The following is a 144179-nucleotide window of genomic DNA, read 5'->3' as shown; positions in this document are numbered from 1 at the left end:
CAACGAAGGCAGTTGTGCCAAACTAACTTTCTGGGCATGGTCTTTTCCTGACACAGCACATGCAGTTCTGATCACCTGAGGAGACGGTTGAGATTTATATTATTTCCAAAGTAAATTAGGAGGAAGAGTTTAAGCGCAATTTACATTTGTATTGCAGAAGAAAGGGCTGGAGGCAAGTTTCAATTTGAAAGCCGTATGAGCCCAGGTTGAGAATTGCTGCTCTTGCGATGTGTCTGCAACGCACCAGGGGTTGCCACCCAGGCAGAGGGTTTCGATGTGCTGCCACAAGGAAGGGATTTGGTCACTGAATGTCCCACTGTCCCAAATGTTGTCCATGGTGGAGGATGGCAGTGGTGGTAGTTTTTACGTTAGATGTGCATCACCAGTTTCCTGAGGATGTGGAGGGGAATGGGAGACAAATACCTCCAGCTGGAGCTTTGGTGAATAAAGACAGACTTCTCTTTCACTATAAAACCTTTAAAGAGTATTTCTATTCCCAGGATCACCCCTTTCTCCCTCCAGATGCACTCTGTGATGTTTTGTGTTGTGACGCACAAGGTTGGGTACTGTCTGTCAGGTCATGTTAAGCTAAAGCAGTGGCCCTGCAGCAGAGACTCAGTGCGATTCCCAATAAATTGTCAGCAGAGTGGAAAGTAATAGTTGCCCATAATTTGAATTTCATGCCAGCTCGTCATGGAAATCTTATGTGACATTTTTGATGTGCCCGAGAGCTTGCTCAAGTAAATGCCTGCATCCTCAGAAAGTCTGGTCTGTGTTGCCCACACGGCTTGCTGGACACTCGTTGCGTAGCATAATGTTGCTCCACCGGCATCACAAATGCTTGAAACAAAAGCTTTGTCAGTAGTTGAGAGGGCCCAGATCCTAATTGTAACAGCTGTGTAGAAATGGAAAGCTGGAAACCGCTGAGATTGAATTTTAACTTGGCAACAGAAAAAACAAATTTAGACCCTTTTGAACTGGCTCAAACAAGGCGTACACACGCCATCCTTTGGGCTGCTACTCTATTTTAGGCACTTGGGCTGCCCAAAAGAGCTTCCTCTGGTCTCTCTGTGAGGCAGATACTTCTGCAGTGTCTTCTCAAGGTCTGCAGGAGCTCTGCCCAGCCTCAGCAATATCAAAATCCCACTGTTCAGGCAAGAAACGAAATGAAAGCAATATAAAACTACGTCACCTGATGGGAGAATACGCCGAGGTGCTCTCAGTCATTGTACGGAGCAACAGTCTCTACACCCAGTGGTCTGTTGGCAAGAGGTTTCTTTGTGGGTACCACAGCCTAGGAGAGTTTTTAAAAGGGATTTGAAGGAAGATAAAGAGGGAGTTTGTGAATTTTTACAGGGAGTTTATTTAAGCATGAAAGGCAGCATGGGAGAAGATGGGGAAGTGTTTGCAATGATAATAAGGCAAAGGTATTGGTGGTTGCTGCCTTGAGCAGGAAAGAAGCAGGAGCAACATCTTAATGAGAGACAATACATAAGGGTAAGATATGTCACTGAAAGTGAGGACAGATAACAAGTATATTTACTGCTTGACAGAAAAGGGAGAGCTGTGAAGAAGTACAAAATGAGACAGGTAGTCTCATTGGGAAGGGATAGGCTAGGAAAATTCTCTCTGCAACAGCATTCGGGACTGATACGTGCAAGTCGTAAATAAAGGGTAGTGCTTGCCCATCTCACATACTTTGCATGGATGGTTCTTTTGCTTGGAAAAATCCCTGATAAATTCTATCCTCTCACAGCACGTCACAGGACAGCTAGAAATCCTCCAGGATACTCTGACTTGCTCTCTAGACCTTTAGAGTAGTATCTCTTGAAGCTTTTAATTCTAGCATTAGCAAATTTTATAGGTTACCCACAGAAGCGTTTGCTACAAAGGGGGTACTAATGGCTCATTCCAGCCAGCATTTGTGGCATTAGAGTGTCCATTCCAGCCTAAACTCCTCCCAAGTCTGCTCTGGCCACCAGCTGCTCAGCTATTTGAGCAAGAAAACAACTCTCCCAGACACCAAGAACCCATGCTCAAAACATTCACACATTCTTCAAGCCTGGCACGAACACCACCATAAATTTGATTCACAAGCCAAGGTAAATAACAAGGAACTAACTAACCTCAGGTAATGCCTTTCCTGAAGTTTTATTTACAGAAAAATCCAGCAGCCTCGTGAACAGATCTGAGACTGGGCTTCCAGGCACAAATAAAGCATTGCTGTTATTGCTGCGATGATTGCTTCTACTACTAATTGTTCATAAAAAAATGAGACATCATGTGCATCTAAAGGTTAGAGTGCATCTGAAATAACCAGCAATCTCTGATCTCTACTGCTGATACAAGGCAGAAAGTACGTGCCAGATCTTTGCTTACGATAATAAGCAAAGGGCAAGTGGCACATCCACATTTTGCCAGGGAATGCAGAAGGTGTTTTTCTCTCACATTGCCAAGGAACAGGTTGAATCAGTTATAATGCCTGGTAGAAAGAAGGTAGTATCTGCCTGAGGTGCCAAGGAATAGGTAAGTGGCATCTGCTCATCATGCCACCCAACCGTGAGTCAATTAACATTAGGATTGATGTTTAAAATGCTTTAAAAGGATGAAACCAGTTAATTATAAAAAAAAATGCTACATTTTTAACCCAAACTGCTTATCTCTAATAGTTTGGAGACCATCTCTGACTCTGCTCAACCTATTGCAGGTAACTGTTGAAACCAAACTCCTTTAGGGTTGCCTCCTGCAAAGTTTTGTTCACACAATGATGTGCCCAAGAAATTGAACAACTGAGCCACGCCTCGGGAAGTAAAATACTGCAGGACTCGCACAAGGTAAGATAGCACTCAAGAAGGAAGTCAGTATGGTCTGGTCCCTTCTCTGCAGCCCCCTTTTATTCCTGGTTCTGACATATGAAAACCCAAAATTCTCATTGCATTTAGTGCTTTTACTCCTCTGTAGTAAAAGGCTGTAGTTCGTAAAGACAGAATTCAGTAGTTTCCTAGCTACATGCCCTCACATCAAGTGGCTTTCTGACAAGCTCTTACCCTTGGACAGAATCTAGTTTTCCCACTTACCCTTCTCCAAGAGCAGAAACAATGTGAGAAAACTTCAGACAAAATTATACAAAGTAAGAAACTTTTTTGAAAAAAACAAAATTGAATATTTCACTTTGGAGCCAAAGCTCCAGGTCTAGGTTATTTCATTCTTTTCTAGATGGACCAGTTCCCCTCACCAGCTCCCTAGGACTGTCTTCCAGAGGATGGATACACTTATTCATGGTAAATGGTAGCTGTTGTGAACACCTTGCAACATCCACCAGATCTTCTTTTCAGGTGTTTCAGCTCTGGGCAGGACTGATCCAAACACCTCCTAGGGCTCATTTAGGAAGGGGATACTTGTCCCATGCCTGGTACCAACTGGCTCATAAGAGAAGACATTACAGCAGTCAGGATATTTAAATACAGACCAAAAAGGAATTGCAGAAATTGCACGGCAGTGGCTCAGGCAGTTGGACACTGTCTATTCTACACAGAGTAATAGCCCCTTTGGAGGGCACAGGAGGTTTCAGTCGATGCTGACAGATCCGGTGGAGGAACGAGGATTAAGCCCAGTCATAAACCCATTGCTCTTAAAAGCTCACCCAAACTCAGAGCTGAGACCCTATAGAAGCCCACCCAGCTTCATGAGCCCCTAGAAGAACCACCCAGGAGAAATATTTATTACAGTGAAAACAAACTCCCATGGACTCTCTCATTAGTACTTCATCAATGTGATTAAAAACTAGAAGCAGACTCCCAATTTGAGGGCTGTATAAACCCTCAGTCCTTTAATTAAATGTTTTAAGTGTTAACAAAACCACAGTTGTTGCAGGAGACAGTTAAAGCCCTGACTTATAATGTTAGCTCAGGTCACCATCTTTTCAGGTCTGTAAGTACAGGCAAAAAGGACAGACTGCTTAAATTTGATAAAACCTAAAAATAAGTTAATTTAACCTAAACCTTCAGGTTCTGACACAGCTTCCTGCCTGACCTGTTCTCACACCTCTGCCACAAGCCAAACCAAATGTACATTTAATAAGGAAAGACGTGTTAAATTATACAGGTTCACTCCACTATGAGATAAATGTGACATTCAGTATAAGGCTCAATACAGCTGACAAAATCAAGCCGAAGTAGCATTAGCACATCCCTTTCATGAAACATCAGTATGCACAAGCTATGGTAGTCCATGATTTACAGTGTAGCTGAACATTACCTGTATTTGACAAACACGCATTCAAGTCCATCATCTCAAATGAATTTTAACATCTTGAGAGGAACAGCTCCATTTATTGTTCTTTTAATCTTTGAATCTACCTGTTCTCATAAAGTGAGCTACACAAAGCGTTCTTGAATATACTGTTTCGTCATGATTGTATAGCAATAATTATTGCTATGGAGTGGGAGCATTTCTGAAAGATGTTTTGGTGTTTTAAGGTGCCGATTATAATTATGTGTTCCCAGCAGTTTAGCTGGAAAACAGGTACTTCAGCCTGCCATCGTCTCCCTTTGCCCCCTGCTTCCAGCCCCAATTCTCTAAACACGCACAGACACACTCGAGTAAGCAGGAAACAAATCTTATTATGCTAGCAGGAGGTCTAGGGGGTTCTGATTTTTAGAGCTCTAAGATGCTATTTAGGGACTGAGGCAATGTGTGAAGAGAATTGTAAGTTGGAGTAGTAGCAAAAACTCCCAAAGGCATTTAAAGTCCCTTTTACGAGAAGTTCTTTGAGCAAGGGCGGCACATTGATTCCCTTTCTGAGGTTTCCTTGTTTGTTTTACTGCAAGGTGTGGTGCACATCTCGGTACAACCTGAGCTCTTCCCCAGAGCTGTTCATAGCCGTCGTTGTCCCCCTTCAGTGGGGCTGACGGTGGCATTTCCAGGATTGCAGCATACAAGAGAAAGTCCTTGGACTCCCTGCTCCCTTCATGCAATATCCTTCTTGCTTTCTGCCTTTTTCAGGGATGAAAAAGAGACAACAGGATACCAGAGGCTGTGTCACGGTTCAAGCTCTGTGGCAGAAATCACGGCATGAGTCAAGCTCCCCCACCACTCCCAGAATCACATCCCAGCTTGTAAAGATACAGCCAATAATATGCTTCCACGTCTCCCATATACCACAAAAATAAACTCGAGGAATCCAAAGCTAAATAGGAATAAAATGCAGGCTTTGTGCTCACAGTGAAATATTTATTAAAAAAAAAAAAAAAAAAAAAAAAAAATCATTCTTTGAGGGCTGCTGCTGCATTCAGCTTGAAATTCAGATAACCCAAGAATTTTTAAGCACAGTCATTTATATTCTTAACAGCTATTCATTGCAGCCATGTTGATTTCCCACGATGTTTAATATTGGCTGCAACAAAGTTTTCTCTGCGCAGATTTGTGCAAAAGGATTTTTCTTCATGCAAGCATCCATGTATCCCCACAAGAAAAAAAGTCAGCCTCCAAACAAGGGTATATGTGATTAATTATTTAGCAAATGCTATCTCCCGGTCTCCCATTTAAGAATTTTAAATCACCCAACCAGAAGCCAGAAACAACATAGTTTAAGGTAGCTGTTCTGTTACACAGAGGTAACAGGGAGGCTGAACTGTCTGAAATCAACACAAAATCTACAGACAGTTAACTCAGACTGGCAAATATGTATAATTGAAGAATACATTCACAGAAAAAAACCTCTCATTTCAGCAGTGTGATGGCTGCAAAAATCCAGGGATGCTAATGCCACATAATTTGTTCCAACAATACAGGCACAACACACTTTTCAGCAAGTCTTGATGATAGATTGTCAGCCAGACATTCCTCCACCTATCTCTACCAACGGTACCATGTCTCGTGTTTTCATATCCCCACCCAGGCACTGACTGTGGCTTGAAATCCATATGGAGCCATTTGACAAGCCTATTTGGAGCAGAAGACGCTTATTTACCCACCACACAGGTGGGCTGGAACAACAGGAGAACCACCACCTCTCTGCTCCCGTCTCCGTGAGCTGCCAGTTTTCCAGACACTACCTGCCCTCCTAACGCTTGGGGGCCAGGTTGTTTTAACAGTCTGTACTAACATCTGTACTACAGAATGAAGACACTTTACCACACCCTGCAGAAGATGGATCTTGCTCCCCCAGTGCTGGAACTCAATGGGATTTTCTCAGTGGTGGGCTGGCCCTCAAAATGCATCCCAAACTGAACCACCTGGCAGAGCTAATCCTCATTAGTATCCCCCCCCTTTCCTTAATCTAATCAATCTTTCTGGATTGCAACTCACTAAATAAGTCATTAAAGATGAAAATCTTCCAGAGTGAATCCATACTATTGCTGTATAACTGCGTGCAGGTGTCAAGTTACTGCCTTTGTGGTAGAGGTGATGACCTCTAACCCTGAAAAACGAAAGAGAGGAAATAGGTGCAGAACCCTTTTATAGTCACAGGCACAAGATTAACAGTCTTGCGGTCTCAAAAATTGAGTTTTGACCTTTATTATTTCTGTTTTAGCAATAATTGCTTTTCATATAGAAATACTGGTTAGTTGTTATCCCAGTGTCTATCTGCCCTACATTTTTAACTTAGCAGATAATGATGTGTCCTTTTAGATGCTGTCCCTGTTCACAAGTTTGGTCCAAATTCTCGTTGATAACTATAAAAATTAAATGTTTCTTGGGAGACCATCCATGCTTTACAGGGGCTTTCCCAGGAGGCAACTCACCAGCCACTTGACTAATTTCTTTGTCACTAATAGAAACATCCGTTCCTGCCACTGGTTAGGATGAAAGCTTAGCAAAAGCCCATTCTTGGGGAAAAAAAAAAAAAAAAAAAAACAACCATGCTTGCCTCTCAAATAGATGATATCTGAGACAGAGGTCCTTATCTTTAGAGACACCAGCCAATTTCCTGAGGCACCTTAATCCCTCATCCATCTCATTCCTTTGGAGAAGGGATGGTCACAGAATTTTGTGGAGTTTTTAAATCCCCTTAGCAAGCAGTCTTGCCACCCTGTGCAAAATATTGCTGTCAAGGTAGTTCCCCCACTTCTTCTAAGCCGAGAAAATGACCTCCCTGTGTAGGAGCAAGAGGTACTGTCAGCCGATGTCCGAGCCATCATAAAACTGATCTTCTCCTCTGGTTCGATTTGGGGTGTCAGAGCGCTTCTTAGACATTTGAATATTATTTCTGCAGGCCTCAGAATAATTCAGCCTTTTGCCTTTCCTCCTCCTCTAAGGCATATTTAATATATCCTCTGCACAAGGCAGTCAAGGCCTCCCAAAAATTACTTCAAGGCCTGCGGGAGGCTTACTGGGCTGCAGAAACTGGCCTGTGGCCATCCCACCTGATGCTGTGACTCTGCTTGATTTCACAGCCCGAAACCCACACTGGGTTGGTGGCTGGTGGGAATATGTGTCAGCGTGTATGAGGAACAGTTGTTGAGGAAACTCCTGTAAGCAGCAGAATCTAGGAAAAAATGCATCTTTAATATGAAACTAATTTTCCTCACTGTTGTTTCACAATACAACATTCAAAGCCTTCTCTAAGCTCTTGCACAAATTGGTCTGAAACTTGCAAAAATGGATCTTATGCTTTATGAATTTTATTATATCCAGTTTTGACCAGCAAGTCTGACAGGGAGGTTTCTTCCAGAGGGGTATCAATCCCATGAGAATCCAGTCTCTGGATTTTCTGCAGCCCATGGTCCTGTAATAACCATGTTAGCCTGCGGCTTTCTTTACCATTTCAGCAGCGTTCAGGCTGTTTATTTGAGGAAGGCTTTTGCAGTGGTTTTGAGGGACCTAGCCATCAGGAGATACTCACTGAGTGCTGAACACCATATGACAAGAAGACACTTAGCAAGAGGCACTCTTGTCCTTCCAACATGCTGCATCAAGAGAGCCAATCTATCAGCAAGACAAGCCTAATTTTAAAATGATTTGGATGGCCTCCAAGGGCACATACAGGCACCTTGATCCATGGCGTACCACGTGCAGGTGCTCCACGGGCCTGGTGTATTAATTTCAATTCCTCTCAGGTATTCTTAGATTATCCAGGCCTTATCTGGAGGTGGGCTCCAAAGCTGAGACAAGAACCGAGCGGCTACACAGCACTGCAATGTCAAGGCACCAAAGTAGCAAGACTCCCCAGAGACAGTTAATCCCTCATCCTCCTGCAGAATCACAGAACGGTTTGGGTTGGAAGAGACCTTAAAGATCATTGAGTTCCAACCCCTCTGCCATGGGCAGGGACACCTCCCACTAGACCAGGTTGCTCAAAGCCCCATCCAGCCTGGTCTTGCCTGTCATCTCTCAGAAGACATGGTGATTCATGAAGCTGTGAGAGATGATCTCCACCTATGTATTTCAGCTGTGGCTGCGTGCAGATGCCCAGCATTTACACCTGCATCGTTGGCTTAACCAACCCTGCAAGTCACAGACAGAGGAATCTCCCCATGTTCATAGCACGGTTATAGAGACAGGACAAGATTGCTGACACGCCACCCAGTCCCTCAGAATTCTTCAAAGCAATTTTGAACTCATGAGAAAGGCATTGAAATTTGAACTTGGAGAAATGTATTCAAAGCCACAAATCACATACTACCATCTAAATAGCCGAGACATCCAATTACTCATTAACAGCTCTTTTTATACCCAGAGGGTGCAACCTTGCTGCTTCCGTGCATCTGTGAGTCTTCAAGAAAATCAAACTAGTTGTATAGATTAATTGAGACAGTCTGAAATGCCTCAAGGCGGTGGGATGACTGCATGCTGTGGCAATCAATGTTGCCCCATGGCAAAAGAGCCAGGCAACCTTCGAACTGTGCCAGAAATGGTGACTTGTGGCAGAAGTCATCACCGAATGATGCAAGCTCAAGGCAGCTCAACACTCAATTTCCAGCCGCAGCAGTGCCACAGTCTTCCTTGCACCTGAAAGGATGTTCTCTCTCCCCACTTCTGCCAAACAGGACTTCGGTGGAGTTGGGAAATGTGGGCATGGCAGGTGCCTGGCAAGGCAGAGGAGTGGTGCTGGCAGAAGGGCTAGAGCTTATGAAGCTACAGAGGAGAGCAATGTGCTGGATAGTACTGGGTGTGCTGAAAATCCGATCCCCGTGCCTCCACCTGGGTACGCAGACAGGGATACCTTTAACATCCCTCCCCGTGTCATAGTTCCTGATCACTAAAATGGAGTTAATGGTGAATGGTATTTTTAAAAAGCGCATTAATATTTGTGAAGCATTTAAGTACTGTAGCAACGAACACCGAAGGAGAGCCCAAGAGGAAATTAGCAATTGTCTTCCAAGTAGGGTTTGAATGATGTGTGCAAATAATTCATGGGGCTGCACAGGGAACAATGAGGAAAACGGGACCACCGAACATCTGCTCATTACTTGAGCACCCCATTGAAGATGCAGAGAATGTGGTGGAAAAATAGAATACAGGCACCAGAAAGGCAATTGCCTACAGAAAGGCAATTCTCTGGATTTGGATAGGCAACCTAATTCCCTAACTTTTCCTTTTGCATGAAGGAGACTTAAAAATAGTAACATAAGCAGGTGAAAAGAAAGAAAATATATCAGACACATGATTCCATCACAACTACAAATGTTTGTGCCCATTCAAACCACAAACATGGCTTGCAGCACTGCAGTCCCCGATAATACAGAAATAAGTTTCAGGTCCAACTATCTGGTACGACTGAATATTATTTAATCCTCAAATTAGCAGAAATGAGGAAGAAAACACACTTGATTCTAAAAAGGTATGCGCCAGGTCCTCTACTGCTGACAGAGGTTAGCTGTGGTGCAAAGATTTTTGGTAGAGTAATTCTAAACACAGAGGAAACAGTTCAACATAAGTTAAGATTTTTCTTTGCCTTTCTAACTGGGTACAGCATCTATTTGTACAAAATGTTTGGTGTCCTGAAGTACCAACTTTTTGTATTGGCTGATGAAATAATATAATTCTATTGATCTACGTATCCTTAGTTTAAGTAATTCTATGGAAGAAAATGTTGGATTTGCTCAGATGTTTTACTACCAAGCACTTAACATATGCTGCAGGAGGAAATCCAAACTAGATATTAGTGCAGGAGACAGACCTGAAGGAACAGGTGCTCATGTCCTCTTCTGATTCATTAAAGTCAGTGGAAGTGCTGGGACTGAATTCAATAGGAGCAGACATGCACATTCATAGAGGAGGGATGGCTTTATGCAAAAGGGATTCGTAGGCATGTCCTCTCTTTTTAGTCCTGACACAGTCTCATTGCAGTCCTGATTTAAGTCACTTAATCTGATGAGTGGTGATATTAATCTTGTGCTTTATAAGCTCATCTGGCTCCTGGACAAATTGCTGTAACTGCTTTTACAAGACTTAACATGTTTCTGGCTCTCAGTGATCACACTCAAATCCACAGGCCAGGAAAAAAAAAACCAACCACATCGTAAAAGCTCAAACTCCAACTGGCATAAGGAAAAAAAATCATATTGCAGAAAGAAAAGCCAACTGCAAATACCTGTCAAGAGGTACACCCAATTTTCCTTCTCTGGGACCTTTCTGCCTCCAAACTCTGCCACCTCTCTCACTCAGAACATACTTTCCCACGCAGTTCCTGTTGGCCCAGGCCAGATGCAGCACTCACTGAGTCTGATAACTCTTACCCGTTATATTTTTGCAGAGCACGGCAACAGCACAGCCCTCGACATATGGTGTAACAAAAAAAGCATCCTCTGTGCATGCATGACAGCCTGGACAGGCCAGCCTTGGATCAGCTTCACTGCCCAGAAAGTTAGTAGTGATATCAATGAGAAGAACACCTAATACTGATGTTCTCATTCAACATGACTGTTCCTCTTGCATGTAAGGTCCTGGTCTCACTCTAACTCACAGGTGACTCAGCCCACCACAAGTCAAAGTATGTCCACAAAAGTCAGTGATGAAAAATGATCCCACCCTTTGGTCCTTAGCATCAGAAGCAGTGAAGTTGTACTAACATGACACTTAGCCTGTACCTTGCTTTATAGACATAACATGAAATTATTCCCTCCAACACACTCCAAAATCTCCTCTGCTCTTGTACTCTCTTACTTCCCAGCACTGAATTACTGAAATACAATGTTTTCTAGGAACACAAACAAGTTTGCTGGTTGCTACCTATTGCACAACACGCGACTCTTGGATTTTACTGGCAGGTTCCTAGCCGCAGGACTCGCCATCCTACTCACTGTCAGACACACTTCTCTGCTGAAATCGATGAGGCTCATCCAATTTCCACCAAAAGAGATGGTTCCTAAACTGTATTTATTTGTTATTCTGTTTATGAACAGTTTGAATTTCAATATTTTGCCAGCTAGGCAGTAGATATAAAACACATTATTTTGTGCGCAGTTACATATAATGATGCTGGGTGTGCTAAAGAGAAGTAGATTATTAAACGAAGGCAACAATAAATCTGTCAGAATGAACTGTAGAAACTAGGGCCATAGGGTGGTAAAATGGCTGTATACTGACTGTTGTTTTACTGTAACAGCTACCATTAAACTGCAGTTTTATCACCACCATTATTGATTTATTTTGCTGAACTCCCAGAACACAGCCCTGTTAAAATCTTAATTCAAAGTGTATTTCTTTTTTGCTAGCACTAAAAGAAGAACATTCGGACCTTCCACTTGGGTCAGAGGCAACTGTGTCAGTCATGCTGGACTGCAAAGAGCCCAGTAAAATAATATTGAGCCTTTCAACTGGAGGTAAAGCACCACGCAGGGATTACTCCTTTAGTCAACACAGAAAATGAGAGGAACCTGTGTGGACTGAGCAGGACTTGGTTTGCATGGGTGACTTTGGCAGTAAGCAGGGACTGGGCTATGACTCCAAAGGAGCTCAGTCACAGAATCATATAGGGTTGGAAGGGACCTCTGGAGATCATCTAGTCCAACCCCCGTGCCAGAGTACGTCCACCCAGAGCAGGTTGCACAGGAACGTGTCCAGGCGTCTCCAGAGATGGAGACTCCACCACCTCCCTGGGCAGCCTATTCCACTGCTCTGCCACCCTCAAAGGAAAGAAGTTCCTCCTCATGGTTAGGTGGAACTTCCTATGCTCAAGTTTGTGCCCATTACTTCTTGTCCTATCACTGGGCACAACTGAAAAAAGACCAGCCCCATCCTCTTGTTACTCCCCCTTTTAGCATTTATAAGCATTGATCAGATCCCCCCTCAGCCTTCTCTTCTCCAGACTAAAAAGACCCAAGTCCTTCAGCCTTTCCTCACAAGAGGGATGTTCTAGTCCCCTAACCATCACCATAGATCACCTGGCTGAGGAGCCCAGCCTGGACACCTCCTGGCCAGGATGACCTGAAACCTGAGAACACCAGCCAGGATGATCCCTATGCAGGACACCTGGACTTGTCCAAAAAGGTGCAATAAGAAATACATAATCACCTTTCCAGCAAAGCCAGCACCACCTTCTAACACACTTGACACCCTGTGGAGGGGATACTCAGAGGTTTTATAGATTTATCTAGTCATGTTGGAAATGACTGTTGAGTTCCCAAGGTCAACAGATGCCTAACTTCTGCAGAAAACTCAGAGCTTCAGGAAAAAGGTTAAATTTGGCTCTGGATGTCTAAGGGTTGCATAGCTGTAGATGAACTAATTAAATCAAAGCAGAGAAAACAGAAGATTACCCAAATCTTTTATAAGCCCTATTTTTATATAAACATTGATGGCAGTGGGGGAAGTCTTGCTCTATTTATCCATGAGCATCCTTACAAAAAGCTATCGTGTTTAAACAACCCTAAATTTTCTATTAGTAGTGGCAAGGCCAACAATGTGCCTACACAAACAGAAAAATTAACGAGAAAAAAACCTAGCAGCAGGGTCATCTGGTGATAGATCTCTGCTACTGCTGTAAAAGCAGAAAAGCTAGCTAGCTAGGTAGGACAGAAGACTGCTTTGCCTTCGCTACTCTTTCCATTGCAGTGCCCTTTATATATGCAGGATGAGTGGAATGCATCATAAAAGGTGACATTTTATAAGAGCGGTTTGTAAATTTTACAGAAGCTTACTGCCTGTAAATCATACAGCTTATTCCCTCACTGACTTTATTACTACAAACCCAACCATGGATAAACTCCATGCCAGTTTACTTGAAATTTATCTTTTTTATTCAGACCAAACTAAGGTCTTTTAATATTCCTTTTCTTCTAATGATGAAGCCATCCTGATAATCTTATTTCCTTTACAGACATTTTGAAGGGCTCTAATGTATCTTGAAAAAGCAATTCCTGGTTTTGGTAGTTCCTATCTTAACACATACTTCTGCTGTCAAAAGATGTGCTTTTTCCCTTTATTTCAATTATGTGTATTTATTTTTATTTCAAATCCTCCCCAGGCACCTAACCCATTTTAGATCTAAACGATATCCCTTTGACTTGCCTCGCTGTGCTTTGACTTGCTTCACAGCCAGACATCACAGACTGGTTTTTACAGGATCTATGCACAAACCTGTTCTTTATTTGGTAACATCCACATTTATCTCATAGCAGAGCTACACAATTTATTCTCCCATCTGTGCAGAGGATATTTTCATGGTTAGTCTTCACAGGCATTAACAGAAACCGATGGCACAAATTCCTCATGCATCACAGTTTTTTGAACGAGGTGGTTAGTGAATTAGCTTATTATTCCAAAGAGCTTCATGGAGGAGAGTGTCCCAGCTAACAAGTTTCCCTCTGTTTTCAGCAGTTCTTATGCTCTGCTTATGGCCCTGTTCATACATCATTTTCAAACCTAATAGAAAGCAAGCCTAGATTGTGCTCAAAACCCTGTTTCAAAGGTAGAGAAGATGAAACTGTTTGGAAACCAATGTGGAAAACTATTTCTTCAGGATGGTTCTTAATACAATTGTTGGAAAGTTCAGCCTGGTTTTCCTTGGCAAACCAAGCAGGATTTGTAGTAAGGTTAGACATAGTTCCAAGCACTCACATCCGGAGCTCAGGAAGGTGTTAGCTGTGCAAAGGTGTTGATTACAGTGGAAATCTGCCAAGATGGAACAGGACACAATGTGGCCTTTCTTCAAACTCAGCTTCTGGCTGCACGCCTGTTTGGTGTTCACATCATTTTTAACACGTATGAGGTTTCACGGATATAACCTGATTTACATCAACGGCTTGGCGTCAGAAGCTGGCCAGACTCTGAAGTCCCTCAAGACTCTAAAAAGCATCTCATAGTTCAGGCCCATTTTGGGGCTCGTGAAATGTTCTGTGGCTAAGGAGTAGAGTATCTACAGTGTTGGGGAAGATGTTGCTTTACTGCATGGATGACACAATCTCCCCTTGTGGCTGCTCTACCCAGCGAGATCAGACTAAAAATTAGATTCTGTAGTGCCTGATTATCTTCTCACTTATCTCCCATGAACTGGGGGATAACTTGACCGAAATAAACATTGAGTCACATTTGCTCCAAGAGAACAAGCAGCTTCAACATGTTGTGCTTTGTAGCTCCAAGGCTCAGTAGAAATGGGGCTCAGAGACAGCCCAGACAAGAGTAATTGTTTGCTTAGATGCTTGAGAGATCTGCTACAGCTTTGGAGTATAATGGATTAAAGATACCTTAATGTAAGATTTAGGTATTTTTAAAGGACTTTTTTGTCCTGCAGATGGAGAGAAATGCTTTCTGGAATATTCCAAGATCCTAGGAGTCAATAGGTTGGGGCACACAGATGGTTTATTAAGTTAGTGTGGGAGTGACCTTCCACACTATCATCACATCCATTGACCAATGACCTCAACATCTTGAGAAGATATCTAGCAAACACAAGGGGCTCCATTTATTTAGTCTTCATCTGTAGGGATGAGCAGCCTCTCTGAACACACTACAGAGGACTCTGTAGATATACCCACGGGTGTCCCTGCTGCAGCCTTAAGCTGTCACGGCAATCACGAAGGTGTTCAACTAATACTTACTGCTGATGCCGAAATGGAGATTTCATTTCCCAGAAGACTTCCTCAAAGTATCCACAAGCAAAATCCACTTACTTCATCTTTGCATCTCTGAGGACCATCAACATATAAAGGCACTTAATTGCTGCATTTTAAACGCTCCGCTCAGAGATTAAATATTGCATAGGAAAATAGATTCAATAAAACAGAGCACAGATCACTACAATTTCAAAACATAAATCTCTTTGTTACTTTCCATTACGGCTTTTTTTGTTTCTGCTGCTGCTAAGCGTTGGCATGTTTTATTGGAGCTCTTTTTTGTCTGTTTTTCGTTTAAAGTACGTACTTAAAAAAGAGGTTGGAAAATGCAGGTGAAGGGTGAGGGCACTTTTTCAGCTGGCCACAGTGAGATGAAGAAATATTTTTGCTTTATAAAATTAGATTTTCACAGGGTCCCAGTTCCATATGGGAAAGAGTAGGGGTTGGATCATTTGGAAAAGAGTTCCTAAAGATATTCCAAATGAATGAACTTTTGAGATTATCCATTCCATGTGCCCAGAACATCTTTTTTTATGTGAAATTTAATCAGCATTGTGTAATGACATTACATTTTATATTGCAAATTACATATTGTAATTACCTAATTACACATTGTAAATATATGATTACACAAATTTGCACCAAAATTTGTAATTACACTTAATTACACTAATTGCATCAATCTAAACTAATCAACTACAAAATACAAGGAAAAGTCATGCAAACAAAACCTACAGAAAAGAACATTTTGAGAGTGAGCCCACATTCCCAGAGTACCCAGAGAGACAGCACTGCCTTGTACCTGGAAAACAATTCATAAGCAAAGCTGTACAGGAAACAATTTCCCTGACCTGAAGATCCTTTTTTGCTCTCAAAAATCTGCTTTCTGCTCTGCAGTAGGGCAAACACACCTCCATACCTTACACAGTTTTTTGGAAGGTTTGGGTAGGTGGTTTTTTTCCTTTTTGAATAAAAATATATGAGGCTTCTCATTCACCCTAGCATACTGGTTAGTTGCACATCTCTGCAACAGGAAAGAGAGACAGAAGGAAACAAACCTCAGAAACAAACCCTTACAGGTCAAACGCTCACCTGATATACCAGGAGACCAAAATTTTGGTCTGAACTATAGCAGAGCAGCCTCTTGAAGCAGAGCTGATTATATCAGTAACTGGGTCTGCAATGCTGACCATGTCTCCCTCCAAGTGTCATCTTTGCTGAAGGTCCAGCATCTGCTCCAAGGGAAGGATTTGGCTTCAGTGCATTGCTGGTTTCCACCAGAAAAGAAGATACACTGGATGCCAGCTTCGCTGGGAGCAGCAGGTGCTTCACAATTCTGAAAACTAAGCCCTAAATCTCCCACTTCAGCATCAGGGTAGGATTTACCTCTGCTCTGCTGAGGGCAATGGTGTGAGGAGCTGATTTAGCTTTGGAGCAGGTCCTGGGCTCAGGGCTTTGGGTGCAGCAGTCTTGCCTTTTGGGGTCTCTCTTGTGGCCCAAGTTCTTAAGTGCTCTTCCATGCAGAATGAATACCTACACTTTCTAACTCCATTAGAGTGGATATTGCCGTGCATCATTGTAATTTACTTTCTTTACTAATTAGTGGCCTATTTTTCTGTCGGATGCTTATCATGACTCCAGGGAAGGTTTCAATCATGGAAACATACAGTGCTTTTGATGCACTTTCAGTAATTAAATCTCATCTTACATATTTATATATGTTTCCTTCCTTTGGGGAGCAATTCTGAGGAAACTGATGAAAGTCTTGCCTATCAGAGAGAAAGACAGGCAATATGAAGTATCCCCTTCTTTCTTTCCCTTTCATCACTGTGGTATCTGTAATTAAAACTGTTGTACTGTAAATATGGCTTTACACATCTCAAATGAAAAGGAGCTGTTGCCAATAAAGCACACAGTGTGCACAGACAGTGTCATCATGAGGGAAACAAACAGTGAGATGCAGCGTATTTCCCCGTGGCTGCACTCTTGTAGGTTCCAATACTCATAATTTAATGATGGGGTGGGTGAGAGCAGGCTATTCCAAAGCATTTAGAAGTGACACGACTCAACTGGGGTGTAGATGTGCTTTAAATTGTTGCACCCCTTCTCAAGCACACTATTTCCCAGGAAAATAATCTCTGGGAGTTTTTATTTGCCTAATAGATTTTTAAAAATAAAAGAGCCTTTTCTCGGCAAGCAGCCCCTTGTCTCAAGTGTCCTTTTTGAAGTGTCCCCTTTTTCTGAACGAGGGCAGTGTTTTCCAGTAGATGTGTTGTGACCCTGGAAATGTCCCACATAGCAAATGGGGAACTGGGAGGCGTTGGAAAACAGCGTCGCAGTCTAAAGCGAAGAAAATTCTATGTTCCCATACCCATTATGTACTTCTATCTTTAAAGGCCTTGATCAGCCTTTTAAAACTCAGCAAGTTGTACAGTGTTACCCTTAGTGATATAATTGTACTTTCCCATTTAATGAAAACATGAGGGAGTGGCATGATGGCTGCTGTTCAGCTAGAAGATCCTGCCTTGAAAAGACTTGACAGATACAAAGTCATTACAATAAATATTGCTTATGCTCAAAACCAGCAACATTTGTTTATCTACTGCCTTTCTAAAATGGCATCAATCACACAAAATGTTTTCAATATAGCTAAAATTTATGTTAATGTTTCTATTCAAGCACATCAAAGCTAGGCAGCCCTACAGTTAAATGTACCCATGTAATCTCAGTTCTTGCTGTGTGTAACACAGTCTTTAAGCACCCAGTTACGCATTATGTTTTCCACCAGATTAAGCTCCTGATTGCACCTTAGGTCTAGATCTGCAAAAGGACTTAGTCTTACAGAGTGTGAAACCATGATGCCTTCAAGATGCCCTGGTTCCTGGTTCAAAACGCCTGGTTCCACCTCACTTAGGAGACGTCTCAGGTTCCCAGGACCTAATTATTCCACGTCTATTAGTAAATATCCTTAAGGACTCAAGACACCCTCCGAGGGATGTGTCCTGATAACGCTGAGCCACTTTGCATCTTGTTCATTCCCAGATCCCTCTGGGATGAGCCAACTCATCACTCCCCCACCTGCTTTCCCTGAAGAGAACTGGAGCACATTTATGGGCTCAATCTCTTCACGAAAGAGAAGCAAAGGAGAATGTTATTTCCCCACATATGCAAGACCTCAGGGCTCAGAGGTCTCACCCAAGGTACACAAGACCCACATGCGGCTCTCCACTCTACCCACATGCGGCTCTCCACTCTACCCAAAAACAGTTGACCCACTCTCATCACACAAACATTCAAAGCAGCTGATGAAAGGGAACAAGCTGCAGCTGGGTTTGCCCAGCTTTTCCACTTGACAGAATTCAACATATACCCAAGCAGACACAAAGCAACACCCAGTTCCAGCCCATCTTGCAGTGACACCTCCAAACAGGAGCAGCAGCAACACTGCAACCTGCAAGCCCTTCCCTTGCTCTAGCTCCTGTATTTCCAGCCAGACGGATTTTCTCACCACTTGAACGGAGTGAAAGGATGTTATTTTGCTTTGCAAAGGTGGGCAAGGAGTCACAGAGATGACATTATCCAAAGTGTCAATCAAATTCAAGGTGCCTGGTTTGCTCCTCTGAGTGTTGCCCTGTTCAGTGTAACCCAGGTTAATTATTTTTGGTCTCTCAAACCAGCCCAAGCTAGAATTATCCACGAGTTACCAGAGAAAAAGAAGGAAACATTCCTAAAGGTGATTTACCCCACTAACCCTGGGATGCTCTTAGCCTGTTCCACACACAATGCACCAGAGTGGACTTTCAAATATTGCTGGCAGCAGCTTTGCACAGATGTGAAAACGTGATCTTTGCCTCCCCTTCCCTTGACACTTTGTACAATGTTAAGCTTAAAGACCTCCCGAGTTCTGCCCCATAGATTAAACTATTTCTTGAGGTCACGAGAGAAGCTGATGACTATTTTGCTGAAGAAATGGTTTCTGCAGTCTTCTGCGCTCACAGCATCGCATTTATAGCTGGGTAAATACAAATCAATTTTTGTTTTAATGTCTGTTCCTGAAAGAAACTTATTTATATACTCAGTCAAATGAAACCTCTCATTGTGATTTTAAGCTGGCATAAACACTTTTAACACAAAATTAAAGTTTTTTTCCTAAACAAATAGCTATTCTATATTGAGAAATGTATGCATTTCCTCTGCTTTCTCAGGCTGCTTGGAAAAAAATTAAGAAAATATAAAACTACTTCTAAAAAAAAAAAAGTCCATACAGAAGTGTCTTTAACCACACTGCTGATCATGGTGAATCTCTAGACAGGTTTATAAGTGCCTGTCACCCTCAGGTCTGGGAGTGATGGTCTCAGATGCCTTTGTCCATTTGCTTTGTGCTTTGGCCAGTCCATGTGCCTTATTCTTCCTGACAAAACCACTGACAGAAAACTAAGTGCTCAGAAAAATCTCAGCAGCCATTTCCATGCACAATGCTATACTGGGCTGATAATATTGTCATGAGATATTTGATGTTATGTACATAGAGAAAACAACTCCAGGGATGCCTGTAAAACGGCAGGATATTAGCTAATTCTACTTCGGGCTGTTCTGCATTGTTCTCTGAAAACATCTACTCAGTTGTCAGCAGGAATCAAAGAGGCAGGTACAATATTTGGAAAGAAAATGACAAGAAAAAAATCCCAGCATTATGCCAAATCATATTGCTTCATACCGTGCCTGTATCTTGGATATCACGCAGCTCTGCTATCCTCTTTTCTCCCCAAAGGTGAAAGCATCAGGAACATAAAAGCTCATGGGCTGTGCTCTAGTAGGGAATGATTCCACAAAGGAGAGATGAAATAGGTCAGACTTCTGGCTGCGAAAAGGATGACAGAGGGAGCATGCTAAGCTCGGCAATCATGTTTGGTCACAGGAAAGCCAATATGGAAAGTTTAACAACCATTGCTCATAATTCAGGATCTAGAGAGCACCTAAAGTTATTAGACAGGAGGGTTAAAAATACAGAGAAGGAAGTACTGTCTTCACACAACATATAAAGCACAGACCTCATTGCCACAGGATGTTGAAAAGGCTGAAGGAATAAATGGATCTGACCAGATAAATCCATGGTAGAAAGTTTATCTGAGAGTATTAAACCTGAGGATTGAGAAGCTTACTGAGTAGGCATAGATTTATATTTTTTTCTCAAAATGTTTTCTTAAGTATCTGCTGTAGTCACTGGCAGAGGAAGGTCCAGTTCAGACTGAACATGTCCAAAAGAGTAGACATGTGGGGTGAGAGGCAGTCGTAGAGACAGAGTGCACCCAGCACAGCAAGGGTCACATTGATGGAGATGCTACATCTCCACTAACATCAAGGGTGTACCATAGTGGTGTTGAGCTATGGAGTGGTTAAAGACAGTCAGAGAGCCCTTTGGCTGCAAGAGAAGGCAGCCTGCTTTCACATGCTCACATCCTCAGCCTGCCATATGTGTCCCCAGAGCCAGTCTTTCCAACCTCAGGAAGCTTTTATTCCTACAGTGAAGCTCACTCTCATTTTCTTTGTCACAACAAAGGCAGACGGCTTAATTTGCATCCAGGTGTAATAAACAATCTGCCTTTCCAGAGAGCCAGGAGAGGAAGCACCTTAATTCTTCCCAGCGAGTGCTGAAAACCCTGGCACAGAGGATGAAAGCCGCAGGAACCAAAAAGCACTCTCAGAACTTCATCGGATTAAACAGAGACATCCATGCACGCTGCTCTCCATAACAAGCAGCAAAAAATGATTAGCCTGCCAGTTAATGGGAGTGCACATGGCTCACTTCTCTGGCTCAGCCACAAAGGAGGCAACAGCAACTGCCATGTTTGAATGGTTTCCTTACAATCACAGCTGGGCAATTAAACCTCCTGCCTTCATTTGATGGCTAAGTTGGGCAACCAGGGAAGGAGACAAAAGGATTATTTTGGGGAAGGGGGAAGCTCTTACTACGGTGTATTTGAGCTAAGCCAATGTTTCCTTTATTTTTTTTAAATTGCGTCAAGCCACATTTCTAAATGAAGTGCTTAAATAAAAGTTCAAAAATATTCTTCTGACATTTTAAACAAACATCCCCCCACCATTTCCTTTGTCCAGCCTATTTTTCAAAATCACCACATACTCATGAAGAGTTTCAGTCACCCTAAAACTGTGGGTTTGGATGAATAAACTATTTTTCCAAATTTTTTCATTTGAATTTTCTCAAAACTTTTTCACTCTTGTTATTTCAGCATAGCTGGGCTGAGAATAGCATGTCCATGCTTTTATTCTTTAGATTTGAAAAAATAAAATAAAAAAATTGAAAGTTAGCGTATTCTTTTTAACCTCTTGAAAAAGCATGCCTTTGCACAATGGCTTTGATCCAAAGCTGAGCGAAACAATGGGAATCCTTCCCTTGACTTCAATGGGCCGTGGACTTGGCCCTGATGCTTTTGCTGAAGAATAAGCAAAAGCTATTATTTTGGCAGTGTGAGATAATTGTTTCTTTCTTCTGTCACCGTGCCCCAGCACACCAAACCAACAAAGCCAAGCACACTTCTTTGCTCGGTGCAGCCTGAGATGTGTTTCAGAGGGGCCTTTGCCAGGGCTTTCTCCAATCAAAGCAGCACACAAAGCAACAAATGTCATTACTGTATTCAGAAATACCAAACTCCATATTATTAATACGCATTCTGAAGAAAAAAACCAAACCACCAAATCCGGGGGCTTGCCAGTCAGTGTCGGTTTGAATATACAATGCAGCAGAGAAACGGCGGAGCTGCCACCAGGCGCACAATAGAAGCGGAAATGCTTTTTGGGGGCTGCTGGGGGGCGAGTGGTGGGAGGGAGTATGATAGGTTCATCGTGGCTCAGGCCCAGGAAAACAATGGCGCAGAAGCCAAACTCTAGCAATGTGTGGGAATGCAATAAAAATGTGCATTGGGGCAGACAGCAGGTGCTGATACAGCAGTTGGCACTCACAAGCCAGACATGGACTCCATTTTACAACTTCAATTTGTTTTACTGACTCATGCAGCTCATCATTTTAAAGAGGCTACCTGTTTGAGCAAGGCAGAAAGACTCAGCTCCGTAGCTGTAGCAAAGTATTCCAGTAAGAGGGGTAAGGGAAATAATACCGTGTCACTGAAACAGTTACTTTCTGGAGGAAAAAAACAAATCAGGAATTAAATCCTCATTTTAGAGAAAAAAAAAAAAATGTTTTTTGCAACACACCCCTCATTATGAATATGAAGGTTTTGTGTGAGGCAACGTACTGCTGTGCAATTGGGTGGTTTTGCAGCTTGCTGCTAACCTCAGGGTCTGGACTGAGGGGGGTGATCTCTGCTGTTGCACAACATGGATTGTAGGTACCCTACAGAAACCAGAGCGTGTAAATACGTAGTAAAATGTCAGGGAAGCATACCCTCCCGTAAGCCTCCCACGAGACTGGGGCATAATATTCTTTGCCAACAGAAAGGTTCTAAACCGGTATAAACATTAACTTTAGAAAAATAAATTTAAAGAAAACTTGGAAAGAGGATGGTGAAAAGTAAATGTGAAAGGTCTGATCTGGCTCCAGTGACAATTTCACTTCTCCTCAGGAAATTACCAGGAATTGTTACTGCACATCAGAGGAAAGATGGGGAAACCGAGCATTCAGGACATGGTCTTGAATAAAGGGATCAAACAGAAACAAAACCATGTTTAGGCTTTTCAGTTCAGTTTTTTTATGAGTTCTCAGATTCAAAAATTCTCCACAGGTAGGCTTCTCAGCATTGGTCACAGTACATCAGGTTTGCTTGGAAACACTGAAGAAAGGAGCCCTCTAAGCAATTTAAGCACCCCTAAGTGCTTTGGTACGTCAGAGGCCCTTCCTTATAATTTTTTATAAGAGAGTATAAAGGTCTCCATGTACGTACACAAAAAGTATATATAAGCACGTTTTCTTCTCTTATAAACATGTCCATGTGCTTATTATAAGACTTTAAATATTTTGCAATTTTCTATCATGCTTAGTGATCTAGAGGATTTTTTGAGGTCACAAGCACCACCTTTCCAGAATATTTCCAGGTATCTTGGGATAAAGGCTACAAGTTTCAAGAGATCCTGTTACCCTTCCCACTTTCTCCTTCAGACAGATCCTCCCTTGAGGTAAAATAATTGCAACAGCTCTGGGTTGTGTATTAGGAAGAAATTTCTAACCTGCAGAGTTTATGCACATATACAATCTTCTTCCATCATCTTCTGGAACATCAGTGACTGATCAGCTTCTGAGACATTATTTTGGACTACAACCAGGTGATGACCTCACGCTGTCATTCACTAAGTTCGAGGTAAGGATAGCCAGTAATTCTAAGAAAGATCTCTCCCTCTTAAAACAACAAAACCCAAACCAATACATCTTTTCACCCACTGTTGCCCATTTCCTGCTGCAAGCGAGGTCTGGAGCCCCTCGCTAGGATGGCAGACATGGAGTAGATGGGGCAACTTGCAAAGAGATTCCAGAAGGAAACACAAGAGAAGGGCAGTCAAGTGTCCACAGGGCAGGTGAAGTGATATCTACACTTCTGCACTGATCCTCAAAGGCAGAACACCCTAGAACAAAGCAAGAAAATGAAGAAGAGCCTCTGTAAGGGCTCCTACATCAGGTATTAATACTTGATATTTCTGTAATACCATCTATTCAAGCTTCAATACTACACAAGTCTCAAACTCCTGTTGGAGTTCTTTGAAGGGGACAACAAGAACATGGATATGGGTGACCCCTTGATATCATCTACTTTCCTAATGCCTTTTAACAAAGTCCTTCTCCACAGGCTTTTAAGGAAACTGAGCTACAATTGTGTAAGAATGAACCCTCTTGTTTGAATTAACAAACGATTAAGGGTCAGAAAACAGAGGTTGTGGTAAACCATCAGCTCATGCGTGGGGGAGAAGTCACTAGGAGAGCTCTCCATGGAGCAGGGGGTCTCTGCTGTCCAACACATTCATAAATGCTCCAGGCAGGGGGTGGAGGAAGGAGAAATGGGGTGGGGGTAGAGGACAAAAAAAAAAGAGACAATGAATTGCAAAGTTTTCTGAAGCAACTCAATGATAAGTTGTGAAAGAGCTAAAGTATTCAGGGTAGTAAGGCAAATCGCCTATGAAGAGTCCTTTCTGAAGGACTCACCAGACTGAGTGACTGAGCAATACAATGACAGATGAAATGCAGTGTAGATTACACAGAACGAAGTATATAGCTAAAAAAAAAAATCTCACAATTGTATCTTCACTTATAAAAATTATGGTCTCTGAGCTGAGCTTACTCCCATTACTATGAGGAGTAAGATCTTGGGTTCTTGGTAGACAACCGATTAAAATATAGCTCAGTGCTCATTAGAGGTATGTAAATAACTTAGAATATACAAATCATTAGGAAAGAATAGAATCAAAAATGTCATGCCATTTTAGAAATATTTGGTCCCACTTTATCTTCGACACCACATGCATTTCTATCTAGGCCATCTGTTAGAAAAAGTCCATGGCAAACCCTCAGAGAAGGGGGGCAAGGCTGACTCCAGCCACAGAACGGCTCCCCAGCACAGACCAAGGGCATTACACTAGTGCCATTGAGGTGGAAAAGAGGAGCCTGAGAAGGAACGTGGCAGGAGTTCATGAAATCATAAGTGGCATAAGAGATGGTAGAGGGGGAATGAGGGCCAAATGGACATCAGTCTGACCCAGTACAACCTTCTCATGTGCTTCATCTTGAAGGGTGAAATGAGGCATTACCAGCTCTTGCTTAGCCTAAGAAAGGAGCCAGAGGAAAGGAGGACAGCAAGAAAGGAAGACTTCTGGCAAAGTTATTGAAAATGAATACTGTGTTAACACCAAGATATTTCTATAATATATTCCATCCACATCTCAAATACCTGCATGACAGATATTGTAGTCACCACTTTACAGAGGGAAAAACTGATACACAGAGATTTAGTAAGTTGCCCAGGGTTATGCGGGAAGTCTGAGGCGGAAACAGGTCTGTGCTCAGATCCTCAACTTCTATCTACAAAACCCAACATGAAATGCTGAGACAAGGAAAATGTTCCCGGAGCGGTACAAATTAGGGGATGGCACATATAGTGTGCCTCATTGTAAGCCTGTAAATGAACGTTAAACATCTATTTTGAATGCAATTATTCTGCCCTAGTCCCAGAATACATTTGAAAAGGCTAACTGGCCCTTGTCAGCTTTCATCACTGCAGACCTCTGTACCCAGCTCTCAAATCCAGGGCTTCACTTAGGTGCTTAAAACTACCCTGGTGTAGGGAGGGAGGCAGGCAGGGAGGGAGAGAGGAAGGACAGACTTAAAAATTCTACTTCTGATCTGTCATAGGCCTCACCTAAACTACTTTAAACTGAACACTTTCACGTTTTGAGGAACGCGGGCCAGAAAGAATAAAGCAGGGAAAGACCGCAGATTGCAGGACAAATCCTGCGCTGTCACACGCAAGAGGGACTGCACTGAAATTGATGGAATCACACTGGTGAAGCCATGGGGAAAAAACCCACCCTGACATCTCTACAAACTACTCTTTTTCTTGCAAAATACCAAGATATTCACATAGCTTAGGGATGAGGAATAAACACAAAAACAAAATATCGCAATCAGTTTTTTTGCTGTTAAACCAGAAGTGCTTAATCTATCTATCCCTAGTACTCAATGTCTTCTCATGTAGCAGTTTCAAAGTGGCAAATGGGTACTCAAGTTGGGAAAAAAAAAAAAAAATGCAGGTATCATCATTGCTCACTTTAATTAGGCTGAAAGATCAGCTGTAATGTCTGCAAAAAGGCTGCTGTGAATATCCTGATCCTTAAGTCCACCCAGCAAAAGCCCTGCAGAGATTGCTCTGAAGTGCTTCCTATGGAGACCGTGAGGTTTTGCAGAGAATAAACACAGTTTGGCAAATAGGTTTGAAATGACTGATTTACTCAGATTTCCATGTTTACTGGTTTGCCACTGCTATAATTTGTACTTCTTGTCATATCTCATCTGGCCACATTCTGCACATCTTGTAAGAGTGGGTCTGGGAGGATTCATCTTTTGTAACTTTAGCACCACCACATGGTTTGTTGTGTTTAAAACTCCTGTTAAGAAACAGTGATATTTTTTGTTCCTTTTCCTGTTCCGTCCCCCCCGCTTCCCCCCCCCCCCCCCCCCCAGTCTTTTTCACAGACATTAAATAAATACTTGAAACCATTTCCTACTTGGAGCAGGTGCAAGATGAAATTACTTCATTCCTGAGCAATCAAAATCTGAATTCTCTCTTAGGGCTGCAGGGTTCCCATTACTCCCTTCAAAGCCCCTAAAAGCGAATGCCATTCTGTGCTTAAGTGTACTGGCCAAAAACATTTGTAATCTGACAGCAAGGACACTCGGTTCCCTACTTCTTCGCATATTTCTTGCGGAGCATTTTCCAAAAAAAGGCTAATATCGTAACAAATAACTCTCCTCTTCTAAGGAAGAGGAGAAAGAAGCTGCCTGCATTGATGGCAGCAGTGGATGCCAAAGGAAAGCGATATAGAATTCATATCTCTCAGCACACTAAAGAATTAACTTCCCTCTCATCCCCCTTGCCAGGTACGTGTGTGCACAACGAGACACTGAACATCCAGTTTTTCCTAACATGAACAAATATGATGGAGTTTTTATAACGTTCATGTTGATGAGGCTGATCAATTGCCACATTATTTTTCTACATACATGTCTGTAGCACTGGAGAATGTGTATGTTCCTCTCCTTGCTCATTACATGAATAGACTGATCAATCTGCTCTGAGTTAGCTGATGAGAAAACTTCTGAATGTAGCTGAATGCTGTTGCATCTCAAACATCTAACAAAAATTTCAAAAGAAAGGAAAAGAAAACGAGGTGAAAATCAGAGAAGCTATAAGAGGGAAATATTGGTATAGTGGCCACAGGAAAGTTTACAGAGCGGATTTGCTTTAGGGGAAGAAACAAAGATAGATGCGACTTACATTCTGCCTCTTTTGAATAATTAAAAGTCATCTCAAGCTGCAGAGTAAATGCAAATGGCAAAGTCAATGTACCATTTATCTCCAAAGTTTATTCCTTTCTAGAGTTATTATTCCCAAGGACTTTTTATCAGTCTTTAAAGGCAAAATGGGTGATCATGCTAATGAACCAACTCTAAATTGTAAGGGGTATTTACAGGTGCTAAGTGCCATGGGATGCTCTAAATCTGGCCAAGTTGCCATCCTCTACAGACACAACATGAGGTGCCCTCATGGGTCAAGTGGAGCTACACCCTCCAAAGAAAACACACTGACTGGTGTCTCCAGTCTGAAATTACCTGTGAAGTTTAATTTACTACCCTGTTGTATTTATTTCTGTTACATGATCCAAAAATAAAAAGTCAGTGTCTGCAATCATCTGAGAAAGACCACAAAGACTGGGACCAAAGACTGCACAAAGGAGAGTGAATATTGGGGGGGGAGGGGGGGGAGGAGGTATCATTTGAGGTTAAGGTTGGGTTTTTTTTTTCATCAAAATGTATGAAAAGCTACTATGCCAGTGTGTAGTAGGAATTTAAACCTCCAGCTGGACTGGTGCATCCAGAACCAAAAAGTGCTATTGAAATCAAAGGGGTTCAGGCTGACAGAAAGGTCTGCCCAGAGGGATTCAAATTGAAGATCAAGACCTTGTATTTTTAAGCTGACATCTCTCAGGAGAAAATTCCTTTTACTGAGGACCGTAATGACTAACAGTGGTGTTTAGACCGCATTTTAGCATACCAGGTTAGCATAGGAGGTCATGTCCACTGCTTCACAACCTGTATGTCTTTTACTGGAGTATTTTTCCCCTCTATTCCTGGCAGAGCAGAGATGAGAGACAACTTACATTTTACTCCACACTGTAATATGACAAGACTTAGCCAAAATCCTGTTGTCTTTACTCTTTCTGCCAGCTCAATTTGGACAAGTAAGGCAGCTTTGATTGACCCCCTACTTGTCGCACAACATTCCTTTGGGTTTCATTTCCTTTCTTTCTCCTCCGCCTTTCATTTAGCACAGACCCCTTCATCTCCACCAAGGCAGCCAGAAAGAGGCACTGCAGTCCAGCAGACACAGGACCAGCTCCCCCAAGGAGCTGTGCCCCCAGCTGAGACAAGGGGGGCTGCAGAAGAGCCAGCACCCGCAACACACCAAGTTGCCAGTAGGTTGGAGCCCCTATTTCTAGTCTTTCTGATTTCAGACTGTTCAAGACACTACAGACCCAACTCTCTCACCCAGGGGAAGCCACTTTAGGGTTTCCACATCCAGTTCGCGACATGATGCTGCATCGATTTATGAAAAGACAACAACAAAGACATCATCCCAAGCATTTACTGTGCTGGAGCAGAGGGCATACCTGATATCTGCCTTCTAGCCCATACTGAATCAGTACCGTGCTGTAATAAACACACCTTTCCTTTTCCACTTGAACAAAAGAAATTGCCCATATTAAATATGCCATAATTTTCTGCTAAAAGCAGAAATGAGAGCATCTAGACAAATTACATCCAATATTTATCCCAAAGGTTTTGCTAATATCTAATGAAGGGTGCAGGATTGAGTGCATGTTTCAAGGAGGAGGGTGTTATCGCTAAGAAAATTCAGCATGCCTACAAGTCCAGCATTTGTTTGGTTTAGATGTCCAGAAGTAACTAAGAACCTTTCACATTTGATTTCTTGAATGCTTGGTTGGAGACAGGTTGAAGGGCTTTTCTCCTTAGAGATAGGGTGATAACACACACACCAAAAACACTGTTCCTCTAAAACGTCTCTTCACCTGCACTCCAAAAATCAGCTCCTGCCCTTCCAAAAGCTTGGGCTCTGTGTCTCATACAAATGCTGGCCTCTTTGGTGCTCTGCAGAAGGGATCCCTTTAGTTCCCTGTCTTCCCAGCACGCACACCAGGGAGCTGCCCACCCCAGCCTGTGTCTGCCTAACCTCCTGGAGACCAACCGAGCTGGTTAGAAACATTTGTTCTAACAAAAGCCTCCCAGAAGCTGCAATTTACCCTATAAACCCACTATAATGGAGGAGATCTCTAGCTATAGGCAGCAGGTTGAGGCACATAAATACGCACATAGTAAATGAGTCCGTGGGGTAACAGGCCATGGGAAGTCGGAGGCTATGACCCATACAAAGCCAGAGACAAGAGCAACAAACTGATGGACCACCTACGAAAAGTGAGGGAAGAATAACTTCCCAGCATTTCAAACTGTGATTCAGTTCATTTCAAGGAGAGAAATCTGAAAAAAAAAAAAAAGAGAAGGAAAAAAAAACACCCCAAAAAATCCTAACAGGTTTACCCCCTTCCACTAAATAGTATAGTGATTTAAATAAAACTCTATAACCCATTACTGAAACCACTATTTCTCTGCAAAGCTGCATCGTGAGATAGGCCTAAAAGCCATCTGCTTGATTTTCCTTTCAGATCATTTATCAAAAGACACTTTTAATGTTTTAACCTAACTAGTAAAGACTTTTGAGTTTAAGCCAATCGGCAAACCCAGCTGAGTAATAAGGTGTCAGTGCCATGCATAATCTTTCCTCGTGCAAAAAAACGCTTTTAAAGTTAATAGCAGTTGAAAATAGAGCGAGGAAATGAAAGTTTGGGAATTAAACCCTGGGGGCATCCCCAGCAGTAGCGCAGATGATCCAGACGTACCTCTCTACCTGTATAGGAGGCATTGGCTGGATAATGATCATCTTATTGCCGGCAACATATGTACACTGAGGTCCGTCCTCGGCAGGCTATGCAAATAAGGCAAAACCGATTCTTTCGGATTAAGACTTCCACGGAAGTATACAAGCACGCTTTATAGGCCTTCTGTTCAAATCAGAGAATAAATAATTAAATTCAAGTAGCACGCGGAATATCAGGCAAATATTTTCTCATTATGTATTACTACAGAAAAGCTAATGGAGGGAAAGCGTTGGGGAACTGCAGTATTATATTTTGCAGCCCACAGAGACCAAGATTACTCCAGAGGTCCTTCCAATCCCTACCATTCCGCGATTCTGTGACATTAGAGTCGTGTGCTGTTTGGCTATCTAACAAGTACCGGCACGGTCTTTCAACTAAATCATAGATTCATAGAATTGCCTGGGTTGGAAGGGACCTTTCAGACCATCTAGTCCAACCATCAACCTAACACTGACAAAAACCATCACTAAACCATGTCTCCAAGTACCACGTCTACCCATCTTTTAAATACCACCAGGGATGGTGACTCCACCACTTCCCTGGACAGCCTGTTCCAATAGTTAGAACATTGAATGTTGTTTCCAATCCTAATATCCAATCTAAACCTCAAATGATTAACCTAATCATATCAGGTCATGATACTGTGAATCAACAGAAGGACTAACATGTAGCTCTTCTACATTGCTTTCCATACAAGCCTCTCAAAGAATATACATAAACATTTAATTAAGCCTCACAGCACCCACACAAAGTAAATGGATATAATTAAACCAATGCAAAGCTTTCTACTTGAACTGGGACACAAAAGGGGATGGAGCAATGTTTTCTCCTGCAGGTGGAATGGGGAGCACCAAAGAGGCTCCCACTCCTCTGCCGACGACCAGCTGTCCCCAGCGAGCACTGTGACCACAAGGGGTGACATCTCTAACCACTCACGCTGCCATGAGACCGTGCCTCACTGCCCCCGTGTTCAGTATGAAACGGCAACCGCGTGGTCAATAGACGACAGAAAGAGCAAATAATTTTATATCAGCATCAAAAGTCCCACTGGCTGCGTTTCTCAGATCACAAGTGAAATGCCTGTGACCAGGCTAACGCTGCACATTTATCAACTAAATTGAAAGAAAGGTGCATCAGCCAGATAAAAAGTCACTTTACTGTAACTAATCACATTTTACACTCAAATAGGGCCTTAAATCCCAAGCAGTTCTGAAGAATTTAGCAAACCTCACAAATTGTGCAGCGGGCCAAAGTGCCACCTTTTGCTACTTGGCAGAGCAAGAGGGAAACCAGCAGACCCAGAATATATGGACCTCATCAGTGTACAAGTGCATGCACATGCATGGACCTCATCCAGCTGCTCTTTAGCGAGACACTGCAATATGCAGCCACAGTTTAAGACAAAAAGAGCAGAACAAACCCACGCAGATTCCCCATCCCCATCTGGGGATTTAGGAACACGACTCAAGAAGGGTTCTGGCTGCCATGTCTGGCTCTTTTCTGCTCCTCAGAGCAGACACAGTCAAAACCCCAGCTGCTTCTGTCACCAGGGCTCTTGAAGGACCAGTTGCATGCAATTGTTCACTTCCTAGCTTGGAAAAAGCTTTTTAGCTGAAATATTTTCCTAAAATATACATTTTCTTCAGTGCCTGTGAATGACTAGCAGAAATGCCCTGTGATTTTGTGGTTTTTTAGCATGTGATTACCAAGTTTCTCACTGAGTGGTGGCTGGCTAAGTTCTCAAGCCTCTGAGACAGTTCAGCCATCCAAGGACTTTGGCACCATGATTTCTTTTCAGTCTGGCTGATTCCCACCTAGTGTAAATGCTAGTGGTGGAGACTGTGTCATGGTTAGTCAAACAACCGCCTGGTTTTTTGAAGCTGTAATTTCAACCTTCAAGGATGCCCTTTTGTATCCTTGCAGGATTGCAGGGATCCTAGTGTCCGAGCAAGACACTCCACTCCCTCTGACCTGACAGTTAATTAATCTTTGAAGAAAGCTACCCTCTCACATGCTGAGGAAAAGCCAAGAGTTGATGAGAGGAAAGGTTTGAAACCAGGGGCCTCCTGGTGAGTGAGGAAATGCAAATTATTCCTAGGTGATGGACATAGGAACAAAGCACAGGTTTATATGGTGCTCCAGTCAAGGTAACGCATTTTATTCTTGGACAAATACAAACCATTTATCTCATTAATCATTTACATTTAGAAAGGAGAAGATTTGTGCCTGTTCAATTAAAAAAAAATACACCATAGTTTAATAAGAGTATGTGCAGTCCCACCACAGCAAGTCTTGCAGTCATTTTGTACATCGAATAAAGTATCAGCCTTCTATTAAGTCTATTACATTTCTTAATTTGTTTTAGACTGTGTTCACTTCCTTGTTATTGTTTTAAATTCACAAGGGATAATTTTAAACTAATCTTCTCATCTTTTGCAGCAAACCCTCATCAATAAGCACTGAAAGGATGATTAAAATATCACTCCATGTAGAACAAACTAAGTCAAAATTACTGTGGGGAGTAAATTACCCTAACAGAGATGTAATGCCAATGCCTTAATTTTATGAAAGATTTATTATTAAAAAAAAAAAAGAGAAAAGAAAATGTACTCCTAGTGCTGTAAGCAGGTCTTTGTCAAAATAGCTTTTTTAAACAGATAAATGGCATACTTTGGTCTAATACTTCTTCATCCACAGTGAAGGAATAACTCAGAGAAAAATGGTAATAACCCTATCACCATACTAGGGGTATACGTCCAAGTGTCCACAACACCTGCATTAGTCTCTCCTGGCCAGTCGCTTGCTCTCCAGGCATCCACAGGACCTGGAGGACCTTCTGCTTGCTGCTCACCTTTGACTTTCAGGGTCTGCCTGTGTTTGGACAGCACATTTCCAACAGATAAATGGACCGAGCTCAGCATGCCTGGCTGAATGGGAGCCCCAGGTGAAAAACACATATAATGCCCCTCTCTGCACTTCTTAATTACATCCTAGTAAGCAAGATAAAACTTCACCCTAAATTGGCAAGTGCATTAATTACAACATAGACTTTTAAGTTGAATTTCCCTAGCTTTTTTACTACTTGTCATGGGGTTTTTCAGGGTAGGGCGGATTGTAAGCACTGGGATGGCAACAGCTGAATTTAATGCAAAGCAAATAAACTAAGAAACAGCTGCCTTTTTTCTCAGGTTCATTTCTATCCAAAGTTGGGTTACAGACAGTGCCATTAGTAAGAAGATTAAAATGCAAAAAATTAGGCTAGAATCAGCACTAGCGTTTAGAATTGCCTCCCTTAGGAAGGCATGAAGCTTTTAGGGTGACAGTAAAAAGTGATCAAACCAGGCTTGTATTTATGCACTCAAACCCAGCCTGCAGGGATGTGCTGGTACAGGCTCCTTTCAGACTTTTATCTCGCTCTAAATGCTTTGCTGTCTCTGGAGCTGATGTCTCCATCCAGGAGCATCCCCATCCCTGCAGTCAGTGCGGATCCCTGGGGAGCTCAATCCCATTCCCACAACAGGAGCTGCAGCATCTCGGCTTGAGCCAGAACTGCCTCCCTATTCAGCTGCTGTAAGACAGGGTTGTCTTGTAAGTCAGAACTCTCACGTTATTTTAATACAGATGAAAAAGAGAGGGTAACGTGGCCCTAAAACATTCTGGCAACGAGGCTTCAAAGCTGAACAGTTACTGGGCTCATCCTCCATTAAGATCTGTGCATTGTGTTTTCCCTCCAGCTATAAGCAGGAGCCTGTAAAGCTTGGATTTTTCCTTTTCTGTTAGTGTTTTTTCTTTTTTTTTTCCCCTCTCCTTTTTTGTCTTTCTTTTCATTCCCTCCCAACAAATGTTCATCTAGTCTCTTGAAACACTTCCAATATTGCCTGCCTAGTTATTTACCTCTGATTTACATGAAATCACAGATACTCAGTTTGCATGCTTGTCATTAATTTTTGGCACTTGCTACATTAATCTATAAGCTTTAGGGATGTTTTTAATTCTTTAATCTAGGTATGAATATATTTGAATTCTGAAGCAATTACATCATATTGTTTATAACTACATTTTTTAAATATGCCTTGCATTTTCACATTTCTTCCTGGTACTAACTAGGTGGCAAAGAAAAGAAGGACCACATTCAGTGGTCCTTGACTGATACTGGCAGTAGTATATATAAATATAGTAGTAGTATACATATAGTAGTAGTATACATAAATATAGTAGTAGTATACTATATAGTATAGTATATACTATAGTACTATAGTGTATATAGTGTAGTAGTATACTATATAGTAGTATATATAAATAGCACACCTTGAAGTTCAGGATTACAGCCTCTTTGAATTAAATTGTTTTACCCATTCGGATCTGATGCATCCTTCTTTATTCTGCCATGCTTCACATGTATTCATAAACAAGAGAAAGCCAAATGACCAATATATTTCCAAACCCTGCCAGCCATTGTGCCCATAAACTGATCCAGTGCTAGTTTAGCCCAATAAAGCAATTCTCAGCAGACCTTTCTTTTGTTATTATACAATCAAAGAGATTCCTGTGATGGACAGTTGATGGACTTCTGGGGCTGGACTGACTAAAACATTGTCAAATATCTATTGTGGCAAATTATCCTCCAGGATAAAAGCAAAAAGTATGGCTGCCAAAAATAACTTAATCTGTTATTTGGTTTTTTCTGGTCTAAATTTCCTGTACTTTCAGTTATTCTTACACTGCAGGAATGCTGGTCGTCTGGCAGTTTCTCGGTAGTGAACGGGGAATGTAGTGATTCAGAAGCAAAATAGGTCCTCAGACGGATCCTGCCTCCCACCAAACCACTCAACAAAAAGGACAAACCTTGCCCCAGGAGACCACCAGCACCCAGGCTAAAACACAAGATAAGCAGACCAGTTACGTATCACACAGCAAATCCCCAGGAGAGCCAGAAAGGGAGCCACAACATCCACCCCTCGTGCCATGGTGGTGGGCTTACTCCCGTTCTCCCTTTCTTGCTCCATTCTTGTTTCTGATATATTTAATTTCTCCCATTCTCCTATGTGGAAACAGACACATAATTCATTTATTTATTCAACAATGTCTGCTCCTTCTGTTACAAAATTACCCTTTCCATTTTGCAGAATCCCTGTTGCCTCATTCACTTCTTATTCTTTATCCACTTGAAGTCTCTCTTATTTATTTTTACCTCTTGTCCAATTTTCATTTTACCTTCTATCTTTGCTACTCTTATGCCTCCTTTAACATTTTCCAGTTTATTCTGTAATCTCTTCAGATCCCCTTTGTGTTTGATCTTTCATAATTCACATGTCCTTTGCTGCCCCTCTTCTTCCCACTTGAAAGTCCCTGTTAGCTCCATCTACCTTATTTTACTTTTACAGCAAAGCCCTTCTCTCATCCCAGTACAATGGCAAAACTCCTATTGATTTCAGGGGAAATGGGGCTCTTGGAGTATTTATGGCTTTGCACAATATACATAAGCCCTGGATGGGGGGAGACAATGCAATTAAGCAACATGGCATGACAGACCATGTCACACTGCCAATTAATGGGTGCACAGTGTGTGTAATAAACGTGAGCCTCCAGCACACCTGAGGTGCACATTAATCAACCCTATTGTGCAACCTGAAAACTCTGATCATTATGAAACAGGTATTTAAAACATTAAAATGCCCCCCCCTTTTTTTTTTCCAGTGATAGCAATCATTAATCAGAGTGGAGATCTACTCTTGTGCCCATGAGTCCATCAGGCTACAGTGACTTTCCATCACTGTTCCTCTTTATCTTGCAGAAATAAAGACAGGATCCAGTATTTAGCTTAAAAAGACAATCTGCCTATTTACTTCTACACCTTTGTCGCCATGGTGGGGGGGTAACACGTCACCATGGCAATCAGGTAACATGTGGACCAATGAGACACATGCCTCACCGTCACCAAAGATGGTGGCACAGGGATCACAAGCAAGGGAAGATAGTCAAAGGAGCCTCCAAAGCCAGTGTGTTATAAGTTTTGGGGAACACCACACAGCAATAGTACCCATAACACTTGCCCACAGGCCACCCGTCGCCTGCCTGGAAATAATACAGGACTGTGCTCTCATGGCAGCGCAGTCAAGGGAGTCTGTGGTGTGGCATCCTGGGTGACTTGTACCAGAAGACAGTAACCTTCACCTTGGTTGCAATACTGAGCAAATAAGACCCGTTCACTCTCATATTTTGATTCTCCTGACAACCTTAGCTCCTCCACCCCTTGTGGCCACAAGACAGAGATAACATTCAAGGTGCTTGCCCACCTCACCTGAGAAGAGGCCTGTCTGAACCTAGGGTGGCTTGATTCATCCAATTAGCATACCCACCCCAAGAGCTACAGGAGCTCCTGCCTTGTACCACCATTCAAAGCAAATGTGGTCATGTGGCACTTAGAAGGTGCTCTGGGGTGCACTCAGGAAGGTGCACTGAGTGTGAGCGCAGAATCACAGAATGGATCACAGAATGATATGGGGTTGGAAGGGACCTCTGGACATCATCTAGTCCAATCTCCCTGCCGGAGCAGGTCCACCCAGAGCAGGTTGCACAGAACGTGTCCAGGCGGGTTTTGAATGTCTACAGAGACAGAGACTCCACCACCTCTCTGGGAAGCTTCTTCCAGTGCTCTGTCACACCCTCAAGAAGTTCCTCCCCATGTTCAGATAGAACTTTCTGTGTTCAAGCTTGTGCCCATTACCTCTTGTCCTGTCACTGGGCACCACTGAGAAAAGACTGGTCTTTAAGTATTTATAAGCATTGATAAGATCCCCTCTCAATCTTCTCTTCTCCAAACTAAAAAGACTCAAGTCCAAAAGACCCAAGCAGCACGTCGCAACACAGGCACTGCCTACGCTATTTATTGCGGAGGCAAGAATTGACAGCTACTTTCAGAGTCAATCACCGTGGGTCTTAAATTCATTAGGCTGGAAATCACAACCCTGATCAAACCACACCGAGCATCTTTGGCACTAAGGATTACGTGGGCTATCTCATCCCCTCGGCAAACGCCAGCGCTGCATGCTCCTGCTGGCCCCCCCACTCCTTCCCCATGCAGCTCTGGGCTCACACATAGCCTCTGGCACTTTTCTGAATGGATGCCTTCAGATTCACAATTTAATATCATTTTCCTGTATCCTTAGCCTCCCAGACGCCTTTTGATGGCCAGACCTCCTGCTGCCCGTTTGCTCTCCCGCAGCGATCTGCAGAGGAGGAGGGAAACCAATAATGGGTAAGGCTGAGGCTGCAGGCATAGCACCTGCCATCACTGTCCCCAGCTCCTAGCCACACTTAGTAGTGCTTTATGACAAACCCTCTCCCACCTTTCTTCCATCTCCCACCAGACAGAAGCCGAAACCCACAACCTCTCACCAGGAGCTGCATCGCACTCACTGATGTCCCAGGTAATTCTGATTTAAGTTAGAAGACCTCCTCCTGTGAACCAGCTTTTGAGCACTGAACAAGATAAATAAGTAACACGTGACAACAGTAATGAGTCAAGAAGCAGATCTCGCTCAGAGACTGAAGTTTTCTGTTGTCTAGTGCTTTTCCCCAACACAGAGCGCGATGCAAAAGAACCAGTCCTCCAAATTCCCCACTTCACTAAATAGTTTCTTTCTCTCCATTCGCACTGAGAAGGGCAGCCTCAATGCTATGTTTGTTTTCCAATTTAGGGCCCACGCCAACATGTTCCAAAAGTGTTGGCATTTTCATTTTGTTCAACTTAATGGAGGGTGACTCAAACCTTAAGCTGTTTGATTTTTGGAAAACAAATCAAATATACAGTGCAGGAGAGGGTGAGGCATGCTGCAGCTCTATACCAGATATATATTTAAAAGCAAATCTCTATGTTTCCTTTCCAGAACAACCCGGTCCCTGTTCAGAAAGGAAATGGGCAGATATAACACAACTGAAGAGACCTACCACAAACTGCTGACATCCAATAGCTTTTTTTTTTAAAAAAAAAAATCACTGCTACATTCTTAAAACTCCCTCAAAGCCAAACTGGCATGAGTCTCTATATACTTTCTCTGACTGCCACATAAGTACAGCCAGAACAGCCCCAGAGCACAATGAGAAGTCAAAGCCTCTCCCGCATCCAGAGATCATCCTCCTCCTCCCTACTGCAAAAGGAGCAAAAAAACCTCACAGATCTTGGCCCCCCAGACCTTTTGCACTCACAACATAGGATGTAGGTGTGTGGGGTAAGTTGCAGGTGGTGGCAATTTTTAGTTTTTGGTATTAGTTGGCTCTGTAAATCTGTAGCACTTTTAACCACGCTGGATCCCAGCAAAGATTTTGGGGTTTAACTTCCCCCCGCCGCTATGTGCAAGCTGCAACGTTCTAGGGAAGCAATGGAACAGAGACAGCCACCAGACATTTTGTAGCTAAATCAAAGCTCTCCTTCTTCATCGCGAGGAGGAATATTCTAGAAGTATGTGCCACAATCAGAAACCGGAATCTAAGCTTTTGCTTGTTAGAGCTGAATTGCGCAATATAGAAGAAAATAGTGTATTTCATACAAAATATAACCCAAAATAGCGGGTTTCTAGGATGCAGCAGAACTTTATTATTTGTAAATCATGTAACCAGCTGGTAGCTCTGAAGTTGTGCAGTGGAAGAGGGGGCAAGATTTACTGCAGTGCATATGGGCAGCACGATATTGAAACCTTCTGCTCCCAGCACAAAGGGAGCTGCACACCCCAGGCACAGCCATGGATGCTGGTGTAAATCAGAGCCAACACTAATGAAACTGCTGCAACAGGCACTTGATGAACATAAATCATCAGAGGTCCATAATTTAAATGGCAGCATGGGAGCAAATAAAGACTGAGGCAAGTGGTTTCAGCTAGAATTGAATCTGGAGGTAAAGGAGAAGCCCCACCAAAGACAACAATTTCTGTGTCTCTTTGCTCAGCCTTTACCCATCTAATCTGAAATACTCAAACCTTTTTCTAAGTATTCAATTTTGGTTTTATTCTTTTAAAAAACATAAGTGAATCACTCTTTTGGCTGTGACTCTCTGCTCTCCAGCTAGTAAGAAAATTTCAGAAGTTTTTGTAGTAAATAGCTTCCAGCAGAGAATGATTAGCATGAAGATTGATTGTGTGATTTGCCATAGTATATGGTAAATGTTTTCTGCAACTAAATAAGACGACCATGATCCTACTCTGTGGGAGGGCTGGTTTAACTGCTCAGAACATCCCAGGGAAAAAAAGATGCTGTTAAGAAACTATAAAAGAAGTACTAAATAGCATTTTCTCTTTCCACTGCAGAAGGTCAGAACGACCTAGCACTGTTGCAGTAACATTTTTAACTTAGACGACGACAATTACAGGTACAATACATTTCCACCTTTAATAGTGAGAGAAAATACCACACTTGACATTAGTCACACCTTCAGCACCAAACAGTCATGCTTAGCCATCGGTGCCCTTCAGCTGTCCATGGGACCAGCTGATGGGGCACAGTGTCTTCACCTGACCTGTGGCAGCGATGAAGACAGCCCTTTTCCTGAGCTCTCAGCCCTCTACAGCCAGGTTGGGCTGCCAGATTCACCAGAGCTGCAAGAGGTTTACCTCATAAAAAACATAGATATCCTCAAATGCACAATAAACTGTTAATTACGTTCCAGACCATACTCATCACACTCGCATCCTTTCAGCAAAATGATAGAAAGCCTGCCTTCTATTTACCAAATACACAACTAAAAGCCCCCACCATGTATCTGCTCAGCCTGTTTTCTTTAACAGAGAGAAGACATTTCAGTGAAATGGCTCCCATATTGTCATTCAGAAGAAATACGCAAAATTAACAGCATATTTCAAGATCTTTGCAGACATGATCCCATTTTCTGTGATGGAAAGGGCCTATTTCAGAGGAAAAGCAAACAGGGCACTTGTCCGGGACCCCAGGAAAACGTGCAAACTCTCCAGACTGTCCCTGAGAGAAAAAAAGGGCTCATCTGTCTCAGGTCACCAGTTCTCATAGCGCACAAATAACATGATTTCAGCCACTCCTGCCAGCAGCCTTGAACAATTTCTCCCTCACCAATACTGCAGCATTGCAGAGGAGAGAAGAGGGGCAAGACAGAGCCCTCTTACCAAGCACCTTCAGCACAGGCAAAAAGTTGGGACAAAGAGCCCTTGAATTTCTCCTCCATCTCCCTCCCAGGGGAAAAGGGGGGTCCCTCAGACCAGGGAGAGGAGAGAAGAGGGGATGTGGGCAGATGCTGGAATTTCAGAATGCTATTTGGTAGCAGGCAGCTTTTCATAAAATACTCCATGATTCAGTCTCATCTGGGGCTTTGCAAGCAGAGCTCCAGCCAACGACGAGCTAATGATTCCATGGTTTCCTTGCACGTGGTGCAGGCATTGAGGAGGGGGGAGAGAAGGGTCAAAGCGCAGACTGGGAAAACACAGCACATGTACAGGCATCCCTATACACAAGAAGAGGGGGAAGAAGTCAAGTCTCATAACACATTTGCCTTAAAAGTCAGGATGGGTGATCTCAGCAGCACATCTTTTGGGTTGGCCATGCAAACTTCAGCCCATTTTGGTACGCTGTAACACATGCAGGAGGAGCAAGATTTTCACCATCAGATGAGAAGACAGTGGTGCTTAATGACATGTCATCAGCAGACACACAACATCACACTCAACTATATATATACATGCCTGTAAACACACTTGTGCATTGCATTCACAGAGGGCTACCTTTGCAGTAAGCTTGGCACACTTTGCCGTACTAGGTTATTTGCTCAGAATGCAGTTATCTGAGCCAAATTCCCTTTCTCAGGGTCCATACACCAAAAAGAAAAAATTATACCAGTTACTGCATTATGGCATAGGCAATCATTTACCTGGAAAGGTCAGGAAAAGCTCCAATTTAATTAGCAAAAGCCAAACTGGAAAGAGTAGGCTCAAGAGCACTTCAATCCTTATTTCAGTCCCACTGACTTTCTTACAGATTTTCCACACGTGCTCAAAAAAACCCTGCAAAAATCATAATCAATGCTGCAGAGACCCTATGGGAAATCCTGGGTATGATTTCCCTGCCTGGTTTTTCATTTCACTTACCCTTCTGTAGCTGGAGGTATCTATGCACTAACATTATTCTCCTTTCTGCTTTAATTTGGGCTCAGAGCCTTCTTAAACTGATTTTATGCTTACTTAAGAAACTGTGTTACTTCCAGCAAGAGATGGCTTTTACTGAGAGCATTTCCCCCAATGACTTTTTAATCTTCCTACCCTTGACCTTTCAGTTCAAAATATTAAACAAATCACAAGCTATTACTTGTATTTATTAGACCATTAAAAGCCAAACCCACCTTGTCCCAAAAGTTATATAGGAAAAGGGGAGCCCAAAGCAAGAAGGACTAGATAATTATAGTACAAAAGACCGAACATAAGTGAATTATTCCTGTGACATTTTCCATTCTTGTTACCATCTTCATAATGAAAATGAGGTGTCAGAAGCTTCATTCCTCATATCCAAACTTTATGTGATTTCAGTTACGTGCTACGTTACTTTGAGGTTTTCTGATATTTGGAAGTTGGGCCAGGTAGCCATTCCCCTAAATTTCCGATTACAGGCTCAACAACCAATGGGAGAGGGATAGAAAGCCCAGCTAATCAATGCATATTTCTTAAGCAGAGCTGATGCAATACCTGGCTGCTGAGGGACATATTTTAAGACCCAAGTCCGAGTCTTCAGCATAGATACGGGAAATCTCATGCTGTAGCTCTTCCATGCACCGTGCCCATTAAAAGGCAGCATACACAGAGAAGCAATGGGACAGGGGGTCTAGAAAGAATTTAGTGAAACAGAAATTCTCAGCAAGAAAAAAAAACCAAACCACAAACCAAAATTCCAGGAACAAGAGGTTTAAGGAACAGCACCACAACTGCAAGATTTGGCAGTCTTGATGGTATTTTAAATGAAGAAGCTATTAGCAGAACAGGACAAGTGAGTTGTCATCATCAAGTGAGCTGTGGAGAATTTGAAAGGGCCTACCGGTGTATTATCAGAAATATTTCCGTATTCAACACTGCCAAATAGCAGCATTTATTTGTGTGCTTCTGCTCAACCCAATTCCTATACAAGGAGATGCAGCACATTAATTTGAAAGGCTAAGTTTTGAGCTGTTGTCCAAAAGGGTCAAAAGTATGAATACATCAATAGATGAAGAAGTGGTGATGTTCAGGTGCAAGCCAAATCTATTTAAGTGTAAGAATTAAGATTAGAGAGTCAAAAGAAGGTGATAATAAAAGGTGTATTTTAGGCAGGTCTTTACTTGTTGTTTTCCTTTGCACTGGAAGAACCGTGAACTTTCCCACTCTGTGCAGAGCTCCTGCAACAGCCCAAGGAGATGAAGAACAGATGCACAGGCAGCGGCTGGGTGTTTCACCCTTCACCAGCAGAAGAAGGTCAGCTAACGTCCCGGTGAGGCTTACATTACAGCAGCAAAGTGGAAAAAGCTTCTCCTTTTGGCATGGTTTCCAGCCCAAAGAAAGTTTTATGAGGTTTGCTGTTATCGCTTGTGTTATTGCTGCAGGAATCTGGACACAGACATTAAAAGACAATGAAAGGGCTCATATGCTCACAGGCAAGGAGCTTCCAAGCAACTTTCACCCGACCCTTGGCTGTGTGCAACCCGTTCTTTTTAGGACACCTACTGGCATTTCAAGGTTAGCAAGTTTTACAGCCAAGCCCCTGTAACAAGGTGAGGTTGACAAACGTTTTGCTTCTAAAACTGCAAACCCAATACTACTTTCACACCACCGCATTAAGCACACATTACAACAGCACTGTCTTGGTCTCTGTTAGCAATCATGAAGAGATAGCAGACATTTCCTAAGAATCAGGTTGCAAAAATGTAGCTGAGAGACATGCAAGGACAGAAAAATTCCAATGAGATAAAAGCATCCCTGTTTACATAGCAATTCTGCTTCATTAGACTCAATGTTGTTTCATTATATTCAATGCCATTTAGTTTTGATGTTCGTTTCAAGGCTGCTTATTTATACCGAGGCAGACTGGGGGAAAACACAGTAAAAACTCTGTGTTGAATGCAATGTTGAAATGGGTTTTAATATGCAGTAAAATGTATACATTGTGTTCTAGTTAAGAAAGCATCACTGTTTGCTTACATGTGTTACTATACAAACTATATCCTAAACCCATACTGGGCTCCCAATCTCAGACACTAAAGCCCACAAGCAGGGAGACTCTTGATTGAAACTGTTCAGAGACTATTCATAATTGTGGAAGACATTTTTTTTCCCCCCCCTATTTATGCATACTTTCTGCTAGGTGAGATTCACTCCTATTCAAGGCTTTAAAGGAGGCACTTTTCTCAGGAATGAATTTCACTTATTAGTATTAATGCATACATCCATCTGGGGTCTTTTGCTGGTTGCAAAAATCCAGGGGACATGGGCCAGTACCTTTGAGGCAGAACAGACTACTTGCTACACTGTAAAATTGCCTACTTTCTTGAAATGCTTTTTATCAAATTTCTTATACGCAGCAGCTCAAACCCACTAAGGGCTTAATTTTTCTTTTTATTGTATGCTATTTTGCACATCTTGCTATAGGGTTTCCCTGAAAGTGCATAAACTTATTTTAATTGTTCCCAGTGCTGACACCCATTTAATTAAACGGTAGTACTATAGCAAGATTTATTATACAGAAACAGAGACATTTTTAAAGCAGTAATGGAACATATAATAGATGTGTCACATTTTAAAAGCCTAATTAAATCTATTGTTTCTCTATGTCCTCAGCATGTCTCTCTCAAGTGTAAGATATAATTTTAAATGGCTGAGATGTTTATTTCAACAATGATATGAGCCAGATCTGCATTTAGGCTGGGTGCTCTTGGCAAAGTTAAAGGACTATTCGGCAAGAGCATGTGTGGTATCAGGCACTGAATATAACTCAGATAAGTGAAAGGAGTGAAAACAAGAGGACATGTTTTGCTCTTTGCGGTTCTCATCTGATGTCCTTGGATGGGAAAGGGAGCTGAGTCAGGCTCAGGGAGGCAGGTGGAAATCCAGTCCCTTTCCCTCCCAACAGACACAGCTTTTTGGGTTTTCCCCCTCCAAACTCAGCCTGACCCCTGCAGAGATGAACAGCGGGGGGGTGGAGGAGCAGGGAGCCTTCCAACCAAAGAGCTTTACAAGGCGACCAAACGCATCACTAGGGTGGTGCGGGGACTGAGCCCTACCTGCCTCTGGGCAGGGAGAAGAGGTGGCTCTTACACCGGAGAGGAGGACAGCATTGAGTGCAACACCACCAGCATCTGCAGGGGAGGAAGAGCAGGCACACTAACGCTTTCCTTTGGGGATGCCTCCCAGGACAGGCTGTTCTGCGCTGCCCCTTCCTCCCGGATGTGCCTCGGAAAGAAAAACCATTTATCTGTGGCTGGCTGGGATTGCAGCTCTGCGTGAGCTTCCCTCACAGCTCAGGGGTTTTGGTGTTTCGTTGTTTGTTGGGTTTTTTTAACCACCTCCTGTGCTAGCTTTCAGATGCTAAGAGGGAAAAAATTACAATATTAGGACAGAGCTGGGTAGGATTTTCCAAAGCGTTAAGCCAACTCTGCTCCCAAAATAGAGGCTCCCAGCACTTGCAGAGGTAAGTAGGCTACAGCCTGCCATTCTTAGAGAAATTACAACCCTTTGTTCGTAATCTGGAAATGGAAGAGGTGGGAAACATTTCAGAGCCAAGCTGAACTCCAGCAGAGAGGAAGGATTTCTGCCCATGAGGCCACACTCCTTCGCCCCAGCAGTGTTTCAGCAGCAGAGCAAACCCCAGGGCTTCGCTCAGAGCTGCTGCCACTGCGATCAGAATCGCTGCGCCTCATCCCTTCCGTGCAGCTAATACAATCACAGCAGATTCTAAGAGCAATCAAATACCACAAGTCCCTAAAAATGAAAATAATAAGAGGCACCGAGGGAGGCAAATTCCCTTTAAGATAATCTCCAATGATCTCTAAGAAGAAAATTCAGTACAAGCTAGGTATCAAATGTAATACCTCATGCAAAATACCCTTTTATGGAGAATCAGAAGCATAGTAGTTATTTAGTCTTTGGCATCTATAACCTTTTATAGCAAAGAATACATTGTAATTATTTAGTCTTAAATAAGTAATTACTTTTTTCCTGCTTTAATATTCTGAAAATAATTATATTACTTAAGGTTCATTAACTGTTTCCAGCAGAATAACCAGCTTTATTTAATTAGCTAGATGAAGCTTTTTAGTTACTTTCTTTCCATCACTGATTAAACATTAGTTTCAGAAGATTAGCAGCTATTTTCTTCCAGTCAATATGCTCTCTAGTTTATAATCTTTTCAGGAAAAAAAAAAAAACACAGTACATCAAACTGCAATGCTATGATTACTTAAAAGAGACATCAATGAGAAATAGGCTTTGCCTAACTCTTTCATCCACTATCCTGCCCTCAGCAGTAGAAACGGTAAAATGCTCAAAAGCAAAGTGAATACCACTTGTAAGGGACCAGGTTCCTTTGCTACACCCTTTGTTATTGAGCAAGAACTGTATTCTGGATATCCTCAAAGGGACACTGGCATGAAATAAGCATAAAGTGATGTAATGCATCAACTGTGTGTTCTGCTCACCTCGCTTTGCTGGCAAAGCACATACTTTTACAGGTTGAAATATGAACGGCTACTCTCCCAATCCAATTCCAGCATGTGGAAATGAACATCACATTATAGGCATTGAATATTCAGGATTTATTCTTTTTCTTAAATCTGACTTGAGGCAATTCCTGCAGCATTGAATTCTACATGCTTTATGTACAGTAACTGATAAGTAAACCTTACCCCTGCATGCTCCAGCTACCCAAAAAGGACAAAAATATGTAAGTCCTGTACATGTGAGACCATTTTTGCAAAGCATGACTTCTTGGAAAAAAAGGGTTGTGAATGGTTTTCCTGTGCAACCTGCTCTAGGTGGACCTGCTCTGGCAGCAGGGTTGGACTAGATGATGTCCAGAGGTCCCTTTCAACCCCAGATCATTCTGTGAGTGGGAAGGAAAAGGTGAAAGTAAGGCAGGAAGTAGCTTGGAAACAGATGCTCTCCATGTCTTTACCAAACCACCATCTAGGAAGAAAATAGCCCTGCCACCCTCCATGCTACCAAGCAGAGGAGAAGTATAGGCTGCAGTCCTTGGGCAGGAGCTGGAGTCACCATGAAGCTGGTGCAGGCAGCCGGCACCCACAGCGAGCACCCTGCAGGCAAGAAATACTTTTATCGACAATTTAGAGTTCTAGTTGACCAGTCACTGCAGTCGTTAACCATCTTCCCTCACTGAAATCCATCTAACCTCCACAATGCTAGAGATCTGGACTACCAGAAACAAATGACAAGGGGATGTTAACGTAACTTTTATTGCCTTAAGAAAATCATCAGCTTCATAGAAAAAAAGATCCAACCACATCAGCTCTCAACTATTGTCTTATATTTCTTAAGCTTTAGCAAACAAAACCTCCATGTCTGCAAAGCATATAGATATAAGCATGAAATTTTACATTCCTCCTTTTGGTCAGGAAAGAACTAGTGTCGCAGCCTGCTTTGCCAGTTAATTTTTGTGCCCTTTGCACATTGTATCTGCCTGCAGCAGTAAAACCAGAACTTTCTCATCTGTCCCTGCAGCACATTCCCTTGGAAGCAAGCATGGCCAAGCAAATGCATGTGCCTACTGCAGACTTCCAAACGATGCACCGTTTTGACATGCCGTGGGTTTCAGGTAATGGTTATTAGCAGGGGGGTCATTATTGGTATATGGATCTTTAGTGAGGGCATAAATCTACCTATTTCTTTATGAATAATAAAGATCCAAAATGAAAATTCAATTGATTTTAACTGAAAACTACCGCTCTCTATAGATTGCAAGTTTTAATTATCATTTATCATTACCTATTCTGTGCTCAAGGCCTATTTTGCACATATCATACAAGCACAGATCTAAACTGTTAGTCTCATCAAAGATCTCTTTGCATTTGGCAACACAAGAAGACTTTACCGTGAACTGCAGCTACAATTCTCAGGAGGTCTTTTATGACTTGGGTACAAGAAGTCAAGTTTTAAAGGTAGGCCTCTGCCTGTCCCCATTTTGACAAAAATACACTTGACCTGGAAGAAAGCTACAGATGTGCCAAATAGCCAAAAGCAAACCAGGAAGTAAAGATATAGCTACTAACATTTCTGCTTCCAAGTTGTTGCCATGCTGTTTTTTGCTTGTTTTCTGAGCACAGGCATGTCACTAGCTAACATAAAGGCCACCTCTGATCTGTTCTGGTGCATGGAGGGATGAGGGTGAGCCCCGCTCATAGCATCCAAGTAAAACAACTCCCTCCAAACACAGGATCAGTTATACATCTTCATATAAATAGGGAAAACAAATTCAATAGGAATATCTACTCCGAATTCCTATGTGGCACATGCAATGGATGTCCACATAACCCCTTCAGCAGAGGGAACTGTGTGACAGGCAGATTTTGGAAAGAGCCCTCTGTTTATTTACACAAAAATCAATACCCAACCAGCTGACAGCTAGAATTCAGGCGCCATTTAACACAGCTGTTAGTATAGTTGCTTAGATGATCTCTTTGAGCTTTATATACATTTTCACAGTGGGTAAAATCCATCTAGAATTCAACAAAACATGCCCATCTATTGTCTGGGTACTGCAAGAAGGAGGATGAAAGACAGTCACCAAACCATTTTTTTTTCTTTTTAGGCAAGTGATGGGGTCACAAAGCAAGAAAAGATTTCAGTCTCTCATTTCCTCCCTACATAAGCAGTTAAAAAGTTAGAGACAAGCCTTTACAAAGGAAGGGCTCGATGTGGGCTTGTATAAAGGATGAGGGAAAACTGATAGCAGGTGGCATTTCAGTTCCTACGTTCCCTGAGCAAAATCAAAGCTAGAAGGTAAATGTTAAATTCTGCAAAGTTTCTCCTTTAAACATAATACATCTATTGCAATTCCCTGCAAGAAGAACACTATTGGGGTGGCCTCAGTGCTTAATAGGCAAAACAATAAAATCACAAATTCTTCAGGATTAAAAATAAAGAGATAGTTATTTTTTTAAACCTTATTATGTTAAGCATGTTTTTCCATTTCCCTGTCCCTCAAAATCTGGCTTGCAACAAACCTGAAGGACGAAGCCAACATCTCCGAGTCAGACACAGCACTGATATTAGATTCAAAGTTATAGAATCATAGACTGGTTTGGGTTGGAAGGGACATTAAAGATCACCCAGTTCTGGTGAACTGGGTGCCCCTGCCATGGGCAGGGACACCTCCCACTAGACCAGGTTGCTCAAAGTGCCCCCCAGCCTGGCCTTGAACACCTCCAGGGATGGGGCAGCCACAACTTCTCTGGGCAACCTGTTCCAGTGTCTCACCACCCCCACAAGAAAGAATTTCTTCCTGAGTACTAATCTACATCGCCCCTCTTTCAGTTTAAAACCATTACCCCTTGTCCTATGGCTCCACTCCCTGATCCAGAGTCCCTCCCCATCTCTCCTGTAGCCCCTTTAGGTACTGGAAGGGGCTCTAAGGTCTCCCTGGAGCCTTCTCTTCTCCAGGCTGGACAACCCCAAATCTCTCAGCCTGTCCTCATAGGAGAGGTCAACTTCATTGACTCTGGTGAGTTACTCCTGACTACCACAATAAACCTGACCAAAAGCAAATTCACTGCTGCAGTTTAGTCAGTCTGTAAGAGCAGCTCTTCATTAAGCAAAAGGACTCCTAATTAAGAAGTACAACTAAGAACTTGAGCCAGAATTAACTGGCAAAGTTTTAGTGACTGTAAATCTCTCCAGACTTCCAAAAATTTCTTTTGAAAATCTGTGGGTTTGACAGCCATTTCACAGATGGTCCATCCCTCCAGCTCCAAGCCTCTCTGCTGGCTCTGCCCTGCTTTTCTGTACTTTAATGGCATCTCAGAGCTCTGAAAACTACCACTTGCTCTAAATTTCCTGGTCTGTACTCACTGCCAGTAACTTTTTTGTGTTCCTTTTCAATTTAGTGTTGTCATTATGATTGACTAAATGGCAAATCTTTCAATAGCTGATGTGTTTTTCAACTCTCCATTTACAAAATCAGCCTCTAGTCCTCATGGTCACAGAGAGGAGTTGGGAGAGCAGGGAGAAAGCAAACCCTAAAAACTAAAGAATAGAAAACAAGTTTACAACTCCTGACATTTACTCCTTTTCATGGTGGGGTGATTTGCAGGAAAGCTTCATGTGATTTTAACTCCTCAGTCTGCAGATGTGTCATGTTTTGGCAACACAAATGTCATTTCAGTCAGTTCCGATTCACCATCTACCCAAATGTAGCCATTCTGGCTTCCTAAACTGGCCTGCTGGGGACAGGTAGTCTGGGAAGCTAAGACAGCTGGTCACCAAGCCCAGTTTTCATCTATTCTTATAAAGAATCAATTAAAATTTTTCCCCAAGACATTTGTATGGCACCCTGCAACAGGACTTGATTGCATCTTGATAATTTAGGATTTACTTTCTCTGCTGTTTGTAGTTATAGACTTTTTTTTTTCCTCATCTGTTCCATCTGTGAAGTGCAATGAATTTCTATTGGACTTCACAGTGACTGTCCTCCCAGTTTAAAACTTCCTAGAGACAGTTTACCTGTGCTTACTATCCAGGCTGTGGTATAATAAATCATTTAAATGGACTTACAATTTGGTTGTAAAACATCGAGAGATGCTGACCAAGAATACTATTACATTATAAGCAGGAAATACTGATGTTATAAACATTGTTCTCTTGCATTAAACACAGTATAAGGTTAGATCTTTTAGGTAGTAACAGAAACAATGAAGGGGGTTCTTTGCAATAACATTATCAGTATACAGAGTTACCCTGAATAGGACAGTATCTTGAACCTGGCTCTGAGATTGATTCTGCCCTGAATTAAACAGATTTTGATATGGTTCCTCTTGTTTTTTACTGAAAGAGTTAAAACTTGAATATCTCTTGGGAGTTAATTACATGTGTTTTATGGGTTATATACCGTGATTGCATTTGGACAATATACCAAGTATGATACCCTTCCACAGCCTGCCACTGCAGGATGGGGGTTAGCCCCTGCATGATACCTCTCCAGGGCTCACAGGTGCCTGCCTGGCACCCCCTTTCTCCCAGCTCTCCCCATAGCCCACAGGCAAAGCCCCTGGACATAAAGAAGATGGTGAGACTGGTGAAATTATGTACAAAAAATCACATTATTTTATCACAGCAGCACCTAGAATATTCAAGTGGAGAGGCTAGGGCATCATCACGATAGCTACTTTCAAAAATGTAAGATAAAAGTCCTGAAAAGGATGGTATGAAGGAAAAGACATTACTCTCATTTGACAAAGAGGAAGAATTCAGATGACAGATTCAAAGACGACCACACCAAAGGGTCTGGCAGAGCCATGCAACATGCCCAAGCAATCTGGGTCATCTGCCTTCACACCAGGATGTGCCTCCTTCTTATTCAGCTGCAAGTCACTCTTCACTTACATAAAAAAACTGCAGAAAACAGAAACATCAGCTCCTGAAACATCCCATGGACGCATTCACATTATCTGGGAAGATCATGCTGTCAATTCTAAAGGTTGATATACGAAGCAAGAAGCGCATCATAGAATCATAGACTGGTTTGGGTTGGAAGGGACATTAAAGATCATCGAGTTCCAACCCCCAGGACATGGACAGGGACACGGACAGGGACACCTCCCGCTAGACCAGGTTGCTCAAAGCCCCATCCAGCCTGGTCTTGAACACCTCCAGGGATGGGGCAGCCACAGCTTCTCTGGGCAACCTGTTCCAGTGCCTCACCACCCTCACAGGAAAGAATTGCTTCCTATGATCTAATCTACATCTCCCCTCTTTCAGTTTAAAACCATTACCCCTTGTCCTATGGCTCCACTCCCTGATCCAGAGTCCCTCCCCATCTCTCCTGTAACCCCTTTAGGTACTGGAAGGGGCTCTAAGGTCTCCCTGGAGCCTTCTCTTCTCCAGGCTGGACAACCCCAAATCTCTCAGCCTGTCCTCATAGGAGAGGTGCTCCAGCCCTCAGAGCATCTTCGTGGTCCTCCTCTCGACCCATTCCAACAGGTCTATATGACACAGAAGGAACCAGAGCATTTGCTAAGTTACAGAGATGACAGAGCTGTGTAACATTGCTGTTGAGTCTAGAAAACTCATGTTTATACTGTTTACCTACTGGCAGCCATGGATCCTACTGAATTATGGGGAAATAGGAATGCCATACTATAGGAAAGGGCTCCTGAGAGATCGGAAGGAGCGGCAGAGCACTGTGGTATTGTGCAAGAACAGCTGCTCAGAGTTTAGTTAAAATTAGCCTTTTTCTTGGGGCTATCAAGGGATTTCACCAGCCATAACAGAGATAGGATTATAACCCACAGGCATCACAAAACTTTGTGTTAAGGAGTGAAAGGAGAGAATTAGGTCAAAATGATCTGAACCAAAAATCTAGCGATATGAAGGGAGGAAAGAACAAAAAAAAAAAAAAAAAAAGACATCCACACTACACATCTCTTCAGACAGCAGGAAGGTGAGAATCACAGAGATGAGACCCAGCCACTGAAGCACAAGGGAGTCACGATGAGGAGATGTAATGACACATGAAGCAAGAAGTTTAGCAGCAGAGAAACATGGAGAGTGCAAATGACTACCATGTCTGTGTCACCATGTGCTTGTCTTTACCCTTCTGCTGCAGGTTTCCCCCTCACCTTCTGAAGCCAAAAAGATGATATGACCATTGGTTTTCCTTTGGCCACATAGGTAAAGATTTCTACAGACTTCACAGTGAAGTGGATGAGGAAAGTTCACATGATCTTTTACACTGTCTGACCAGCAGGAGCTGTAGACTCAAGCACATCGGCAACAACAGTCAGGTGGCCAAACCTAGCATCTTTACCAGTCCCAGAAGAGGACATCTGCTTTCCCCCAACACTATCTTTCTTACTTATAAGCTCTGTGGACCTTCCATCCTGAGAAACAGTCTGAGAAAACTCACACAGAAAAGCAACTCCTACTTACAAGATTTCAGACATCACAATCCTAAGATGCTTCTTGACAGATAAAATGTTGATTTGATTTATACTTCTTTTCCTAATACATAGACAAAACATAAAAGCGTGCCAATGTGGAGTCGATGATTCTCTGGGTCAAATTCTCCTCACACAGCTGTATGAAAACAAATTTGTACATTCATTTAATTGTAACTGAGTAACGTGTAACTGAGTGAAGAAATTGTCTAGTCAACTCTGATCTGACTCTCACGTTATGAGAATTCAAAGCACAAAAAAAGCCCTGTTTAAATAGGCAATTTTATGCAATAAACAGCACTATAAAGTAAGAAGCTAAACATCAGCTTTACATCCAGAATTTTACCCTTTTTACATGCTATGAAACCTATTGTTTTGGAGATAAAAAAAAAAAATCAGATTTACAGGTTGACAGACACACAGAAACCTAAGGAACAGATTCTTTTTTCCGCCTTTTCCACCCTTACCCCATGCCCACGGACACTGGCCAGCTGGCCGGACTGGGGCAGGAGGGTACATGTGGCTCAGGGGGTCCCCACATTGCACTAGGACAGGTAGCTGTGCCCCACCATCCTCAGAGCCATCCAGCAGGATGCGCTGGCTGAGCCCTGAATGCCACCACAGAGCTGCAGCATCTCTAAACTTCCAAGAAATTCCATGAAAACCCTAAAAAATGGTGTAACGTGGATGATCCCTTACCTATCCTCAGTTACTCTAGAGACTGATCAAGCTCCAGACAAGGCGATAATAGGTACTTTATTAGGTGCTTCCCTAGCCTATCAGTCACTAACTACTTGTCTTTGCTTTCCAGGCCCTTTGCTTTCTACGCCAAGGTCATTCATCTACTGTATTCATGTACTCAACCTCTTCTAGGTTACTGGCCGGCAAGCTCTGTGTCCTTACAAGTGAGGGATACCAGCTTTTGGCAACACGACCACTTCATTTTTAAGCATGCACTTTCATGCTTTCTCCAGTAGAGCCCCTATTTTAAAGAGGAGTTTCCTATACACCTCCAAAAGTCACTACATGGTCCTCCTTGCAATCCCATCCCAAAATTTTGCTTCAAGGCTTGCAGAACTACAAAAAAAAAATTAGTTGTAGTTACGGTTGAGCTTCTGGTGAACCAAGGTCCCTGCTGTCCATGTACATGGGCGCTGACCCACAAATGATCTCCTCATTCCCTGCCCGATGATGCCTCTACCCATTAGTTCCCATCCACACTTCCATGAGCTCACCGAGATCTGTTTGTACAGCACTTGGGTACGCAGGGTCCGTGGCCCATACTGACTGTTCCCAGGCACAAGTGTGACACAGATCACAAAGAAATCATTAGCAAATCAAGAGAAAGTTAAAAAGCAGCAGCTTTTCACCACTTTCAGCATACAAGAGGGGACTTGTACTTTCCCCACACTGCTTAGCTTCTACTTGTACAATTAACACTCCTTGATTTCACTTTATCATCATGGGGCATTTTGCTATTTGAAATTGTTTATTAACCTGAACCAATTTTTTACAATGTATTTACATTTAATCATCTAGCAAGCCTGATTATCTTGAGTACTAATAATAATCAACCCATTACTAACATCACTTTAGTTTTAAGCCATATGACTAAACATTGCAAATTAATTCTAAGTTAATCAGTTTCATTAGCTATGTAAATATTTCTTCGGCTTAAAGCATTAAATCAGATTTAATTTGCTAAGACAATATTCATCAGGAGTTTATGCAATCCATTCTTTCTTTCTATTAATTAAGGCATGTTACACTGTGGGGTCTCTGCAAAAAAAAAAAATCTAAGACGACAAAACTTAAACTCTTGCCTTCATTTGCAAGCTTTGTTTCATGACTAGATCTAAAGGCAAAAGAAAAAAGAAAGTCAAGGACACACAAGAAATCACTTCTCCCTTAGCAAAGCTTTGAATGGATCTAGACGTATTTAAAATTAGATACATCATAAATATTGTCTTACAAGATCAGTGTATTGAGTTTTTCTTACTGCAAGAGTAGTAACACTACAACGTCATGTATAAGCGTGATCTCACTTGGGCCTTAACTCCAAAGTATTTCAATCAAAAGTGTGAAGGAGACTTATTTAAGACAACTAAGGATGCTGAGGTGCAGAATTATTCCTTACAGCACGCATTTTGCTACTGTAGGATATGCAGATGTACAGACAAAAGACAGTTTGCAGGAAATTACTACTGCAGACAAATAGTCAGAGTTGGCCACTCCTTTAAACCTATTTGGGCACATGTTTCCTTTGTGTCAGGGAATGTTTTGCCTGTGCCAAAACACAAATACCAATGTTGTTGAGTAGGGGTTTAAGAACCTGGCATACTGGGCATGAAATTATTAGAGATTATCTAAACACCAGGTTCTTAATCCAAAAAGCCAACTGGAAAAGTTGAGAACATGAGAACCAGATGAATCAAGTCTGAAGACTTGAACGGATGGCAGCAAATTCAGCTGTTGCCATGCTCCTTGTCACATCATATCTAGGGCCACAGGTGGAGAGCCGAGCACCCAAAACACCAGCTCACCCAAGCACCTCTCTTATGAAGACAGACTGAGAGAGCTGGGGTTGTTCAGCCTGGAGAAGAGAAGGCTCCAGGGAGACCTTATAACAGCCTATCAATACCTGAAGGGAGCCTACAGAAGAGCTGAAGAGGGACTCTTTGTCAGGAAGAGTGGTGACAGGACAAGGGGCAATGGTTTTAAATTGGAAGAGAAGAGATTTAGATTAGATATAAGGAAGAAATTCTTTACAGTGAGGGTGGTGAGGTACTGGAACAGGTTGCCCAGGGAAGTTGTGGATGCCCCATCCCTGGAAGTGTTCAAGGCCAGGCTGGATGCGGCTTTGAGCAACCTGCTCTAGTGAGAGGTGTCCCTGCCCATGGCAGGGGGGTTGGAACTAGATGATCTTTAAGGTCCTTTCCAACTCTAGCCATTCTATGATTCTAATGGCTATCTACCCCTGTAAAAGAAAGAGGGGCCAGCGATTAAATCATCATTACTTGAACTCCCCACATGCCTTTCACAAGTGACTTGGCTTCTAGGTGCCTCAGCTCTTCATTTTCAATAATGCTATCATACAAAGGAGGATGCTTTAAGGACCGGAAAGTAATAGAAGTACTTAATGTAAAAGCACCATGTAAAAGTTTGCTATTGTTTTTCCATCAATTTAGGCATTGGCGATGTTGGATTTATCCCAATAGCATTGTGGGAGCAGTAGATCCCCATTTGGAAGATCTGTTTACGTGGAACACCTTGCTGTTTAAGTATGGAAATGGGATTCTTACTCTCAGTCCTGTGAGTGTCCAGAGACAGTGAATGATGCAAGTAATTAGAAGTTAGTTATTCATATTTTATGCAATCCTTCAGATTTCTGCCCTGAGCATTTCTCACTCTTTGAAAAGCTGAACATACCTAAAGACTGGCCCCAAGCCACACAGTTTGTACCTTATTGTACAAGTTTACCGTTGATGAGCAGAGAAAGGACAGAAGAAAGTAGGCATTGAATTTAGACCAAGTTTTCATTTGTATGTACTATAACTGTCATGGGACTTGAAAAAATTCTTCCATTTCAGATAAACCTGTATCTCGGGCTCAAGTGTTGTTGATTTCAGTGAGAATGAACTATGTTTGGCAATTTTTCAGGTGCCTCTCAGCACTCGCCACAGTCAGACCATAACTGGATGTTCAAGGAGATACATCCTCCAGTCAGCCCACAGACTGAACTATACTGCCATCCGTAATTACTTGTCAGCTACACTAACGATGCTCACACATGAAACGGGCCTTTGGAAAATAGATCAGGTTAGACCTGCATTACATGAATTCAAGAGATGACAGAGAGGTCTTTCCCCTGGCACCTTTGGTACATGGAACAAGTGAAATAATAACACTTTTGGGTCCCCTGTGCTGATGCGCAGTGCTCCCATGACATCCCAGGGTGTCAGGCAGAGTAGACTGGAGAGCCCGACACCTATCTTTCTCTCCTAAAGCAGCTTGCGCTTCTCTTCTGAAACACAATTTCTGAAACAAGACTGAGCCTTTCCAAACCAGTGAAAACGTCCTGCTGTTCTTTTCCATTCCCAAGCCTGCAAGCTGGTTTCTCACAAGCCATCTGCCTTGACTTTGGCATGTCTCTGGCATGAGGACAATCTGGTTAGATGTGGGTTGGCACCAAGCCTATTGATTAAACCAGTAAACTCTCTGAAAAAGCAACTGCTCAAAAGGAAGTTTCCTTGACCACCCATAATTCAAATAGGTTTCTTTTTAACAACTAAATTGGATCAGTTATTATACCAAAGTAAAATCTACTCCCTGGGACAAGGTCCACCCTGCCACCACTATGTCAACTTGGAGTAACTGAACTTAGAGAAACGGACTGGGTTATAAGAGGTGAATTTGACTGCTTCATCTGGCGAGAAGCAAGGAATAGAAGATGAGATCAAGGTGCAGGAACTTCAACAAGTATTTACTTCTTTAGCAGATCTCTGCTAGACAGGAGCTATTACTACATAGATCCACAGACACACAAGTAGCTGTATTTGTACCATTTGTCCCTTTAAACTCAATAGGATTAACACATACATCTAACTTCCGTCCTATGAGCACGCCTAACTTGTTCTTTGTGTGATCGCTCCCATCCGTGCAATTTCAATAACTGAAAGACGTTCCGGACATCAGGGATGAATAAAAGAAGGCAATCACTTCTTGTTGTTACAGTACTCCTTTCTTAGCAAATACTCATAAATTTAAATAGTTTAGAATTGAAATCACTCCTCTCCTTTAGTTTCTATTCATCACAAATTTAAATATTCACATTTATTTTCATTTCAAGCCTCTTTAGCAGAATACAAATTTGTACAAAGGCCCCATGGATACATAAGGAATATCAAATGTTTTTTCCTTCCTTTAGGATTTGGTCAATCAATTATTTATTTTTTATTTATCAATGAAATAAAGATCAAAGCATCAAACTTTTTTTTTTTTAAGGGACTGTTCACTCTCCTCCCCTACATCCTCAGTTTCTCAGTTACTCATCTAACAACAGCAACTCAAAAATAATGAGGAAATGTGTGGAAAGGGACTATCTTGACCTGTAAATTTTTCACAAACAAGAGATGTGTCAAATAAATTTCATCTGCGGGGCTGCAGCAATTACGCATGAGCTCACAAGCAGTTCACCCCGTTCCTGTTTATTTTAACCTAAAGCAGCCAAAGTATAGGCTTAAAAGCAACCAGCATCCCACACATATCACTTGGTCCCACATCCAGCAACCACACCAAGAAGTTCCCTCATGACAGCAGAGAAAGATTAGGATGTTCTGGCCAGCCTGCCCTTAGCAAGGGGCATAACATGCCTGAGAAAGTGAGGAGAAAAAGGAAAGTCGGAGAAGTTCCTTGTAACTTCTGATATTTCTCTCATCCATATTCTTCTGCTTCACTTTTTATCTGGAAATCACACTCCTCTCCGGCAGCCGCATGTACAGTCCAACACTTATTCTCAGCCAAAAAGGAACGAGGCTGAGAGGGGAGAGTTGAGCCAAAGGGCGCTTGCTGTGCGATCTGGGCACGCAGCAACTGCTGGCTGGCTACACTGGAGCTCTTCCCAGTTCCCCTTCACACCCACACACGCTTCTCCGTGCAAGGATGAGCCAGCAAAAGGCAGGGCAGGACCATGTCAGACCTACAGCTGGTGCTGCCTTTGGCTTGTTGAACTTGGGTGTGAAGGTAAAGGAAGGCAGGTGAGCAGAGGAAGCAAGCGCTGAAAGGAGTAAGAAAACAGACTGTGTAGGGACTGGAAATAGAGATGTGGGGTAGCAGTGCCCACTTAAAGTTGGCCATGTAGCAAATGTACTTGGAGACCCCCACTGAGACCTGCTCTTCTGGGTATCTTGGGCTGGCAAGGCCAGGGGAGGAACAATGAGACTGGACCAGGCTGAAGGGTGCCAAGAAAAGCTTCGTTGGCAGAAATGCAAGGATTGGCCTTTGGGGGAGAACAGTAACTTCTTACACTCAGAGGAGGCCAAGGGACAGGACCTGGGGTACATCAGAGAAGGAGAACCTGAGGTTGTACATGGGAACAGAGAAATCATGAAGGGCAGTGTGGGACATCTGAAAGTAATATACAAAAGTAGACAATGAGTCCAAATAAAAAAAAAACCATAAGTAATCAGAAATGCTGCACCAAGATGTTATCTGTGGCCCTTCCCCACTTCAGTGGGCTTTGGTGACATGAGCCATTACTTAAGGACTCTCTTTAATCCTCTTTTGGCTGGTATTCAAAGATGACTCTGGCCCTGATGAGCCTGAAAAAACTTTGTTTCACGCACAGTAGTCTAAACTTAGTGGAAGAACAAGTATAGTCTGATGACAAAATAAGTAGTCAAGTACCTTGTGACAGTGTGGCATCTTCTGTTCCTGGGAGTGGGGTGGTGACTCCCACGGCCCGAGCACCCTCTAGTGGCACCCACTACCCTCCCAGCCCAGCACCCATCACCAGCCCCTCCGAACACCAATGCCAAGCAGGTTGCCCTGCCTTTCTAACAGATATCTAGTAAATGCAAGCATTTTGGGAACAGCACCAATGCCAGTAAAGAGCTAATTCAGGAGCTGTAACCATATTAATCTGCAGCTATAGCAAGTTTGTGCCAGGAAAGTTTTGCCATTGCCTTCCATGAGGCTGAGAAACAAAACCCTCTGGATGCGCCCTCAGCACCTACCTGGCACACTATCTCCTGGCTAATTAGGGGAAGCAATTACATGAGGGTGATTCACACAGAACATAGCCCTGGAGCAAGGGATCAAGCTCTCATTTGGTGCTAACCCAGAGAAAGGAAAGAAGGTCCATACTAGAAGTCCTAACTTCCAAGTGAGCAAAGCCTGAGAAACTAGAGGAAACAGCAAAGTCAGCTGGAGAAGATAGTGCAAGGATTCAAGTGGAAGCTTTTTTCATCCTTAAATCAACAAATATCTGGAATTCCCATTTCAGACATACAAAAAACTTGCAGAGAAGCATTCCAGACACAATTGGGTGAATACACATCTTCAAAGGATATTAACAATAATAAATACAGGAAACGGCAGTAACACCACATCAGCAAAGACCCCTCAAGCTAATCTGAGTGAGAAATTATAGAAAAAATAAGAGCAGCCAAAAGCTACAGCAACCCAAACCGCAGAAAAAAAATTACCTCTTTCCTTCCTTTCTGCAAGGCAGCAGCTTACAAGCACCACTCATCTGGAAGGTGGGAGGCACAAATCCAAATCCCCTCAGAGCAGGAGAGGAGCTAAAGCCAGGCTCCCTTCCCCTTACAAAGGCAGCAGCACTTCCTCTACCTGTGGAAACTCTTTAAAAAACAGGAACAAGCTTGCGGGGCTGGGGGGGTGTGACAGATGCAGGTATTTGCAGCCTCTGGATCCTAAGTGGATGCAGCTGCTCATCTCCAGCAACCCTGCTCTGGTGTGAGCTGGGCTTCACATCTGTGCCTCTGCCCAGAGCTCCCTGGCTTGCTCAGGATGGCTCTTTATATCATTTGCGTAATTTGGGATCACTTTTTTGGAGGTGTCTAATTCCTTCCACGAGTTTTACAAGAAGCTTAGAGACCAAACTTTGGAGCCGGATGCTGCTGCAGTGGTGGCAGAGGTAAAAGCCAGGCAGAGAAGTTTGGTATTGGCTCCAGCTCTTCAACCTCAGGTGATACTATTGGCTTTTGCAAAAACACATCACAGCTGAACCCAGGTAAGACATGGACGAATTAGGGTGAGTTAACCTCCTGGGCCAGTTCCTAAGCATTATACTAACTCCTTATATACACCAGTGAAGCACCGCTGAAAAAAGAAAAAGAAGTTAGGAGTATGAGGTTAATCACAAATAAACTGAGAGTGCCTGTCATTGAGAACTTGATTCCTATCTCACTTCATGCTGGTGTAAACCAAAATGTCTTTCATTTTTCCTGTATTTCTGCCAGTAATCATTAAAAGGTTTTACAAAATAATCTTACTTTAAGGCTAGTAGGCACTGTGTATTCAGGGAGATAGTCTGGTTGTCAAGATGGTTTAAAACATTCGACTTTCTGAATTTTGGCCTCACAATGCATGCATCTCCTCCAAAAACATAAAGTCTGCTCTAGCTCATTACCTAAACAGCTGACAAACTCCATTAATTTGACGTTGAGTTGGGGGAAAGAAAACTGTACACTTTGTAAGTCGTATAAGGACAAGCAGAAAACATTCCTACACGCTTTATCAGTGTTAAAGCATTTTCTGACCAATGGCCAATTACACAACGTCCTGCACCCTTGGAGGGAACCACCCTTGGAAATGCTGACCTTGAAATAATGTAACCCTACGGGATGTTAGTGGAAGAGGTAGGAAAGCGAACAAGCTGAGGATGGCCTACACTATTCCTTTATTAAATGAACACTAAGATTTGAATTATTTCCCCTTATAAGTCTACATATATTTATCTATCTCAAGAACTTCTACTTTAAGGAACTCCCTGAAAAAAAAAAACCCACAACCATCTTTTATATGTATAAGTGTATAAAGCAAAAAAGTTGCTTTCCAACCTGCTTCATAAAGTTTATCAAAAAATAGTATTTTTTTAATCAATATAGTATGGTAAGTTCTGGGTTTTTTATCAGCAGATTGTGTGCTATCATTTTTATAGAAAGATCTTGTATTAACCATTAAACCTATACTTAATTATTGAAATTACTGCAGTCTTTTTTAGACTCTCCCCTATTCATCTCTGCATGGTCAGAATCACACAAGTTCGCCTGTGTTATTTAGCAAGTGAAACTAGATGTCTTTGCAGCCCTTTTGAACCTGAAAGTCCATGAAATACTTGAACCAAAATCTCAGGATCTAGGCAGCGTGCCATTATTTTTCATGCGGTATACAAGTATCACGGGAATGGCAAAGCGTAGAAACCGCAGCGGAATTTTACCAATCTGGCCACATCTAGCATGAGAATCAAAAATACCCATTCTGACTAGGACCATTAAAAAGAGATCAAATGTGCCATATATATTGTTTTCCCAGGGTGACGTGCCAAAGAACAGAGTCAGTAAGAGCATACACATAGATAAAGTGAACAAGGTCAGGTGCAAAACTGCTTCTTACCTTATGAACTTCTGAAGTCGCATTTTGATCTCATTTGCAGCAATGTTAATCCAGAGTTCAATCAAATTCAAATTTATTCTGTTAGAAACGAGAGCAGAATTTGGCTCTTAAATTAGAGCAGCAGAGTACAACAGATTTTGTTTCCCTTGGAGTGTTTTTAAGCTCCTGATAAAGAGACAGCTTTTATGTCTTTAATAATCCCTTCTTCCTGCATTCAAGGAGGTAAGCATTAAACGCACTCAGAAGTGCAGGGCTTCCTTCATTTCTCATGATGGCTTTAATGTATTTTAAAATAGTTTCTAAATCAGTGCATAATACATGCTAAAAGTGACAGAGGAATCAGGCTCAGACCTGATTGTGAATGGCTGCACCACCCTCTTTTGACATTTTGAGACAGCAGACAAAAGACAAATAAGAATGTAAAAGAAAGTCTTCGGAAGAGGGGCTGAAAAACTACACTGTACTTAATTATTGGATTTACGACCCGACTGACATACGGATTACTGGATCAAAGACCAGGGGTTTTGTCACCTAGTCAATAAAGCTTATAACTCATCCTCTACTTCAAACCTTATCCAGCCTTTAGGCTTTTGCAATGTAATATGTACATGTATAAATTCCTTTTCAGCTCAGTGCCCCTTCCAGGCACTCAGACGTTCTTGCAAACAAGGAGCCCCACCTGCCTCATTTAACACCCACAAACGTGTGCTCACCTACAGTTAATAAACAGTAAGACGTCACCGATGCACATCAGATAACTAATACTATGGTCCAAGAGAGAAAAATCCCCACTCCCTTGACTCTCCCCTCATTTACTTTTACCCTCCTCAGCAGCTCTGGTCCCACCGATGAGACCCCCCATTAACTCCTCACCACGGTCACAGCCTCCACCTAAGGATGCGTCACGCTTACAAGTCGGTGACAGTCCTCTAAGTCATAAAGACATATGTATGACATCATATTCATGAAGAACTGACAGCTCTAGCAGGGTAAAGCGCTGGGGCAGAGTTCTACTCACACAAACACCCAGACTCCTTTCCAACTACTTATGGAGGAGCCGCGGGCTTCTTTCTTCCTCAGCATCCTTCCTCCAGGCTATACTGGAGGCAAATCACAGGTTTAGATGCCCTGCCCAAAAGTATAATAATTTCCTTTTTTTGTCAGGAGGTACCACAGATCATAGCGCAAGAGTGCCAAACAACCTGGGAAGAGCAAGTCGATAATTAAGTAATTGGCTAAATAATAGAGACCCGCTTTCTATAAACAAACTCTCTTACTAATCAGTACTGAGGAGGATGGACGTGGTCCAAAGTTACTTACTACTCGCTGCTTTGTGGCTATAGTGACATATTTTTTTAATAACGTCTTTGTAAACTCATTTCTTTTTGGGAGTTCTAGGCCTGGTTAAGGCAAAAGAAAGTGAAATGTTAAAAATGTGATAAAAAAATAAAGTAATAGAAAGGAGCAGAAGGTTTGTGTTAAATTTGAAGCAGTATTTGACAAAGCTGGCTCAATCATTGTCAGCTCTAATTCAACTCTAATTACCACAGTTCAGCACCTTGAGCAGTGTATTAGCAGGACTACAACAACTATTTTGGGATGTTTTGGACAAGGCAAAGTTAATCTATAGGAGAGAAAATAATGAGCCGTTTTACGTTTAGTTCACTAAAGGGTACACCGAAGAGCACTTCAGCTTTCCAACACCACAGTGGAAAAGAAGAAAAAAAAAAAAAAGAGACAGTTCATCTATTTTATATGGTAATTCAGTGAACAACAAGAAGCACCTCGGAGCTGAGCACAAGCTCATGAGATGCCACATACTTCCTGCTACCTCTACACCCTTCTCAGTCTGACATCCGCCCTTAGGATGAAGTGTGCACCCAGGACCAACGGGATATGAATTCCCATTGCTTGGTTATAAGCCTGCCTGTATGAAGGGGTCTGGAGCCAAGAAAGCGTAATTCATCATGACAGATGTATGTGGCATCAGACATTTCCAACGGAATCCAGGTGGAAGAAATACCGGAGCATCTGCGCGCTGCTCTGCTCTTCGGGCAGAAAGCACAATCCATGGCAGCGTACATGCCCGCTGTTATCTTCTGGAAACTAGAAAAGCATATGGTATAGCAGATGCTGCACTGTGATTTCCCCCCTCGGACTCTGTTAGGGGCATTCAGCTAATTGTAATGCCGTAATTAGCTGTGTTCTGTATCTTGAAAGCAATTTTTTTCTACACATGAGTATTCCGCTGGCGCTACTTCTCCAAGGAACTGTAAAAAGGCATGTTAAGGTTAACAAATGGAGAAAGAGAGGGGAAGATAGTAAATTAGAATAATTGGCCTAAACTGGGTGTACCATGAGTGCGAGCCATGGGCTGTTCCAGAGCAACGTGGGCCAACAGCTTCCAGCTCTGCTGTTGGATGTCCGAGTGAGAAACCTTGTACCAGCTCCTCCGAGCCAAATCTCCCAAGTCCTTGCTCCGTCAACCCCGTGTCTCGGATCAGGGGGAGACCCGACGGAGACAGGTCCGCAGGGCTTTCCCTGTTTACATTTTTCCTGCCCCTGCAGAACAAACCTACAGCTACTGCAGCTGCAGGCCCCCACGGCTGTTATCGCTGCAGAGATTTTCTGCCGGCAGAAGGGCTTGCGTACGCTTCTGCACAGCGGCCTTGAGGCAAGGATTCAGGGAAAAGTGCTCCAACACATGTAAAGCCATCACTGCCTGTGCCAGCGCTGGAGCAGAACAACATCAGGCCTGTCTTCAATTCCCCCTGACTTCAGTCAAAATTCAACACATCGAAGTTAAGCTCCTGCTTAAGTACTGCCAGAATAAAGATGGTTCCCTGAACTGTAAAATATATGTCATGCCATTCATTATGATTATATAGCTATGTATGAACATAGATATAAAACTATTTGTATTTGTAGTTACAGATCCGTAATAAGGCTCCTCCATATATGAACTGCTCTTGCTCCTGCATATGTGAATTTAGCTTAAGACCATGTGCATATACATCTATAGGTATGCTTAATTACTACTTCATTTTGGATAGATATTATCTCAAAACCAGATGTGCAAAATTCTAATTTACATATGTTAAAAATAAAAAGGCATCAAAACCTTTCTATATATACAGCTAACATCTCTCAGTGATAGTTTCTGGGGAGGGAGTTTCAGGGAACAGTACACTTTCGGGGGGGTAAATTTGATTCTCCCTGCAAAGTGGAGGGAGATTCCCTGTGACAGCTGGGGTGAATTAGTGGACTGAATGCAGATCAATGGGCTGAATGCAATTAAGGGTAGAATCACAGAATCATCTAGGTTGGAAGGGACCTTTAAGATCATCAAGCCCAACAGATGTACGATTGCTACAGATTAATAAATGCTTTTTCTAGTTGATCGCTAGATATATACTCTCTACACACATGAGCATAAAGACTCAAAAATAAAAGACTCATTTATAATTACATTACTAATTGTGATGCTCTCCAGTCCTCTGATGAACTTGCTGAAAGGGGAAAGTCTCAGAGACCTGATAGACCTTGTTATTGGCACAAACCCAGCCCTGACTGAGCCTTAAGTCACAAAACACCTCACAGCCACCATTACTTTACTTTGAAGACAAAATACTGAAGGTAAGGAAAGAGATATGCCCATACAGCCTGTGGTATGTTGGCAAAGATGTCACTGCAGCCCATACCCAAACCAGCTTCAAGCTCGCTGGCTCCGGTAGGACAACTGCAGCACCCATCTCAGACCCCAGGCGTGTGTCCCTTGTGTGTGACACAGGCACAGCACTGCCACTGCTCCAGCGCTGCACTGAGAAGAGCAGTCAAGTCCCCAAACACCACATGCTGCTCTAACACCCTCGTTAATAATGTCCTCGAAGGCATCTGAACGAAATTCCGCAAACCACCTAATGCTGCTGATAACGCGGGCAAGACCCTTTGCCAGGCAAAGAGTGACAGCGGGTGTCACCTGGCGGTGCTGCTCCCCATACCCTTCCAAGCTGTTCTGTTAAGTGAATTCTTTTTTAAAGATGCGCTGTTTTGCCTGACTTTGGGAGTAGAGGCAGCTCTGTGGACAGATGAGCTATGTGACAGCAGGGAGTTCGCTTCCTGACATAAAGTCTGCACGCAGCCGACTTGGGAATCAAACTGCTCCTCCTGCCATCATCTTGGCAGGAGGAGTCTTGAGAAGGGACTTTCTTGCTCACCTTCTGGCTGTCTCCTTCCCAAATTAACACACATGTAAATAACATAGGAATATAGCCAGATTTTTCCTCACTGATTGCTCCTCACGTAGGAAACCAAGCTGCGGGACCTTAGACACCTGCTACTGCTCATGACACTGGCAGCTAAGTGTCAGGAAGGGGCCAGCAGTACCATAGAATTGTAGATTCATGCAATGGTTTGGGTCGGAAGGAATCTTAAAGATCATGGAGTTCCAACCCCCCTGCCATGGTCAGGGAGACCTTCCACTAGACCAGGTTGATCAAAGCCCCATCCACCCTGGCCTTGACAAAACCTCAAGGACAGACCTCAAGGAACCTGCACTTCACAAGGGCACAGCATTATCCTACTTTTGTCAGCTGGCCATGGTTCGGTCAGTCCCTCACTTTCATAACCTCACCACTTCCCTTGATTTCAAAGGTGACGAGGAGGTGAGGGGACAGATCACAATAAAGGCATGTGCCAGCCGGCATTAGGTAGGCCATCCATCAGAATAATCCTGCTGTAGTGGTGGAAAAAAAAGAGTATGCCAGGCACAGCAGAATAAAGTGATGGAGTGCACCTCCTAACCATTGCAAGGTCAGAATAAAAGCTAACATCACTATCAGTTAAAGCGGAGCAGATGATGCTGAAGGAAGAAGGTTGAGCAAATGATAGTTGTCTCCAGAGGGGCAACAAAGCTGGGCTTTGCCACTCTACCCTCCTGCACAAGATTTGGTTCCACTTCCCGATCCAGATGGACATGGGCCACGCTGTTGACATTAGACCACAGGAGTTGATGTCTCCACCTCCAAGCTCCCAACAAGAACACAGGGGTTGCCCCTGGACCCCACACATCTCACACGCCTCATTCCTGTCTCACATCTTAGTCATAAACACCGAAATCTGTAAAAGGCTTTACCACTTGATTCCTTGATTTTAAAGCCACAATTGGAAGACTTGCCTCAGGCAAAACCCGTGTTGTACTGGGTCATTCCCTCCCTTATTCTTTGACTTTTTCCTGGATACGCTCCTTATACTTAGTTCACAAATCCTGCTCTGGGGAGCAATTGTCTTTTTTGGTGGGTTGCTCCATTGCTCACCATAAATAGGGTCCTGATTTCTAACTATAGCTTCTAGAAGCAATATTTGTAGTAATAAATAATAATAACAACAGCAGCAATAATGATAGTTACATGGAAAACAGCCCCTTACAAAATGAATGGACCTTCGTGAAGATAAGTAGTCCTGAGAACATGATTACTTCTTCCGCACTAAGGGTATAATTGATCACAAAGTAACAAGTCATGCACCCTGAAATGCCTCTTTCTGATCACCCAGCAGGCAAATTACAATCCTTCATCAGCAATACCGCAACTGTGCGTGGAACCATAAGAGAGCGTTTGACAGGGACATTTGTATCATCCCAACCATTCCCATCCGCTAAGGAGGCTGCTGTATCCACACAATAAGCGTTTACACCACTAAGGGAACTGCGATGTACTTTCCCCCAGACACAAAACTCTCAAAGCAGTTAATAGCCAGGCAAACGGGAGTTTCCAGGGCCCGCACCTCCACCTTCTCAGCTCCTTCTTAGCCCGCACACAAAGCATTCAGAGACACAGTTGGGGACGTGCTTTGCACCGACACCACCGCCCAAGTGGCACCTTTAGGAAGGCAGAGCATCACTTCTTTCTCAGCCGTCCCGGGAGGGTACCGTGGGGAAAGGGAGCTGCTGGCAGAGCCCCTGAAAATCATGGGAAAAGTTTCCCCTGGCCACCTAGGCTTTGCAGCCAACTTTACCGCTGCCATCACGCTGGGGACCCCCCCCGCAAAGCCCCCGGGGGCCGAGGTGCGGGCGCGGCTCCCCTGCGGCGGAGGGCGGCGAGCCCGCCCCGGGGCGGGGGCGGGAGGAGCCGGGGGGGCGCCGGCCGCGTCCGGCGGGCGGCCAGAAGGGAGGAGAGGAGGCGAGGAGAGAGGAGGCGAGGAAACAGGAGGCAAGTCGCCACCGGCCATGGTGCCCGCCCTGCTGCCACTCCTGCTGCTGCCGCCGCTCCTCCTGCCCGCCGCGGCGGGGGGCCGCTGCCCGCACCCCTGCGCCTGCAGCCAGGGCGCCCTGCGCTGCCCGCCCCCGCCACCGGGGGCGCAACCCGCGCCCGACCGCGCGTAAGTACCGCGGGGCGCGATGGTTGGAGAGGCTGCAGGGGTGGGAGTCCCGCGGTGAGGCTCCGCGGGTCGGGAGGGAGGACGCGGTGCCTTTCCCGCGGCCCCGGCGCTCCGCGGTGGTTTCGGGGCGTCGCTGACCCCGCGGAGGTGAGAAGCCTCGGCGGTGCGCTCCGGGGCTGAAGTTTTAAGTTTTACTTTGGGTTTTGAAGGCTGCCGAGAGCCGCCTGAGCGCTGAAAGCCTTGGCAAGACCCCGGCGGCAGCGGTTTTCTCCTCGGGGAGAGGATGCACGTCCTTTCGGGAGGTTTTCTCAGCCGGCAAAGCGCCACACGCTCCGAACCGCACGCCACCAGCCACGGGGACAGCGAGAAGTGGCACAGGTGTCTCAACTTGCTGTGGCAGGAGGCGAAAGCTGCCTTTCCTATTCCAAAAAGAGCGCCTTGCGGTGGCGTAGCGAACTTTTAAAGAACCCTGATCAAAAGGTTGATATTTGGTCTTAAACCTTCTGTCAGTTCTAGGGGGCGGGGGGATGTTAGTTTGTTTTTTTGTCTTTCACAAATCTGACTGACTTCTCACAACCTCGTCTCACAGCTTGTGCAATTTAATGCCCCCTATATTAAAGTATCAAAATCCTCCTAGCAGCACTCTTTGCCAACTTTTCAGGTCCAACTAATTGACAACTTAGTGGCTAATCTTTTTTCCCTCTGTGGTAGTAAAAAAAGCTCCTGTGAGTTTTGACAGCTGTTGGGATCACTGTAGGGTGGTCCATCATATCGTTCTGCCTAATGTTCCTCTGGGAATTAGGATTAAATAATTATAACAATGGGCAATCACAGGCATTCCCTTACCCCACTCCCACCCCATGCTCCAAGCCAGTTTCACTAGACCAGACCAAATACTTGATATATGTAGGTATTCCAGTGTTGTGTTGTTTACAGGCTCAATTACAGCATTTATCTAAACAGTCATGGCGTCAAAATATGGGATTAAATGACCAACAGATAGTGTAGTTGCCCTTTCTAGGATCCCTTGGTTATCTGTGCATGAATTGAGCTGGGATTTTCTTATTGTGCCCCTTTTGGGTAACAAAGCCTGCCTGTGTTTTCCATTTTCATCTGATTTGTTTGTAAATTTGACATGGTCTTGAAATTCCCCAGGGATGATACTATTCCTGATCTCCTCTTTCCTTTCTCCTTAGCTCGAGAATTGATAGGAGCAAGAAATACTAAGTTGTATTAATGTAGAGTCATGTGAATCATCCCTCCAAAGTCAGTTTTTAGAAAAATCTCTGTCCTGGATTTGTTTCCTACCTGTTTCCCTGTGTTACTTTAATGTCAGAGAATGCAGAGCCTGTGGATGCTGGAGAGACTCTCCATAGTTATTGCAACGAGCACGTTTCTTCCTCATTGCTCATATCACACCCAAAGCAGGCAGTGGATCGCTCGTATTGAGTATCCCTGCAGCAACAGAAACAAATGGGGAGGTTAGTTTTTGCAGGGATTTAGTATGTTTATTAGGACAATGCACATCATAGCCCAAAGAGGTTATCAAAATCTCTAAACTTATGTAATTTTTTTTTCTTTCTTTTTTTGGTTTACTCTTCTATTTTTCCTTTTTCTATCAATCACCCCAAGAAGAAACCACATCCCAACCTTAGTGATCAGGTTAAAAGAGATAATGGGCTTATGGCTGCTGCCAATTACACTTCACTCAGATCAACAGGACTAGATGATGGGCAAAAATACAGGAAGAATTTTTCCCTTCAACCTTTAATATAACATTTAATCTTTATGATTGTTCACAAAGTCCAGCTATTAGGCTGGTTGTAGACACCACCTTTACAGTCAGAAGAGTTCAACCAAGATTCTGCTCAATACTCCTACAGAGAAAATATTTACACTCAGATGTCAAAAAAAAAAAAAAATCCCTCTGTCTTTCAGTCTGCATTTGCGGAGACATGTCCAGCTCTTTCTACTTCCAGGCCACATCCAACCTTGTTTATACTGAACCTGGAACTATACTATTAAATTTCCACTTCTTCGTGTTTTGGGGTTTTTTTTTTAATAGAAAGCTTACATCCCTCATACACTTACAAAGCTGTACTGATGAAGGTAGTCTCTAAGCCTCCAAGTGTACATGTATTCTTGCTCTTTTTTTATTTCTTATTCAACTTCTTTTACTTTCCTTTCACCTCTTTCTTTGACTTTCATACTAGTGTCGTCTTATCCACTTAGCTATTGTTTTCCCCTCTCTCTTACTCTTTTTCTCCCCCTCTCTTACTTGTATGGCTTTTCCAGCTTTGTCATTTTACTGACTCCCTCCGTCTTTCCATACTTTACCAATATCTCTTTAGCTCTCCTCTCCTCTTGCACAGCTCTGTCTATGAGAGACAAAGCAAGAGAAAGTTACTTTTGTCCCTTCATAGTCACATCCCTGCCTGTGTACACCAGAGGAATTGCAGCGTAGGGCTTGCAAGTGCACTAATAATTTGGGAAATAAATGCTGCTGCAGGTTGTTCCAACGCAGTTCCTGGCGTACCCACATCCTTATGTTAGTGTCGCTATAACACAGACCAGCCCTGAGAAGACCTTACTAGTGTGCTCAGTCAAGAAAATAAACACCAATACATAACTCCAGCTATACCTGAGTAATTATTCAAGCCCTGATGCTGCAATGAGCTGTGCTTCCGAATGTACTTTTGATAATTTGTTATATCCCAAATATATATCCCGTAGGGAAATTTCAGCCGTTTTTCTTTACCCGATCGATTCTTGCCATGTCATATTATTGCTGGAAGAGTTTTCAGAATGAGTAAACTTCCGACAGGTTGCTGAATTATGTTTTATACAGTATTGACCATATTTTTCTCAGGCTCCTGGTTTTAATTTGGACATTACACAAACACTATAGAAACTCCATTATCCAACACCTTTCTATGCCATTTTGGCTAGAGCAGCTATGTGTCGTCTTAGTCTCAGCTGAAAAATAATCTTTAATACACCATTACATTCTGAAACAAAACATGATTTTTCTTCTTTTGAAGTCTTATATATCCTTCTGGGTTTTTTAGCAAAGTCTACATGGATAGGCACACAACTCCAGCCGTACAGTAATGAGCACTGGATATCTAATATGTTTTTGCCCCTTCAAAAATCTCATTTTTGACATTTTTGTGGAGTCCACTTTGCTGTGCCTGAACACATGCCCCTGTATACAGGCCTTCTGCATTAGGGCAAGTGGCTTGTGATTAGTATCAGCCACCAAATCCAAAGCTTTGGGGCAAAAACCTGACCAAGACATTTCTACCAAGTCTTCACTGTGGGCGTATTTGCCTCATGGGAATGACAGAGAAATTCAGATTCCAGGCCAAAGTGTCTTTCATGGGAGGTGAAGTATCACCCATCATCACCAAACAGAAAGTACTCTTTGGCTGCTTGTGTGATATGTCCAGCATCACAGTTTGCATTCCAGGTAGATAATGCCTGATATACAGGGCTTTAAAAATCAATGCCTATACATTAATTACTTTACATTGCCCCCAGAAGCTGATAAAAATCTTGGGAAAACAGTGGGTTTTCAGTCTTGGTTTAAATCAATATTCCCACTTCTGAGTTAAGTCCAAGGACACCATAAAATAAAATGTTTGGCATTCTCAACAAGGGTCTACCTTCTGTGTTCACCTTTTTGGCATTAGAAATATGGGTAATCCTATAAAATAGAGACACTGAAATACAACAGCCAACCCAGCTACAGTAATTCATTCACACCTATTGCTATAGGGCATGTGTTCTTTTTATTTATTTATTTATTATTAGTTCAACTAATCACTTTTTGCAAAAGGCCGATTGTGTAATACAGAGATTGTCTCCAGTGGTGTGAGTGGGCTTTGGCTATAATTCCTCATCACCAGGACAGCAGGTGGTCCTGCAGTCTTTGGGCATCTAGACCTCCCAAAAGCTTCTCTTGGAGCTCAAGTCTATGTGGTAGAGCAGGAGCAGAAACTTATCTTTCAGCAGATAAAAGTTGCTGTCAGCTTTTCCCAGAAACAACAAAAGGAGTATAGTGGTTTTATGCCACTGTGTCCTTGGATAGACCACCCCATGAACATCTTCTAAAGAGGCCTTACTGCTCCATCTATACATTCACAGCAAGGGAAGCAGAAGGCGGTTTGCTCTCGTGGTCCCTACAGGCCCCGGTATTCCTAATAGAATCATAGAATTGTCTAGGTTGGGAGGGATCTTTAAGATCATCGAGTCCAACCATCAACCTAACACTGACAAAACCACCACTAAACCATGTCCATAACAGGACGATAACCATCCCTGTGAAAAATCCACTCTGAATTTATGATTCCAGAACAAAAATACAGGAAACAAATGCTAGCTGAAGAGAGAACGACAGTGTTTTAGCTACCAGACAAGGCCAGGATTTGGTCCCTCTAGGCTCTGTTCCTGTCTCTCCCTATGTTCTTGGATAGTCTTACAAGTATTTAGCCTGGCCATTTCAAGCCTGACTGCCTAGAATAATGGACCCTGAAAACCTAGCATAATTCACAGAAATGCTAAGGGCTGGTGAATGCTAAAAAAGGCTGGCTGGTTCCCCACTCCTTTCTGTCCATCCTTTCTCTGAGGATGAAAAGTCCTACAATTATCTGGAGCTGCAGTATTGTCAGCTGCTGAATGACAGGGGCGAGTACAAACACGAGTTGTGGTGTATGAGCTGTGAGAGAAACATTACTGTTTTTCTTAAAAGTGCAAAAGTTCATCCTTTAACTAAAAATACTCTTTCAATGTATTAAAGATGGGTGCGTCCCTCCTTTCAAGAGTTACAGAAGTCAGGCATGTTAGATGCATGGGCAAGTTACATGTAGAAAAGCTTTGTAAACCCCAGTTTGTTCTTTCCTTTTTTTGTCAAAAGCTTCCTCAGCTCTGAGAGATGAATAACTGGTCACATTTGAGTGTCACAATCTGAGTGCTATCAGAAAGAAATCAATATCTAATTCCTGCCGGTACCTGCTTGAGTTTCATTGCGTGCTCTCAAAGACATCAGTCACATTCAATAGCAGAGACATCAACACGTGAGATAAGGCCTCGCTTTACTCAGCACTTTGGGAAGAATTAAGCCTGCAACAAGCAGTTCAAAATTCTGTTAACTTAAATGCTTACACATATACACAGGCTGGATTGTGCTTAGCAAGATAAAGGATCTCTTCAAAATGTTGAAAGTATAGAAAGAGACACCTAAACGACCATGTATCCCTTTAACACAGGCAGGTTTTGAGATATAAACCACAGAGGTAAAGTGGACAAGAATAGGGATGGGAACATTCACCTTTTTGGTGAGTTTAAGGCGTCTTCATCAATGTGGAAGGGTCTATGCCTGCTACACCAGTATTTCGAGAGAAGGCTGATTATGAATTGCCTTTTTCCTTTGTTCTTGCTGTTTTGTGAGATGCTTAATGGGACGAGGTAATGTCAATGCAGATGAGTTCACAGTTCCAGCTATTGAGGTGAATTCACGAAAATTAAAAAACAAAAACAAATGAAGCTGAAATACCAAATGGATTAAGTGCCGTCAGGCAGTTTAACTACAGTACGTATTAAAAGTGCTGGGTCATCCCACTCCAATTTACTGGCACAGCTGAGGTGGCTCGGCTCGAAGCAGCATTTCCAAAGGCTTTCTGCAGGCAGGGGCAGCGGGTCAGTCCCAGCCACACACGGTGGGAATTTACTGCCACCACCATGCTGCTCACCGGCAAGTCGCAGGGAGGGAGGAGGCTCTGGGGCTGAAGATTTTAATGTAATTAAAAGCCAAGACCAGGTTTTACTTTTTGCACTTTCAGTCACATTTCTGTTTCTTTTGTAAATGATAATATATTTTTGGAGTTTCCTAAAAGGTGTATTTTGTTTTCCAAGCAGCCCCAAAGATGGTGCAGTTACAAGAGGCTCCTGCTGCCAGGGTTACAGAGCAGGCATTTCTCAGCTTCTACTTTTTACTTCTTCCTGAAGTTCTTTTCCTTAGGGCTCAGAGCATTGAGCCCTACTGCAGGTTATCTCTACCCGTCTGTCCCCTCAGGGGCAAACACATTTTTCACAGAATCACAGACCGATATGTGGTTGGAAGGGACCTCTGGAGATCATCTAGTCTAACCTCCCTGCCAGAGCAGGGTCACCTAGAGCAGGTTGCACAGGAAAGTGTCCAGGTGGGTTTTTAATGTCTCCAGAGAAGGAGACTCCACCACCTCTCTGCTAGCTGCTTATAGAATATTTCATCAACCTCTACATCCTGGGTGGGGGGTCTGTAACAAACTCCCACCATGAAGTCTGCCTTATTGGCTTTCCCCTTGATTCTTACCCATAAACACTCAACACTGTCACTCACATTGCAAACTTCTAGGCATTCAAATCTGTCCCTAACATAGAGGGCCACCCCACCGCCTCTCCTTCCTTGCCTATCCCTTCTGAAAAGTTGGTAGCCATTGATTGCAGCACTCCAGTTGTGTAAGTCTTCCCACCACATTTCTGTGATGGCAACTATATCGTAGTTTTCCTGCTGTACAATGGCCTCCAGCTCCTCCTGTTTGTTGCCCATGCTGTGTGCATTCGCATAGATGCACTTCAGCTGGGCTAATTGTCCTGCCACTTTCCTGGGGGGGACGAACCCTAATTCCCACCTGACCCTGCTCAGACCCTCCTGTAGTTGCCATCCTTGGCCCTTTACCCCTAGGCTCATTACTAGTGGGCCTGGTCTTATCCCCTTCCCCTTTCAATTCTAGTTTAAAGCCCTGGCCATGAGCCTTGCTAACTCTTGGCCTAGTACCCTTTTCCCCTTTCGGAATAGGGTTTTCCCATCCTTTGCCAGCAGGCCCGGGGTCCTGCAAATCAAACTGAGATCAGGGAACCCAAAGCCCTGCTGGTAGCACCAGTTTTGGAGCCAGGCATTGATCTGTCTGGTCTTCTTGTTAACCCATTCATCAGGCCCCAAAACTGGAGGGACACAGGAGAACACGATTTGTGCTCCCGAACCCTTGACAAGTTATCCCAAGGCCCTGAAATCTTTCCTCATTGCCCTCAGACTTCTGCTCTCTAACTCACCACTCTCTGCCTGTAAGACCAAAAGAAGGTAATAATCTGAGGACCTTAGCAGGCCAGGAAGCTTCCTGGTTATAGCCCTAACTGGGCCCCAGGGAGGCAGCAGAGCTCCCTGTGGGAAGGGTCCGGCCTGCACATGGGACCCTCAGTTCCCCTCAGAATGGAACCACCTAGAACTATTGCCCTCCTCTTGCTCCTCACAGAAGCTGTCTTGAAACATCGAGCTGGCTGCTTTGGCAACTCCCTGGATGGGGCTTCATCAGCATCCTCTGTTCCCTCATCATCTGTCTCCAGAGGGCCCTATCTGTTCTGTACGGGCACCTGGGAAGGTCTGGAGGGGACTCTCCTGCTGCCCCGAGCAGGTACCTGCTCCCACTGACCCCCATCCTCTCCTAGTTCCCCTCCTTCTGCCCGGTGACAAGAGGGCAGAGGATCCTCTGCCTCTTGTGGAGCCTCCACCTGCTGTTTATTCCCTAAGGATGGCAGGGGGTGGCTCCACCAACCTATTTCCCTTTCACATTCCCAAATGGTCCTCAACCTTTCCACTTCCTCCTTAACCTCAGCCACCAGGCCGAGCAGATCATTTACCTGGTCATAGCCCACACAGGCGCTGTCTTTGCTGTCCTCCTGCCAGAGTGACAGGCTCAGACATTCCACACAGCCCATCACCTGGACAGCTGCATGTTTCTGTGGTAGGTCAGTTTGGGTCGCTTTATTGCTTTTGACTGTGGCTACAGACCTAGTGGAGACCATCTCTGGATGTTTTCTTTCTAGTCAACCTAGCCTGCCTGCTCTTCCCTTTTTCCTCCCCTCGCACTCACCCATCACACACCACCCTCTGCACAACGCCATCAAACCCTCACCTCGAATTTACCTCAGACCTTCCCGCCGGGTGTTTTCTCTGACCACCTTTAAATCCGCGCGCGGCCCCTGGCCACGCCCCCTCCGCGCCTGATTGGTTGCCGCGGACTTCCTGGTTCCGGCTGGGGCTGTGAGTGGGGGGTCCCTGTGCTGGGAACCCCCCTGTGCAGCGCCATCCCGACCCCACCGCGGGCTCCCCTCAGGCCTCGCCGACCCCACAGTCAAACTCCACACACGACACGACACGACACACCAGCATTCTTCTGGAGACAGGCATGACCCAATCAAAGCGGCGTCAAAAACATATCTATCCTTACAACATCCCTATTAGGTAGGGAAGCACCGTTATTCCCTGTTTACTGACAGGGAGTCAAGGTGCAAGGAAATCGAATTCTTTATCCCAAATCGTACAGACGATTTAGAACGTAGCTAGGAATCGTCTGCCAGGCTCCTTAGTACCTCTAGATTTGTAACCCCAAGACAGACATCTGTGTGAGAGCCTCCCACTATGTTGTATGGGCATGACATCTGTGTATATATATTATATATATAAAACTTGATAAACATTTTTAATTGGCTTCGCATAGAGGGTTATGACAACAAAGAGGGGAAAAAAAAGCAGGTTATGTGAATAGCACGGAAACATTTTAGTCAAAAAAGCCTTGAGGGGCAGTTTTAAGGATGGGAAACAAATGTTTCTGACTAGATATTTGTATTATAAAGCAAAACGGAGCAATTATCTCTTCGCACAAAGATAGCATCTTGAAATATGTTAAATATTTTCCTATGGCCATTATCAGGGAGAGCGTGGTCATAGCTAGATAAACTGCCTGGTAAGAGTGATTCGGATGCAGAGTAGAATGGTAAAATGCAGATGCCTCCCACATCACTATTAACTTCTCAGTCAGAGTAACTAAAAAATTAAAAAGGAAATTACTTGCACTTGCTTTTAATCAACTAACTACACTGATGCAATTGATTAAAAAAAAAAAAAAAAAAGATTTAAAAATCCACCATATCAAGCCTTATTTGGATTCCTTCTACGCTTGTACACAGCCAGAGCATCAGTGAGGTCGGGATGTGACACTGCGATGTTAAAGGGATGCTGCTGGGAGAACATGGTCCAGCAAATGCAAAGATGCTGTTTTATAGAGAAAGCTTTATGTGAATGCCACTTCTTACAATGATCTAACTTGAAATAGCCTATAGCTTCCTTCGACTGTGAATGTAGCAACTCACTTCCATAGGTTATTAATTTACTTAATAGGTTATGATTATTATTGATTTGATGGTGATTAGTCTTAAATTTATGCTGTCGAGGAACTGACCAAATATCATTTGAATTCCGTTTAGCTGAGATCAATGGTAAATGGCTCAGGCGCCAGAGGCACAGGGAACTGCGGGCAAATAAAATGGCATTATGCTTTGGTTTTTATCTCCCTACAGCAGTGGTACAATCCGTAAACAAGGAAACCCCAAACCTTACAATCCAGAGTGGCTGGAAAGCTGCCTGGCAGAAAAGGACCTGGGAGTGTTAGTGGACAGCCGGCTTAACATGAGCCAGCAGTGTGCCCAGGCAGCCAAGAAGGCCAACGGCATCCTGGCCTGTATCAGGAATAGCGTGGCCAGCAGGAGCAGGGAAGTCATCGTGCCTCTGTACTCGGCACTGGTGAGGCCTCACCTCGAGTACTGTGTTCAGTTTTGGGCCCCTCGCTACAGGAAAGACATTGAAGTGCTGGAGCGTGTCCAGAGGAGAGCCACCAAGCTGGTGAGGGGTCTGGAGAACAAGTCCTATGAGGAGAGGCTGAGGGAACTGGGCATGTTTAGTTTGGAGAAGAGGAGGCTGAGGGGAGACCTCATTGCCCTCTACAACTACCTGAAAGGAAACTGTAGAGAGGCGGGGGTTGGCCTCTTCTCCCAAGGGAATAACGACAGGACCAGAGGAAATGGTCTGAAGTTGCGGCAGGGGAGGTTTAGATTAGATATTAGGAAGAATTACTTTACTGAGAGAGTGGTCAAGCACTGGAACAGCCTGCCCAGGGAGGTGGTGGAGTCACCATCCCTGGAGGTATTTAAGAAACGTGTAGACGTGGCTCTTCAGGGCATGCTCTAGTGCCCGGGATTGTTGGTTTGTGGTGGGGTGTTGTGTGTGGGGTTTAGTTGATGGATGCTGCTTGCTTTTTTTTTTTTTTTTTTTTTTTTTTTTTTTTTGGGGGGGGGTGTTGTTGTTTGTTTGGTTTTGTGTTGTGTTTTTTTGTTTGTTTGTGTGTTTTTGTGTTTTGTTTGTTTTTTTTTTTTTTTTTTTTTTTTTTTTAATGTGGTTGGACTCGATGATCTCAAAGGTCCCTTCCAACCACTAAGATTCTGTGATTCTGTGATTCTTTTTTTTCAGATCGTTTACTCATCTCCCTGTAAAAGTAATCCCATCACATGCCTTTGAAGGACTCAGAGATGCCTTCATCATGTAAGTTGACAACATTTTCCATAGACTTTTCCTTCATTTCTTGCTAGAAAGTCTATCATAAACCTCCATCCCAAACAACATCTTTTTACAATAATGTGAAAATGCGTTACTAAAACATACTATTGGTGAAAAAAAATAACACTGGGGAAGGATAAGTATAGCATTTCTCTTCTTATAAGCAGTATATAAAAGATTCTTTGAAAAGGTGTGATTTTTATCAGTTGTTGAACAGATCATATAATGAAATCTTAATCACGTTGGGGAGAACTGGATACAGCTTAATAACTGATGACAGGAGCTTTTGATTGGCAGAGGAGATAGATTTCTATCATCAGACATTACCACTGCAATGATAGCTATGGCATTCCATGATTATACATTTACATAATACTCAAATAAGATATTTCCTGGGCATTTTGCACTGAGATATAAGCTTGGCAGGGGATCAGTAGGACTGAACCCTTTCTTGGATCTTTTGGTTTTAAAGTGCCGTAATTTCACACACCAGGTCCGTGTTGCTTCTCCCCCTTGGCTTTGTACCTATTTTATATCAAGGGCTCAGACATAAGTTCATCTGACTGTTTCTGCCCTCATTTCTGTTGTTATTCCAGATGAAAGATGGCAGGCTTGAGTCTCCATTACTTATTATTTTTCATTTCATCTGCATTGAGTGGTCTATAAAGGACAAAGATGATGACACACCACTGCAATGCAGAACAGGGGAATGACCCTACCCCAGAACCTAAGCAGCAGCACAAATAATGCCCCTTTCTTTTTAAGATGCATTTTTTGTACTTCTCTTCACCTATGAAAAACATGTAGTGCATCAGATATTAAAATATGTGTTAGATGTTACCTAATTTATTTTCAAGGAAACAAAAAGAGAAGTAATAAATCCTTTTCTGGTGCATTCTTGAAGGATGAGGGTAATGCAAATGCCAGAAGAGACTCAACCAGACTAACTGAGCTTTTAGTGCTCATTGGTTAAACCATTTTGGCCAATTTATAAGTTGATGTCTTCCTGTAGCTCTAGCAAGTAGAAAATAAGCTAAACTCTGCTGCATGTATTCCACTGCAATAAAGTATTATGGTACAATCCAATGGTGCTGTATTCTTGCATTCACTTGCATCTTAATGACTAATAAGAATTTATCATTTTCAGACAGGAGACCAACTTAAATCTACAAAGTTTCTCCTACCTGTAGGTCTTGAGGCTAAACTTTCCCAAACTGTATGCATATGCTGTTCTTCACAGATAATTTTTTCTTCATTGACATTTTCCCTTCCATAAAGAGAATTTAATTGATTTCCTTGCATCCTTTTAATGTATCTCTCCAAATTAACAGTGTAGAAATTGATGTATTTGTCTGAAGTAAATCTATAGAATACTTCATAATTTTACTGAGATTGAGTGTTACTTTGAAAAAATGCATATTTTTAAATTATAAATCTCTTAAATCATCTATTTGGCAACTCATCACCAACTGCAAATCAGATGATAAATTATTCTCACTGCCATAACTCATTCAAACATATGTAAATGGGGAGCCAGTGGCAGCCAGGAGGGAGCCCGTGGAAAGACCATGTTTCCGACCCCGGACCTGAAGGAGTCTTTGAGTTCTGTGAGCAGTGACTGGTCCCTCCCAGCCCCCCAGTCTCTGAGGATCAAGCACTCAGCAGCCCACTTGTTCTACATCCATCTTTCATTTATGCGATACCAGAAATAACAATCTCACTGAAGTCTGATTATGGAAAAAATAATGAATATTTCTGTAAGAAATACATAAGTGTTTAATATAAGATTTCTAGTCTGCATCCCCCTTTGCCACTACAAATGAAAAAAAAAAAAATCATTCTGCTCTAAGGGGTTTTATATCAACACCAACAGGAATTGTTTTCTCGTAATTATAATTGAAATTAGATAACTCTCAGGACAGTGACAATGCTGACTCTGATTTTGTAGATGCATTCCAGTTGTTTAGAAAAGATTCTTTCCCTGACAGTGTATGATCTTGAGTTTAGTTTGTGTGCCCTTCCAGTCAATTCTGTCAAGAGAAAACACTGTTGTGAAGACCTTTCCCCTCTATATGTGTCAATATATACTATTTACTTTCAGGAGTCAATTCTGTGTAGCCCCATAAATCTTAATCTAGCAGGCATTTAAGAAGCATTAAATAAGTGGAATTTTTTTTCTCTATATTCAGCATTGGTTATTCTTAACTACATGTGCAGAATAAGAGCATCAGTACATCGAACTCTGACAGTACCTACAAAAACAGTCCTGTTGGTCAGTGCAATGATGAAAAAGAGCCACTTCCTTTCAGTTTGCAGTAATGAAAGTAGCATTTAAATCCGAAAATTATTCATAAAGTGCACTACATGCATATTTGTGTATTTCTACATCTGTGGATTATATGACCATCATCCTGACTTAATAACAGCGTATGAAGCACTGTGAACATCATCTACGTCCTTGCCCATGCAAATAAATTCACTAAAAGGGACCAACGATAGCAGAAAAAGGCTCATGGGCTTGGGCTTACTGTTTGCATTAGTTTTGGCCCTGTGTCACTACCTGACCTACAATTTACTAAGAAGATGGAAACTGGCTGTTATGGAGATAGTTATTCCAAAGGGTTGGCATATCCCCTTCGCAAAAGGCTGGTCTCTGTCAGATCTTACTGGCACCCGCTCTCAGGATGTTTGACGTGAGGCACAGACGCTGCTGCCAGACAAAAATTGGGAGGGGGGTAGAGGGGTGGTGTTTGAACAACTGTGTATAAAAGGAGGAAATACAAAGTAGGAAGCCGATTGCTGGTATCTTTTCCGTTCACATATTGCTTTTTGTCTGCCTTTTTCATTATAGCGAAATCTCACAGAGCGACTCCCTGGAAAGGATAGAAGCGAGCGCCTTTGACAGCCTTCCCACGTTGTCCGAAATGTAAGCATCAGTCAAAGAAATGCACCCATGCTGTGATTTAGGATCAAAGTGTAAACAGTCTGCAAAGAAGTATTCTTGGACCAAATCTTTCTCTTGTTACTTCAGTCAGCTTTGGATTAGATCTATGATGAGAAAGCTTTCTCTCCAAGTACTATATGGAATCATGAGCACTGGGTAAGGTCTAGCCTTGGAGATCTAAATCATGCAAAGACATCTATGCTTAGAAAGTCCCACTGTTTTCAGCGAGCTAAGCGACAGGAATGGAGCTCTGTGTCTACTTCTGCTGTCTCTGTCGAGCTTTCTAAGCCAGGAAATAATTCGAGATGACAACAGATGAGAAAAAAAATCTTCCTTTTTGAAAATGTGGTTTTCAAAGCCCTACAGTATTTAAATACAGCTGCTTAGTATGCATAGCTCTTCTTTCGAGCACTAAAATATTACTTAAACAGAACATGTACTCATTTTAAACTTGACCTGCATAGCACAGGCATCTGAGAGAGAGAGAGTGAGTTAAAGCAATGACTAGGAGAATGCTCTGAAATATTTAGTGAAATTGGAAACTATAAATCTGATTCAATATCTCATTACTGCCTTTTTCACACAGCATGATCAGCAAGCGGCTTAAAAATGGTACAACTAGGTGAGGACAAATAAGCCTTTTTTTTTTTCTCCTCCCTTATATGTGAACTCCATTGAAGCCATTTACTCACTCACACAAGCAAGAGATGCAGAGTAGTGGTGGGTTTAGGGAAGGCATAACAGATTTGATTATGGATAGCCTGTCATTTGCTTAAACCAAAAAGCTAAGCAAGACCACTGAAGAGGTAGAGAAGGCCTTGCACCACACATTGCAGGGGCTTGGTATCCGCAGCTGCACTCAAGACCAATGGATGATCAGGGTGGATGGGTTCAATGGTGTTCTTTGATTTGAACTCCTGTTGCAATTTCATATGCTAAAACCTTTTAATTTTGTAAATCATGCACAGGGAGCTGGACTACAGCTATTAGGCTTTTATGAAAACATATATGTTTACTAGATAGTATAGCTGCAGAAAGTGCTTCTTGATTGAGAGGATCTCGTTTTTTGTGCAACCACCAGGAAACATTATTTCATAGAATCATAGAATTATTTAGGTTTGAAGAGACCCTTAAGATCATCGAGTCCAACCGTAAACCTAACACTGCCAAGTCCACCACTAAACCATGTCCCTCAGCACCACACCTACCCGTCTTTTAAATACCTCCAGGGATGGTGACTGAACCACTTCCCTGGGCAGCCTGTACCAATGCTTGACGACCCTTTCGGTGAGGAAATTTTTCCTAATATCCATCCTAAACCTCCCCTGGTGCAACTTGAGTCTATTTCCTCTCATCCTATCACGTGTTACCTGGGAGAAGAGACCAACACCCACCTCTCGCATACTTATCTACATCTCCCAGTTTATACAGATCTAAGCAGGCATCTGGTGCTTCTAGCCAATGCTCCAACAACAACCACAGTGCTCTGAAAGGTTAAACCACCTGAGGCCCAGAACACATAGCCCAAAGAACCAGCAGACGACAGCAAAATGCTCCCACCAGTGACCAAGATATCCAGACCAGATCCCCTCAGCTCAGTGAGCCGTGAGAATTCAGGAACTGTTACCTTTTGTCTGCTACCTAACAATTACAGGCCATTTTTATTACCAATAGTGCTTCAAAGTGCACTTGTGATGTATTTTTAGGAAGTTTGTTCACAGCAAGAGAGCCTTCTGACATATTCTGCACTTTGCTGTTTTCTGACAAGGCCAATCACTAGCAAAATTCAGGACTTTCCCGAATGTATAATGATTATAATACTGGGTTCTTTTCCCTCATTACAGATTAATCCTGAACACGAAAAATCTGTTGCACATTGAGGACGGAGCGTTCAGAAACCTTCCAAAGCTAAAATACTTGTGAGAAAGCATTCTGTTTCTTTTCTGTTTGCCTGTTGGTTTGGGTTTTTTCCCCTCTAAAGGAGTGGACAAATTACAGAAAGGGGTATAAGGAAGCTTTTCATGCACTACGGTACACTAAAAGTACATACATCATTTATGATAGCTTTAATGGGCAGTTAACCAATAGCAAGGTCTTTCAATAGGCAACAAGATAAAGTAACTCAGGGCAGGGCAGTAATGGACAGACCAGTGGTAAAGTGCTTATTTCTGGAATAAAGCTTTCAGCTAGACAAGATACCAGGCAAAAGAGGCAAATCTCTTCATTGTGCTTAACGTAGAGACAATATATGCTGTATCTCCAGGACACTGCTTGAGGATGCTACAAAACTCAATTTTTACAGGTCTTACAAACACAATTGGAGCCTTGTTAGAAATTATGGTATTTGTCACTCACCTTTTAATACATCATTAAACTCGTACCTACCAAGTTGGCCTCTTGTTGCATTCACTCTGGGAATTTTTTCTCCTGTAAACAGGAATTATGCTTTTCTCTAGGAGCATTTGTAACACTGGAATAAGACAATTTCCAGACCTGACACAGATCTTCTCATTAGAAGCTCATTTTATTTTGTAAGTAGGACCCAACCTAACCCAGCTGTGAGTCTTTCCCATCTTGGTCCTGGATCACTGACAAAAATACCTTTTTTTCCTTTTTTCTCCCAAAGGGAGCTCTGTGATAACTTGCGTATGACAACCATACCACAAAATGCTTTCCAGGGGATGAACAATGAATCACTGACACTGTAAGTAAAATAGTCCTAGCTCCAGTTCCTTCTGTGAGGATAACACTTCTGCTTGAGGAGAGCAGCTCGACTTTATAAAAACCTTGCAATTAAGCCCCCTACAATACATTTGTGTATGATGAGTTAAATTTGGAACACTTAGGAAGTAGATGGGTGCTCTTCAAGGTGAAGAGCAGGGGTTTATCCAAAAGCTAACTTCACTTAGGAATTAAAATAGGATGAGGAATCCAAATCCTCATCTTCCATGCAATGTTGTTTTTAAATAGACCATCAACAGGGCATAAACTCCAAAACCTGCACTGGAGGCCAAGGTCTCTCTCTTTCCCTCAGGGATGTGGTTTCTTGAAATAGGACTTTCAGGGGCTGACCGGGCTGATACTACAGATCTAACACTGCTGAGCTTCACCTGCACAGGATCATAGAATGGTTTAGGTTAGAAGGGACCTTAAAGATCATCGAGTTCCAACCCCCCTGCCATGGGCAGGGACACCTCCCACTAGACCAGGTTGCTCTGGCCACATCCATCCTGGTCTTGAAGAAAATTGCAATCACTCCCCTCTAGTGAACAACTACAGAAATTATCCCTGAAGGGTCCCTCTGAAGAAGGGGAAGGGAGAGAAGAAATCGGTATGAAATACCAATGCTTGTTCTTACCCTGATTTCTCTTGACTCAGCTAATATTGATTCCCATAAGTCTCCCGACCAAGGCTTTCCTTTTAGCAAACTGTAGCTTCATTGCTACAGCCACCTGTGAGACAGGTGGGCTTGATGCTAAGTGAGACACCCCAGCTGAGGAACACAAAGAGCAGCAGAAAGCCAAGGTGAGCCATCATCTGCCAGCATAGCAAGAACCACATAAGGATTTTGAAGCACCTTGTTCCTCACAAAAACTTCCACAAAGAAGTGCTGAAATAGGAAAAAAATCACAAACTGAGCTTCTCTGAAGGATGTGGCTGAAATTCAGGTCTCCTGAGGAAGAATCAGGTAAGCCATAGAGGGCAGGAGCAGGCCACCTACTTTGTATTGTAGCCTCAAACACCAACCTGGAGGCCAGTAAAGCCAACCTTTGTGGACCAGAGTGATTTTTAAAGGGCAGTACACGTCCGGATGGGGAGCCTCGCCTGGAGACAAGTGTCTCTAAAGCCCCTGCACAAAGCTCCACGCAGATTTGAACCCACAAATGAGCTGTGCGCGCAGGAGCAAGTACTGCAGCTGGCTGGACTGGGCCCTCCATCAGGCTAATGTGCCAGCATGACAATAATTTCAACACAGATTTTATGTATTGACCAGTACCAATCTGAAACCATTAGAGGAACTGAGCATAAACGTGATTGAAGACTACTCCATGCAATGTTAAAGAGGAGCAATTGCTTAGATTAGGGCATCATTTCATCTTACGAGCTTCCTTCCTACCAGCAAGTTCTCAAAATAACTTCAGCAAAATTATGATTCTGTTAATGGTGCAAGAAAATGAACATACAAGAGATGGAGAAAGGTGCTTAAATTTTTTACTGTAACCCTAAAGTGTAATAAATGAAAGAGAGTCTAATGCAGTCAGGAAACGGCCAAAGATCATTTTTCTGCCATCCTTTTGTGATAGGGAGCTCACCACAAGAAAAGAATTACCTTATCAGCAGCTTTCTAATAGTAGAGCTACGCATTAAGTCCACCCCATGTGGTTAACTGTAATTAGCTGAAGTAATTCCAGTTGTTGTAGCATGGTCTGGTGAAACACAAGTAATCTATGGAGGTGTAAAGTTAGCCTGCAGTAACAGTTTGCACTACAAATAGCTAATTTAGCCTTTCCAACAATTAGTGTTTCATGTGGAATGGGGAACTGATCTTACACATCATCATGTCTTTTAAGCAAATCACTAATTTCAGCATTGTCCTGGGGTAGGCCCCTTCTATCAAATGCAGCTGAGCTCACCACACTTCCAGCTTTTCTTGGGAGCAGGTTCCACAGCCCCAGTTTCTGCTGTCCCAAAAACAAGTGGAAAAGCAACAACAGAACTTTCACATAATTTATAAACAGCTAAATTTTCTATTAGGGCTTAACATAGAAGAAAAGAATCACTATGTACAAATCATAGAATGGTTTGGAAGGGACCTTAAAGATCATCCAGTTCCAACCCCCCTACCATGGGCAGGGACACCTCCCACCAGACCAGGTTGCTCAAAGCCCCATCCAGCCTGGCCTTGAACACCTCCAGGGATGGGGCAGCCACAGCTTCTCTGGGCAACCTGTTCCAGTGCCTCACCACCCTTACAGTAATGAATTTCTTTCTAATATCTAATCTAAATCATAAATGGTTATATTGAAGTTAGATTGGAAACATTCACATAATATCACCAATGGATTTTTTCCTCAGTGAAATCAGACCCACAGGTTAGATTTCCTAATGCAGGAGAAGAGCTGGACTTCAGGTGGAGCAGAGCCCAGCCTTAGGGTGGGGAGTCAAGAACCCAGAGTGGCACCGAGTGTCCCTGTGCGGCTCAGGGGACAGCGAGGTTTCCACAGCACAAGTGGAGCCTGGCAGCAGTACTTTAGAGGAGGTCATTGACCACAAGACGATGCACGACTCACCCCTGCCTCTCTGCAATGCCATCTCTTAGGCTGCTGGAAGATTTGTCCGTCCACAGAGGATCTGCAATCCAGCAGATCTAGGCTTTAGAGTTGCTTTCCTCTTCTCTGGCCCTTGAAGTCTTCCATTTACACTTGCTGACACCACAAAATCCAGGTCTAATGTCTTGTTTCTGGATCTCAGCTCAAGGTAGTCACAGGTGAGCCACTCGGAGGAAGGAGGAGCTGTAGGGAAGCAGAAGTTCTTTTCAACAGCTAAACAGGAAGGTGCTTGGGGAATTTAAACTGCAATTTTATCTTAAAGTCATGCAATAGTTACCTATGTTCTTTATAAGCCAGACCCTGTAATCATTAAAATGAATGCAGCATTAAGATTTGACACCTGTAGTACAGAACATAATCTGGTCTTTTCCAAATCTTTTTCCCTTACGTGTTTTCTTTTAATCCCCAGCAAATTATATAAAAATGGATTTGAAGATATCCACAGCCATGCCTTCAATGGGACAAAGTTGAATCAATTGTGAGTATGCTTCCCCTCCTCAGTTGATTTTTTTTAAACAGTAAATAATAGTTCAAATACAGCCAAAGGCTCTTCCTTCAGCATAACTGGCTGTGTCTTGCTTTTTCTGATACCCATTAGAAAACTGTGTGTTTCAGTGTTGTTGGAACTCGGTTGTTAATCCAGCAGCACTTACTGCTTTTCCTGAAACACCATCCCTTAGAATGCTGCAGTTTTCAGGAGAAAAGCTCATCATTTTTAATAAAATTTAATAAATTCTTAAACTTAGCAGCAATAGTGGAAAGCTTGAAACCTTAGCCCAAACTGAGGAACCTACATTTTACATCTGGAAACGGTCACTTGTTTTTAAATCCCTCTCACACGCTCTGCGACGAGCCTCTTGGTTTGGCCAAAACTTCTGCTGTGTTTTTGTAGGCTGCTACTGCAGTGAAGGAACCAGACTGTTTGGTCGTGGTTTAAATCAGAAGAAATTGGAAATGTTCAGAATTAAGTGTAGATGATAATAATCTGATGGCATCAGCAGAGGGAAAGGTTGCAAGGGAAGCATGAGCCAGATATTCCAACAGCAACCACTGTGGTGGGAGGGAGGATCAGGAGGAAATAGACAGGAAGAAGCAGCCAAAAAAAGGGTTATTTTAAAATAAAGACATAAAGAGTTAATGTTTGATTCCACAGAATCCTGAAGGACAATAAGAACCTCAGGCGGATACACAATGATGCCCTGAGAGGAGCCACAGGGCCAGACGTTCTGTAAGTACCCACCACTCCATCACCTGGGTGTACTGGTGTCCCACAGGAACCACGCTGTGCTGCAGCCTCCCAGCAAACATAGGCTTTGGGTCTGGAAGGAGACTTGGTCTCTTACTCTCTGCTTGTAAACCAGAAACATGTCAAAGGAACACCATGAAATTACAGGGTGGAAGGCTCAGTTTGCACCGTGACTGGTTCTAGCGTTGGCATCGACCTCTGCCCCACTGATATTTTGTCCTTTGCTTTATTTGTGTTGGATCCTCCTTATCCTGCCTTATATTCTGACATTACCCAATAACTGCTTTTTTTGGTAGGATGACTATGTTTTTACAATATATTATTTACAATTTTGTTATAAAAGTGAACCAGCTGATTGCATGCTATAAGCCTGTGCTGAATAAAACACATTATTGTTGTCCTCATGCTTTATTAATCAAGTGCTTACTGAAGGGCTGCACTGGCTCTAACTCCATGCAATAAAAACACAATGGGTGGCTCTGTAAATACCACTCTGTGCCTCATGTGCCATTTTGTTGCTTTTATTGGTGCTTTACAGTACATGTTATTACTAATATCACAATTGTAGCCTTTCCCCCCCCTGTTTAACAGCCTCACTCTGAAAATCCTTGGTCGTGTTAATGGCCTTTCGTCACACAAACAGCCCCCCTGAAGTCTGTCTTAGACTGCTTAAGTGTTTCTTGGCAAGAATGATGGTCTCTTTTATGTGTTTTAATTAATAACCATTAATTAAGATTCCTAGCCAAGAAGAAAGCCATCAGGGTGTCCTACCTATTAAGCTGTCTGGAGAGTCACGTTCACCCACTTTATCTACCTTTCCCTCAACTAAAGTTCCATCACTTGCTCCATGCGTGGTGCCTTTCAAACAGAGGGGTCAGGACACAACCCCTGGCGCGGTGGGTTGTAATTTCTCCAGGAAAAAGCAAGCTTCTTGCCACACTGGGCTTTCTGGGCCATCCTGGGGATGTTCTCACCCTATTGCTCCATAGTTTCACAGACCACGTTTCTGAGCTGGGTATCAGGTGCTGAAGAGGCTTTGCAGATTCAGACCTTTGTGAAAAAACGAGTGGCTGATACCTACCATTGTGCTTTGGTGGTATTTTTATAGGTATGAAAAGAAAATAGAATGCTCTATTTTCCAGGGATATTTCTTCAACGGCACTGGAGTCCCTGCCTAGTTACGGGCTCGAGGCCATTCAAGTCTTAAATGCAACGTCATCTTACTCATTGAAGAGACTGCCACCGCTGGATAAATTCAGCAGTCTTCTGGAAGCTGTACTAACGTATCCCAGCCACTGCTGTGCTTTTCGAAATCTAAGGACAGAAAAGTAAGTCTGAATAGCACGTTACTGTATCGCAGTACTTCAGAAGCTCCAAAATGGCAATTCTGCTTTATTCAGCTCACAAGGTTTGATTATCCTAATTCCGGTTACAAGGAAGCTGGGGTATGTAGGAAGGCCCTGCACGAAACAACAGATCTCTGCTAAAGCCAGGAAAATTATTTCCATTTATTTTTTAACAGAAACAGATCTCATCCTGTGCCCAGGTTCTTCCAGCAGGAACATTATTCTACATTTGCTTAAAGCTTGGGGTTTTTTTGGTATCTCAATAAAAAAAAGCCTACTGGCACACGGAAGATATACCTCCATCAATAGCACATTGTCCTTTTAAAAAATAAAAATAAAGAAGCCCCTGTAGCCTTTTGCAGTGTAGCTTATTTAATGCAGGTGATATGCTGACATTGTAGAAAAGGCAAATTTCAAAAGCCGAAATTAGGACCTGACACAAGCCTACGGGAAGAGGTTACTCAGCTAAGTAGTCAGTGTTGCTCTCCCTGGAACTGGGAACTGTGGTGCAGAGAGAACTTTGCATCCGCTAATTTGGGGCAGTCACTGAGACAACTGGAGCTAATTATTCAGCAGTTTTCTATCAAAAAAGTCAACTCTCAGTTGCCTTTAGGCAGCCAAAGCAACTCCAAATGAGTTTAGCTGAAGCTGTGAGGATCCCACACTTCTTGTCCGTCTCAAACGAAGGCTACAGAAAAGACAGAGCAGTCATTTGTGGGAAGTCTGATCTATGTCACTGCCACGCCACGGCATCAGGACTGTGTTGCAAAGGCAGGAAGAGAATCCAATTCTTTAGGGTAAAATTAGGGGTGATGCTATGCTTTCTCTGCCTACCTCATTTTACGAAGTGGTTCCTGCTGCTGCAAGAGTAGAGCAAAGATCCTACAGTCAAGGGTTTCCATTGCTGCCGATCTCTGATTCGTCCCAGATCAAGTCTCTGAGTGTATTAAACACAGAAGCAACTCTGGGACAAAAAAAACCAAACCAAACCAAAAACAAAAACAAAACAACCAAACAATACACAAATACACAAATGTTTTATTCATTCTGATGAAGGTAACTATGTTTTTGATAGTATATTTTCAGGTGCTTGACTTTGCAACATGATCATGCTCTATAAAAACAGAGGTGCTTTAGTAAATCACTTTCTTACATTTAGTGTCTGTTTTCTTAGTAAACTGGGAAAAAGAAACCCTGCAAATCTGGGAACTAGACTGCCCTCCTAGCTGGGGCATCAGCAGAGTTCAGAGCTTGTGGTCAAACAGCTACAACCTGTTCCCGTCTCCTTCTGTCACTCTGTACTCTCCATACAGTCATCCCACACAGTTTTTACTGCCTCTGGCCCATATCCCATTCCTTAGCACCTATGGACTGCACCCTCTGATCAGTGAGATATGGTGACAAGGTCTTATGTACATCTGACCAGGGAAGCAGGTTCACTTCAGTCAGTATCATGGACATTAGGGAAATAAAGTCCTCAGACCACATATTCATGAGATTTCTGGGTTAGAACTGTGGTGTGCTTATTCCCTGAGCCATGGTGGAAGGGAGCATTCAGTTCCCTAGAGTTTCTTCCACTGGCCTGAAGGGGCGGGGAGGGGGGCATGCAGGTTATACCACATCTTCAAAAAATTGCAAGAAAAAACAACTTTTCTTGCCATCCCATTATTTATAAGCCTGACACAGGGGCATAGATTACTATCTTAGTTCTCTCATTACACATAAAAATTTCTATAACCTTCCAGGTGTCTGCTTCTCCTAAGAGTACACAAAAGAGCTTAGTGTTTTTGCTGGCTCTTCTTACTGTCCCAGCAATTAGGTCAGACAGAGCCCTTTCCACTCACACTGGTAGAGTACCTGGCCCAGACTTTCAAAGCTTCACAAGCAGAGATTTTGCCATCTATGTCATCTTTCAACTTGTACTTTTCAAATTGCTTTACTTCCAGCATGTGAAGTCTACCTCCAGATCCCAAACTGCTACCATTCGAACTGGTGGAGAACCTGTCCCACTTCAATGCAACATTTCATAAGGCAAAACCTACCTTTTAATTCCAGCTCAAGTTATTTCACTATAAAAAGATACATCATAAACAATAATGATGCTGAAAGATCATCCTTATACCCCCCCATGAGGTACCTTCTGCTCCCGCAGTATTTGAAGTCTTCTGCCTGCTTCCAGAGGTCTGTGGGAACGTTCACACCGCTGTGAGGCCAACTTGAGCTTACCTCACACATCTGCGAAGATCATTTGGAGAGAAAATGAACATTTGGCCAAAATCCAGACTGAAACTCAACTTTCTTTTCATCCTTCTTTCAGACAAAATTCCTGGCTTTCCATTTTTGACAACTTCTCCAAAGAGTGTGAAAGCACCATGAGGAAACCAACTAATGAAATATTGTAAGTACCTCTCTGAATACAGATGCTGGAAGTAGCAAATACAGGCCTCCCCCCCCGCCACTGTTCATGTGTTTTTTCTAGAACAGCGTGTCTTTTGCTGCTGATTCAGTCAACTTACAAGTTGCACAGTGGTAATTTTATTATCATTAAACCAAGATTTTCAATTTTGATGTTCAAAAGGAAAGAAAGAAAAACATAATTTTATGAGCTTTACTCACTCCAGCTTCTCTTCTGAATTCTTGAAAGACTTTCAAAGCAGTGATTAAATATTTAAGAAAGTTAATGGCCTAATGGAGACTTCTCATGCCCCGAGATAATTGCAGTTGTTTGTGAGTCAAAGAAGAGCTGCTACTGTTAATATTTTTTCGCCTATAGAAAGGACAATTAGAAGTCTGTATGTCAGTAGTTTTCCATGGTAGAAATAGAGTTCCTGAGTTAGAAGTTTGATGACCCCATGCAATTGGTTTACCTCTTCCAAATGCATCTTTCCATATCATCACGGTTCTCTTTGGCAGTGTTCAGTGGGACAATGAAAAAGGCTAACATCAAAACTGTTGTGTTGGCCAGGAAGGTTGACGCAGGCTCTAAACCAATATTTAGTGGAGAAGTTTAAGGATTTGCTACTATCCATCCCTCGTCAGCTAAATGGGTGACCTTGGGACTTCTCATCAGCCCTGACGCAGGGGCAGAGCATTGTCAAGTCTAGAAAAACACAAGGTTATGGTCACAAAATTCCAACAGCTAAATACAGCTGAAATATGATTGATTCACTGGTATACTGACTTCCTCGGACATTATCTTGTTTGCTGGTTGGTGAGGCTTCCTTCACTTGCTGTTAGGTTTTATTCAGCCTTTTGTAAAGCCACAGCTGCCTTGAATCTCTTGTCACCGCTCCTCATTTGCTGCCTGCCTGCAGCATTTTTGAGTGCCTCGCTTAGTCAGTCCTGTCCACTCCACTCCTAACTGCAAAACTGAAGCACTTCAAGACTACAAACAGGCAAAGTCCAGGCAGTCAACAAGCCCAAGAGTATGTTGCCTCTATTGGGGATGGCTGTGGGGAGAAGAAAGGTGAGGCAAGCAAATAAACACAGAGCATTAGATCACATTATAAAGGCAAGTGAAGCAACTCCCCAGTAAGAAATACGATCACAAATCACAAGTACCTACACCAGAGCGATCCTCCTGCTTCGGATTAGCAGCTGTTGCACTCCTACTGTGCATTAAATAGTCTGCCCAGTCTATTGGCTCCTGAAGCTTTTTGCTAAGTCCCAATCCCAGCAATTCTCTGAGGAGACATGATATTAAGCAAATAGAAGGAAGGCCATGATTCATGACCTGAAAGTTGAAAAGTTTGGGAAACACAGCAGAAATCAGCCCAAAGTCCCGAGTTCTTCCTAGAAGGAAAAAAAACAGCTTGCACAAGGCAGATTTACATGTTTTACCATGTTTACATGGCCTCGCAGAAAATCACAATCTTTATTTATTTATAAATAGAGTCAAACATATTCCCTGCTCTTCCAGTTTAACCTAGGCAAGTAAAAGCAAGATACTGGGCAGTTTGTAATGTAAGGAGAGAAGAGTTAGGATAACAAGACTGGGAAGTTATTTGCCCAACAGGAATAGCTGAAAAGCAGCTCAGCTTCATTTGCCAGTTAAGATGCCACTCCAGAAAAATAGTTTAACATACATGCTTCAGTAGATGCGGAAGTTTAAGCATGTATTCAAGTTATCCGAAAGCTACTAGTTTTCTGTAGAGTTGTCCTCAATAGAGATACTTTCCAGGTCTCAGTCTGCAGACTGAGTGTTTGCCCACCAAATGTTCACAGTTGGGATGATTGAATAGTTGGAACGTTTCTTAAGGGAGGTAAGGGTGCACAGTTAAAATCCTTAGGTTATTTTAGTTTGGCTTCTATAACTGTCTAACAAACCTATATGCATCAAACCCATAATCCGTCAATTCAAGTATTACTGTAATTTGAACTGCAGCCAACTGGCAGCATGAGAAAGATGGCTCACAAAGCAATGAAGATAAAGGACTTACAAATAAGTAAGTTGTATAAGAAAGCATTCCTGCGGACGTGACTGTGACCTCTGCTGCTCTCCATGGCTGCTGCCCAAGCGAAAGGCATTGTTACAAGGCTTCATTATATGTAAACACCCTGTAGAAACACATCTAGGAAGGAACTGTTTTAGAACAACTGTTATCTGTTGTATTTCACAAAAGAGTGTGAGCAACATGTAACAACTAGTTTACTTCTATTTGGGGGGGTTGTTTTTTTAATAGCTACAGAGATGACTCTTACAACACATCACTGTGGTCAGCAGAAAAGAACACGTACCTGTTTGCAACAGATGAAGAAACCTCTCCTTACAGCTACTCAGCCATTTTCGATGACAGCGAAATGACTGGCTTTGACTTTGAGTATGACTTTTGTCAGCCTAAGATACTCACGTGCACTCCAGAACCAGATGCATTTAATCCCTGCGAAGACATCCTGGGATACAGCTTTCTCAGAGTTCTGATCTGGTTTATAAACATCCTTGCCATTGCTGGCAATTTCACTGTGCTCCTCGTTCTCATAACTAGCCATTACAAGCTCACTGTCCCTCGCTTCCTCATGTGCAACCTATCCTTTGCCGATTTTTGCATGGGGCTTTACCTGCTGCTCATTGCTTCCGTGGACGCCCAGACAAGCGGTCAGTACTACAACCACGCCATAGACTGGCAGACAGGCAGCGGCTGCAGCACAGCCGGCTTTTTCACTGTGTTCGCCAGCGAGCTCTCGGTGTACACACTGACGGTGATCACAGTGGAAAGGTGGCACACCATCACCTACGCCATGCAGCTGGATCGAAAGCTGCGACTGCGTCACGCCGTGCCCATCATGCTCGCCGGCTGGATATTCTCCATTTTAATTGCAACGCTGCCTCTCCTAGGGGTCAGCAGTTACATGAAGGTCAGCATTTGCTTACCCATGGATATCGAAACGGGTCTTTCCCAAGCATACATACTGCTGATCTTAGTGCTCAATGTTGTTGCCTTCATTGTCATTTGTGCTTGCTACATTAAGATTTATATCGCAGTTCAGAATCCAGAGCTGGTGGCTGCCAATAAAGATACCAAGGTTGCCAAGAGAATGGCGATACTCATCTTCACGGATTTTACCTGCATGGCCCCCATCTCCTTTTTTGCCATATCCGCTGCCTTTAAAGTACCTCTCATCACAGTGACAAACTCCAAGATCTTGCTGGTTTTATTTTACCCTGTCAACTCTTGTGCAAACCCGTTTCTCTACGCAATTTTCACCAAAGCATTTCGGAGGGATTTCTTTCTGCTGATGAGCAAGCTTGGATGCTGCAAGAGCCGAGCGGAGCTTTACAGGATGAACTATTTCTCTGCTTATACTTCCAACTGCAAGAACAGCAGCTCAGCCCCAGGCCCTAGCAAAGCCTCACGAGCGCTGCTGCTCTTGTCGGCATTAGAGAAGCCGTATCCTGCAGTACGAGACAAGGTGTCTTGCAACGAAAACTAAACTGGGGTGCCAAGAGGTGCAGCACTTTGCAAGGCCAGCTGTAATTATTCTAGTGAGTAGGGATTATTTTATACTGTCTTGAATGTTTCACAATAAATAAAAATGCCAATCGGTAATTCTTGTGCAACGTAACTGTTCTGATGTGCAAAGTGATATTTTCCCTTTTCTTCTTTTGTAATGGTAGGCATGGAAGGTGATTATTAGGCAAAACTCTTCTTTGGGGGGAACCAGGGGAGCCCAAGAGTAGTCAAGGTGCTCTTGAAGTTAACAGGTTCTGCAGTAACTGCAGTCTGGCTCCTTTTTCTCCAGTTCTGCTTCCCTGGGGTAATTAAAGCCTGCTTGCTACCTTTCATGCTGCCTTTTTCCATTCCGATCAGCTGCGCTGGCATTGTTGGGTTAAAGAAAGGGGCACTAAACTAGATGTCTCCCTTCATTTCATCAACAGAAACTTAAAATTACACAGCCACCTACATCTGATTAAAGAACAGTGTTCAAGCAGTAGGTTGTAAAGATGTCACCAAGGAGAAAAGTTGACCCGCCGAACCTTTGTAACTAGCAATTTTGCAGTTTACATTAGATCTCAGTCTGAGCCGGTAGGTAATTTACTTAAAATTAACCCACACACAACCACGTATGATCTGGAAATCACAGAAGATGCAATAGCTGTAAAACCCCACCTGCTTCACACAGGACTATTTTTGTACGTTGTACGTGCACACCTACAAATCACATAAACCGTAAAGGCTCCCTCTCAGCAGCACGATAGCTTCTGCTCACATAGGCAAATAAGTGCTGCCTTGTTTTTTCTCCAGGGACAGTCTTGGCAATTACTTTCATCTGCCCGCTCTCCAGCATCACCAGAGCCACTGGCACTTGGGATGCACTGGGGATTCCTCAGCACTCACAGCCCAACTCCCTTCTTAGCTGATGAAGCAGAGTAGTTACTTTTTAGTGACTGTTTTCTCATAAAAATCTATCTTTTCTTTCACTGTGCACTGCCTGATGCTAAGGAGATCTAGATTTGTGGCTGTGTCCCTAATTTAGGTAAGACTTGAACATTTCTTTGTTATTGCAGTCTATTTACTGTCCGCAGAAGATAAGCTGTCACCCTTATGCAGTTTGCTTGCCGTGAGCCACCACAACACTGCATGGAAGTTGGAGATTCAGGTGTGTCAGCTTTTACCTGCATCATATGGGCCAAAGGATCTATACTGGGAGACAAGCTGCAGGTCGCACCGAATGCCAGGCAGGATCCCCATGGAAAGCCACGTTCTGCACCACCTGGTCTTCTGAAAGCAAGGGGCTTAGTTGTTGGGAAGTGTACAGTCCTGTGGGCAAAAACAGAACAAAAAAAAAAGCTGTGGCTCAAGCCTCTTCTTAGGCTGCTTATTCCTCACAGGTCAGTTACGTTGCTTCTGATGGGAGGAACACGCAATCGCTTACATTTTGTCAAACCAATACGGTAGCGCGAGACCTACACATGGCAGTTTATGGCTCATAGAAGGTAAAGCAAATATATTTTATTTGGGCCTGCAGTCAAAGTTTTAGCACCTTAAGATCACATTCTGTAGATGATACTCATGGTACCCGAAGACAGATCCTCAGCAAGTATAATACACATCTCCCCTGCAGTCAGCAGAGCAGTGTAAGATCTGAGCTCACTCCGGAACAGTCACAGCCCGACAGTTCTTGATGCCACCAAAGCGCATACTCCAATACATAAGAAAATGGTATTACTGCAATCACTTTAAACTTCTCACATTTCCCTTCTCAACCGAGCCCTTTGCTTTCAAGTCTGTGACAGAATAAAAATCTGTGTTCCAAAGCACACCTCTCATTGCTGAAACACTGCACTGCAAGTTAGATCTGCTTCACATTAATGAAAGTGATTCTTTGTACTAGTGACTGGTTTATCATTGGCTTATAATTGTGTCAATTAGAAATAACATCTCTGACCCTCTCTTACTTACAGCCATGATTTCAATCAGTATAATGTGATATATCGTGTATATTATATAATGTGATATACTGATTTCAATCAGTATTATCAGCTTAATGCCATGATTCCAATCAGTATAAAAGCTCCGTATGTAAGCACAGCCATACTCGGGAACAGTTCACATACACATGGGGAGCAAAGCAGGATCAAGAACACAGGAGAGTGTTAAAACTCTACAGTTTAGAAATCAGTAAAAGTTCCATATGATGCACCTCTTCGTACGCATCAGCTCCTGAGCTTAGCAGATGAGCAAGTGGGACTACTATAGGATAATTAACTATAATAGAAGCTAAAGACACTGGATTAAAAAAAAAAAAAAAAGCAACCTACCTGGCCTAACACTTTGCTGTCTCTTCTCTCAAAACTGATTTTTAAGACTTGTTTCTTCAGACAGCACACAGCAGGGTCCTGCACATGTGACAAAACAATGTCTTGAGTGGGCAATAATCAATTTACTGACATTATGCTTCAACAGGACAAGAGCCTGCAAGCACACCCTTCCCGTCCACCTACTGTATAATATTAGCAGGAAGTTACAGGCAAGAAAAATTAGTTAGAAGTAGTGACAACTGATGTTACCTAAGCAGCATTGAAAGGCAGGAACAGCAAAGTAGTATGAGAGCTGGGGGCATTTTCGTTTTTGTACCTGCTGTAAGTTGAGTGAGAGCTACTATTTAGAAAATAATTGCTGGTTTAAAAAAAAAACACAACCTAAAAATAAAAGAATAACCACAAACCCAAAAAACCCACAAACAAAAGTAATTTATATACTTCAAATTTTTCTACACACAAAAGTGAGAAAATAAGTAAAAGCACCACTTGTATAAGAAGCTTTAGCGTGAGTCTTTATCAAAGTTACACTTGTTATTCTATCTCATTATTTTTGGGAAACTTACCTTCTTTCTGGTATAAAGTTTTAGATGGCCATTTACTGAAGTATCTTCTATGGCCAAAAGTGGTATTACACACCTTTTCCCATCACATCTGCAGCAATCTGTTCGCTAAACTGTAAGTAGCGGCAATCAAGAGCATTAATACAGTAAACTATTCAGATCAAAACCATTCTGATCTGATTACTGCTCAAGTCAGAAGGTACAGTAATTAGCTAACTGAGCTTAGATTTTAATAAGAAACATTTTTTTTTCCAGTAAAAAAAATCCTGGCCAGATATTTTTAGTTGTAAATATCTTCTCCAGAGCTGCTAGTCTTTGCCAACGTTCATTCAAGAACACTGGAAGCAAAGTTGTAGGGCAATTCTTGTCTGCTTAGACAGAAGAAAATGAAAGTAATTCCTACTGCATGAGTCCACAGCTCTGGACTGGGAAAACCACTGCAAGCACTCTCAAGGAATATCTGCAGCGTAGTTTGGAGGGAGCCAGATCTGCAGCACTGTGAATTCAGTAGCCATTTTCTCAAATATGGGAAGGGTTGAGATAGTGAGAGCAAAACCCTACTCTAATCCCTAAAGCTTTTGTATTTGATAGCTCTGGAAGGCACTGTATGGATCCCACATTAAGGTTCCTTCATATCAAGAAGGTGCTGGGTTAGAAAATGCAACTAAGTTAACACCCAGGGGATGCTTGATGGCATGGCTGACCCATCTTCAGCAGCTCTTTTGACCAGGAGTAACAGCCAGCTATGCATACTGTCAGCAAAGCTTCAGGAGGAAAGATGGCAAACAGTCCTTTGAGATTTTAATTGCTGATAGCACACAATTTGTGAAAAGCAAAAAAGGATTAAAAATATCATTAATGCCAACCCATAAATCTTACAAGAAGTGTGAGAAATAAGAGGCCAGTGTTAAAAAATACTTCCAATTCCTGATATGCAGTCTATATAATCAGTATCACACCTGGACTGCACAGAGGTTGCACCAAGCTGTTGTCAAAATTAACTTGCAGAACAGAAAAGCACAAGAAGTGTTTCAAGAATGGAATAAACAGGCAGATGAGTCTAACAGGTGGAAGATATGTATTGGGAGGTGTCCCTGCCCATGGCAGAGCGGTTGGAACTAGATGATCCTTAAGGTTCCTTCCAATCCAAACCATTCTATGGTAAGACGGGCAGTCATAAGGATGCCCAGAGCTCTGACTCCTCACCTTCACATAGAGGCAGTCTTTAACACCACAACTAGAAAGATGCAGCAAAGAGGAAAAAGCTGCCCATCTTTCAAAACTAACTAAAAACTAGGTACGCTTTAGCCACTTCATTTTATAGCGACTAGTAAAAACAGATCCTATTCTCAGACAGGTGGTGCTTAGTGAATGGTGCACATCCAGTCATGTCCCATAGATTCCCGTGCCGCACTACCTCTGCTTCCAGTCTTTCTGAAGCATCACTATGCTGCCAGAGGAGGATCCCACAGTTCATAATGTACACATTTATGGAGCATGAACCCCTCAGAGCCTGTGAGAGAGTGCTGAAATCTAAAAGCATCTATCATGTGGTAAGAGCTGCTTTTCCTGTGCGTTTATGGGTCTGAAGTGTAGCATCAGTGCAGCTACAAGTCAGCTGAATGGGGAAAAAAGAAATCATGCACTGTAATATTTTAACTGTCCCTGAATACACAATTTGTCACATCCCAGCAACACTATCTATAAAAGACAAAATAAATGCCACACTTGGGTCAGGCCTTCTAGTTCAGTGTCCTGTCTTTGATATTGGACAGCAGCAGATACATCAAAAAAAGAAAAAAGCATGCAAGAAACTCAATAGTTGTTAAAAACCTACCTCCTGAGGGAAGCATCTCTATGGTTTATGCCATAAGCACAAGGGTTCATACCACTATGAACAAGGGTTGCCCCCCACCCCTCCCTCATTTCTTCTATATATTCCTTACATCTTATATTGCTTCTATATATTCTATATATATTCTGACCTCTATTTCTAGAGGAACAAACAAAAAGCTAATGTTGAGGACTGCTGGGAATGCACTTCTCATGGCTGGGTGAGCTACTGTCACATGCATGGCTTGTACACATTTCTCTAAGCAAAGTTTATGTTTAGGGAACACAAAACCTACTCTCTACTAGAAACGTATATGAGATGACATTTTATTATTATGCACAACGTGTATCATTCACAGCTTACTGGTCTGTAGTCCTAGAATGTAGTAGATATGTACAGAAACAAACTTAAATGACTTCGCATTGACAGTGAAAATAAATCACATTTTAATGTTAAATCACACTATTCATTGCGTCTCAGTAGAAAGAGGGTATAGAATAAACAATAATTCTCCTATAGTGAGAGCACAAGGGTCTTCCACTCACATTTCCTGACTTACACCTGAAGTGCCTGCCTTTAAGCCAAAGTCAAAAAGCTACAAAGCAACAAAAAAGACAAACAAAAAAAAAAAATCAAGGAAGGAAGGAAAGAGGAGAATGAAATATACAGCTGAAACAGCCACAGGTTTCAGATTTGTACAGATAGTGCTCTTTTTTTTTTTTCCTTTTTTAAACTCAGCAGCCTTTGAAAAGAAATAGTATCACCAACAACTGTGTAGTTTTATATTTCAAGTCATGCTTTAGCTCTTATTTTAAAGAGTGGAAAGAAAAGGAACAGAACTGAAATTTACTTAAGTATAGTTACTTAGTATTCTATGACCTTCTTGAATTACTCACAGATTCAACATTTCAGTCTTTAAACCTATTAATTTCAATGATGTTTCTTGGGTAGAAAAGTAATGAAATAATCAGAAGAGAACAGCAAAGACAGTTGAGTAGCTAACCATACAGTGTTTCAGTCTGCATGTATTAACAACACTGATTTTGCATATTTTTATCACAGCTTTTGGGTTTGTTTTTTATGGCAAAACAATACAAAGTCTAATTGCTTCACAGAGGGTTCATAAGGGAATACCACCACAGTCTTAAAGTACATACTTCAGTGAGGATTCACCACTCTGCATCTCCAATGGCTTTTGCGAAAACATGGTCTTTACCCTCAAAGGACATCACTCCATCTTTTAGGTAGAACTTCCATTTGTTCTTACTTCGATGTATCTGATGAAATAAATATATCAACATCCCCCCCGCAAAAAGAAATATATATTATACCATCCAGTGAAAAAAAAAGTTTTTAAGCACAACTTGGTTTAGAAGCCTTGTTTTTCTTTTAAAATCCCAAGCCATGTGAAACGCTGTCACTGAATACACCACAAATATTCAATCGAGGCAGTAGATTTCAGTTGTTTATAATGAATTCCCTGCCCTCTCAAGGGAACAATCTCCTGAATCTTAGCACACACACCTCCCCCCCGAAAAAAAAAAAAGGCAACAAAGGTAGCTGCATGACAGCTCAACACTGGTAGGGAAACAAGACAACAATGAAGCAATTTAACTGGTGTATCAGTCCCAAAACATACTGCACCTTGCAAACAAGTGTGACTTAACTGAAATGCAGTGGTTTCCTTCTCCCGTACACATTGCAAAGCAATAGTGTGTGCACAGAGCTATTAAGGTAAGGCTAAAAGCAGGTAAACTTTGCTCAAAAGCAGATACTGCCATACAAAACAATAGGAAATAATTTGCATAGTCTGTTTCTTTTTAAAGGCCTGCAGAAAGTTATTGTTTAATACTTAAAGAAGGAATTTTAAACATCTCCAGAAAATTCCTTGGATTTTATGGATCAGTCTATTTTCAAGTCCAGAAAGAAAAAGGAGGGGGAAACAAAAAAACCAGGACAGTAACTTTGCCAACAGCACTCTTTTATATGTAACAAGGTAATTCAGTGGATAACTGTTTCCATCTGCTTTCTACTAGGCCTACACATTTTATTAAATCTATATAGGAAGGGGGAAGTTATCAACATTTTCCCCCACCTTCTGTAACTGTTAATTTCTAACAACATCTGATCTGAAGTTTCCTATAGACATGTCCGATGCTGTACTATCATTTTTTTGAAATTTTCAAACAATTTTTCAGCTTATTACAGACAAAACTTGCTGCAGATAACAATATCCACCACCTATAGCATCTGTAACAACAAACTGAGTTACAAAGCTGCAAAACTTTGTGTATCTCTTCAATACAATATAGACACCGTGGCTCAGTTTCAGATGCATTTTCTACACGCTCCTCTATAACTACATTTTCCAAAATAACTAGTTTCAGAAACACTCAATCTGTTACACTTTAGTAAAGACAATTTTCTTAGTAGCTCACTGTTTCCTAAAACACAGATACCATTAAGGCAGGCCTAGTTGAACACACACACACACAAAATTATCCCTAGTCACTTTTGAAAGAATAAAAGCCAAGGCACATCCTTAAGCAAACTATAGACAATTTTTTCCATACTTGTTTCAAAATAAAATACACATTTTGTTCTGTCAGCTTTCAAAGTACTGACATGTAAGCATCCAAAACCATACCAGAGTTAGAAGTACTTAATTTGATTTTCAAGAGCTCAAAATAAGGTTGAATTTTAAACGTTAAAATGAAGGAGAATAAAATAGCCCTTAACAACTGTTTAGGTTTTTAGACCCAACAGAACTCTAGCAGGAAAATCTCTCAGTAAGCACTTCAAAGACAAAAAATGAAAAACAAAGTGCATGCGCTCCTTCTGTTACTCATTTCAAAAGTTTTAATTCACGGCTGAAAATGCATACATATATCCATGGAGCTGTTGATATTACATAAAAGTTAAGGAAATGCATAAGCTTTTGAAGCTTTACAAGTCTTAGTTTTGCAAGATGTGGTTGCCTTTCCTTTTCCTTTAATAGGCCATTATGAACCTGTTGATTATCCTCATTTCAGAAAACAGCAGGTAAGTCTTCAGACTATTGTCACCTAAACAAGTAATTTAAACAATTTTTACAGCATTAGATTTTTTTAAACAGCACTGACAGTAAACCAGACATGGATTTGCTGAAGATGCTATTTAGAATGATTAAGGAACAAAGATAAAACTATATACTGTACCTTGTCATACTGACAAACTATCACATTGTCAGTGTCAAACAAGTCTGGAATGTCCTGTTCACTGACGTCATCACCAGAATTTAAGGGGTCCTAGATATTAAAATTATTAAAAATATAAAATTATAAGATTATATATCTTTCAGAATAGCATTCAATATACTTCACATTAAACACACTTAGAACAATAAAGGTTACCATTGCAAAAATCAAGACCCTAACCAAAATCCCAGACCAAAAAGCAAGACTGCTAACTGACAAAGCTGACTCCAGTAACTGGAATACTAATCAACTGGTATTTATTTGAAGTCCAGATGCTATGAGTTGATTCTACTGTGAATCTCCGGGATACAAAATTGCACACCTTTACAAAAAGCCTTTTCCTAGGAAATATACCTACTTGTATCACATTGTTCTCTTCTCTGTCTGAACCCCTGTGGTCCTTCAGAAGGAAAAGAAACTTAGATTTGCATCCCAATCTTACTTAAATAAAAAGCAGAATTCCATTCCGCTGAGGCCACGGTTTTAGCATAGAACTTTAATTCTGGCAATTAAGTATTTTAATTCATCCAATAAACAAATTACTTCTCAACATCTCTTTCATTTGTCCAAGCTCCTCATAACGAGCTCTCCAGTAATTTCTCAGCAGTAGCTCCTATCTCGAGAGGTATGTAACTTAAATATGCATTCTCTGCATTCAACTTACTAAGAATTGTTTCTGGGTACACCAATTCAACAGTCAAGATACACTATTGTAATGTGTTTCACAAGGCTTAAAAGTAAATTACCTCCTCAACTATATCTATTTGGGGCTCTTCATTATCACCACCACTGCTGCTAGACTCCGTGTTTGAGATACTGTCACATTCTTCATCATCGTCTTCCTCATCCTCCAGAACTTTTAGATCTTCTGATTCAATAAAGCCAGTGAATTCATTCTCCTCCCTATCTTTCGTATGTGGTATTTCTTCCTTGGGAGAAACATCACCAGTACCATCTAGCTGAATTATGCCTTCAATGTCACTGCAGATATCCTTCTCCGATCGTAAATTAGATTCCATCTGCTCAGTAGGTTCCATCTGACAGGAATAAAAGAGACCAGAGACAGCTTGTGAATTAGCACCACTGTTCAGTACAAAGCCTGAGACTTTTGTTTAATAAAGCAACAAGACTGGGGCACTAAAATGAGAGTTTCAAGTCCTGGCCTACCTGTAAACCCCAAATACATTTGCAAATCTTGTTCTTACACCTAACCTTAAATGGAATCCATGACAAATATTCCCCAGCAATATAGAAAGACGTTTTATTAGAATTTTCTTTAAACACTATTGTACTCAAACCAACTTAAAGGAAAAGACGATCAAGTGGGCCTTTAGAATTTCTGTTGCAAAGAAAACTCCAAAAACCAACCAAACAAGAAAAAGGAAACGAGCTACGCCGCCGCCCCAAAAAATAGTATTTTACATTTTTAAATAAAAGTCAAGATTAACTCATCCCTCTCCCTCAACTCAATCCAAATGCTGTGTTTAAATAAGGTATAAAAAGTGGAGAGAGACAGTAAATATTTCAGTACTTCAAGTTAGTGTTCATAAAAGTGCTAGAATTCCTAAACAGATCATTCACAGGGGCATAAAAGGGCTTTAAGCTTTCAACCATCTTCGGTTTCTCATTAAATCTTTATTGTAGCACTTAATTCACATCCATATAAACTTTCTACTTCAAAAAAATAACACTTTGTTTTGACCTTCCGTTCTTACTACAGACGGTCTTCATCATCCTGCCATCAAAGTTCAGATGAGCAATATAACATGCTTTCTATTTACAGTCATTTGTCATTACTGTCATTAAATTTGCATTTAATAAATTTACCTCAATCACATACAAGCACTACAACTCAAAGTCAGCAAGCCAACCTGAACTTAAAACATCTGCAAATAATTTCTGGAACAAAAATTAGATGAGGTCAGGAAAGCGACCTGTTAATTAAAAGAATTCAAGTTTTCCACGCGGCTCTAGCTGAATTCTTGTTTGTTCAGGTTTTTTTCCCAAGGAAATACATTTCCTTCCAGCAGATTTTCACTTATCAAATCTGACTTTTCATACTCAATATGCATTCTCAAAGAAAGTTAAACGCTCTTCACACATTACAAGTTAAAACTAATCCCAGCTGACGCAGCAAAAGCCACAACTGATCAGTATCCACAGGCAGATTCAGTAACAGAATGAAATGGAAGTTCTCAAAGGGTCATTCATGCCTGCTTCAGTTGCAAAAAAACACCCTATTATTTTCCAAAATAGTTAGTAAGATTAAGAATACATTCTATCTAACCATTATACTTTCAGCATTTTTTAGATTTACATTATCTTTAATCCCAGTATTTTAGCAATATTCGTAACAAATTCTTTATGTAAAAATAGGCAGTCTGCTACTGCTACTCAAAACAACCTCAAGAATGAACTTTAAAATTATAATAATTGTTATTATTATAATTTAAAGGTGCTACTTGACACTCACAGATGTGTTTGATCATACCTCCTATGATAATTTGACCAACCATCTCCAACAGATGTATTTGCATCAGCTGAAAAATAAAAGGTCTTACCTTGTCAGAGGAAGCAATGCTCTCCTGATCTTTCAGAACAGTATCATCATCCAAACTTTTGCCTGTGATAATCAGGTCAATGATATCATCAGACACCTGCTGTTGCATCAACCCCTGAGGCTCAATGTCTAACTGCCCCTCCACATCCAGCAGCACGCTGCTTGAGTTGTTTGCCAAGGATTCAGCAGGAGAAAACCCTTCAGAGGATTCTGGAGTAAACACAGCTGTGTGAAGATTGCCGTGCTGGGATTTTTCTGTTGAGTCTGCATGCTGATTCAACACTGCATTGGTTGCAAGTTGCTGCTGATTCACAGAAGGCTGCTGGACCAAGGTAGTATTGGCAGAGTTCTCCAGGTGGTTTTTTTCCATAAGAGTTGGTTGAAATACCATGGTCTGTTGGAGGGCAGTCTCCTGGGGTTGCAATGTTTCAGCAGCTGCCTGGGCAGAAGATGCGTTCACCTGTGCAACGCTGGCAATGTTGGCTTGCAGAACTGAAGGCTGCCCAAGAGGCTGAAATATCTGCTGAACAGGATGATGTAGAATATTTGCATCTCCTGCGGCCTGTGTAACCATAACAGGCACATTTACCTTATAAAGGTGCCCTACAAAGGGAAGAGTTAAAAACTGCTGCAGCAGGTTAAACTACAGGTTAAACACTTGTCCTGTTACCACTAATAACCAATAGCAAACACTCAGGCAAACTGTGAGAAACAGGATGTTTACAAAGCAGTACTTTCCCAAAGCACAATTTCAGCCTTTGAAAATTAAGCGTTCAGAGGCTTTGTCAGTCAGAACTTCCATCCCTACCATCATGTTTAATACCTCTTTTTTGGTCTGGGCTTCCACAATACCCTGTGGCAGTAAGTTCAGTAATTTAATTACATACCAGATTTAAAAGGAAAAAAAAAAAGAAAATCCTGTTTTGAATTTCTTTCTGTGTCATTTCAGAAACTAAGGAATACAAGATGAAACAGTAAACTATTCCATATCTACAGGGATATTTCACTTCTTTAAGGACCTTTAGGTATCTCCTCTAGAAAAACCTGCCTAGTTTAGTTTAAAAAAAAAAAAAAAAAGGCTCCTAGTTTATCTGTCTTCTTATTGTATGAAAACCATTTCAAATACTGAATCCTTAAAGTTATTATTATTAGTGTTAGAAATAAGATGCCAGAGCTAAATTCCCAATTTCATTTAGCTATTCTTTCCCCACATGCATGCTTACACACACACAGAGTCACTAATACCAGCCTATATGTCTCAAAACCTTGGGAATTATTCCTGAAATAGGTATCTAGTGACATTAATTCTCAAAGAACAGGTGTTTGAGGAAAGAGTCAATCTATGAATGAAATAAGTCTTCCACTCATCACACTCTAAGCAGTACAAGCACATTTTTGTACAAGTAGTACAGGAGGTTTTATCAGCAAAAGAGCATAAGCAAAAAAGGTTAATGGATGGTTTTTATTTGAATGGATGGATTTTATTTGAATAAGAAAGCAATTTGATTCTGAAGCACCAGAATATCTTTACCTTTTTAAAACATGGAAGATTGTCCCTGATATAGGAGGAGGAGATACCTTTGTCTGGGCTGACAAAGGAACACATTTGTGAGGAGTTGTAAAATAAAAAAATGGCATCACCTGGCAGCCCATGTTAACTGATCTTGCAAGTGTACACAACTGACAAACTAACTAATCAATGTAATTACTTCCCCCATGCAGCAATTACAAACACAAACTACAAAGGAAGAGGAGGATAACCAGCTCTACCCACCTATACTTCACATTATTATTTTCTTTTCATCTATAGTGCTTGGGAGCATTTTTCAATATCCACATACAGTCAACACAGTGTAACATTTTCCACCTCCTCTTTAATCTTACCAGCTGCCGTCTGTAGCGTCACTCCGGCGGGTACATGGATAGGATAAGCAATGCCTGAAGGGAGAGTAAGAGTTGCACCTGCTCGTGAAGCGCCCTAGAGACACAAGAGCTTTATTAAGAAATAGTGCATACTTTATCTCCTAGGGCCCTAGATGTCACACAAACACATCCAGATGAAACACGAATGAGGGTCTTTTTGTGATCATCTTTACTAAAGAGTTGCTTCAGACTGTTGAGATATAGACAGATAAAGTGTTCTGTATTCACAGGATAACGACTCACCGCGTTTCCTTTTTTCCAGTTATAACATTCTCTTTTTGTTAACAGAACACTTTCCTGTCTCCCCATCAATGTACACACCATCCAGAAAAGTATTTTTCCCCACTCAGAACCACTTTTGCCTAAGCTTATGCATTACTCCACACAACACAGACTCCTTGCCTAGGCCTATGACGTCACTTCACGTTCTCTTTTTCTCCTGGAAAGCAAAGAGTTGGACATACAGCTCCCTTTCAAACTAGCTGTTCTGGGGAAATCCAAATTTTCAATCGGGAAACTTGCATGTTACACAAACATCTTCCCAATATTATATTTCAGCTTGGAAAGCTAGTCAGCCTGAGGCTCAGGAGGCACTCAAAGTCATCAAGCTCTGACAATTAGTAGCCCCTCCCCAAATTTTGTCATGCCCAGAGTTCAGAACCTGTCAACTCTAAAAACACTAATTCTCTTCTGGATTATTTCTATTCCTCACAGATAATGCTGCTCCCAGCTTCGCTAGTGCTAACATTTCCCAATCACGCATTATTTGAACACCCAGTAATAAAAATAATTTTTAAAAAAGGATCTGTAGATGTGCATTTCCACTACACTTCCATCCTACAGGCTAAATACATGCAGCCATGTCTTCCAACACATTTCTGGCAGCACTGCTTGCAAAATCAACTGGAAGATCCCCATCCCTTTTCACTGCTCAAGCAGATGCAGCAGAGTTCCAGCTCTCCCTCCACAGACTAAAGTTTTGGTTTTGGTTTTTTTAATGAAAACCGTACAAACAAAAAAAAAAACCAACCCGCAGAGCTAGAAGTAAAAACAGTCAGTTTCTTCAGCTGTTGATTCCCCCTCAGCAGAACTCCTGCTCCCTTCACTACTATACTATATTGGACAGATGAAATTGTCATGGGAAATGCTACTTTTCAGTCCCTAAATGCTGTCCTTAAGCATCTATACATGGAAAATATTTAATACTTGCCTCCCCTTAAACCTATTAACAACTGACAAACTTAATCATTTAGAACTTAGAATAATCAACATTGAAATAAAATGTCACTACAGCTACATACCAGGTCTGCTGCTGTGAAAGGCGGAAAACCTCTGCCAGTTGGGATAACTAAAGAAGCTACATGGGGAAAAAAAACATGGCCACTTTACAAAAAAACATTAATTTCTCAGACACAGTTGATCTTTCAGTAATTTACAGCAAGCACTGCTGAAACTAAAGCAATCTAATTTCAGTTCATATTCATTAGATCAACAAACAAGTGCACACATCTAGATAAGGCTCTTGAATATACTTCCCTTTATGTTCCATCAATTTGATGCTGTGCTCAGGAGGGAAAGGTTATACCCTGTATTTATAAAATTTACATTTTGCTAAAAGCTGGTCTTGGAGGTTGTTTTTTTTTTTTTGTTTTTAAAATATTTCTATTTAACTATTTGATCTGTTTAAGTTGTACTGTAAAAATCAAGCATGCCATTTCTATTTATTACGTCAACTTGAAGGACAGGTGTGCAATGCTACCATATTAACGTTTCCAAAAAGCATATATGTAAAATGATTGCCTTGTCAACATGAGGAAAACATGCAAGCGTTTTTCTGCACCTGAACAAATCCAGTGGTGTCAATAGCAGCAACAGTAGGGTGGGATTTTCAAAAGCATTCAATACTGACTTCAGTGGGAAAAGATAAGCCAAAGGGAAAACTTTCCCGGGCTTCAAGAAGCAAACAATTTAGGTAGCCCTAACTATTTGAAAATCTCTAGCAATAGGACAATTAAAATCCCATTTAAAAAACAACCACTACCAAACAAAACAAAACCACTTCACTGGCTTCAACAGATCATTTTGCCTTAATATTTCCCTTCCAAAACTTAGCAGTAACAAGGTAAAGGTCATTAAATACAAGGCCTCCAACAGCAAACAAAGCCAAAAGTGTATTCCCTTTAGCCACATGGAATAAATAAAACATCTGTCTCCAAACCAAGTCCATTCACCTATGAAGATTGTAAAAAAAACAGATGAAGTGTGCCTGCCCAACCTTGAAGTGCACTATGACACATATTTTCATTAAATTACCTCATATGGGTTTTTCGTCCTTTAAGGGGAAAGGTCCTAATGGCCTCTCACACTGGGAGAAGCCTCAGCTGAGCATTACACTCTACCATAACATTCCCACAGCAGTCAGCTGGAGTTAATTGGGAAGAATAGGTCCTGATGTCAGGGCTTGTGTGAAAGTCGAGTACTTCTCTGCAATGGGAATACTGCTTCTAGGAAACCTAACTGAAAGACAAACCAGAAAACTCCCCCAAAACTCCCACTCTTCTGTTTGAGCAAGGGATTACATTTTAACAAGTGTAGAAGCAGATTAAACTCCAACACTACAGCAGAGCTGCATGGCACAAACATGCCATATAACCTCTGCACACATCATGCCACACATCAAAAGGGGAAGTGAAAGCTTAACCCTACTGGTAAATTTGCAATTGAAGGGCAAATTCTGGACATCTGGACTAAAATTTTCTTCATATTTTGCTACTGGAAACAAGCAGCAGATCAAGAGTACGTAGACATAACTGCATTAGTTTTTCAAAGTTTAATTCATCTTTTATTGGTCAAATTCAGCTTTCAAATAATTACTGTTCCCCATCACACTAGATACATACATAAGCGCCGCAAACCAAGATTATTGCAGCACCTTCAAGTCTTCCAAAAAGATGCCTGAATCACTGAGCTATTCTTAAAGTGCATCTGCTGTGTTTAACACCACCTGACCTGCTGAAGCCTGCAGAACACGGTGAAAACTGTGCGGCAACTGCAGGGTAAACTGTGGAGGACGGTGGCTGTGTCTGAAGAAGCCTTCTGTTGCTTTAGACTGCATCACCTTGGTTTCCCAAAGCTGCAGAAAGATTAAGGTCAACAGATATCAGCTTGAAAAACAGAGGACATCTAAAATGATAATAACATATTCCTAGTTTTTCCAAGAGTAAATTGACTGATTCTATTCAATCAACATGGTTCACTACTGAATTTTGACTTCCAGCAGCCCATAGATTGTTTGCAGGATATTTGAAACTCTATGTTAGAGCAAAAGTTTGCATGTTTTGGAGGGCAAAGAAACAGCCAGGTACCTCATCTCAAAAGAAAAAAAAAAGAAAACACAACACAACTTTTATTAATGCAGGGGAACCCAACAAACCTGTTTCAAATCTTTCAGAACCTGCTCCTCTACACCCTCTTCTGCAAAGAGTTCCCGCACACCTTCAATCACATCTTCAATAATAGACTTGTATAGTTTAGGCTATATAAAAAAACCAAACACACGCCAAAATATTTTCAAGTTAAGAGGAACATTAACTCATTTGAAATGATAGCACAAAATCTAATCTCACTGCATAAACTACTGTTACAAACAGAACAGCATAAAGAGATAAGTGTACTAAACGGAATACTCTGTCAGGTGCAAAGGTCTGCAAATCCACTCACTCTTTTAAGTCCGACATCCCTGGCAACAGACATCCCTGGAAAAATACTGGATTTGAGCCTCAAATTATTGGTTTCTGCAGGCTACAGAAATGCTTAAGAAAATCCTAGGAACATTACAAAAACAACTGCTGTGCTGTATTTTCAAACAAGCATGTCTAAAATGTCCATTTCAAACTGACATCTACTGCTTAGTATAATTCTAGAGTCATTGCCCCTAACTTAAAGGCCAAGGAACAATGTAAGCTACTAAAAATGAGATGTGCCAATTCTATCAGAAGCATAATGTAAGTAACTTGCAAGAAATAACTGAGGTGGTTTTTTTTCTTTGTGGTAATAGTGTGATGCTGTATAGTAGTTTAGCTAGGGAAATTTTAACACTATAGCTATCGATACATATAATTTATCTTGCATTACAACAGAACTCCAACACAACATTTTATTCCTTCTTCTGCCCTAAATCAGTGATTAAATCCTAATGCTCTAGTCAGACCTGGACAACAGACACACATAAGCTTCTAGATTCATCCATTCAGATGCAAATGCAACATAATAAGCTTTTAGCAATTTAAAGTTTATTAATCCTGACTATCATTACCACCAGTATAGCCTATAAAAGGTGAAAGATGAAGCTGAAATGTTCAGCAAATCCTAGAAGTTAAGACTCTGGGACATTAATTTACATTTTCCTAACTTAACATCAAATTAGTATTTTACTGCTCTGAAGTTGTTCTAAACTGCAGGTGATAAAGTTTGCTTTAAAAAAATACCAAAAACTAGGAGTGAGTTATTAAGAAGTAACAAGTTATACTTTTTGCAAAAAAGCTATCAGCACAACATAGCACGGCTTTAAAATAGCAATACTTGTATATGATTACTTATGGGAGGTTAGAGACCTCCAAAAATTTCCCTGGCTCATTTCAGGATACTAGAAAGGGGGGAAGGGGGGAATTACTCTTGTACCACTACACTAAAGATTTTGACTACCCCAGACTTCAAATGCTTTGCCTTCATTGTTAACCGAGAAGAGAAACTGACTTTAAATTGCTCACCAGGCCTTTTCCTCTCCCCAGGATTGCCAAGCTACATTGCATTAAGCAGAGTTTTACAGTACATACAAATATTTATTACGCTACATAAAAACTGTAGGTAGCAACTGTAAAATTCAAGCACTATGTGCTTCCAAATTAGAGAAGAACGATTAGAGTGCAGACATTGCTGTATGCCAGTTTTACCCCAAGGCACGTGGCTACTCCTTTGCCAGAACCAGCCCATCCATAAACACCCAACTTCACGAACAAGGAAAAAACCACCGGTTTTCTTTGTATATGGTGGGGTGGCAGGGAGGGACTGATCAACACCCCACTCCAGCAAAGCCAGGAGCACATCTTAAAAGTGAAGCCTCCAGGGCTGCCCCGGGATTACTGTCATCTGAAGGACTCTCTGAAGTCCCACATAAGGAGACGCAGCAGCAGATGAAACCCTGGGGAAATAAAAGCCACCACCTTTCTCCACGGCACCCCTAAGCTTGCACAGCGTCCCTCCCAAGCCTGCAGGTGCGAGCCACTGGCTCACTCCAAACCCTGAAACCATGCTTTTGCTCGCAAAACGCGTTTTGTTTTTTTTTTTAACGAACCCTCCCCAGAATTAATGGCCTTCGAAGTCACGGCCGGCAGCTCCCACGGAACCTCCCGGGGACCCCGGCGGGCAGCACCGCCTCACGCGGGGCCTGGGGAGGAAGAGGCGATTTCCCCGGCCCCATCCCCTCCCTCCTTCCCTCCGGCGCTTAGGAGCAGCCAGACCCCGCCGGGCCGTTCGCAGCCCCCAAACCCGGCTACTCGCCGCGGGACCGGGACCGGGACCGGGACCGGGACCGGGACCGGGACCGGGACCGGGACCGGCCTCGCCACCGCCAGCCCCTCACCACGGGGTTAGCGTGAGCCATGGCAGCGGCCGCCATGATCCCGCCCTCCCGCCTTAAGGCGCCGTTGCCATGGCGACGCGGCCTACCCGCCGCGGACCCCGCCCGAGCCCTTCTCCGCCGTCTTCCGGTGCGATCCCCGTTTGCCTCTCCGTCCCTGAAACACCCCGTGCGGTGGCTACACACCGGGGCTTAACCGAACGCCGGTGACTGAAACCCGGGTTTCTTCTTTCAGCTCCCGAGACCAAAAAGCCGGACCCTCACAAGGCGCATGGCCGCCGCGGGGCCTGGTCTGCGGTTGGGAGCCTGAGCTCTGGCCTGAAACTTCAGGCTTTGTGTGGAGAACAACCCCTTAGTGCAAAAATATACCTAGGAAAGCTGGCTACAGAAAGCGTATGATTTTGCCCTAATAAACTCTGAAGTCATTATTACCTCATAAACGGGGAGATAGCTGAAGCGACCAGTTAAGTAGCAGCAATCTGGTACAACTACTCAAATTATTGCTTGCATTTGCAGCAATCTGTTCATATGTTAATACAGAGATTTACCAATTTAGCAGTTACTCATCTGGAAAAATGTTCATTAATCTCATATATGCAGGGGAATATAACTTTGGTCTTTATACACCTTCTGCCCACACATGGATCGATGTAACCCTGATGATTCTGAGAACCTTGATACATCATCTCTTTTTCCTTTCTTTTTTCCTTTCTCTTTCCATTTTTAGGTAGCTATGTAGTTACAGTGCTGTTTGGCTTCTGTAGAGGAGAGTCACCCGTTAAGCTTTAATCGTTAAGGCTGGCTGACTTACACATCCTGAAAAATGAAAAGATTTTAATGAAAATACTGTCAGACCTTTAATTATCTAGCTAGACTAACACCTACAATAAAAAAAAAAAAAAGAAGCAACATCCATAATAATACTGTAAGTTGCATTTTCACGATTGAGATGAATGCAATTTGCTATTGAAGTCATTTTGCTCTGCAACAAAATATGTTTAATGACACTGTCTGGGTCTTGAATTAAACAGCAATTGCACATTCAGCTGTTTTGTATGCCCTGCATCATCACCAGGAAAAGGCGAGCCATGTTGCTTGCTTTGCTTATAGAACAATTTAAATAATAAGATGTAATTCCTTAAAGCACAGCGCTCATTCAAAACTGTCGGGGATAGTGCATCGAGCATCATTATTCTTCTCCTGTCCGATCAGTCCTGGTTAGCAGAGAGAGCAGGAAGAAGTTCCCGCCTTTGGGATCTCAGATGGTGATCCTGCAGCTGGCTTTGACCTGTGCCTGAGACGGATAAACCTGATGCAGAGCCATCTAGCTGCCAGCACACTCTACAGCAGCTTTGGAAAGGTGGAAGCGCAGAAAGATACTTTAAATGAGTTCCCTGCTCTCTACCACCCTTTGTTTACCTAGGGATTACAAAGTGCCTTGAAATTGGAACAATTTGTGTGCCTAACACCAAAAAGAAGGAGAGGTTGCGGAGCTTGATACCAAAGGACTTCTCAGCTGTCTCAAATAGTGGTTAAGTTACTTTGGCTATGTCCACATGAAAATTTGCAGACCAAAGCAAACGCTCTCCAGGTTGATGGTGTGTCTCTGTTCAGCACATCTCACCAGCACAAGGCCCTGTGGGCATACCATGTATGTTGTAAATTATATCTTTTGTATCGCCAGGGAATACCAAAGCTCCATCACCAAGGTCAACATGTCATAGAATCATAGAATCATTCAGGTTGGAAAAGACCCTTGGGATCATCGAGTCCAACCATCTACCTTACTCTACAAAGTTTTTGCCTACACCATATCCCCCAACACCACATCTAACACATGACTGTTAAACTCATCCAAGGATGGTGACTCAACCACCTCCCTGGGCAGCCCGTTCCAGTGTCTGATCACTCTTACTGTGAAGAATTTCTTCCTAATGTCTAGTCTAAACCTACCCTGTTGCAACTTGAAGCCATTCCCTCTTGTTCTATCGCTATTTGCTTGTGAGAAGAGACCAGCACCCTTCATGCAAGAGACGGCAGACTGGTGGCACACAGCCTACTGGTGGCACACAGCTGTCACTGGGGAGAAAGTGAAAACTGGGAGTTGCCATCCCTGGAGGTATTTAAAAGACGTGTAGATCATAGAATCATAGAACATTTTGGGTTAGAAGGGACGTTAAAGATCACCTTGTTCCAGCTCCCTACCACGGGCAGGGACACCTCCCACTAGACCAGGTTGCTCAAAGCCCCATCCAGCCTGGCCTTGAACACCTCCAAGGATGGGTCACCCACAACTTCCCTGGGCAGCTTCTTCCAGATGTGGTGCTAAGAGGCATGGTTTAGTGGTAGTTTTGGCAGTGCTAGGTTAGCTGTTGGGCTTGATGATCTTAAAGGTCTCTTCCAACCAAAACAATTCTATGATTCTACTCTAACTTTACAAACTGCACCAGGAGGTTGCAGCGGGCTCTTCCTGCTAACCAGGGCACTTACATGTTCATCTGAGGTCTTTTACAAATTCCGAGAGAAGGTGTCTTTTCATCCAAGCACTGAACAGCACGAGAAATCTTGGTATACACTGAAAAAATTAAATCATCACTGAGCAAGAAAAAAATATAAAAATATCTGTGAATAGGATTACTCATACTGACTGGCTAGCTTTGATACTGGTGATCTTAACCTAATATCAGTCTCCTGCAGCATAAAGTGCAACCCTGTAGTGATTTTCATGCTTATGGATTTTGTTAACATGTAACTCCACTTCTAAGAGAAGAAGCTGAGGCACAGACACACAAAATCACAGAATCATAGAATGGTTTGGGTTGGAAGGGACCTTAAAAACTATCGAGTCCCAGCCCCCCTGCCATGGGCAGGGACACCTCCCACCAGACCAGGTTGCTCAAAGCCCCATCCAGCCTGGCCTTGAACACCTCCAGGGATGGGGCATCCACAGCTTCTCTGGGCAACCTGTTCCAGTGTCTCACAAACCTCACAGGAAATAATTTCTTCCTAAAGTCTAATCTAAATCTCCTCTCCTTTAGGTTGAACTTCATGAGCTTTTCAATATCTTGCCCAAGCTCACAAACAGCAGTTGGGACTAGCATCCAGGTTTTATCAGTCTTGGTTCAGCTTCTATTCAGCTCTCCCCTGAGTTGCAGTCTCTTTAACAGCTCACGGGAGTTTTAGAAGTCAGGCTATCGGAAAGATTAGCATGCTGTTCAAACCCTCCTGATTTTTCAGGGTTTTTTGTCAGCATTTGGGATAGTGTTGCTTAAGGACACCTCAAACCTCCGTTTACTGGACAGGTTTTAATTTGTAATTATTTATACTCCTCTTAGTACATGATGTCTAGGGAAGATTTATTTTTGGATGATGAACCTTTATTAATCATTAAAAAAAAAAATTGCCATTTTAAAATGCCTTCCCTCTAGAAACAGAGCCTTCAACAAACTCAGATGCTTGGTAGTGAATGCCCTCTTCTGTTTAAATCCAGCATTGCTGCTGTAGACGAAAACGGCTACTCAACTGCAGGACTGCAGAATCCTTCTCAAGGCATATTTTACAAATGCTATCTTGCCCTTCTTTCCAATTAAAGTAATCATTCTTAGGAGGAACCGGTTGCAGAATCCGGGCAGTCCTCATGGAGATGCCTTGGCATGGGCAGAGCTGTAATTTCATTTTGAAGGTATTCTCTAACATGTTCCCTTTGTTTTCAGCTGTTGACTCATAGATATATAGCGCTCTAGACCCATTTTATTAACAGTGTGATTTTGTTATAAGCGCCATCATTTCCATCAGAGTTCTGAGACAGGTAACACCGGGACCTGTGATTTGTTCCCGTTTCATTTATCATGTGTGACTCCTGTTTCTTCAAGGGCCTCTCCTTTTTTACTTGATTTAAACCACTTTATCAGAGGAACCGTAAAAAGAGCTGTCCCTTAATTCAATTTAATGACAAATTTTCAGGACATTGGGTGGTATAAGAAGGGCTATATTAAAATGGCAGTGCTGATGGATTGAATCCACTGAATAGCGCTGTGTATCTCAGCTCCTTGATAAGCCCAGAGGCTTGTGTAGTATGAGTAAGCCTAATTAAGGATGAAATAAGCCATGCCTTTCCTAAATACTCACCCTGATATGTATGTCTTATGTGGAGAGAGAGCATCGAAGGGAAACAGCAGCCACCAGCCACTTCACTGTCACTGGAGAAGGACCAGCTACAGGGACATGCAGAACCCCACAGAGACAGGGTGCAGCAGGAGGGTAAGTGCCACCAGAAACACCATTCCTCCATACTGGAATTAGCTGCTGGGAGTTCAGTCGAGCAGACAATTGCAGAAGTCCAGCAGCTTTAGCACAAAGTTAAGTAAGAGCAGAGCAGCATGTTTTGGCCAAGGCCAGTTTGCTCTGTCTAACTTTTCGCTTGGTGATTTGGAGAGGAGCAAAGCTGAGTGACCATAGCAGCCCATTTCACCAGCAGTGGGTTTTGCAGCACCAACCAGTACCACTAAAATCATCTGGAAAGTGACTGAGAGACAGGTTGAGGCATGGTTTAACAGTCAGGTTCTCCTTTTTACTGCCTAATTGATACTAGTTTAACTCTGCTAAAGAATGACTCAGATAGATGGAGACTAACCTGCATTGCCATAGTGGGTCTTGGGAGCATTTTTATGAGGACCCCAATATTTGCTCAAGGTCATCATCTTCCTGAAGTTCCCTTTCAGACTAAGCATGGTTGGAGTTCCGCTGTCCTAATACTTGACTGTACACTCATTTTATTTTTTTCCCAGCTCTACTGTTGTGTAGATATGCTCCACACCCCTTTTGACAATATTAACCACAAAAGTAGCAGCAAAAAATATTCACTAGCTTGTTCCCCTGGCTCTGTGGAAACAGTTTCAATTAGTGTGCTGTGGCTTTCCGTGAAGGGGACAAAAACAGCCTTTCACCTTTTCTTTCCAGGCAGTGGATGGCTCCCACCATTTCAGATGAACTGTCACCTAAATCCTGGTGTAGGTGTTTATATTTAGACAGTAAAATCTACTCAACAGTAGTGACAGCAGTAGTGTACCTCTGGGCATCATCAGAGTAATGCCTACATTCTTGCGTTAAATCCTCCCTGTTCCTCTGCTAGGTTCTATTTGATACTTTCAGTGCATCTCCTACAGCATGACTGTGTCATCGGTCCCTCACATGAGCAAGATCTTCCAGTCCAGGAAGACGGGTTCCCATTACAGATGTGATGCAGGGATGCTCAAGACAGATAGAGCAAGTTCTTCTGCTTGGGGTGTGGTGGCAGCACCTACTATATGTAAGTGGGGCCAGCAGGCACCAGCTTGGCTTGTTCAGGTAGGGCACCTCTCACAGTGCCCCATCAGTCTCACACCCACTTTGCTGCATCTCCGGCGGCTCTGCCCATGTACCCTGTTCTTCAGCTGCTCCCAACTCTTCCTCTTCCCCAACCAAAGAGAGCATTTAGTTCATTCTTCCCTGGCAGCTACTTGCAGCTTTGTTCTCAATACGTTCCCTCAAAGGCACTTCTCTGCATGGGTTTCCTCAGTGCTTCTCTGCTTCAGTTCCTTTTATAGGGAAACTTCTCCCCTGGACTCAGAGAGGCAGCAGCTCTCCTTACCCCTTCCAAACAAGCTCTGCCCTTTCCTTCTGCCAGCTCCCTGCCTCCTCCCTCTTGACTCCATCACTGGTCACTCCATGGGTCTCTTCTGTTCCCAGCATGTCCCCACTTCAGGCTTTTTCCCCCTTGGACTTTCATTTTTGAATATAGAAATGGAAGTGAAAGTTATTCTGTATTAAACCCAAAAGGCCATCACAATGCAATGCAACGCCACACTGTACCTACCCACAACCTGAAATACCTAATCCCTCTGGGTTTTGTGGGATGGCAAAGTAGATTTGAACTGATGCTTCTTCTTTTCTTTCTATCAGTAAGGCTTCAGCAGGAAGCATGAACGTTACTTACAACGTGTTATGATTGTTGCTGTAAAAAAAATTACAGGTTGTTTTTACTAAGGAAAGAACAGGGATATAAAATAGCACATATGAGGCACAGGACATATTAGGAAACTGTCCCAAAAATAAATGCTTTCATGTTTTTACTTGTATCCTAGCAATTTACCATCTCAGTTTTTTTCATGTACCTGAATCATATTATTCACTGATACTTCTTAAACATTGCAAACTGTTTAGGCTCTGGAAGGGGACTATACTTCTGCTAGACACCATGCTTTCCATTTGCAGGTGCTCACTGAAGTGAATGAAGTGAAAATGGATGTTCACCATATTTTCCAGTGTTTCCCAGAACAGCTGACTGCTTTGCTACGGAAACAACGGAACAGGACAAGTGACGTGGTTATTTTATACTTTAAGCCCATTCTTTGAATGCTGCCCCACAAACCTCCGCCTTATTCCCATATTTTCCCACAGAGATTTCATCCTTTCCCTAGTAACAGCTCATTTCAAGAACAGACTTTGAAATTATGAAAGTCTTAAACAGTTGTTGCTACATTATATTCAAAAATCCCAGAGAGATTAGAGGAAGTACTCAATAGGAAAAAACACAGTATTCTTCGGCTTACTATTGTTACGCAAATATGGCAGGAAAAGGGCTTGCCAAAAATGATCATTAATGGAATATAGCGCATTGTCCAGCTTTCTGCAATTAGCTTTATCTAAGACAAGGAGTGATCTCCCCCACTCACACACAGAGCAGAACTGATGATACGAGATCAACCAGTTAATTACAGTAAATGTAAAACAAGCTTGATAAATTTCTGGTGAGGGGACAAGAAACTGCTAGTTTGAAATACAACTTTATTTTTTTAATCAATATGCAATCTACAAAATGTTATTACAAGATTATCAGCATGATCTGTTTATACTTACACTGACAGAAGACCCGAATAAAATTATATTTTCCATTAAGAACAACAGAACTGCTTCAGAGTTATCAAAAATATAGCTAACAACTACAAACTGCAGCAGTCAGTTACTGTGTTTAGTCAAGAAAAAGACAAATAAATGTAAAATAGAGGTGTGGACAACACCAAGTCTGTCAAGTAAAAGAAATGCAACTAAAAGCAACACATGAAAATACGTTTTCAGATGTAAAGTACTTTTGGACAATTAACAGGGAATCTGGAGAGAAAAAAAAAAGGCAAGGAGCATACGGATGACAGCAGCTTGGCATCACGTTCAATGGAGTGTGCACCATCATCCTCATTTCTCAAGAGCTGCTACACAGGGGCAGCTAGACCATCATTCCTAATCACTGCAAAGCTTCAGCTTTGACACCCCAATAACACCTCTTATCCTCTCTTTTGTGCTCTTTTCCGGTTGGAATAAGCAAGCATTGCAGGTTGCTTACTTACTAGCATCAAGAATCTTCTACAGTGGGTTATTTCCGCCTATTACCACTATCCCTTTCTTCTTTTTTTTTTTGCCTCTCCTTTGTTCTTAGAGACTTTGATGCAGATCCCATTTCGTCAGTTAAAAGACTTCCATTCACTTCAATGGGTGTTTGAATCCAAAATTACATCATTTACCTACAGTAATACAATTAGTATGAGAAAGATGAATGCAAAGAGAAAGTTTGCCAGTTTCAGCAAATACAACACTTTGTAAATAAGGCAAACACACTACAAAAATAGCTGTTCTCATTGATTTCTGTTTAACGTATAAAACACCCCAAACCCTGCTGGTTCTTTGTGAAGGAAACACAGATAATATCTAAATATTGCCCTGTAGTAAATGTTAGCGAATGGTTAGACTACTTATAGCCCAGTCAAACCCAGTATCTTTACTTGCTGTCGCCTCCTGTAGCCTTCATTGAAAATGTTAGCAAATGAGTCTTAACCATTGAGAATATTTGTTCAGGAGGTTATACTCAAAGGACATTAGACAGTGCAGAAGAAATGTTAGAAAAGGGAAGACAGGGTGTTTCTGCTTTGGCATGTTGTAATAGAACAGGAAGTTAGAATTTGATGAGGGGGAGGGGAAAGGCAGACAACCCAAACTTTCTTTCATTAAACAGCAGCCTATTTTTAAATATTCTGGCAGCAAAGCATACAAACATCAGTTTGAGACTGAACAGGGTAGTTATTCAGCTTTAGGCTGCACTAATTGTCAGGTTTAAACTGAAAGCCATGCATTGAGTGGAGTAACTTTCCTTCAGTGTGGCAATATTTCCGTGGAATGAACTCCCCGTGATCCTGATCCAATTCCGATTAAAGTTAATGGCGAGTCTTGCAGGCCTCAAATGGAAATCCAAGAACCTGTGACACAGATAAAACTGTAGCTTGACCTTAACGAGTTCTCTAAGGCTGAATGATCATTTGTACCACACCAGATATAACACAGATATAAGTCACCAGCAGGAAAGACAACTTGTAATGTGGCTGTTCATCACTTAGGCCATTCAAAGCAATAGCTTCTGCCTTGAGGGGCCAATGCTACGTGGGCTTATTAAACACATAGAATCATAGAATGGTTCGGGTTGGAAGGGACCTTAAAGGTCATTGAGTTCCAACCCCCAGGACATGGACAGGGACACCTCCCACTAGACCAGGTTGCTCAAAGCCCCATCCAGCCTGGCCTTGAACACCTCCAGGGATGGGGCAGCCACAGCTTCTCTGGGCAACCTGTTCCAGTGTCTCACCACCCTCACAGGAAAGAATTTCTTCCTAAAATCTAATCTAAATCTCCCCTCTTTCAGTTTAAAACTGTTACCCCTCATCCTATTGCTCCACTACCTAGTCAAGAGTCCCTCCCCATCTCTCCTGTAGCCCCCTTTAGGTACTGGAAGGGGCTTTAAGGTCTCCCTGGAGCCTTCTCTTCTGCAGGCTGAACAACCCCAACTATCTCAGCCTGTCCTAGACATCTCAAGATACAGCAGACACCTGAGAGAAGAAAAGCAGCCCAGAAAACCGAAGAGGCTAATAGATTTCGTAGCTCTGGCATAACCATGGACTTCAGCGAACTGCAGAGCTCTGACACGATGCTAAGCACAAATGCTTTGCCCTAGCGTACACTGCGCCCCTTAGTTCAGCTAAATACATAAAACCAAAATTAAATATGAATAAAACAAAACCAAACATGACTTGAAGGTGCTAATGGCTTCTCCAGTCAAAATGTGGATGGAGGATGCAAAAGCTGAGACATATTTGGATCACTGCTACACTCAAATGCTTGCTTAGATTTATAATAATATAATCTGCTAATAAAAAGGGATATATAGAGAAGCCAAAATACCATAATGGTTTATTTGGGGCTTTGGCAATGCAATACCCATAAAAAACCTGCCCTCAGGACTTACTAGAGAATGTATTACCCATTTCATTCTCAGCTCCCAAATGGGGGAAAAGTTTATTGTGATGAACTAGGTTCATATTATGGCCTTCTGTTTCCTCAGACTGGTAATTTTCTCAGTGCATATCCCACATATTTCTACTTTTGGGGAATAACATTTATCCGTATTTTTACACAGTGTTCATATAAACAGTTACAAGCTGTGACAAAATATAAAGTGAGCCTTAGTGCGTGGCTATATTTTTGTTCTCCACTAATTTCAGTTTGAAGTAAGGATAATTTTAGGAAAACTGCAGCCAAAAATAAAATAACCCAAAAAACTATCAGGAGCATTTTTTTAATTTATCAGATTGTTTCAGACCTGGAATTACATCCTGCAAAAAATGACAAAGGGGATAGTGGCTGAGGGGAAGCATGAAAACCTTTCCCTAAATGCCAATAATTTGTTGAAAACACTGTTAACGCATTGATACGGTATTAGTAGCTCAAGCTGCCTGCTGAAGCCTCACAGCTTCACTTCTCTTGCAATGGTCCATTCCTGCACTGTTTCCCCACAGAAAACACCTTTAAAGCAAGTAGCATGAGAACATCTCACTTCCCATGTGTTGAAAGCCTGTCTTCACAGTTACTCAAAGCACCAGATCCTGCAGTTTCCAAACCAACATCCGGAACTTGCATCCTAAAGGAGACCCAAAGCAAACGGTAGGAACCAGCCATTTCTTCAGTTCATGGGCAAAACTCTCCACTGGTGGAAATTCTCAAAAGCTTCATCAAATGAAACAGGTCTGGACTGATTTACGCTTGCTGAGGATCCGCCCCTTCTCTCACTTGCTGCAGCAGCAAGATTTTTCTAATGCTGGCACAGAAATTTCAATCACATCTGCCATATGGGGTTTTTTTGCCCAAGAGATTACTTTGAATGAACCTATAAAGTGCAGGGGAGGAAATGCTTGCAGCCACAGAAAAATGAAGGATATTATTGCAGAGGAACTTTTCCCATTTTACCAATGAAATCACTCAGTTTCCAACTCATTAATTGAGGCTCTTGTCAAGAATAATATTACAACTTGTTCTGTTCACATATATCGAGGGGAGCAGAAACATGGGGGACTTCAGCTTTCAAACACCACTAAAAAAAATGTAATTGGTCCTGGTGGACCTTACACAGATGCTGGTCTGCACAAAAGCGCTCCGGCAGATTTTATTGCTGAATCCAAGTGACATGAACTCTTGAGTAGCGCCGTTAGGTTTCAATATAGGGTATGAGATCATTCCCAAGTCATAGATACGCAACAGGAAAACAATATATTACCATCAGTCAATTAAGTGCTCACATCCTGCAGCTCTTTACAAGGAGACCTTACTCATACCAGTATTCCCGTGACAGGAAGTTTACTTGAACGCAGGCCAGTCAAACCAGTACTGGTTTGCAGAATCCAACCCAAAAGCTCTAAAAAAAGAAAATAATTCAATGACTGTGTTTATCCTAAACTAGGTCACTGCGCTTCTTCTAACAATAGAATTTCCTATGCAAATTGATTCCTACTAATATCCTATGACGGTGCCTCCTGTCCTCTTTTACTGCATTAGGCAATTGCCAGCCTTTTCCGGATCTTCTCCATCAAGCCTAATCCACTTCTTTTCAATTTCAACCTGTAGTTAGAAAACAACAACAACAACAAAAACCAGGTAGAATTAGCAAACAATCAGACACTGAAAGTGTGAGCTGCAGCAATGGCACGAATAAAAGCTTTGACTCAGAATCAAAACATTTCCAGACCCAATACATTTCAAAACCACTGCTCCCAAAAATAGCTCAGCTGAGGAAAAACAATGCTGCATTTGCAGTTCTGTTTTTCAGCATCATTTTTGATCAGACAAGGAATTATTTTTTAATGATTCTTTTGCTCAAAGTCATTATCACAAGTGCATGCAAGATACGTTTAGAATACAAAGCACTTGGAAACACTGTATGGGCGAGTGGGGAGGAAGAAGAGGAGGAAAAGCCCTAAAAATACCTGGCAATTGTAAAAAGCTTTCTGAACCAGGTGTTTCTGGGGCTGCAGGTCGCTCTCTACGCCCAGTGACTTGACTTCTGTTCCTGAGGCACAGGTCTCATGAACGACAAACTGGACGGTAGCAAATGGATACCAGTCAGATGGGATTTCCTGGTCTGATCCGAGTTCCAGTTTGTAAGACAGGCTGTGTGGATGATCTGAACCTTGGAAAAAAACAACACAAAAAACCATCAGTTAATTATCTTTTTTTTTGTTGTTGTTTACAATGCAAGGTTAATCTGCTAGCAAGAGAGCACAGCTCTGTCTTATTAATGCAGAGCTGTTGTGATGATAGAAGATCATTCTGTCTATAATCTTTAGCTCTGTGGGCAGAAGGTGGCTCCTCACTCCTTTTTTGTCTGCTTCAGCACACTTTTCACACTCACGGCAGTTTTACAAATTAATTTACACAAGAATTAACAGATGCTTCCAGCTTCTGATTAAGAGAAGAGTATTACAAAGTTAGGGATCAGTTGCTAAATTCAGAAGATCAGGGGAAAATCTTAGTTTTCCCTTAAAATTACATTTCTTACTCTTGTAGAAAAATAAAAACTGGAAGGCCTCAGCTCAGCCAAGGCAGAGGTGCTGCCCTGTGTCCAACCACCACCCTTTTCAGAGCTCTCTGCTGTAGGAATTTTACTGGAGTGTTTATTTCAAGTACAACAGCTATCTTGTGTAACATCATTTATTACAGTATGTCTATGGCAGGAAGATAAAGGTGCTGCTCAGAGCCTGCTCCAACAAGATATATCCCAGCTGCCAGGATAAGGGCTACCTGCGCTCCCTTTCCAGGGCTGTTACAGAAAAAGAACATACTCCATTTATTCCAAACAAAAGTATTACTAAAGTAACTGTCATGTTATAAAGCAGAGTCTTTATGTAGTACAGCATATTCTAAATTACAGTAACCCAGCCTTAGATCCTAGGGATCACTTGCTTAAACGTTTCTTATATGTGGCAACGGTAAGGAAAGCATTTCATAGAATCACAGAATGGTTCGGTTTGGAAGGGACCTTAAAGATCATCCAGTTCCAACCCCCCTGCCATGGGCAGGGACACCTCCCACTAGACCAGGCTGCTCAAAGCCCCATCCAGCCTGGCCTTGAACACCTCCAGGGATGGGGCAGCCACAGCTTCTCTGGGCAACCTGTTCCAGTGCCTCACCACCCTCACAGGAAAGAGTTTCTTCCTAAAGTCTAATCTAAATCTTCCCTCTTTCAGTTTAAAACTGTTACCCCTCGTCCTATCACTCCACTCCCTGATCAAGAGTCCCTCCCCATCTCTCCTGTAGCCCCTTTAGGTACTGGAAGGGGCTTTAAGGTCTCCCTGGAGCCTTCTCTTCTGCAGGCTGAACAACCCCAACTCTCTCAGCCTGTCTTCATAGCAGAGGTGCTCCAGCCCTCTGAGCATCTTCATGGACCTCCTCTGGACCTGTTCCAACAGGTCCATGTCCTTCCTGTGCTGATTTCTCCTCCTCCTGGCACACAGGAACACCAGGGTGAAAAGCCGGCTTTCCAAAGGAACCAGGGTCAGCAGGCTCACTGTGCGCATGACAACAGTATAATATAATATAATAGAATGAAAAGAATCCTTTATACTGCAGCTGCCTCTCCAAATTCTTCAGGGCAAAAAGTGGTAATTCTGCATTTCTCCTCCTCTCCAGGATTTTAAGCATCAGCACAGACAACTAACTACCATTTGGCTGCAGGCAGAAAAAAATACAGAGAAAGGATTGGCTGTATTTTGTGAAAGGCAAGGCTGGCAGTGCGTATTTGGTTTTCATCCATTTCACTGAACAGCATCTCAAAATTCAGGCAGAAATGTCCTATTCTTTATGCACTGGCTTTCTCCAGTGGCAGGAATCAATTTCTATCAGAATGAAGGAAATACTGAAGATGGAGTTAACATACACTGAGCTGTATCTGTCCAGCAGGAAAAATCGCTATAACACTCCACATCCACATCTCACAGGCATTTTGCAAGGCAAAGATAAATAATAAAAGGCTACATCCCCGTTGCTTCTGGGAGCCTTGGGCTGGGTGCATCCTCTGGTCTGTGCTGCAGGTTTTCCCTGCAACCTGCCTCACAGCCTGTTAGAATTTTAGGAGATAATTTATGTTTGAGCAGTCTGATGGGCAGAATTCTGCCACACGTGTCTCCAGCTTCACCAGAATGAAGCCTAACTCAATACACCATCCTCCAGATTTCATTCCAAGCCCGGCATAAAGTCAACCGGACCCTAAAAATGAAGGCTTAAAGAACATGAAATTCATGCTTGTCGTAATCATACTCACCAAAACATATAATTAGCCAAAAGGAAAACAAAATGTTAAATAACTAGTGTAATTAATAATTCCCTCCTCCTTCCTTGCTGTTACACTCAACAGCACAGTTAAAACTTGACTGCCTGGAAGAAAAGGTGAGGGAAGGGGAGAAAGGGATAGGAAGTGTCCTTGGGATTATCAGCCCCTAAACTTCAGATGGGGAGGTCTCCAGCTCTTTTTCTCCCCTCGCTTCTTTTTGCCATGTTTAATAACAACAGCAACAATCAGTAGCTTAAAAAGCCATTTGCTGACTGCCGGTGTTCCTCTCTCTGTTCGGTTGACACCAGAGGCATGCACACAGAAACACAGCAGCATTTACAGCCACCACTTTGGACAAGGGACATGTCACCGGGACATGTGTGGTCCTTCACCATCTGGAGTCTGCAGGTGGCTGATTCACAAGCATCCCCTGCAGGCTTGCTTCCAGCAGTACATTGCGCTCCATCCTTACCCTAAACGCTGCTTCTTTACATAACTGCTCGCCATGGACAAAGAAAACCTGAACTGGATTTCAGAAAATAATGCTATTACACACCAACTGGAGTCCTGCACCATGGAAGAGTATCAGCCACTGGCCACGAAGTCTCCCAGGCGTCTTTAAAGAATCATGTATCACAGTGGAGAGCCAGCAACCTCTCCCCACGTAGAACTAACTGCTGCTTTCTACCAAAGCACAGCTCCGATACACGCTTATGAGGAACTGGTTACAGAAATCACAGAATCTTCATGGTTGGAAGGGACCTTTGAGATCATCGAGTCCAACCACAAAAAAACCCACAAAAAACAAACAAAAAACCAAACACCAAACAAACAGACACAAACCAACAGTCTCAGGCACTAGAGCATGCCCTGAAGTGCCATGTCTACACGGTTCTTAAATACCTCCAGGGATGGTGACTCCACCACCTCCCTGGGCAGGCTGTTCCAGTGCCTGACCACTCGCTCAGGAAAGTCATTCTTCCTAATATCTAATCTAAACCTCCCCTGCCCCAACTTCAGACCATTTCCTCTGGTCTTGTCATTATTCACTTGGGAGAAGAGGCCAACACCCTCCTCTCTACAACCTCCTTTCAGGGAGTTGTAGAGGGCAATGAGGTCCCCCCTCAGCCTCCTCTTCTCCAAACTAAACATGCCCAGTTCCCTCAGCCTCTCCTCATATGACTTGTTCTCCAGACCCCTCACCGGCTTGGTGGCTCTCCTCTGGACATGCTCCAGCAGCTCAATGTCCTTCTTGTAGTGAGGGGCCCAGAACTGAACACAGCGCTCAAGGTGAGGCCTCACCAGCGCCGAGTACAGAGGCACCATCACTTCCCTGCTCCTGCTGACCACGCTATTCCTGATACAGGCCAGGATGCCGTTGGCCTTCTTGGCCACCTGGACACACTGCTGGCTCATGTTAAGTTGGCTGTCCACCGACACCCCCAGGTAAACCTCATCAACTTGAACTCATAAATGCAGCAGCAGATCCATAAAAGGGACTGGTAGGGATCACTGCAACTAATACATAGGCCCTGAGTTTGGGGAATGAATCTCCCCTAAATACACCCAGTACAACAGCACCTTTAAGGTGAGTGGGGAGAAGTAGGTGCCCAGCAATGGCGATCACCACAAAGGGATGGAAAACAAACTGAGCAGGACAGGCTGGAGAGATCAGATGAAAAAACCTCACCCCTCCTTGCAGACTTTGCAACCCACCTGCCACACCATAGAATCATAGAATTGCCTGGGCCAGAAGGGACCTTTCAGATCGAGTCCAACCATCAACCTAACACTGACAAAAAACATCATTAAACCATATCTCTAAGCACCACATCTACCTGTCTTTTAAATACCTCCAGGGATGGTGACTCCACCACTTCCCTGGGCAGCCTGTTCCAATGTTTGATAACCCTTTCAGTGTAAATATTTTTCCTAATATCCAGTATAATCCTCCCCTGGCGCAACTTGAGGCCATTTCCTCTTGTCCTATTGCCTGTTACTTGGGAGAAGAGACCGACCCCTGCCTTTCTACAATCTCCTTCCAGGGAGTTTTAGAGAGCGTTAAGGTCTCCCCTCAGGCTTTTTTCCTCCAGGATGAACAACCCCAGCTCCCTCAGCCGCTCCTCATCAGAGTTGTTCTCCAAACAGTCAAGGCACAACATTTCACAACCCACACACACTTAAAAAATGACAACCAGCACCCCAAAGCATGGCCCATGACCAAAAGCAGCATCCCTGTCACCTCCTTTTTATGTAACAGCCTACTGTGTAGGCTGTGGCTGTCATTTGTGTTTAATCAGTGCCACCTCGGAGAACGCTACAGGACAGAGTCCTTCAAATCACTCAAGCACAAAGGTACCCAATTTGCAAGCCTGTAAAGGTCTTATTCAAGGGAGTGCAATGCCAGGGGCACCCAGTGTGTGGCTGAAGCCTCAGGACAATAATACAGTACACAGAGACAGGTAGAACTATGACATTAGGGACTTTATTACTGAAATAGAGGAAGGAACAAAGTCGGAAACAAGTATTACAACCATCTGCCGGCTCCTTGAGAAGGAAGTTGAAGAAGGACTAAACAAGCGTGAGGAGGAGATGGCGCTTTGTCACTGAGGTACACAGTGACAGCCAGATCTGTATACCGCTGTGATGTGGGCTTTGTCCATGATCTGCTGCTGGTCATCTCTTGCTGTGTCCAAGCCCGTTTCTCCTGCACTAACACTCTCTTGGTCCACAGTCCCTCTTCCAGGCTGCCTGGACATGGTGGAACGATTCACCCATTGGGGTGAGCCTCTCCATCCTTGAATCTACCATCATCCCAGTAACAGGCTGTGGTGACAGCAACACCAGTGGTGAAGGCGACCAGAAGCAGCACCCTATGCCACAGCCAAACTGAGAGACACCATCCCATCTGTGGTACCACAACCCACCCAAGTCGTGTTCCTCTTGGCTCCCAGGACCTGCTCCACTCTCCAGTGGCGGTGCTGGGATGCAGCCTTGCAACACACTTACTTGACCTGGTCTTTGTGCTGTTTTCTGGGTTGAGACACACAGACTGCACAATGTCAGCAACAGGGAAAGGGTCCTTCATAGCAGCAGTTGCAACACTAAGATGACACATCATGCCCTGGCCAGTAAAGCGGTGTGCTCTGCCTCTCGGTCTATGGTTGACCAAGGAGCTGAGGAGAATGGGTTTGTCCAAGAGCAGCAGCATCTTGTATGGAGTCCGTTTGTGGTAATAGGAAAAGGGTGTAGATCTAAGGACTTCTGGAGGTCAAATTCAGCATCTTCCTGTTGTGGGAGGGAGGTCTATGGAGAAACAAGTAGCAATGGGAATTGTCTGGAAAATTGTTTTGTCTTCTGAGAAAGGGAATCCAGAAATAACCACTGCTTGGAATTTTCCTGGACAGGTATGTAATGGTAAATGTTGGATGGTAGATGTCCACTTGAGCCCAGGCATAAATGGGCCATTCCTCTTGGCCGGCTGCTGTGTAAGACATGGCACAGTTGTGGTTCAGTATCATATAGCACTTAAAAAAAGTCTCTGGGCTTATATTCCAGCTAACCCACACCCATGAGGTGGGTGCACTGAGAGTGCTGGGATCCGATGAGTTCTGGGGTCCTTTCTTTTCCCTAGGTGGTAACCTGCAAAAGCAGAGATGATGGTTTTGGGATCTGGGTAATAAGGCTACTGCTCCGGGTCCTCTGGAGCAGCCTCCACCAGACCTGTTTACTCCCAAAACACAGGGTTCCCCGCAGCCCATCCTTCTCCTGTACCAACGTCAACATCAGAAGGAGTTACTCACCACTTCACTTGTGGAGAAGTTCCTCTGCCCACTGCTGGGCTGTGGTAGGAGCATGGAGCAACTCTTCCCATCGACTGTCAGACAACAAAGTGATCAACCAATGTGCTGGAAGACGGTGAGGATTGCCTTAGTTTTCACCTAAAACTGGCCAGTCCTTGTCATCTCTGCTCCATGAAACTATTGTTTCCCAGGCCTTGTATTACACTGGAGTTAGAAGAAGAAAGAGAGGCTGCAGGTACAAGATCCTTTTGCAAAAAAAACCCAAAACAACCTGTAATGATGAATAAGCAAGACGTCGGCCAGAAAAGAGAAAAGATAGTAGTGTGGAATGACAAGTTGGATGAAGCAGGCATGGTGTAAGTCTGTACAGTTGCCCAGTGGAAGCTAAGATGACACATTCTGATGCGAGCCCAGCCATCCAAAATGTAGCCCATCAGGCACCATGGAGACATGCCCATCTGGCCTGATGGAATCGAATCACTCGTGAAAGGCAACCAGATAATTCGGGGAGGTAACTGAGCTTTTACGAGCTAACTCGGGGGACAGAAGCCCTGGGGTTTAGGTGTCTAGGCAAATTGTTAAGACTTTTGTGAATTCAGAGACCTGAGTCTGTCTTGTTTTGCATCTGAAAATTTGGCTCTTATTTCCTAAAAATGTGCCAAATTCTTGCTCTGTTTCTCTGAAGAATAACAACAGAAAAAGCCAAAACAAACAAACAGATCAGTAAAACTATGAAGCTAGATTCTAACTGTCATTTAGCATTCACATAGCACTTCACAAACAACCTAACTTTGCTGGATTTACTCACACTATTTATCCCTTATTCACCTGTAGGAGTAGCATTCAAGCAACCTTGATTTGGGAAAGGCTCGTGAAGGCAAGCAATTTAAGGCAAAGAAATGTGCTGGTTATTTTAGTTAAGTACTAATTCTATTTTTGCTCAAATAGGTCCAGTTCTCAAAGCCTTGTTTTGAAAATGAAAACATCAACAATTACTAAAAATAGATTTACATTAGGATTGTTAGAAGTTACCAATTCCTGCAGCTATGTCTAAATGGGTGCATTTATCCAACCTTCCAGGAGAAATGTTCAGGAAATAGGGCAGCGGGAAGGTACCACCACCAAGGAGCAGTTTGCAATGGTGCTGGGCAGGGATGGAGCCCACCTAACAAAGTCATGGCTTGCAGTTTCCACCTAGGCAGCTTAGTAAACAAAAAAGCAGCAGCTGGAGGTTGCTGGGAGCCCCATCACCTCCCACACTTGAGTCCACACTCAGATGCTAATGGCTGCCAGCAGCCACGAGCTCCCCGGGCTCCATTTCTCTGTCTTGCTTAATCCCTGCTCCCTCAGTGTGGCTCCATGAGGCAGAAGGAGCAATAATCAGCTGAAGAACTGTGGCTTCACACAACAGCCCGCAGAGGGAGGTGTCCTCGCAGGAAGCACCACAGGGCACAAACTTAGAAGGCAAGAGATTAAAATACAGCGTTTCGAAGCCTAGCATCTCCCCAGCTCCCTGGGCAATATGGGTGCATACAGTTTCTCCGGTGCAAAGACTGGCCCCAGTACCATGCTGAAATCATAGAATTTTCTACATTTCCTTACAGATGCTCCCATTTCACAAACATAGCCTCAATCTGCAGAAATTTCATTGGACCAACCCTTCAAAGTCTGCAGCTTTTTCACCTTTTTTTTTTTTAATAAAGTTAACACTCAAGCTCCAAACTCTCAGTTTATATTTTGGAATAAACAGAGGCAGCTTTTAAAAATCTGGGGTATCTCACAGCTCACATAGACTTTGCTTGGCCAGCGCTCTTCCAACAAAGCACTTTAGTAGAACCCAGTGGATACTAACGTATTTCAATGTCTATAAACAGAGTCACAGTATAACTGTAGGCAACCTTTCCCTTTCTTCTTTTTTGAGGAAGCCTTGGACAAAGGCTTTTTGAAAGCAAAAGCCTCAGCGTATTTTTCTCCCTGCAGTAAACGTCTTATGAAAGTTTACATATTTCTATTAGTTTGACTGCCTCCAGATTTTTGGCACGCCTTGGGACAACTCTATTTTTAAACTCTTAACTGCACACAGAAAACTTGATAGAGATGTTTAAAATTTGACCAGTATTACTACCAAAATGTTTTTTCAAAGGCATGAACATTTCAAGGATACAAATGATTTTGCAGATCTCAGCCAGAGGAATTATTCAAATGTCAAAAGTTTAAGCTACTGATAGAAAATAATGTAAAGCTGTAGAACGCCACAAAAAACAGTTCTTGCTTTCAAATAATATAAATCTGAAGTTAATTGTGCACATCAAATCTTAAGGTGAATGAACTGCAGGGAATTAAAGACTTTGGAAGACTTATAATCTTCTTTAAAATTGGCTGACTAAATTGCTGACTTGATTGTGCAGAAGCAAACCCACATTAAATAGCAAAGAATATTAAAAGCTACCCAAACAGTCAGTCCCATAAGCCTCGGGAAAACACCCGGGTCACAGCACCACAGTGCAAAGCCTCAAAACCTGGAGCACCAGACACCCAAGTCTACAGATTTGGAAGACCTGAAGAATCTTCTTCCCCCCACTGGTTCTCCTACGTCTCTCCATCAACTCCTGTGCCCTCTCTGTCCGTTTTCCAGCCTCCCCAACCCCTCATTTACTGCCTGCCTTTATCTTCCCCCTCTCTGTCATTTCTCTCCCCCCTCCAGCATTAATTCTGGCTTGGCTCCCTGCCTTGTGTTAGTCCGTCTGCTGATGCTGCGTCTCCTCCGCTCCCCCGCTGCCCGTCGCCTGGCAGCCACCAGCATCCTCTCCAAGCAGAGCCTGCGATACCCAGGGACCAAGCAGCATGGAAAAGGGAGGGCTCGGCCAACTCGGGAGGAGCCATATGGCATTAGCCACAGGTCCAAGCTGACCACAGCTTCTCCCAAAGCAAAAGAGATGGCATTAACACGACGTCATTTCTGAATCTGACCGCAGCAACATTCGTGCTGTTCCTCCCGTGGTGTCCGCATCCGTAGAAATCGAAAGGCACAATCGCTCAAGGTTTGAGAGACCTCATGGTCTAAGCAAAACCCACAAAAGGCACCAGTATTTCCATGCAGCATCATTAGTAAAAATACTAGCTCTCATCTGCCATGCAATAATTTATACTCTCAGAACTGCCACATTAGCATGTCGATACAGGATGCTTTCAAATGCTCTTTTAATACCAAAACCAATCTAGTTCATCTAGAGACTCAGGATAATATTCCCTTTTAATTTCATTTCAATTTTCACAGTTTTTCTGTTGATCCGTTAATTCTGTCACTGAAAAAACAGAGGTATTCAAATATCAAACTGTAAAAAAAAAAAAAGTCGTAATTACCTAAACAACAGATCAGATTAAATATAATTTACAATTAGATAGAAATAAGAAAAAAAATATCCTCAGGAGGTTTTTTTGCCTTTACTCTTGTTTTTAATAGTTTTCAATGAGAACTCTCACCTGCACACACATCTAGCTGTCAAAACATGAGCTTAGTACTAGCAAACCTGAAACCAGGACTTAAGAAGCTTAGATCTTTTCTGGACATTTTAAAGAGGTAGTTAGTCCAGACAGTTTGGCCACTACAAGACAAGGCCAATCCATTGGTTAAGACTTACCCCCTTCTTAAAAGTACAGATTGTACAGGTATTTTAGGCAAAATGCTTTAACAGATGCCCTTGTCTTACACAGATCCCCAAAGCCTCAGGTACACATAATGCATATCCAAGGAAAGGATCACGTGCCTTCATTGTACAGAACTTGAAGAATAATAATGTATTCCTCAAGAATTTTTATGCCTTTAGAAACGTACTACCTTGGGCAATTAATCTGGTAACATGACTAAAAACTGGAGTTTTAGAATCATATATTTATATTTTCTTTCCCCCCAAAAATCGTATTTTCTCCATTAAATTAAGGTAGATTATTTTACTTAGTGGGAAATTAACAACTCCCACGTGCATGACTACGAACTAAGCTGGTTTTATTGCTGCAAGTTTTTAGTGAGGTCCCACCACCAGAGAGGAGGAGGAATAAACTGGGAGTCATTTTTTGTCAGCACAGTTCTTGCCATAGACATGCAATCTCCACACGCAAACTCATCAAGGAGGTAACAGACAACAGCCTTAGCAAAAGCACACTCAACTACTCAACTTGCTACAGCAAGTCCACAAAACCTTCTAGTTACGTATCATACCTACCGTTTCTTAAACGATGCTAGAAAAGCCAAGGCGCAACAGTTAAAATACCACTTTTTTCTATTAGATGTGGGACATCGGGTGGGCAAATCAGTTCACTTACTGGTGTTTGCTTCCCATCCCACCACTGCTCAGCTGGTACATGCAAAGCATAAACCGTTCCCTCTTTCTTACTATGGATTTGAGGTTTACTCAGAATGGCGAGATCCACTTCCATGATACCACATGACAATAACACATCTGCCTCCATCCAATAAGGTAGGAAAATGTGCTTTAAAAAATAATTAAAGACTATATTTTCTTTTTCCAAAAAGGTTACTCCAGCTTCTACGAACACCACTGCACAGATAAAAACTCAAACTACGGAAGGTGACAGAGGTACACAAACATAAAAACGGTGAAGACATGCACCCAAGCCCATAATTTTATAGCACAAATTATTTACTTGAGTTTTTATCTGGAAGCCTGTCTATCTTCCACACAACAGCCCTGTAGGCACTCTCATATTTTGCTGTTCCAACCGAGACTTGTATTACGGGATCAGATTCGACCTCATGTAAAGAGCCAAGGCACGCTCTCCTATTCATTTTTGCTTTTAGGGACTTCTGTCTTTGGAGGTTCATGGTCCAAAGTGCTTTGACCCACTGCGTGGGAACGGGAAAGCGTATCATAACGTTTTCACAGGATTTCACAGAGGGTAAACGGGTTGGGACTGGAGCAGTTGAAGACATGTTTATAAAAGCCTGAAGTTCAACGTATGCCCCCTGAACCACCACCGCAGCCTTCACAGAGAAGGGAAGGTCTTGCCCATTATACCGTGTCCTGAAACGCATCAGTTCCAGCCTACAGCCATCCGGGGGTGTAAACTTAATAATGCGCGATTGCTCGAATTCCTGCGCTCTGACGCAGTTATGGAAATGGCAATCCAGAATGTCGATCCATTTCTTCTCCTCCTCCTTCTCAAAGTAACGCTCATCCCTTTTCTGGAGCTCCAGGTCGTTCAGGGTTAGAAAGCAGTCAGCGCTTCCGTTCACAAAGCACAAGCAGTAAATGTGCGTGATGACGGCACTTTCTACGAGTTTTCCCTCTGCCTTAGTGACTTTCCCCCAAAAATTATCCACTATTTCCAGAGTCATTTCTTGCTCTTCATAATTCCTCTTCTGTCTAGAAACGGTAGGAAGTTTCATAAGTTCTTCCTCAACTGTTACAAGGAAATCGGTGAAGTCATTATAATCCGTGGTGCCCAACTTCAACATCTGCTCAACCTCCGGCTCATGGATCACTTCCACTTTGGGATGATACCTCCTTTTCTCTGTGTAAGACACACATTCAATCTTCACGGTATGGATTTTTCCTGAGACGTTATAGCTCTCTAATTTAGGTTCGGACAGCTTGCAGTGTGGCTGCAGCTGGAATTCCTTGAAAGGTTTCTCCAGGCCCTTTTCGTAATACATCTGCAATACCCCTCCGGCTAGGACCCTAAGGTAAATGGGGCCCCATTGCCGAGAGGACATCATGTTCTTCTTCTCAGGAATCCTCAGCATGAAGGGCCAACCGTCTGCTTTCTGGCTCCTGAAGAGGCTGTGTGGGACGGCGGGGGAGAGCATGTGCCACGTGTGAGCGCTGGAGACAGGTGGGCATCCCACAGTGTCGCAGCTATCAGCTTGAAGGTGCTCAAGCCTCTCGCAGACGTAGCTGAAGGAGCCCTGGTTAAGGCTTTTCTGATCGTGGCAAGTTTCTTTGTCTTTAGGATGGCAGGCACTCCTGTCAAGCACTTTGTCCTTCCTGTGCGTGCTACCAGGAGCTGGTGATGTGCTGAGTGAGCATCCTTCCTTCCAAAAGGGACTGGAAAAAGCACAGTCACTCTGGAAGTACGGGAAGCGCCCCGGTGTCGACGACAACTCTCCTAACTCCTCGCAGCTTCCTGGCGGATTAGGGCTTCCTTCGTCTGTCGACTTGGAGAGCGAAGTCTTAACCAGATGGTCATTAGGCAAGGTGTTCAAGGGAAGGCTGCTCGGTTTCTGTGAGGAGCAAATGGATGAGCAAATCCCGGGTGAGGGAAGAAGGTTAACGTTTGATGGCCATTCAGGGATGGGATAAAGGATATGAACCCCAGGCTTTGGGATACATGGACTTCCTGGGTAGTCTCTGGTAGGTGTAGTGAGTGGAGAGTTACTGGGGGGTCCAGGACTTAGGTAGAAGTCAACGACAGGAGAGGAGAGTGGAGTGCTGCCTGTAGAAGATGACCTACTTGAAGACTCATGCACACTAGAGAGATTGAGTTTAAGGCCATTTGCTTTACAACTGCTTTGATTATCAACCAATTTCTGAGGCGACTGGAAGAGCGGCTCGTCATCGAAGGTGACCCAATTTGCTGGATTTGTGGAACACATCTTGCCGGAGAAACTTGAGGCACTTGCACGTGTATCACCCGCAAACCATCTACGAAGAAACAACACATGTGAACAGAAATAAACTCTCTTGAAAGACAAAACAAACCCAACCCTTAGAAAAAACAAACCACGCAAAGCTCAAAACGTGCACGCAGTTCACAAACCCAGCGTACTATGTGTTTTACATCTATAATCCGAGACAGATAAAAACAAAATTAGGAGGGTGAGAAGTGATTATTTTTCTGTTGTTGAAAAGCTGTAGCAACTCAGTGCTGATGGCAAAGGCACACCTACTACAGCCATCAGGGTAAAACCAGCCCGCCAGGATAACATATGCAATGAGCAGCCAGTTCCTGAGGTCTCTCCAAGGCAGACATTCTCCTCCTGGGATGGGCACAGGCAACAGGGCACTTGCATGAGCATCCGCAGGTGAGAGGCAGCGGGGAGCGTGTTGTGGCCACCAGAACTGGCCCTACGACTCGTCACCGGCTCCAGGCTGCCACCTGAGGTGCCTCCTGCCAGGAGCAGGATGTGCAGATTGGTCCCAAACGCTTTCCAGACCTGGGCAGGAATTGCTTCACCTCAGTTCCTTCAACCCCGACTGACGCTTTTAGAGACTGGACAAGTTAGAGGGGGGGGTGGAAAAATCATTAGACTTATAAAAAAAGAAAGTTAGCCCTAAGGATGAGTGATGCATCCCTGTTGGGTAGGGGATGCCCTACCCTGAAGGGTAGGCTACAAGCATCCACCAGAGATAAAACACCCGTGAAACACAAGTCAAGGCCAAGTAACAACATACGCACCTGCTAAGCACTGAATTGGCTGGCGGACTGGAAAAAGTACAGGTCTTTAAATCAATTAATAAACTACCCTTCATCAAACCAAGTATCTTTGGTCAAGGTCTCAGCTAGATGTCCTCAGAGCAAGACTGCAACCAGTGAATAATTATTCTTGTCTTCATGGTTTTAAATCGTGCACTGAAATGTAAATGCTCCCTGTATCCTTATATACGTCACCCCCAAAGTTTTTCCTCCCCACTGCTCCTGACTGACGAAGACGCAAGCAATAAATTGCTAATGACTGAGGAGGAATCAAGCACAATGAAGCACCACGGGGCACCACGGGGCACACATAAACATCGTTCCTCTGATAAAAAGTTATTCTTCTTATGTCAGAACATATTCACGTTTGCCTGAAAGCACAAGGAAGGCAGAGTTCATATAGACAAAACCACCTGCACATACGTTACTCCATAATTATAGTTAGATAACGATGACTTAAAGCTATTCCCCTTCACGCACAGACAGCCATAGTTAGGCCGTTTATTAACTGCATGGCACTACAGAATATAATCACTTAGCCACAAAAGCCATTCTTTACCTGTAGCGTTTGGAGAACAGTTGGTTTCTAGAGATGCCAAAGTTCGGCCAAGTGAAATCTTACGCTACGAGTCATTGTTTTTACTATTTCCCCGTTATTTCCTGGCCAGCTTATAGCCTTTAAGAAAGTACCGTAAACTGTGGCACAGCCCGCTCGCTCCGCTGCTGAGCAAACAAGAGCTCGCAATGGAGAAGGGCTCTGGTCCTTCATTATTTTTTGAACTCCCGACCTTTTTGTTCAGTAAAAATATTTGCACTATGCGAATTATTTTATAAGCACCCTCCTCTCCACTTCGAGAGAGAGAGAAAAGGAGCAAACAAGTTACAAATGACTATCATAGCTCAAACACACACAGCTACCAGTGTATCCCTCACCCACACAATCACTTCATCAAAATGAAGTGTAGCAATGGAAAGAAAAATCACAGTTATTTGGTCTCTGATTTGGTCATCATTTTTTCCCTTCCTGTTCCACGCCCTTCTCCTCTTTTCCCTCCGGTTGCCGGCACTGCTCCTTCAGCAGTAGATATTGATTATTTCTAGATCGGGAAGTTCCGAAGTTTTCAGATCTTGCTTCATCTTAACAAGAGCAGGGACACGGCGTGAAGCTCGTGGGAAATGACGGGGGCAAATCACAAAACACTGAGATGTGCCAGTGGAAAAGGAAAAGTAAAAATGGGAGTGTAAGTAAATACAAATGTTCTTTACTGTAAAGAACACGTTCTGCAGCCTGTTTCCCTTTCTCATTAGAAATGAAGTTTTTCAGTATCCTTTATTATTTCCAGATGTTGATTTTTTTTTCCCCCCAATGTCTGTTGCAGTTCACTTTTTAAAATGTGATGTTCCAGATTATTCGGCAGGTTTTATTTTCTTCTTTTACAAAACAAAGACGTTTGAAATTCACCTGCCAAATATTTAACTTCAGTCAATAAATGTCTACGAAGAAAACCACTTTTGCAGATGGAGTTCTCATCCACAGCTACAATACCCTTCACGTACCTGTCAGAGGCTGTAGTTTTCACCTTTCATTACTTTTCCAGAAATGTGTCTTTTTCCCACAGAAATGATACTGATGTTAACAAAAATACATGTGCAAGAAGTCAGTGTTGAAATAGATAGCAGTTTTGCTCTCTGATCCCCAAAACTATTAGGAATGGAGGAAAGAAGTCCAAATGGATCCCTAAAAGTTGTTGGTGTACTGTCACACCAATGAAAGGAAATGCACCCTATCGTATGTTATGGGCAGCACCATTCATTTACGATTCAAAAGAGAAACAAAAAATATTTATAGTCTTATGCTACTCTATGTAGCTTGTTCTCTGATGCTCTTACATCTGCACAACACAATAAATTAATCTTTTCTGTCAAGTTCTGTTTTGTTCTAAAAAGCGCTCCAAATTCCTTCTTAAGAATTAGGACATTCTTCCTCGAAATGGCAGTAAATTCAGGCTTTAGGATAGATGTGTTTTGACTTCAAAAAGCTCCCATAGGACCCAAGTAAACGCAACCCAAATGTTATGGGTAAGAGGAAAGCGATACAAGATGCCATTGATCTCCATTACCACATATGTTATGCGGCCCATAACATTTAAATTACAAGCACGTGTGGTATCTCCTTCAGATATGCCACAGGAAATACCATTTTTAGAATATTGAAACTGCAAACAAAAAAGCTGGCTGGAAGAACAGTTGATCCTAAATGCATCAGTTCCAGTGAACCCGAAAGCTTCGACTCATCTCAATTCATCCTCTTCTGCCTGAAAACAATCTTTCCATTTATCAGATTAACTCAGTCCCTCAGCACTTAATGAACGGTAGTTGCGGCTCAATTTCTTCATTTTAATACCTCAAGGATGTAAGGAAGAGAAATCCTATCCTATTATTGGGAGAATTTATAGGCTGTAGCTATTACCGGGTCCTTTGTTGCTTCGAAAAGCCCAAATGATCAGAGGGCTGGAGCACCTCTGCTGTGAGGACAGGCTGATCACCCTGGAGAAGAGAAGGCTCCAGGGAGACCTTAGAGCCCCTTCCAGTCCCTAAAGGGGCTACAGGAGACGTGGGGAGCAATAGGATGTGGGCTCATGGTTTTAAACTGAAAGAGGGGAGATTTAGATTAGATCATAGGAAGAAATTCTTTCCTGTGAGGGTGGTGAGACACTGGAACAGGTTGCCCAGAGAAGCTGTGGCTGCCCCATCCCTGGAGGTGTTCAATGCCAGGCTGGATGGGGCTTTGAGCAACCTGGTCTGGTGGCAGCTGTCCTTGCCCATGTCCTGGGGGTTGGAACTCCATGATTCTTAAGGTCCCTTCCAACCTGAACCATTCTAGGATTCTATGATTCTAAATCAAATCTGCAAGAAAAATACTGCTCAACTTTTGTGCCTTGCCTTGGGGATGCTGTTACCTCTTCCTACGGTCATACACTAGTAACAGCTTCCTACTCATTCCAAGGTGCAATTCAAGGTATTGACTTTGGTACTTTTAAACCAGAAAAGTGGTCCTCAGCCACCTGAGGATGATGACTTGTCACCACCCAGCAATGTCCCCCCACCACCCCAGTGAGGTGGCCTCGCATCGCCTCCTCCACGGCAGGGAAGCAGCAGCAGCTGAACCAGTGCAGTGAGTGAACCCCTCCCGGGGTCTTCCCTCACATTTGGCATCAGCTAAAACCCTCAAGCACATCTCTGTGGATTTAAACACAAAAGTCCTTTTTTTAAATATTGGAGGAGCACGGGGTCAGCTAATGGGGAACGGCAGGGAAACACCTCCCTTCTGCAAAGCATAAAGCAAAAAAATGCAACGTTTAACTGCCAGTACTCACATTCCAAACCACACAGAAAAGCATAATTTTATAAATACCTCCCTTATTGCCTCTCTAGCTCCAGAGGCCATCGCGGCTTCAAAACTGTTAAGCTATACCTCCTCTAAATAAATTGTTTCTAACACCTGAGTACGTATCTTACACATGCCACTTGCATGGTGGGGTCTTATTGGGCAAGTATCAACCTCAGAAATTGTTTCAAGCTGAACAAAAGCCAATTTACCTACACACAGTGTGAAAAAAACAATTAAATAATCCCTTCAAAATAAGCTGAGCTACTCTCTTTGTGGGCAACACCTGGTCCTTATATTTCCACCCTTCTGGAACGACTCTGGACCCCATACACCACTACACCTCAATTATATTTCCAGGAACGCTGTTGTCCCTTGCACATAGGCCAGGTAGAAATTTAATGCAAAACTCTGCATACTGTGGTGAAGCTGTCCCGTAACGATACCACATGAGCTGTTACCGTTTCTCATACAAATACGTAGACAATCCTTCAAGCATTTTGCCATAAAGTGTAATAGTCTCGCAGGAAAGTACAAATTCTCTGCAGTTTAAGCAATAAAGCACATATGGTATATAAAATATCCTAAACATTTGTAAGCCCTTGTGATATCCAAGTAAAACATGGCAGATTTATCTCTGTATTTTACTGCCATATTCTTTGTATCACCGTTTTATTAACTATGCAAAAAAAATTGAAGCATACCTTCTACGTAAAATACTGCTTATGTTGATTTGCCTCAAATTTTATTTTGAGACTACATACGGCTGCACTTTTATTTAACTCTGCTTTATCTCTCCGAGACACACCAAAAAAAATAAAGTTCTCCAAGCTATACCTCTGAAATAAACATAAGCAAAAGGCACAACTGACGGGAAATAGGAATTTCTTGGCTTTCACTTGTATTTGGGATATATATGTGGATTAAGTCTCCCACTGCATTACTCATTTCATTGCTTTTAGAAAAATAAGGAACTGGTGTAACAGTCAAAAAATATACACCGACTTCAAAGTGTAATGTGAACTTGTATTTACATTGCTCGCTCTCTGGGGCATAGGCACAGCTGGGAGAAGTTCAGAGCTCGCAGCTAATCTGTTTAATTTGGAATTCCTTACTCTTGGCCCCGAGAGCTGGAGGAATTCAAGCTTTCGGCTTCTGACAGCGCGCACGGCCCCAGAGCAGAGGCAGGCGTAACCCATGCGAACGCTCCTCGCCATTACTTGTCTCTGCCTTGAGCCAAAGGGGAGCTCACAAATACGGTGGTCGGTACTTGCACACACAAGTGTGAAAAAATTAACTTTTTTAAGAGCATCAACACAGATGCAGAGCCAACACTTGCGTTCCTTGCTGGGGAAAAGGATATGGCAGAGGCTGAAACAGCCTCTAGAGAGGATGGTGTCACGTAGTTTGGGGCTCACCACCACAAGGGCAAGTACTGACAGCTACAGCACCGGGAGAGCATCCAGCGTTTGGGAGGGATGCTCCACAGAGGCGTCTAATGGAGGAGGCCTGAAGAAATGCCAGCTCCTCTGCCCCTCAGAGTCACTTCTCATGCTTTAGAGGCTGTAGCAGGTATGAGATTCAGACTGGAGGGAAAGAGGGGACATTTAGATCAGATCTCAGGAAGAAATTCTTTCCTGTGAGGGTGGCGAGACACTGGAACAGGTTGCTCAGGGAAGCTGTGGATGCCCCATTCCTGGAGGTGTTCAAGGCCAGGCTGGATGGGGCTTTGAGCAACCTGGTCTAGTGGGAGGTGTCCCTGCCCATGGCAGGGGGGGTTGGAACTGGATGATCTTTAAGGTCCCTTCCAACCTAAACCACTGTACGATTCTCTGATTCTGTAAAAGAAAATAAAAGCAGCAGTGCTGCCAGATTCACATCTCTAAGAACTATTCCAGCCTGCTGGGCTGTGGTTGAGGTAGGCCTTCCTCAAACAAGTAGCTCCTTTTCTTGCTCACAACAGAATGAGGTTAGAGGGTGAGGACCTTTCAGTTTATATGAAAATTTAGCGTGGCTACTGAGAACAAATCCCATCCTTGCCACATAATAATCACCCAAACCTCAGCTGCTATGCACTGTAAATAAACTCCTTTTCATGTCTACATCCATTCTAGGAGACCTTCCCTCACACTCAGACGTGAAGTCATTTCAAAGCTGCCTCAAAAGGACAACAAAAGAGCATGCGTGACTGGTCTTGGGAATAGAAATCAAGGTGGGAAAAGCCTAGCCACAATGTTTTACTGGAAGTGCTGGTAGGATTTCACAGGGACACGTCAAAAATGCTTTCTACAGGAACTGAGAGGTCTTCATAAATCACTGCAACGCAGTCACCTGGGATTAGATTAGAAATCTAATTTAAGTGTCATTGGGAAAGATACCAGAAGCCACTCCTGGAAGTCACTCAAGAGTTTCTCCATCAGTGCACACAGCCAAGCTCTGAGCTGCAAAAACCAATAGCAGTCCTCTTCCACGAATGGCCACCTCCCACACCTGAAGGGAACTATAAAATTCCTTGCAGCAATTCCCATACTGCTTGTTGTGCCTTAGCCGGCCGGCAAACGCATTACAAAACACATGAAGCAATGACTGCAACAGCACAGACAAGTCAATCAAAAGCCAATCTCCAGCTACAGAATGTTCAAGGATCACAAGGATCATTCGAATGTAAAAAAAAAAAAAAGTTTTCCCAGTCCACAGCTACATGTAACTACTTCGTTTCATAGAATCATCATGGTTTGGGTTGGAAGGAACCTTAAAGATCATGGAGTTCCAACCCCCCTGCCATGGGCAGGGACACCTCCCACTAGACCACGTTGCTCAAAGCCCCATCCAGCCTGGCATTGAACACCTCCAGGGATGGGGCAGCCACAGCTTCTCTGGGCAACCTGTTCCAGTGTCTCACCACCCTCACAGGAAAGAATTTCTTCCTGAGAACTAATCTACATCTCCCCTCTTTCAGTTTAAAACCATTACCCCTTGTCTTGCATCACACCACCATCTCTGGGTAATTCTGGTATGTAAGAAAGAACCAGAAACAGGTACACTTATAACCTGTTGGGTTTTTTTTTTAAATGTAAGAAAAGTGGCAAAAAAAGGCACTTACCTCTTGTGTATCATCACACCTAACCACAAGAATAGCAAACACCAGTACTCGACACAAGTC

At 42.7% G+C, this 144179-nt stretch overlaps 3 protein-coding genes across 3 annotated transcripts; 1 reads left to right on the top strand and 2 right to left on the bottom strand.

Annotated features, from left to right (window-relative positions):
• The first annotated feature begins 67252 nt into the window (after window positions 1-67252).
• On the top strand, window positions 67253-94630 carry LHCGR (luteinizing hormone/choriogonadotropin receptor). The gene is made up of 11 exons (XM_074168018.1): window positions 67253-67404; window positions 77747-77818; window positions 80685-80759; window positions 82622-82696; window positions 83234-83308; window positions 83404-83481; window positions 86517-86585; window positions 87261-87335; window positions 88496-88681; window positions 91017-91097; window positions 93382-94630. Exons 1-11 carry the CDS (start codon window positions 67253-67255, stop codon window positions 94628-94630), a joined length of 2187 nt encoding a protein of 728 aa, XP_074024119.1.
• A 5895-nt stretch (window positions 94631-100525) lies between these two features.
• On the bottom strand, window positions 100526-112752 carry GTF2A1L (general transcription factor IIA subunit 1 like). Its single transcript, XM_074168440.1, has 9 exons — window positions 112717-112752; window positions 110509-110610; window positions 110085-110208; window positions 108377-108432; window positions 107037-107130; window positions 105154-105755; window positions 103339-103629; window positions 102554-102643; window positions 100526-100633 (listed from the first exon to the last, which is right to left on the bottom strand). The coding sequence occupies exons 1-9, from the start codon at window positions 112750-112752 to the stop codon at window positions 100526-100528; spliced, it is 1503 nt and encodes a 500-aa protein (XP_074024541.1).
• Window positions 112753-123609: 10857 nt separating this feature from the next.
• On the bottom strand, window positions 123610-136807 carry STON1 (stonin 1). The gene is made up of 3 exons (XM_074168439.1): window positions 134860-136807; window positions 124050-124252; window positions 123610-123684 (listed from the first exon to the last, which is right to left on the bottom strand). The coding sequence occupies exons 1-3, from the start codon at window positions 136805-136807 to the stop codon at window positions 123610-123612; spliced, it is 2226 nt and encodes a 741-aa protein (XP_074024540.1).
• Between the last annotated feature and the right edge of the window lie 7372 nt (window positions 136808-144179).

This window comes from Numenius arquata, chromosome 2, assembly GCF_964106895.1.
Source record: "Numenius arquata chromosome 2, bNumArq3.hap1.1, whole genome shotgun sequence".
Classification (NCBI taxonomy): Eukaryota; Metazoa; Chordata; class Aves; order Charadriiformes; family Scolopacidae; genus Numenius; species Numenius arquata.
Note: the sequence above shows the minus strand (reverse complement) of the source record. Positions and strands in the feature narration are given on the sequence as shown.

Coding starts and splice junctions, on each gene's coding strand:
- GTF2A1L (XM_074168440.1), bottom strand. CDS start 112,752: ATGGCGGCCGCTGCCATGGCTCACGCTAACCCCGTG. Junction 110,611..112,716: donor TGGCTCACGCTAACCCCGTG/GTGAGGGGCTGG, acceptor TTTTTTATATAG/CCTAAACTATACAAGTCTAT. Junction 105,756..107,036: donor GACGCTACAGACGGCAGCTG/GTAAGATTAAAG, acceptor TTCCCTTTGTAG/GGCACCTTTATAAGGTAAAT.
- LHCGR (XM_074168018.1), top strand. CDS start 67,253: ATGGTGCCCGCCCTGCTGCCACTCCTGCTGCTGCCGCCGCTCCTCCTG. Junction 80,760..82,621: donor CTTCCCACGTTGTCCGAAAT/GTAAGCATCAGT, acceptor CCCTCATTACAG/ATTAATCCTGAACACGAAAA. Junction 91,098..93,381: donor AAACCAACTAATGAAATATT/GTAAGTACCTCT, acceptor TTTTTTTAATAG/CTACAGAGATGACTCTTACA.
- STON1 (XM_074168439.1), bottom strand. CDS start 136,807: ATGTGTTCCACAAATCCAGCAAATTGGGTCACCTTCGATGACGAGCCG. Junction 124,253..134,859: donor GCTTCCAGATAAAAACTCAA/GTAAATAATTTG, acceptor TTTTTTTCCAAG/GTTCAGATCATCCACACAGC. Junction 123,685..124,049: donor AAGCTTTTTACAATTGCCAG/GTATTTTTAGGG, acceptor TTCTAACTACAG/GTTGAAATTGAAAAGAAGTG.